Source organism: Anabas testudineus, chromosome 17, assembly GCF_900324465.2.
Source record: "Anabas testudineus chromosome 17, fAnaTes1.2, whole genome shotgun sequence".
Taxonomy (NCBI): Eukaryota; Metazoa; Chordata; class Actinopteri; order Anabantiformes; family Anabantidae; genus Anabas; species Anabas testudineus.
In genome coordinates, this window is record NC_046626.1 from 14281601 (window position 1) to 14397620 (window position 116020).

General features: G+C 39.7%; 7 protein-coding genes across 13 annotated transcripts; 4 read left to right on the top strand and 3 right to left on the bottom strand.

Moving 5' to 3' along the window:
- Nucleotides 1-12639: 12639 nt before the first annotated feature.
- Nucleotides 12640-14758, top strand: LOC113172436 (aquaporin-1). Its single transcript, XM_026375403.2, has 4 exons — nucleotides 12640-13100; nucleotides 13703-13864; nucleotides 14079-14159; nucleotides 14465-14758. The coding sequence occupies exons 1-4, from the start codon at nucleotides 12738-12740 to the stop codon at nucleotides 14642-14644; spliced, it is 786 nt and encodes a 261-aa protein (XP_026231188.1). The 5' UTR covers nucleotides 12640-12737; the 3' UTR covers nucleotides 14645-14758.
- A 3394-nt stretch (nucleotides 14759-18152) lies between these two features.
- LOC113172288 (aquaporin-1) lies at nucleotides 18153-23243 on the top strand. Its single transcript, XM_026375186.1, has 5 exons — nucleotides 18153-18430; nucleotides 20920-21672; nucleotides 21783-21944; nucleotides 22692-22772; nucleotides 22869-23243. Exons 2-5 carry the CDS (start codon nucleotides 21304-21306, stop codon nucleotides 23061-23063), a joined length of 807 nt encoding a protein of 268 aa, XP_026230971.1. The 5' UTR covers nucleotides 18153-18430; nucleotides 20920-21303; the 3' UTR covers nucleotides 23064-23243.
- A 3402-nt stretch (nucleotides 23244-26645) lies between these two features.
- Nucleotides 26646-31752, top strand: thoc1 (THO complex 1). The gene is made up of 21 exons (XM_026375068.1): nucleotides 26646-26741; nucleotides 26954-27027; nucleotides 27117-27177; nucleotides 27289-27358; nucleotides 27689-27807; nucleotides 27901-27949; nucleotides 28040-28135; nucleotides 28255-28337; nucleotides 28430-28503; nucleotides 28707-28815; nucleotides 28934-29068; nucleotides 29392-29492; nucleotides 29592-29658; nucleotides 29907-29957; nucleotides 30046-30116; nucleotides 30225-30320; nucleotides 30467-30532; nucleotides 30628-30711; nucleotides 30814-30961; nucleotides 31059-31143; nucleotides 31326-31752. The coding sequence occupies exons 1-21, from the start codon at nucleotides 26694-26696 to the stop codon at nucleotides 31601-31603; spliced, it is 1965 nt and encodes a 654-aa protein (XP_026230853.1). The 5' UTR covers nucleotides 26646-26693; the 3' UTR covers nucleotides 31604-31752.
- Nucleotides 31753-32012: 260 nt separating this feature from the next.
- Nucleotides 32013-38325, bottom strand: usp14 (ubiquitin specific peptidase 14 (tRNA-guanine transglycosylase)). Its single transcript, XM_026375069.2, has 16 exons — nucleotides 38160-38325; nucleotides 37090-37235; nucleotides 36483-36515; nucleotides 36267-36371; nucleotides 35416-35519; nucleotides 35160-35218; nucleotides 34938-35068; nucleotides 34747-34827; nucleotides 34558-34640; nucleotides 34271-34385; nucleotides 34043-34108; nucleotides 33845-33937; nucleotides 33595-33723; nucleotides 33426-33486; nucleotides 32940-33047; nucleotides 32013-32834 (listed from the first exon to the last, which is right to left on the bottom strand). The coding sequence occupies exons 1-16, from the start codon at nucleotides 38173-38175 to the stop codon at nucleotides 32692-32694; spliced, it is 1473 nt and encodes a 490-aa protein (XP_026230854.1). The 5' UTR covers nucleotides 38176-38325; the 3' UTR covers nucleotides 32013-32691.
- Nucleotides 38326-40109: 1784 nt separating this feature from the next.
- rock1 (Rho-associated, coiled-coil containing protein kinase 1) lies at nucleotides 40110-66148 on the bottom strand. 2 transcript variants are annotated; one of them, XM_026373943.2, is made up of 33 exons: nucleotides 65285-66148; nucleotides 55699-55780; nucleotides 53711-53811; nucleotides 53343-53480; nucleotides 52995-53170; nucleotides 52677-52761; nucleotides 52425-52569; nucleotides 52106-52244; nucleotides 51774-51865; nucleotides 50781-50940; nucleotides 50545-50626; nucleotides 50359-50447; nucleotides 49997-50045; nucleotides 49724-49859; nucleotides 49260-49351; nucleotides 48905-49151; nucleotides 48307-48413; nucleotides 48038-48188; nucleotides 47255-47415; nucleotides 46982-47166; nucleotides 46147-46216; nucleotides 45963-46066; nucleotides 45629-45794; nucleotides 45451-45544; nucleotides 45281-45366; nucleotides 44989-45180; nucleotides 44710-44875; nucleotides 43064-43134; nucleotides 42856-42944; nucleotides 42634-42712; nucleotides 42195-42456; nucleotides 41842-42049; nucleotides 40110-41622 (listed from the first exon to the last, which is right to left on the bottom strand). In XM_026373943.2, exons 1-33 carry the CDS (start codon nucleotides 65375-65377, stop codon nucleotides 41571-41573), a joined length of 4149 nt encoding a protein of 1382 aa, XP_026229728.1. In that variant the 5' UTR covers nucleotides 65378-66148; the 3' UTR covers nucleotides 40110-41570. The 2 variants fall into 2 exon arrangements, with proteins under 2 accessions (XP_026229728.1, XP_026229729.1); XM_026373944.2 differs by having other exon boundaries at nucleotides 41068-41165.
- A 2655-nt stretch (nucleotides 66149-68803) lies between these two features.
- On the top strand, nucleotides 68804-103398 carry greb1l (GREB1 like retinoic acid receptor coactivator). 6 transcript variants are annotated; one of them, XM_026373921.1, is made up of 34 exons: nucleotides 68804-68908; nucleotides 85466-85577; nucleotides 87875-88034; nucleotides 88171-88347; nucleotides 88544-88720; nucleotides 88846-89022; nucleotides 89111-89233; nucleotides 90324-90446; nucleotides 91239-91376; nucleotides 91478-91603; nucleotides 92130-92267; nucleotides 92354-92539; nucleotides 92677-92976; nucleotides 93097-93225; nucleotides 93498-93632; nucleotides 93718-93918; nucleotides 94101-94281; nucleotides 94867-95056; nucleotides 95725-95861; nucleotides 96007-96349; nucleotides 96518-96633; nucleotides 96807-97039; nucleotides 97172-97728; nucleotides 97897-98002; nucleotides 98143-98289; nucleotides 98373-98512; nucleotides 98645-98806; nucleotides 98912-99116; nucleotides 99336-99498; nucleotides 99673-99909; nucleotides 99994-100135; nucleotides 100223-100423; nucleotides 101010-101148; nucleotides 101302-103398. In XM_026373921.1, the coding sequence occupies exons 3-34, from the start codon at nucleotides 87878-87880 to the stop codon at nucleotides 101463-101465; spliced, it is 5850 nt and encodes a 1949-aa protein (XP_026229706.1). In that variant the 5' UTR covers nucleotides 68804-68908; nucleotides 85466-85577; nucleotides 87875-87877; the 3' UTR covers nucleotides 101466-103398. The 6 variants fall into 6 exon arrangements, with proteins under 6 accessions (XP_026229706.1, XP_026229711.1, XP_026229708.1 ...); XM_026373926.1 differs by having other exon boundaries at nucleotides 99342-99498; XM_026373923.1 differs by having other exon boundaries at nucleotides 93721-93918.
- A 1864-nt stretch (nucleotides 103399-105262) lies between these two features.
- On the bottom strand, nucleotides 105263-114583 carry abhd3 (abhydrolase domain containing 3, phospholipase). The gene is made up of 9 exons (XM_026374001.1): nucleotides 114332-114583; nucleotides 113320-113483; nucleotides 111432-111614; nucleotides 110320-110365; nucleotides 108138-108250; nucleotides 107732-107905; nucleotides 107498-107546; nucleotides 107236-107401; nucleotides 105263-107081 (listed from the first exon to the last, which is right to left on the bottom strand). Exons 1-9 carry the CDS (start codon nucleotides 114491-114493, stop codon nucleotides 106900-106902), a joined length of 1239 nt encoding a protein of 412 aa, XP_026229786.1. The 5' UTR covers nucleotides 114494-114583; the 3' UTR covers nucleotides 105263-106899.
- Between the last annotated feature and the right edge of the window lie 1437 nt (nucleotides 114584-116020).

Sequence of the window (116020 nt, forward strand, 5' to 3'; positions counted from 1 at the left end):
ATTGTTTCTTTTTTTATAACGTGTGTATTGCGTGCGACAACACAGAAAAAGAGAAACCAAATGTGGGATAAACCTCTGATGCAACTTCCTTTTGTACTATGTGATCTCTCTCTGACACAAGCATCTCATTTCAAATCATCCGCATCTGTATCCCAATTCCTTGCATTGTTATTTAGTCAGGGTGGTGAACTTCCATATTCAGATCAACAATGGTATGACAGCCTTAAAGCTGTCTTGGCACCATGTGGCAACTTCCTCTTGTGCGCCAGAAAAACATTAAAATTCATATTCACATATTCATAGGCGCCTTTGCTTTGTGTCGGTATTTCTACAGAGATTCCATGTAAGTGAAAGTACAAAAAAATTGAAAGACAAATAAATCATCAATAGGTGGCAGCCACAGTCACGGCAGGAGTGGCACTCCATGGTTTCTTTTCTAACATTTGACTAAAGGGCACATTTGCAGAAAACCGTTTAAAAACATACTGTACAGTAAAAGGGAAAGTCAATCTTTAGAAATAACATTATTGACTTTAAGTCTCAAACCCTGTTAGCTTATAAGACTACAGTGAAATAGTTTAATTTGATTCAAAAATACACACACTGACAAACACAAAGGTGAATTATCCTGCTGGGGCTGTCAGAGACCTGCCTGCGAAAGTGTTTTTGATGCTTTTGATGCTGCTTTGTTTTCCCTTTATATACAAAAATTGCAGACTCACAAGATAAAGTCTTATTTGACATACTGGAGCTAAGATAGAAATTATAACAATAGGAACGGACATCAGGCACTGGACTCAGTGTTTTATAATCAGAACATAGAGGTTGACTAGAATATCATGTGTAGAAGGGTAGGTGAGGTATGCAAGAGATGTAAGCAGGTTTGCATTCACACCCCATTAAAAGACAACAGTAAAAAAAAGGTGTGAAAAAATCCGATCAAAATGGGAAAAGCTATGAATTACGCAATTTTCTAAGGCATGATGATGGTTTTGTTACTTTTTGTCCTCTTCTATCCTTGACTGGCTTTTCTTCGCTTTCATGTTTTAAATGTGTTTCCAAATCAAAACATGAAAGACTTCAGTTTCCTCTGCATCTGCTGGCAAACTCTCAGTGACGTTCGTCCCTTCTTCCCAGAGTTTTGCCTCCCCATGGGGCTTGCATATACTCTGCCTTTGCCGATGCTGTCACTGCTTTTGAGTGGCTGTTTGTTCACTGCTTCCTTTTTCTTTTGTCGCGTCTCAATCTTCTGCGTGATCTCTCCTGATAGCGCTTCCTTCTGTTGTTGTTTCCTTGTACCCAGCACTTGTTGATAGGTGAACTATGATTTACATCCTGCCAGAGGGCATCAAGGTGGTTCTCCTCGTCATAAATCTCCTGATGTATTTGGAATATGAGACCTGTAATCTGACTTGATCTCGGAGTCTTTCGTTAGCTACATGTTAAATTTCTTCCTTTTGTTGTGCCTCATTTTGGAGTTTGTCGTACTTTCATGCTCAGTTTTGCAGCTAGTAAATGATGATAGCCTCCTGTGGGATTCACCAGTTTTGTTATCTGTACATCAGCGAACTCGAGTACAAATGTCCAGAACATGTAGTACTCAATCTGATTCATCGTGTACTGGCACAGCTCGATTACTCAGGGATGTGGAAATCTTTCCGTCCCTTTTCTTCCTTTCGTCAAACTCATGGCATGCAGTAATATCTTTGTCTAGCTAATGGATTCAACCTTTGATTATTTTATGTCCACATCGACCTTCTAGTCTAGTTCAGTCAACAGGTTCTGAAGATCTAGAAGCACAGAAAGTAAAGTTTTGCAGAGAAAAAGGTGCAGATCTTTTAGTGAGCACTAATTTCCATCCTGAAAAATGAAATGTGTTTGTCTTATTAATGGATGAAAAAAGGAACATTAAAGGATGATACAGTTCAATGTAGTAAAGGATGGTCATCTCTCTTTGTTTAATCCACTTTGTATAAATCATCAAATCCAACTATTCCACACCAGATGTCAAAGGGAGTCTTTTGAACTTTGTATACAAGCTCAATATGCAAAGTCCTAATCTAGAAAGTTCAAAATCGGCTTGGCACATGGATAATACTACAGAATACCAGCCAATCCTGGCGCCAGACAGGAACCAAGGGGGAAATAAAGTCGATGAACATCCAGAGAAGAGACCTCTGAGTCACTTTTTCTATTGTTTTTTATATCCTATTGTGCATCTAAGAAAAAAAATACCCTTTGTGTAGATGTGGCATAAGAACCTTACACAAGACTAGTACATTGTCCATACATGTAATAATATTCGTGAATGTTTGTAAGGTTTATCTTTGCATAGGTTCAGTTAAAAGAATCAATATAGCAATGTAGCAAAGACGAAGCAGCAACAGTGTGATGAACACAAGTCCATGATTTACGGGAGATTGCAATAAGGGGCACATAGCTATCACAAATACTGGTGTTTGTGTGTTTACTGATAGTAGTACATCAAATATAAATTCTTAGGGCTCTTTGGGGTGTGGTTTGTTTTCTTTATCTCTTAACTCTTTAGCCTTACTTAATGTAGTATTAAACATTAACAGTTAAGTAATACACCAAGTCTCTGGTCAAACTTTGTAAAGGTTTAACATGCTTTGTGAGGCATTAATTAACATCAGTAAACAATTAAAAACATATTAATTAAAATGTAGGTCATTAATGTATTACATGTTGAATAGCTCACATAATGTATTACTTAACTGTTAGTTAATGTTTATTAATGCATTAAATAATGTTAATAATGCTGTTATGAACATTAAGTAACATATTAAGTGATACCTTAGTTACCTTTAGTAGATGATTAATAGATGTATTAGGTAAAGTTATTTACCTTTTAGTTAATGGTTAGTACTGCATTAATTTAGAGGTAAAAAACTTTAAAAGAATAGACTACTATGTAATACAACAAAACATAAATGTGTAATTGATGATAAAAATTATTATAAAGAATTATCATTTCGATTTATTTATGCATACATAAGTATACTTTTGTTTCCTCTATATCATCAACTTGGAAACCAAAAGGAGAGAAATTTTATGGACCCTTTGTGTTAAGTGGGACTCCAACAGGGTTTGAGACATACAGAGAAAATGTGTATGTAGAGGAATTTGTGGTCCTCCCACATTATGTTAAGACACATAATAAGCATGTACAATGTCTCGCTAGGCATGTGTGATTTAATGAGGCCCACTATATGATGAGGAAGTGCTCCTATTTAGTTGTCACACACTCTTGAAGAAGGGAGTCTCTCTATGCAGATGTTGAACACATATCATTGTAACTGACCAGAAATCGAGACAGAGAAATGGTTTGTGGTTCGTCTGTGTTGCAACATAACTGTCGGCTTTGTTTAGCATATAACTGCTAATTTACTGGCATAGGCAATTGGTGCAATATTCATCATGATGCATTTTAAATTTCAGCTGTCATCAGGAAATGTGATAGATAATTATCTACTGCATGAATATGTGTAAACCTTTCTGTGATTCGAATTGCATCCATGGGCAGGCCCACGTGAAGTGTATGTATAAGTATATAACCATTTAAACTTCACAAACATTATAGAAATACACTAAATCTAACAGCTACAACTGGGTTAGTGTTTCTATTTAAGTGGGTATAAAAAAACATAAAATGCAGACTGATGTTCTAAAGATAAAATATTTGATGCTGAATAGTATGAAATAATTCAACTGAAACACTGGTACCATTTGTGTTTCTTATGTTTCTTATCTCTAGCACTTTAAAGGTACTTAGATGTTGTAATATATTATATATCACTACAAACATTTCATGGAGAATCACATTCTTGTGTTGTTACAGTTTATAGAGTAATAACTTATCAGTAGATTGCCTCCCAATGAACCATGTTTTTGCCAAGGAACCATCCTGTATTGGCTTTGACAATTTTGTTAGAGTGCTACAAATAGCTGTGAGTGCTGCTCTGTTTGGATTAGAAAGTACACCCTGACACCACCTCTCATTACATGCCAACCACTCCAGATGACTTACCGTAGTATTAATCTGCCATAAACGCGCCTTAGCTTCAGATGAAATATGGTTTGTTTAAGCAGGGATACATGTTTTTTACTATTATTAGTTCAAGATAGCAAAATTGTTCATTTTCCAGCTGTAGTAATTAACATGTGTACTGTATTTGAACAATTGATCCAGTAATTGTTTATGTTATCAAAGAGGCTGTTGAGAGATGAACAGTAATCACCTATCTCTGCATCTCTACAAAGCATTTTGACAGTTTTCAGCTGCTTGTTCTGCCCCCAACTTTTTTTTTTACTGTTTTGCTCCACGCTCCCTGATTTCATGTACCTTGTATCCAGCTCCAACACTGTGCTGAAATGATAAATTAAATTAATTCCACCTGACTAATTTCAACTAGCAAGCAAGCTAATTTATCTTTCAAACTAAAGAGCCAGATATTTTGCTCCTGGACACCAAAAAAAATGCTTGTAGAAGAATATTTGACTAACTTTTACTAAGTGGGAAGAAACGTGAGTCTGTCAATGCTGCTGCTGTTGGATGTGTACATAGAGGTCTGTTTGCTAACTGGTTCATCATTGACAACTTTATACGGTAAAAATATGTCAATGTTAACAACTTATTTAGCTGGCACAAGTTGGCCAAAAATAAATTACTTGATAAAAGCCTCATCTCAGTGAGCGTCTAGTGTGTCAACTGTTATCTTCAAGGAATGTAAATAAACACTGCAATTGCTCCCAAGAGGGAGTTTAGGGATAATATGTTACTGTTCCTATTGAATTAGAACCAGAAATGAACAGTCCAAAGTTCATCCTTATCAGTTTCTTATTTTATAAACTACTTTTCATGCCAAAGTAGTTATTGTTAATGTGCCCTAAAGCAGACATGATGCCAGAACATCATAAAGACATGATAAGGAACAATGTTATCTGGAAAAAAAAAATGTTAAAAAGTTTTATTAGGAGACACATACGATACAGGATATTGTTGTTGTACAGCTGGCAAAGTTATTCCAAATAATCCTATATTTCTATGACATATTTTACTTCTCATATTTTTTCCTGTCAGCACTGAATAATGTTTAGCAATGAGCCACCCAGTTTCTCTGTGCAGAAATCTTAATGTGGCTAGTCAGCGATGTCTCCTTGGTGATCTTGCCAGAGAGGCGTAAAACATGATATGGTCTCCAAAGCCAGAAGAAGTCTATAATGTTGGACCTGTTGTCATAGCATCACAGACCCCTGACTAAGCTTTTCAAAATGTTTTTTGTATAGATTTTGTAGATGTGGGGGACACAGGCAAGCAGCTTTACAATGGCAATAAATAGGCAAAGAGGCAGGAGCCACATGTAACAATTGAAGGGAACTGATCCCTCTAATAAAAGCCCCCCTAGGAGTTTGTGAGGCTACGGGTCTGAAGAGAACACACAGCGTGGAAATATAAATCTCTTCAAAGATGGACATGTGTATGGTTTGATGTTACCAATCTTAAAAAAAAACCTTAAACAAAAAGGAGGTGAGATCAAGCTTGACAGTCCATCACAGCTGTCTCACTTAAAGATGTGAAGATGGTGCATTTCATCCAGCACAAAAGCCCTTCAGAAATGTTAATGTTGTATGAAGCAGTTGAAGCAATTGTAAAATAATAACTTGAAGAGGTTTGGATGCTTTTCTTTTACAGAGTTTGATACACGAGCTAGAATAGTCGTAATAGATTCACCTATTCACTCAGCTGTTGTACCTAATCTGATTTTATGAACACACAGCATAATTAGCACAGCTGGCCTAAAGGAAGTCACATGCTGAAGACCAAAGTCACTGATCACTGGAGTCAAGGGGCATAAAAATTTACTACTGCTCCTCTGCCTTGAGAGACAAACGAGAGGATATCCTATGGTGTTTGTTGCAAAAATAAACAGTGTCACCTTATAACTGGCTAATTACACTCCCACTGTGGAAGTCAGATAAGCCAAAAACCATTAAAGCAACATTAGCCCCACTAATGCTTCCTATTCTAAAAGAACCACACCAAGGATTGCACCTTGGATATTTTATGAACAAATAAAAATGACGCAGAGGCAGCAGGAAATTTCTAGGATGTCGTAATTCACCTGTCCTCTCTAACAATGTCTGGATGTAAGGCACTTTCACCACACTGCTGGTGAGTAAAACCGTTCCTAACAACATTGGTGGATGGTAAAAATAGCACATGAATGCGGCATGCCTGAGAACCTGCAGACTTTTGTTTATATTTATATTTCCTTTTTCTGGTGATGTTGTTTAAAAAAACAATAAGGATGATTAGATGATAATCTGCTAATTTGGGCTCCAGGTCTCTTTATTTTGAGATGCTTGATGTTATATAACCGAAGGTCCAGTCTGGAGCAGCTCATAAAGCACTGACCCAAACACGCTAAGCAGCAGTCTCATGATTGTGATTTACTAGTTAATGCTACTGTCTTTTAGGGTTGAAGCCTTTGAAGGAGACCATATACCAGTGATGATTTCAGTGTAAGTGTGTGTGTGCAGGGGTGTGACAGTTGGTGTGTATGTGTTTTATCAGCCACTCGTCATGACCATCAAATGCATGGTAAAGAATCTGAGCACTGGCAAATTATTTAATTGGCAATTATGCTCTTTTGTCTCTGAGCTAAATTCCTCTCCTTGTCAGAGTGAGGTCATTGTGAAAAATGACCTCTGCTTCTTTACATCTGTTGAGGAATCAGCTTTGCCACCAAATGATTTCTCAGTTTTCTTTGTGTTGCAGTCTTAACAACACGTTTTTTAGTTTTTCCAGAGAAGCCTTTAGGTAAATGTTACACATTTGTTACTGTGAAGATTTTTTTGTTTGGACAAATACCTTGTGACCAAACTGTAATTAGATAAGTTTGAGCAATTAGTAAAATTCCAAACTGTCACAGGCTGTTTCATGGGTCATTGGATTTGTGTTGTCCACGCTCCTCAGCCCGTAACCCTCCAGTCTGTTTGTTGAACCACCAACCCACAGTACTGCCAGCGAACACACATTGCTTGAGTTTGCTTTGATTCTATCTTCGCCTTGTTCGCTGTATTGTGCTACTTTGAATTGTGTCTGGAGAAACAGTGTGGCAAAAGAAATACGATTGGCATCTTGAAGTGATAAAGTGGGTCAAACCGTGGTGACTCCTTTCTGCCCAAGTTTTGCAAAGTTTGTTTTATCTGTTATGGTTTGAAAAGTCCAACCATGAAAAATAGCTCTAAAAATGGCTCTGAACAGCTTTTTGTCACAGCTGAAACCTTTTCCCCTCAAATTTGATAATATTTAGTTATATTTAGGACCTACTGTTTGTTCTTTCCCACAAACCCCATAGCTCATCTGTACAGGCAGCTTATTACAACCCTTAGGTTTTATTTTAAGCAACCTCTACTGGCCATAATAATTATGACTAAGGCAAAGGGTGGAGGGCTGCAGAGGCCAGTTCATACTTTCCACTTTTGTGTGTCGCAAGTCCAAGCCAGTAAACTAGCCATTCATTTCATATACTGAAGCGATGGAGGAAACACTGACACTGTTCCTGTAAAGCAGTTCCACGTGCGGTTTTATGTTAGTCACTCTTTCATGTTGGTTATTCGAATACAACAAAGGGGCTTTTCTTCTCACTGTTGCTACTGTCTAGAGTTGCCATAATATTTTGTATCGTATGTATACTGTAGAATGAATAGAAGTGCATGCACATCCACAGTGCAAGTGTAGGGATAAGTTCGGGATCCAGAGGGCAAGCAGAAACTATGAATTGGCCTTATTTTCCAAATTTTCTTTCTGAATAACTACACACGTTCTGTAAAGAACACATGCTTGGCCACAGGTTCAATATTTTTTATAGCTGATTGTACAGCCTCTATGCATTTGTGAATTATTGTGATATGAACCTCTGACTTCTGACTGCTGCATGTCCTTTTTGAACTAAACAAACTTCTGTTGTGATAATCAAGCCCACCATGGCTTTCTCCTTATCTTAACGTGTACTTCCCACTCTTTCTTATGGCCATGCTGACCCACTAGCTGAAAATCTTTAAGACTTACCGAACATTTAACTCAACTCTTCCATACATCAGTCACATTCTCCACATTCTTTCACTAGTAGCACCTCACAATTCAGCCGCTGTGACGTCCCTCCACAATCTCCTGCAGGGGTATGTTTTGGAGAAGATATAAGCAGAAGCAAAGCTGGAGTGGTCCAAATGTCAGATAAGATGCAGAACTATCATATTGTAAACTGTGAAAGATGTATGTGGACTATAACTGATGTCTGTACAGGCCACAGCAGATAGTGGTTGATGTTCTACTTCTATTAAGTAGAGCATTAAGTAAATAAGACAACAAAAAAGTAGTAACTAAAAGAAATAATAAATTCAATTTTAGATATGAGATTTAAGTTATGATTAAATAAAATTAAAATATTATGATGATCTATCTTATGTCAGGCAGTAAATATATTTTTGCAAGATTTACTTGACCCACAATTCTTGTATGTTGTATGTGAATAAATGCATATACAGTGTACTTATTTTTAACACCGGAACAACGAAGTGCCTTCCTGTTTTTTAGAAAGTGTTTTTATACTTTGCAGGCACCTGCATCATATTGGACTTCTAGATGAGTTATTGACATTTCACTTCTGGAATCTGTCTGCTTTGGGAAATTTAATTTTGTAAATCTGCTGAAATTTTATTTCATTGTTTCTACTTTCATAATCAAGCAGAAATCATGCACACAGATGTTTATCAGAATACCCAACAAGATGTGACAAATGGCAATTAATAAATTATGTATTAAACCACTTATGAGTCATTGAATTTGCTCTTTAAAATACTGGCAAGTCATTACTTCTGCTGGTAGGTTTCCACTCTGCCACAAACGGGTTTGCCTCGTCAGGGAGAACACCGCAAGTCACAAATTCCATCATTTTTTTTACTGACCATGCACCGCAACACCGTCTATGAGCGTACCAAACTTTCACTTGCACCCACAACTTGTTCCGTGTTTATAAATGTATTTCTTGACCCTGTCCTCGGGCCACTCCTGTCCTGTAACATTTTGTTCCAGTGCTCGTATGTCAGTAAAGAATATACAGCATGTGGCATTTATTTTCACTACACATGCAAGACTTAAATAAAATGTGCACAAATAAGTGTAGCCTGAGAACTGGTCTGAAAAATACTCATCTATCCAACTACATTCACATTAAGGTGAATGTGCCGGCTTCTAGTTTGCTACTGCAAGTAACAGATTAGATCATGTCCTTACTTAAAGTTTGTCTTGTTAGCTACTAAATTACTGTAATTATTTTCATGCTAACATCTGCAATATGCCAAGATATTCACTTAAGGTTATACTTAAGGAGCAAACAGATACTGTGTTATTTGGCAAATTTTTAAACATTGGAACATTGGATAATTTATCTATTTTCCTACACTTGTTTTTATTCTGGCCATGCTCCAGTAAGATCAAACAATGACATAGAAGCAAAAGAGCGATTGTCTTGGTTAACAATGAAGAAAAATTGAAGCAATCACCCTCAGTGATGTAGCCAGTATGAAAAAAATCAATTTCCCCTAGAATTTTTAACATGATCAGTCATCAAATGTCTCCAAAAGCTAAGTGAAAACTCAATTAAAAAACCTGCTTATTGTTGGTTTATATGTCAAGCAGAAATAGTTGTTTGCGCCTTCCACAGCTTATGACTATTCTGTATCCTTCACAAACCCTGCACAGATCTCTGTTACACAGCTTGATCACTCAGGTAAGACACAGCCTGTTTTTCATCTGGTAAATCTGCCGGGATCTTGTTTTCTGAAAACTGTGAACCAATGGAAAATGGTCTTAACAGCTACATATATAATAAGCTCTTTACACTTGGTCCTCTATAATGTCTGATTTTGGTGAAGATTTTAAAGTCCAATTTTCATTATCCTATTTTGTAGTACAACTAAAATGCTTCCTGTTGTCTGCCAAACATCCTTCCGGACATTAACTAACTTATCAAACAAATCAGGTAAAATTGCATCACTGGGGAACAGGCATGACTGAAAACTGTTCCACATATACTGTTAGTTTGGACCAACCACTTATAGAATATATACATCACCAGCTTCTACGTCAGAGGTAGGCCACACTGCTGGCTTTACGTGCTATTCATCATTCAGTGCTATAACATGACCATGCTGCTGTTGGCATTGCAGTCATGTAGATAAAATATTATATTTTTGTAAACCAGTAGATTTGTTTGACAACTACAGCTCACTGCAGATAAAGATTTTATATACAAAATATACAGTCTGATGGTTAATTTGAAATGAGTCTTGAGTATATTTGCTACATTTTATCTTACATGTGTTCAAATCAAACACTATTTTGTGCAAGACTACAGAGGATATGTCATCATTCCTTACTGACAAATGGCCCTTATCTGCATCCTGTTCCTGGGCAGCAAACAGGAACATACAAAAACTGAACTCTAGGTGTGTCCCAGTCAAAAATTTTATGTGATATAATATGAAAGTCTAAACAGTATTTTAATCATAAATCCTTTGCCCTTTTGTTCTTCAACCAAGGATATCATTTGGTCTAAAGCACAAAATGTTCCACAAAAACATACAAATATTGAATATTGCTGATACTTACTGTTTCAGCATGTGGATTCAATGAGTCATTTATTTCTGTTTGCAAAATTACAAAAGAATAATAATGATGGAAACACAGAAACTAAGATTTAATTAATAAGAAATGTCACTCAAGTTATAAAATCGTGACACACCCCTGATGACCATAGAGATAAACAGATTCCTGTAACAAACTCCTTATAACACTGTCATTTGAAGAATGTGATGAACGAGCATGTTTCATGCTACTGGATATTATGTCCTTAAGCAATGTTTTCTGCATTTGCCGCTGTCACTGTCCCGTCACACCCACTGTCCAGAATGGTCAAAATATCAAATGAACCCATTGAACTTGTAAGAGTACAAGCTGGCCAGCTAATTATATAAAAGGTCAGAATTTTAGACAAAACACTTTACCTGAGGACGGGGGCAGCTCTAGGATTTCACCCTTAGGGGGGTTTAGGCCTCACTACTGTATAACATCACTACTGTTGTTAATCTCCATTAGCGTGTTAATGGTGAATTCCATTATGTATTAGCATCAAGCTAATAGGCTTTTTAACTTATGCTTTAATTGTCATTTGACTGAAGATGGGAAACATGTTATACTGTTGTAGATTTATTTAGGTTTTATTTTGTTTGTTTCCATTGTACAGTGTTTTCATTTGGGAGACAAATAAACAGTCTGAACTAGCAACTCTAATCTAATTAGTAATAAGTCTCTGATTTGGTTAAATTCAACTTATTATAAAAAGTAAAAAATATACTTTCAAAAAATGTTGTTAGTTTGATAGTTGATCAGTTTAGGGGGGCTGAAATGAAAGACCCTAAAAAGGGTCTACAACCGCCCCCGCCTGAACTACAACCGATGCTTCGGTGCAGTTACAAAAACGTGCTGTGATGAAAGAATTAATCACAACTTGTACAGTAAACGCAAGATGCTGAGTCAGCTTTATGCATTTCCAGTTGCACTGCAAAATTGCAGGGAATTATGTGTTTGTGTCACATTTGTTTTATTTAAATTGAATAAAATGCAAGCAATATTGAGCACATCACAAATAAAACAAAACAGTCATGTGAGAAAAGGCCATAGAGAAACACATGCACACACCCACAGTAGAAGCACAGTAAATACTTAGACATGTTTTGCATGGTCTCTCTGCTGTTTGTTGTCACACCCCTTTGAGTTGGGGGCCAGGTGCAACAGGCAGCTCATTTCTCAGAGTTGACATTTTAGCTAGTTTAGTTTTTAATACACCTCTTCAGTAGTTGAGTTACAGTTACTAAGTTGTTATTTCTCCACCATCACAGTCGTTATGTGTTCTAATTTGTAATGTGATCATGTGCTAAATTTTTTAACTTGTTTGTGTGGATTGTTGTTCTCACAAGCTTGTACCACTTTATTCCAATTTAGAAAAAAATGCAGTAAATGTAATAATCTTTTTCATGTGAGCTCTCTGGGAGATTTGGTAAAACTGGTGTAAAGGAAGGAAGGAAAGGTAAGACTTGAAATTACTATTTGGGAGTTGTCTGGCTTCTCTCTGGTATTCCCGTATGTGCTAGGAATTTCTGCTTCTCTCCCTTATGTGTTGTCAGTGATTCATTGTGCAACTGAAGCAAAAGTGTGATCTTTTTTTTTATGGTAATGCACAGATGCAAACAAAATTACATTTAAATGCTCATTATTCCCATGAATGTCAGTAAATATTTTCTGACTGAAAAATCACTGTGTGAATAATCAATGTATGATTACAGCTATTTCTAACTCACAGGAAAGTCCAAAGACCAGAAAGTGGTGCACAGGGAGGTACTGGGAGAGGGGCTGGAGGACAGGGAGGAGGAGGAGGGATGGTGAGGGAGCAGAGGGAGGGAAGTGAGAGACCAGTCTTTTGGATTTCTCATTAATTCAGTGTGGCCCTCTCTTTCAGTTTTTTTAAAGACCGCCCACCAACCATTATCAGCCCAGGCCTTATATATGCAGCCTGTTGCTGGTGTTTGTGAATACACACACTTTACAGAGAACCAGCTCAAACCCACGGCCAGACAACCCTTCTGCCATCATCATGAGAGAATTCAAGAGCAAGAACTTCTGGAAGGCCGTTCTGGCCGAGCTGGTTGGCATGACCCTTTTTATTTTCCTCAGCCTCTCTGCAGCCATTGGAAATAAAAACAGCACCAACCCAGACCAGGAGGTGAAGGTGTCGCTCGCATTTGGCTTGGCCATTGCTACACTGGCTCAGAGTTTAGGCCACATCAGTGGAGCTCACCTGAATCCTGCAGTTACCCTTGGGATGCTTGCCAGCTGCCAGATCAGTGTGTTGAAGGCCGTCATGTACATTGTGGCCCAGATGCTTGGCTCAGCCCTGGCCAGCGGCATTGTTTATGGAACACGTCCAAATGGCAATGCAAATCTGGGGCTTAACGCTGTAAGTAAAACCTTTAATACTGTTGCCTACAGAGCATTTTATAATATGCTAGTTAAATGTGGAATGTTTTGAAAATGTAAAGCACAGCAATGTGGGTAAACAATGAGTATTTAAAAAGCCTTTTCTGTCTCAAGTTGACCAGTGAAAACTTTTTTGTGAAGATATATGTGCTAAACTGGCACCGTTTGGTTGTTCTTTATACATTCTGTCATTGCTTAAAATTAAATAGTGATGAAACATGATTAAACCACAGTAATGCAACAGTTGAAAGAAACTGCAGATAAAACAAGCTGTGCCAGCTCTTTGACATATCTCCTCATCTGTTTTGATAAATTTAGGATTTAAAATACTTTGCTGTGAAGGTTTGTTTTTTTTTTTACTTCTGTGTAATATCATCTTCTCACTGTAGGAATCCACCTGCCACAGCTAATTTACCCTGAATAACAATGATCAGGTTTTGGCACTTCAGAGACTGTGCCAAATTGGTGTCAGACTTTCAGGGCAATGCCAGCGATTGCTAATTGGAAGTGGTCATGATGGGAAAGTATCAATCCCAATTCGTAATAATGACAAATTCTTGTTGTTTTGGATTCCTCCCACAGCTCAGTGGTGTTACCCCAAGCCAAGGCGTGGGCATAGAGCTCCTGGCAACATTCCAGCTGGTGCTGTGTGTCATTGCAGTCACTGATAAAAGGCGGCGTGATGTCACTGGTTCAGCACCCTTGGCCATTGGCCTCTCAGTGTGCCTGGGACACTTGGCAGCTGTAAGTTGCACCTAACTACCATCACAAAAGCAGTAAATCTTTATCTAGGATTCAGCACAGCAACAATCTACACACACAGCAAACATGATAGAGCTTTTACTAATGTTGTTGTGGTTTTAGATAGATATCCTTCACCCCTGCCAGACACTATTACACCAGCAGACTGTGAAGCTAAAGATATCCTCTTGTGTTGTCTCTCTGTTGATAATCACAGATCAGCTACACAGGCTGTGGCATCAATCCCGCCCGCTCCTTTGGTCCAGCTTTGATCCTGAACAACTTTGAAAACCACTGGGTATGTCAGAGAGAGAAGTGGACAGGAACTATATGCATGCCTCACATTTTTTTGCCTGCACATTATATGTCAAGCTTAAATAATGTAGTGACTCCATAGGAGGCACATTAATCCATTACTCGTGAATGAAGAAGAAGTTAATCAGTTATGACATTCCTACAATTATGTCAGCTGATATATTAACAAAAGCAAGACTTTTGAACTTGACTTAAATTCTGTTCTTTCTGTCTGTGATAAGGATGGTTCAATAGATTCTTGTGTTTGCACATGGCACAACAGGGACTGATCCGAGTTATCTGTTGCAGGTGTACTGGGTTGGGCCAATGTGCGGTGGTGTAGCAGCAGCTCTCATTTATGATTTCCTGCTGGCCCCCAAATTTGATGACTTTCCTGAACGCATCAAGGTGCTGGTCAGTGGTCCAGTGGGCGATTATGATGTTAATGGAGGCAACGATACTACAACTGTGGAAATGACGTCGAAGTAGCACTGTGCAGTCCCTGCCACTTACAATCAGTGTATATGTCTATACTCCTGTAAAAAAAAAAAAGCTCTTGAATTTAGTAAAGGATGTTAGTTTTTGTGCTTGTTTTGAAAATACCAACAAGGATTGTGGTAACGGGTCACCTTGTGTCTCATTCTAATTCACTCCTTTGCTTGAACCCATGCACAATGTTTTTTATTCAAACAGCTGCTCAGTCGAGGCTGTGAAAATCTTGACAGAGCATTGTTTTGATTTTTTCCCATATCAGTATTCTGTGTTGAGCCATTATTTTGTATACATATTTCTATGTGCTTTTATCACTTTTTATTTCTAGGAAATATATTATGTACACTCTCAATATGTCTTTCTTTTTTAAGTAAATAAAACATTGTTGTTAACTGTTGTTTATTTCTTCTTTGTTATCATGTAGGTACAGATATGGTATCCATTGTTACAGATTTAGAGGTGTTTCTTTCTTGTACTCTTGCAGTCATCTTAAAATGCCCCCAACATTATGGTCAAAGCACACATTTATATATTGTATAACGTCTGTTTTACCAAAACAAATAGCACAATATTAGAAAACTGAAATATCTGAAAGTGTGTTTAGCAAATTGTTTATTTGGATTAAAAAATATAGATTCACCCACGGTCAGATAAACCCTATAGGAGGCCTCAATGCAGACATCTGCTGTTGGGCCCCATGTGTCTCCACCCTCCTACATCTAGATCTCCAGTTTTCTGTGCACTGTGTATGCACCCTGTGGCCTGTTGCCTGGTGCATGATGCATTAACAGAAAAAACAAATGACCTAAAGGAAAAGCCTGTGCGGGAAAGAGAAACCATGTTATTTATAATTTGTTTAACATTCATAGGAACATTTTTATAGTAGACAGGGAGACTATTAGCACAATCTGTTACTGAATTAAAATAATACTAAATTAAACACTAAATTAATAAAAACATGGGTTCAGAACCTATTATCACATCCAAACTAATTAACATTGCACATTGAAGAATTAGCCAAGAGCCGCATGCACTTTCTGAGGAGGCTCAGCTCCTTCTATGTCTGCAGCACCTTGCTGCGCATGTTTTATGAGTCTGTGGTTCCAGTGTCATCTTCTATGCTGTGGTCTGCTGGGGCAATAACATGAAGGTGGCAGACACTAACAGGCTGAACAAACCATTCAGACGGGCTGGCTCTGTTCTGCGGGGTGGAGCTGGACCCTCTACATGTTGTAGCTGAGAGAAGGACAATAATCCTGGACAATATCTTCCATCCACTACACAGTGTGCTGGCTGGACAGAGGAGCACGTTCAGCCAGAGACTGATCAACATTAAGTGCTCCACAGGAGATCCTTTCTACCTGTGGCCATCAATCTTTATCCAATCCTCTCATATATTCTGTATATGTGCTGAGTTTTCTGTATCGATGTTATTCTGTATTTGTGTTAATGTGGATCCTTTTCTTTCTATCTGAGTTAAAAGCAACTGTATCAAGGCAAGACAATGCCTCTGGAGTTAAAAAAAAGTTTATTGAATCTTGAATCTTGAATTAAGCTTACATAAATTAGAAATGCTATCTGATCATGTCAAGAGTTGATTAGAAGACTGTATGGTCCTATAATATTGCATGAGCCTAAAGTTCCAGTTGAGAAGATAGAGGAGTGTATATACCTTGCTCTTCTTATGTGTTTTATCAATGACTGATGTGGGTCTGATGTATACATACAGTAAAGTAACCTACAAACCTGCTCATCTAACACACACTACATTTAATTAAACCTTAGGACACAGGACAACCACTTGTGGTGATTTACGTGTGAGAAGAAATATATTGTGGTCCTGGGTTGTAACATATCCTTCCTATCTGGTGCTGTCTGCCCTGTGTTCTCTTTGTACTTGTACTTGTTACAGCTTTTTACAGCCGGTTGCCGATTGATGGATAGCTTCTCCTGTTCAACAGGTGAAGCTTTCGGTGGCAGTTTGCCAGGGTCCTGAGAGTTTCCCTCTAGCAGACAAGCAAAAGCACATACAGGAGATTCCTGTGACTCACCCTCTCTCTCCCTCTCTTTCACTCACCGATGGGCATCTTGCCAGTGAAGAACTGCAGAGAAAGACTGGATACCTTTTTGCTTTTGACCCTGCAACTTTTTATCCGTTAAGTTTGTAAGTATCAAGCGTCCCTTCTGTTTTCCACACGGGAGCAACGTGTTCTCTCTAGTGAAATGTGGGAATAGCTGCACAGTGGTTTCTAGACGCTAAAAAAGCAAGTGCAAAAATGAAAAGAGTCACCTCCACCACATGCTGGATTTGGTTAGTGTTGAGGGCTTTGCTTTGCTTTTATTAAGAAGCACTTGAGCTATACAGTCATATTTACGCTGCTGAAGTGCTCCTCTGTTGTAGTATTGTTGGGGTGAAGCTCAGAAATATTCCAGCAAGGCAAAGAAATAACTGAAATATTGTCTTGGTTTCAGATTCTGAGCAGAAAGGCCAGAGGTAGTCAACCAAAAAAATGCTTCCTAGCATGATTGTCACAAGATAAAATAGTTGTCACCATGACCTTCCAGAGTTGTACAGTGTCACAGCCCTCTGTGTACTATTTTAGCATCTGATAAGCCGTCTGGCTCGTGCCTCAGTTACTCAAACTGGACTTCCTGGAGCGTTCAGGAAACCCACTATCTCTTTATCCAGCCCCTCAATTTGTGCAGTTTTGCTCAGATGGACTGTCCAACATTGTTGGCCTGAATCTCTGATGTCCTGATTTATCAGTAAATAGCTTTGGCTCTAAATACCAAAGACTGGTAAATATACACACTCACATGCATGAGAGATTTTAATCCTTTCCTGCTGTTCTGGCAACGTGTAGTTCTACCCTTTATTAGTATATTATCCCTCTCAATTGTTCTTTCTTTCCTCTCACCTGCTCATTCACCTGCTTTGTGGCATTAATCCCAACATGTGTCCTTACAGGCAGAATCTAAGGGCAGGCAGTTTCATTCAATAGGACAAACAGATGTTCCAGATTATTCATGTTTTGTTGGTTGCAATTTCAGATGTGCCCACCAATGTGGAGTGAGGTCACCAATGAATAGACACTTTTTCCTGCCAACTGTTTTGTATGAATATCAGCTCACAATTTTATTGGGGCCTTTAAATGTTTGCATTGGCACAGAGCCTGATTCAAAGGAAGCAGCAGTTTTCCAGGAATTTCACAGTCCTCACTTCATAGAGTCTTGAATGGTTTGGTTCAGCTCCTCCTCTCTCTTGTGTGCCTGTTAGATCACAAAGAACTTTTATGTTAATATAGTTATTTAAAAATGTATAGCCTTTGTGAATCACTTCTAGTCCTATGAAGAGTCTATAATGTTTGTAGCAGCTGTATTAATTGACCTGTTTTTGTTTGTAAGTCACCACTTGTTGTTACTCACAACAGATGATGTAATTGTGGGTGGTGACTAAACTCAATGGTTCTAAGAAAAATGAGATGGGAAATATGTGATGGGAAGATAATATGTGATTAGGAGCCTTACTTAAGGAAAAAACTACCACAGCTCAGTAAGAGTTGTTTCCCCAGCAGAAGAACTGTGCCTCTGACTTTAATCTCTGGACTGGATCCTGCATACATTCCTGGAGAGGAGCAGACTTATCCCAACTGGACTTAATTGAGCATCTTTTAGATTATTGTAAATGCAGACTTTTTCTGTGGCTATATTTACTCGTCATTTCCCATATAATTTCATGTTTTTACTTATTTTAAGACACTGGGGGGGCCATGCTTTGAAATAGTAAGTATAATTTTACTTTGCTTACACAACCATCATACATATTGGTTATATACATATTTATTCTACACTTGACTTTTTCCTTTTCTGCATGATTAAGTAGTCTGGGTTCATCTCATAACCTCTAAATCCAGAGTTTCTTCAGGACACCTGCATCTTAATGTTTTTATCCCTCTTAGAGACTTGAGGAATAAATCTGTTAGTCTTTCCATCTGAAAGTCAAGTGCGTTGGTCAAAGTTATTATTTAAACTGACTGTAACATGTCATTCATTAGTCGCTGCAAGGAAACCTCAAGCTTGTCACAGCAGAATGACAACTTTCCCTCAAGGGCAATATAGAGTCATGGCCTGGAGGTGGTGCTGGGGTAGGGGTGGGTCTCATTGCCTCACACTTATCACTCTTCTCTGCTACTGCATTTATTTTATTATTTGTAGTTCACCCTGCCCATTTGACATGTTTTTTGATATCTTACATCTTCCCAATTATGCTATCACCTCTATCCTGCTAATGCCACAGTGTACATCAGAGTTAAAGGTGCAACATGTTTGCAGTGGGGATTTAAATGTTTGCAAACCGTCAAACACATTTCAGCCAGACTTCAATTTCACAATAAAAATTAAAAACCTTTTCACAAAAAAATGCAAGAGATATTTGTCGTGCTTGATAGATTAAGAAGGGAATATGATCCTGTTTTGGGGTAGATCAGTGTTGCCCAAGTCAAACAACAGGTTTCTAATACTTTCTTCCGAAGAGAAGCAGTGTGACCTGCTAACCTGTCAATTCTTTTACACAGAAAAGTCGAATTGGAAACAGGCTTTTTGTGCCATGAATTCAAAAGGGTCCCATTTCCTTCACAGAGGCATGCGACTGAGTTTAACTTCAATGCAGCTGGCTCTGCATGGCACACGCTCAGAATAGAATAAGTAGATTGAGAGAAAGGAAAAACATTAACACAGGCATTCGCTAAATATAATGGGGAAACAGTGTCCTTCACAGACCATGCATGTCCTTGTCAAGTCTCATGTGAGTTATTCAAAATATTCTTAACCAGCAGGATTAAGATAAGACACTGCTTTGTTCAATTCCTGAGTCAATTTTAAAATACAAAATAATGACAATTGGCTCAAGCGTGGAATGAAATATGTATCAAGCCTTATTAATACTTGCTCTTTTCCTTTATTTTACAAAAAAATATTTAGATTTAATTTTTCTGCAGTTCAGTTAACATTTCTTTGGTGTGGTCTTAAACAACAAAATCAAAAAGCCACAGAACAGTGGCATTCTTGAGCTACCGAGCATGACCTCCATGTCACCTGCCCTGTTTAGTACTTTTCCAGTTTCACCTTCAGTACTTTTCCAGTTTTACAGAAGGTGAAACTGGAAAAGTACTGAACAGGTCAGGTGACATGGAGGTCATTCTCTTGTTTTGAGGTTTGTCCCCAACGCGTATCTCTCAGCTCTTTCTAATTAGATTTGATTCTAGAAAGTCGCATACTTGATGAATGCAGGCGAACGTTGCACACAGCGCTTTGAGCTGGCTGTTTTGAGTATCATTAAAATAAAATTAGAGTGGCAATGCCAGAAAAAAATACTATTTCTCTTTAGACATTACCACATTAGCTCAGTGTATTGGTCACTTTAGCAGCATCCTCCTGAATCCTGCCTCCTGGCCAACTGCCAGATGAGTGTCCTCAGACTCTTTTACTGCATAACAGATTTGGGGAGCAGTGACTGACACAGCCATTGTGTATGGAATTAGGCCAGAAACCACAGATTCACTTGGTGTTAACAAGGTATGGTGGAATCCATGTGCTTCCAATCTTTAAATAAGGAGTAATGAATAAATGACATTTAGCACTCAGATTGAGTGGCATTTAGAGAATTGCCTCCAACCTGATATAGTTTAGGCCAGACGCTTGTCAAAGGTCCTGTGTCCTAATCTTTAACACGTCCACATTTGTTAACTGCTGGTGATGAATTGTTCATTGTTATTGCCAGATTAATATGTTCATGCTTTAAAAGGAAGGCCTACTCTCTTTCGGGAGTGTTAATAGGATGAATGCGTGTGCTGTCCTCTGCAGCAATTACAGTACATACTCAAGACATGGATCAGCCGTCATTTTGTACCAGAATGTTTTGTCCCATTTCAGATTTGGAAGGGTTTAATAATAATTAAAGGTTTATCAGTAGATGGAGAGTGTAAAGAAGTGATTTTTCCCCTATTTACTGGCTGTAAATCAGACTTGCATGTCAAGCTCTGATGTAGACTAAAGAGGCAGGTGGTGTTTTCCCTCTGATATGATTTACAGATCAGCTACACAGGATGCACCATCAACTCAGCTCAATCCTTTGGGCCTGCAATTATACAGAAGTCTTTTGATGATCATCGGCTACGTACAGTGGAACCATAAATAAGATATTTTGCAGGTGTTGGACACATGCGTCATTTCTATTGAAACAGGGGCATGTCTGTCCTGTTATTGTTTTTCAGGTGTACTGGGAAGGACCAGTGAGTGCTGCTATGGTGGCAGCTATTCTCTATGCTGTAATTATCTACTGGCACCAAGAGATGAGTCCTTCAGTGAAAAAAAAAATCACCCCTGTTCTGCTTTGGCTCAACATTAGAAAATTTCATTTCAGAGCCTCTTCTGAAGGTTGTTATAGAAGTAGCAGTACATACTGCATATTTGGATCAAATAAAATGCTTTTTCAGCTTAAGACGCCTTCGACGTCTTCTCTTTGACACTCAAACGTGTGAAGTGCAGTTCATCTTTTTCCTGGTTCGTCTTTTTTCTCCTCCCCTGTCCACACAAACCTCTTCACTATAAATACTGAAGTGTCTACATGTTGGTTTGCAAGCTAATTTAAAGCAGAGATGACAGAAATAAAATCCTGGGAGTTTTGGAGAGCTGTGGCCGCAGAATTTGTTGGTATGTTACTGTTTATATTTATTGGCTTATCAGCTATCATTGGAAAAAATCAGAATGGTGTTTCAGGGGAGAATGTTGCTCAGGAGCTAAAGGTCTCTCTGGCCTTTGCACTGGCGATTGCCACACTGGTTCAGAGTTTGGGGCACATCAGTGGAGCGCACCTGAACCCTGCGGTCTCTCTGGGCCTGTTGACCAGCTGTCAGATCAGCGCCTTCAGATGTGTGTGCTACATCCTGGCTCAGATGCTTGGGTCAGTTGCTGCAAGTGCTATTGTAAATGGATTTAGACGCAAAGGATCCCTTGGGGTTAACGCGGTAAACAGTTGTTCTTACTTTTTCACTTACATCTCACAAGTCACTTACTGTGTTCTCAAAACAATTTGGTTTGTCACTTTGTTTTTTTTGTTGATAATTATCTTTTGCAGCTAAATAATGTGACTGCTGGACAAGGCTTTGTCATCGAGTTCCTTGCCACCCTTCAGCTGGTTCTCTGCGTGTTAGCAGTGACTGACAAGCGACAGCGGGATGTTAAAGGCTTTGCACCGCTGGCTATCGGCCTGTCAGTGGGACTTGGGCATTTTGCAGCTGTAAGTGAATCGCAGCTCTATATTCTGTTGATCCTGTGGGTGAATGTAACAGCAGCTTTGACATTGCTTGAATTTTGGGTGAAAATAGTGGTAATTTTGTGAGGAATCCTTGTTCCAAAGCGTTTATGCATGTTCATCATTTTTATGATGCCCTCTGCAGTTTTGTAAAGTAGATCCTGTTCAGTCACCGTTGGTGAGGAGCTACTGTTTCTCTTGGCCAACACAGTTTTCCTGTCTTTAAAAGGTGGATGTCATGATTCAAGACTTTTCCTCCCTGCTACAGTACATTACATAATTTTACAGTGTGCAGCCTGTAGTCTAGGAAGTAGGTGCAGTAAATCACAACTGCAAATGGCAGCGACACAAGTGTCATATAAAGTTCAACATAAATTAGCAGCATGTGTCAATTTTATTAAAAGTGGGTTTTCCTGGCAACATAAGGCAACTTGCAAAGTACAAAGAGGTCACTGCTTAGTAAACTGCACTGTTTGCACTGTTGGCAAAACTAACATCAATGATGTGACAATGCAAGGAGGTCACCATTAGGCTCTTACCAAGAGCAACTTCCAGAAAAAATATTTAAAAACGAATATATTCAAACAACACCTAAAGGTCTGAACTAGACTTCTTGCAGAGATGGCACATTTCAATATTTTTGTTGTCCTCTCACATTATATGTTTTAAAAATAATCACGTAAAAACGAATTTGTTGAATAACCAGTCCACTTTATGTGTTTTCATTTGCAGATAAGCTTCACTGGATGTGGCATCAATCCTGCTCGCTCCTTTGGTCCAGCGCTGATACGCAGTCAAATGAACGACCACTGGGTAATGTCAACAGACAGGTTGAAGCTTTTCATCTCAAATCCCGGTTGTATCCATTTCCATCAAGCCAAATGGAGCTGATCTCTGCTTTCACCCCAGGTTTACTGGCTGGGGCCGATGTGTGGAGGCATAGCGGCAGCTCTTATCTATGATTTCCTTCTGTATCCACGAAAACCAAACTTCAGAACACGCTGGTACGTTCTGGTACATGGGCCAGAAGATGAAGACCCTGCAACTGAAGTGACTGAAGAAGACGGCGCCCACCCAGGGTCGCCTCTGTGGCCAAAACACTGAATAACATGGGTCAGCATTCTTTGTCTCAGCACATACATAAAAATAACAGATGCTTTACTCTAAGGCTTTAAAACATCCTTTGATTATATTTTTTTATTTTAGATTGAGATGATTATATGATTGTCTTATTAACATGTTTTAACCAGTGAATATCATTCAATAAAGTTCCCTTTTCATTCAGTTTCAGTGCTTTTGTTTGACACAATTGTACTGTAAAAAGCAAAGTTCAAAGTAAGGTCAACATGTCCTTGTTCATTTACGCTGTTACTATGATGTGATAATGTGTCACAGAGTGTGTACTGTATTTTTATACTCAAGGTGTTTGGCACCACTCCTACAATCAGTGTAGTAAAACAACACGAGGATGTGGATCAGGTAATTGCACATCAAACGAACTTTACATTCTTTATCAGAAAATGCATGATTAGGACAAGATGTGGACATCATGGAGATTTCCTGTTTGGCTGTCTCACAGGAATGTCCTTTCTCCATCTACACACATGGCCCCCTGACATCCTGTTTTTTGGTTTTGTATTCAGTGGTCCTCACTCTGTGGTTGGTTGCACATCCCCGTGTTGAGCATTCCCATTATTCTGCTCTGTGTGAGATATCATTAACAAAATGTCCATGTCCCTGAGTATTTCACTATGTCCTGTGAGGGAGTAAAGACGTGCATTTTGTTGTATTCTCAAGACCAGGTTTCACATATTGCCACGAACAGGTGACATTAAAATAACACTTATTTATACATTAAGCATCAGATACAAGTGTGTGAATAGGGAGGAGATACTATAAGGATGTACACACCCTGAAATAAATCACTTATATACAATATATACTACTTATATACAGCTCAAGAACTAAAATATGTATCCACTATCAGTCTAAATATCATTCTCCATGGGTCTCCTCCCTGCAAGAATGAATATTGCTCTGTTCTGGTGTATGTTACTCCAATTCTGTCAGTTTGGTTCCTCACACACATTGCTCAGGTTCACTGTGTTTTTTTTTATGTATCCATGAAAAATAACAGTGCTGATGGGCTTATCTAACTTATATGACATGACACTGATGGAATCTCAGAGGGCGCACATGTGACGGCGGCCAATCCAAAATCTTCTTCCTTTGTGTGTTTAACCTCGAAGGTCAAAGCATTGTGTTTTGCCTCTTGTTTTGAAGTTTGTCCCCAACAACATGGACAATGCTCTTTTTGTTGCCCCTCAGTCATTTGTCTGAGAGTGTCCTTCATCAAATGATTTGGCTCTCACGTTGAGCTTGATTGTTCCATGGTTTGGCCTCGGAGGCGGTTCGGTGGTGCTCTCATTATATTTATCTAGACAAAATAAACAAGTGGGAATTGAAGCTGTATTGAAGAATTTACTATTCCATCACAAAGCTTAACTTGATTTGTAACTGTTCTTAGAATGACAAGATCACATTATAATATTCAAACACACAGTATGACACCCTTTTCCTTTATTTGACTTGACAGAAGAGTAACACATCAGACGAATGGGCAATACTCGATATGTTTTTGTTGTCAACAAAAATGAAAAACTTTAAATCATAAGTTATGCGATCTCACTGACTACTGTGTATAGTCAAAGTCTGGTAAACAGTGGTTCCCTCTATGCCACATACTTCAGTAGTTGTACAAAAACGATTAAAAACCCATTAATGAGTCACTGTTGAACTGAGTGACATTTTCCTTCATTTTGATCCGTAGGGACACTAGAGGTCAGACATACTTACATAATCATAAGCAGCATGTTCTCACTAGACTTAAAGACTTCTGTGGCCAAAAATAGTTCCTAACATATGTTGTTTATTGCTGAATAATGTATGCTGAGATGTATGCTATACAGTTTTAAAAAGTTCTGTCACTTTTGTGACCTTAAGGGTGAATGTAATTAGTAAGAACAAATGGACCTGGGTCTCAACAACAGTGTTGAAAAGTGAGAAAGTACGGGGAGAGAAATGGACTAATGGATTGTTGGTTTTGGTCTTTTCGTGAAATTAGGTGTCAGGAAAAACATATTGGACATTGCCTGCTATAACCTTAACCATCCACTGTTTTTTATTCATTTTTTCTTAGTACATGAAGAGTAACATCTCCAACATGAGCACTACTCGCATGTAACCTTAATCTTATCCACCCACTAGACCCTCTTCATCCCACCTCCACACGCTGGCTGATACTTGGCCCCTATCAGCTGCCCGATAGTTACTTACCACTCTCACTCCCATTCTGCTTCTCATCAGTTTTTGGCAAAGGTTCAATAACCGCTGTGTCATATAGAGGGGTTGTGGTGGGGCACAGTAAGCCATCTGCTGAACTGTGTGCAAAACTAAGAAAAAGGTGCTAATCAACAGCAGACAGAAAAGTCCTCACTTCCCCTTTTTTATGACAACTACAATCACACTGATGTGAGGAAAATGTTCCCTCAGCTCTTTTACTGGCCGACATTTTCACAGCTCTAGCGTATTTTTCCAAACGTCAGTGCAAAACCTGTAGGTTTGGTTAACAGTCTGTGTGTCTGCACAGCTACGAACACATGAGAGGATGCAGAAGAAGACTAGTTCCACTACTGTAAATTATTTCAGGGGCCCTGACCTGTGAAACTGCTGGTAAACAAATATCAGAAGAGGCTGCAGTGTTCACATTCGGTCAAAGTTAAAGGCACGGTCTTGAGTAATATGTAAGCTCCACTAAGGGCCAATTACTGTACATTTATGTGCCTGTGAGAGACTTTTTCCTTTCAATATTTTAACAACAATTACCAAAAAGTCAAACTTATTGAAAGACATTTCATTTGCATTATGTTTTCTATCAAGTGGTCATGTATTAATGCTCACTTGTTAATGTTACATGTAAATGAGGCAAGTTAGTAGCTGTTTATCTTTATAAGGTGAAATTATAAGGATTATTGTCTGGAAATGTACTGGTATCCACTAATGCAGATCACATACACGCTGTCTACACGTTTTTTTATGAGCACACAGAGCAGGCCATGATTTTCCTCCTTAGTTGACATAAATAATGTGCAACACTGCCGCCCCCTGGTCTAAACTGTGTTCAGCCCTTCAACTGACAGTCGCACTGAAGGTCATGCTGCAGTTACATCACTGAGCAAAAAACCAAAAGTCATTATTGGTCATTTTCAGCCTTGTTCCTTTCTTCTTTGATTTTTTTTTAATGTTTTCATTTTTCTTTTTATTTCCTTTTTTTTTTTTTTTTTTTTTTAGGATTGCACAACTTTTCCAGTCTTTTGTTGCCCCTGCTCTAACCTTTTTCAGTCATGTTGTTGTCATCAAACTCAAAATGAGCATATATTTCAAATATTAATGACAACAATAAAATTTGTTCCATTATTTAAAAAAAAAGTTTTAAATGATCTTTTTAATTTTATTCTGCACAACGTCCCAACGTGTGGACATGGGGTTTGTACCTAAATTCTACTTTTACAAGGTTAAAACTTCTTTTTTCTATGTTAAAATTGTCACTTCAGAGGTTTTTTCTAATGTGAGTGTATTTGCACTGAACGCTGGGAGTGCTCCTGAATGCATCTTCCCCAAAGCCGCAGAAACCGGAAGGGGTTTTGCGACACTTCCGGTTGCTAATGCGTAAAGATGTCGCCGTCCTTATTTAATTTTGTCGACGCTAAAGACAAATTTACGGTAAGATATTGCTGAATTGCCTGTCTTTTTTAAAATATCTGTCAGTAAATATGGTGTGCCAGAATTTAAACCTAAGCCGCCTAGCATGTTTGTTGTTGTAGTTTACTGTTTGGTCTGTGTATAAGGCAGTTAGCAAATGCTAAGCTAACATAAACGCAAGTAACCAATGTAGCGTAATGATGAATTATCTGTTTTATCTCACACATCAACAGGCTTCAGCCAAATGTGCCGTAACTGGTAAAACCAGCAAACCTTTGATAAATACTTTCAACCAGATTCCCGGAAAGTAAGAAATATTCATGGACACTTATCTGTTAATTGATTGTTTGTTGTTTAAGTCTTGCACCTTTCACAGCCACTTTGTCTTTGTTACAGTGAAACAGAAAAGAAGACCACACTTGACCAGGCTCTCAGGGGGGTTCTTGGTGATCAGATTGTACGAAAATTGTTATTTGTTTGTTATTTTACCAATTGATTTCAGTAAAGTTGATATTAATCAAACAACTGTTGGCACATGAAGGCCTGAAGCATATGTTTTTGTCTGCAGGTTGAGCAGAAAGCGAGCTGTGATGACTACCTGTCTCTGATCTACCTGAGTATTGACGCTGTTACAGAAGGTATGTTAATTCGGTCATCTGATATATAAGTGCCTGAAGTCTTGGTTTGTGCAATACAGTTGAATTGACTATCCCAAAAAGAAGTATGTGTTACATCCCTGTTGAAACAATTATCAAAACACCTGGTGCAGTTGTACAGGAGTGGAGTTTTTTAGTTCACTTCCAGGTGTGGAAAAACTACATATTGTGTTTTTGTGTATTTATTTTGAGCAACCTGACTATACTGCTAGGCTAGACTAGGATAAGAGCAGCATTATTTCTAGGAACAAGACCTCCCTTACAGTATCCAAAACTTGTGGATGTCCAACGTTTTCTTTTGTCTTTGCACAGGCATTTGCTCTGCTACAACACCCTTCCTTTTGCTGGGAGATGTGCTGGACTGCCTACCTCTTGACCAATGTGACAAAATATTCTCTTTTGTCGAAGAGAATGTCTCCACCTGGAAATCGGTAAATTAACCTCTCAGTTAAGGACAGTGAAAGTATTTGTCAAACACAATCCAGATAATTTTACCATCATACCTGTTTTTCTCTTTTTCATAGAACTCCTTTTACACTGCTGGGAAGAACTACTTGTTAAGAATGTGCAATGGTAAATACAATATTTATTGCTTGTGGATGAACATAACTTTCTACGTTGCAAAGTCATAGCGCTCTGTAACACACCTTTTCATTTGTGCAGATCTTTTGAGACGGCTATCTAAATCTCAGAATACTGTATTCTGTGGACGAATTCAGCTTTTCCTGGCACGTCTTTTCCCCCTGTCGGAGAAATCGGGTAAGAACAGCAATATTTGTGCAATCTTTTAATAAATAAGACAAGATTATACCTTCATGCAGGCAATTTACAATAGTGCTTCTGCTTCTCTGATTAAGTTCTGTTTGTGTTTGTCCCAGGTCTCAATCTACAGAGTCAGTTTAATCTGGACAACGTAACAGTATTCAATAAAAATGAACAAGAAAGCACTCTTGGTCAGAAGGTAAAATGTAAACATCTGATAATTATCATGAGCATTTTAAATTTAATATAAACAAGTCAGCTTCATCATATATTGTGATTCTATGTTTACAGCACACTGAAGAGAAGGAAGATAATATGGAGGTGGAGGAAGGAGAAATGGGGGAGGATGATGCTCCTGCTCCATGGTAAATATATAAGGCACCCTTGACTTTATCCATGTTTTTATATATATATATATATATATATATATATTTTTTTTTTTTTGCATTTTAGCCGTTATTTACAAGAAGGAGAGGATGTGACATACAGGCATTTTTTCTTACCTGTCATGACAGAGGCTTGACTCTGATATTAAGTTTGTTAAAACTAATTTCACATTTTCTTTCAGTTCTATTCCAATTGACTACAACTTGTATAGAAAGTTCTGGACACTGCAGGACTACTTCAGAAATCCTGTGCAGTGCTATGATAAATTCTCTTGGATGACATTCCTTAAGGTAATGCACTTGACCACAAACACAGAAAAGCTTTTGTTTCTTTGCTCTCAATTTTTCACATCACAGCAAACATCAAAGCAGATTGTAGTCAAAATGAAATCTGTTTTTTCCTGTAAAGTACTCAGATGAGACCTTGGCAGTTTTCAAAAGCTACAAGCTAGATGACATGCAGGCCTCTAAGAGGAAGCTGGAGGAGTTGAGAACATCAGATGGAGAACATGTCTACTTTGCCAAGTTCCTCACAAGTGAGAAGGTAAGAGAATTATTTTACCCCACAAATAATAGGAAGGTCACGTTTTTGTTTTGTTTTTTTAGCTTCGAGACTCTTTAAGGGCTGAAAAAGATATTTATTTAATAAATAATAATCAGTCTGATGATACATTATTTAATAAATAGTACTTCATTTGATAATACATTTCCCAAACCAATGTCATTAAACCTCATACAAATGTACATAAAATTTCCTTTTGCAGCCCTGATGATGTGTCTACTGAAACCACCCAGTTGTATTTACAGTTCACATACAGAAGAATCCTATAAACATGGCTTTGATATTCCCTCATGTTTGTTCTCCAGCTGATGGACTTGCAGCTCAGTGACAGCAACTTCAGACGGCACATACTCCTGCAGTACCTCATCCTTTTCCAGTACCTGAAGGGTCAGGTCAAGTTCAAAAGGTGAAAATTAGATAGAGCTTGAAGAAATGTGTTATTCGCTGAAAGTTCATTGAGTGATCTTTTTTTTATTTATTGTTTAATTTTTTTATTTCCCTTCAGTTCCAGCTGTGTTTTGAATGATGACCAGACTACATGGATTGAAGAGACAACTAAGCTAGTTTACCAGGTCTGTCTTAAGATTCACTGCTACAGATCACAAATGCTTTTCATTGTTCCTGATATCTGTTATGTTAGGGTCAGGTCAGTGAAATCAGAAAATAAACATTCCCACTTAATCCCTGGTGGCATTCAGCCATGCATGTAACTTAAGACTGACGTGATGAGGCCTATACAGATTCAGACTTGACTGAAGTCAAACTACAACAAGCAGAGAGAACAACAAACCTGACTCATTGCCTAAATGTTCTCTTCTAGCTGCTGAAAGAGATCCCTCCTGATGGAGACAAGTTTGGCACCATGCTTGAGGTAAGCTGAGTTTAAAGAATACAGTGTAGTGTCAGATAAGAGTTGTCCGTACACTGGTGACACTAAAAATGTTTATTGTGCTTGACAGCATATCCTCAACACAGAGGAGAACTGGAATGCCTGGAAAAATGAGGGTTGCCCAAGCTTTGTGAAAGAAAGGTACAGCAGTCGTATCTTACAAATTAGACAAGGAAGATGAAAACATTTTCACATTTTTATACAAAATAATGTAGACCATCAGACAAAATTATATTTCCTATTTAACAGGACAGTTGATGATAAGCCTAAAAGGCCCACCAGGAAAAGACAAGCACCAGAAGACTTCCTTGGAAAAGGACCAGACCGCAAGATCTTCATGGGAAAGTGAGTGATCTAATACTGGGAAAGGGGCAGCGTACTGGAAAGCAAAGGGAGATTTGTTGAACAGGAATGCCCGGGTTTACACTCGGATTAAGCGAACGTCCACACTATGTTGTTTTCATAATTTAAACTCTTGTGTGTGGTGTTAGTGATGAGTTGACTCGACTGTGGAACCTGAACCAGGACAACATGGAAGCCTGCAAGTCAGACAGCAGGTCAGTGTTTCAGAAAACAAAGCGGCCGTCGCCATCTCCAGTCAGCATCTCCATGAGAAAATTGTCTTTTACATTTCTCCACGACTTCCTTTCAGAGAGTTCATGCCATCGCTTGATGAATTCTTCGCAGAAGCCATTGAACAAGCTGACCCTGCTAACATGGTGGAAGACGAGTACAAGTATGTTTGCACATGTTCTCTACTACTGCATGTTAAAAATTAATTCCCTAAGTACCTTAATTCCTTTTACATATTTGGATTTTGTGTGTTCCATCTATGCAGGGTTGTACGGAACCCCAACTATGGATGGCGTGCTCTAAGGCTGCTTTCCAGGAGAAGTCCACACTTCTTTCAGCCAACTAATCAGAAGTTCAAGAGCCTGGCTGATTACCTAGACAGCATGGTCAGCAAATTGGCTAAAGAACTGCCTGTAAGTTTTTTTCTGTTTTAACAGTTACCATTATTTAAAAAACGTCTGCATGACCCACAGTAACAATTGATTTTTTTATTGTCATTTAATGAAACAGAAGGACATTCCATCTGAAGAAATCAAGACAGGAGAAGAGGATGACGACGATAATGGAGACAATCTTCTTAAAGATAGCAATGACAGTAAGTTAGAATTGACCCCCATGCAACTCGACACCTACTCATCAGGTTAATTGAGTCAAAGCTGATCAGGAGGCAACATGTCCAGTTACTACATGACCATGATCAAACATCCTAGCACGCAGCTCCATTCCTGAATAAGCTAAATGAGGTGTACTCTTAACCTCCTGTTGTCTTTTTTCTAGGTCCAAGTATACAGAGCAAACTGGTGACAAACCAGCAGATGGATGACATTTCAGCCAAACTTGGTGCGCAGTGGAAGACACTGGCTTCTCATATGGAGATGAAGGCGGCAGAGTTGCGAGAGATTGAAACAGACAGTGAAGATGTTGAGATGCAGGCTAAGCTGCTGCTTGTAGCCTGGCAGGATAGAGAGGGAACACAAGCTACTGTGGAAAACCTGATCACAGTTCTGAATGCAGCTGGATTTTCCCAGATTGCAGAGAACCTCAATGAGGCTTGAAATAGATCATTCATTACTTAAATCGGTCAGTACATAGCTGCATCCTTTTGAATACCAAAAACAATTGGAGACAAATTTTTGTATCTAGTTTAAATTGAACTGTTTTTTTTTTCCACTGTAGAAAATCCAATAAATGTTTTCTAATAAAACACTTTTTTTTCCACACTCATTTATCATCACATAAAAGACTAATAGTTTGGTATAAGTTTATTTTCACCACCTATGAAAAGCGATCAGTCAATAACTTATTACAGTGTTGATGGTTACGTCTTACACATTGTGGCAGGGTGATCAGGAAACCCGCACAGAGTAACAAAGTGAAGCAAAGCATTTTACGGGCATAGATGTCAAAGTCTAATCAGTGTCAGCAAGAACATTGTTGAAGGCTTGTTGAGTAAAACATCATGGCTGAATCTCAAGTCTTTTATTTAACTGCAAACAGTTCACAAGGGCAACCTGTTCAGAGCCAGTTTCCCCACACACTTCCCCAGAAACAGCATTAAGGACATTTTGTCTGAAAGAATCTGTCAGTATATCGGAGAACAATTCCTGGAGATGATGCAAGCAAAGCACTTAAGAAAAGACCTGAGATTGAACCCAAATTTCCCAGAGAGTCAACAAGTGAACAAGGGCAAGTCTTTACAGTGTTAAGTGAAAATCTCCATAATACATCTGACAAGATAGAAGCCAGAACATCAGGGACAACAGCTCAGCTAGGCAGTTCTTTACAAGTTGATTAAATGACTCGAAATGTTTTGCTTTAATGATATGAGCACCTTATCAAAGGCTTTAAAAAAATATACAATGTGTATAAAACATTTAATGAAACTGCAGAGCTAGACTTAAAAACCTCTTTCAAGGATCCAGTCCAGGGATTGCCTCTTGTCATTCCTCCATTTTCAAAGCCCACTATGGTTGAATATTTAACACCATTTGACAGAATGTGTTTTACAAGCATTTGTGTTGGTTACAAAAACAAAATTAAGGTCATCAAATCTTTAAAGACACCAGTTTATTGCACATCTATGCAGACAGTGCTTGGAAATGGCAATTTGTATGTGTGTTGTCTTATAAGAAATCTTCCACAGCTACTGTTCTTCAAGTACTTCCAGCCGCCGGGGGCCGTACAGTAGAACATATGCTATATGCCAGTCTCCGCCACCAGACAGCCGCAGGATGTCCTCTGGAGACACCAGACTAACCTTGTCGTCATCAAACTTGACCCATTCATCTATCACAGAAAAACCCAAGAAAACGATTCATTCCTGAATACTTTCATGACCAAGTTAAAAAAAAAAAAATGCTGAATATGTCATGTGAAGACATTGGTGGTTACCTTCTTTCCTTTTGACCCATCCCACATAGTGACCTGATGAGCTGGAGCGGCCCTGGTGTGTCAACACAGCCTGCAAGTCATAGTAGCCACTGTTGTTTGAACCAAAGTCTGCAGGGAAATAATATAGTGTGTTACACATCCTTCAACTTCGACTCATCACTATATTTAAAATCAATCTCAAATGCAATGTTACATATTCAAGTGTACTACTCGTGCCAGACTAGGTAAGATTTTCAGAGCTTTTAATAATGAACAATTATGCACCAACAAGTGCAGGTCATTTAGCAATAGTCCTAGCAGTAAATTGCCATTTGCGTTCACATTTTATTTTTTATTTGTATTCTAAACCACCAGTCAAAAGCCTGGAATCTGATTTATGCCACTGTCCATTTATCCATCTCATCTAATGTGGTGAAAATTTCTATACCTCTAGAAACATGTACTGAATTAAGCATCTTTAGATGGAATTGTCTTGTCTGGACATACCATCAGAGAATGAGAAAGGCTCATATTTCACTTCTTTTGCTGCATCTGGTCTCTTCAGCAACTAATGCAAAAAACAAAAAAGAAAAATGTGATGAACGTTGTTGTAACATGGAAACTTTTCTGCCACTAAATTATAACTCATTAAAACAATATTATAAATCAGCCTTACCTTTTGCTGCTGTTTCTCCAGCTTCTTGTCCTCCATATTCTTAAACTTTGATCTGATTGGCAGCATTTTCTCCTGGAGCTCTGTGGTGCACAGCTCATAGACATCTAGCATGAGTGGAAACTTAACATCCTTCAAAAAAAAATAAAAATAAGACAAAACAGTTTAGTTCAATTTCTAATTTTAGTGATTACTGTAACAGTTCTCTGTTCTTAGTTAAAAAAAAAAACTAGCTTAGTGACTCAAGGCAAACCTTAAGGACTTTTGCATTGACAGATTCCTTCTCTTTGTAGAAAAATCGGACCATTTGAACAGTCAAGTAGGCAGGCAGCCGGCTGAGTTTTGACTAGATGGAGACGAAGAAAAGAAAACTCAAAATCCAGTTGTCAACCAACATGCATTTCAAATGTCTAATTGAATTTTCAGGGGAAAAAAAAAAAAAAAAACTTACAGATTTTATATACAGGGCGTTTCTTTCCAAGGATGGAGACATTTTTGTAATTTCCTCCTGCAGTCTCTGGACAGATAAAACAAGTGGAAATATGATTAGAGGCATGTTACCCTGTAGGCTTATTAACCACATGTCACTGCGTCTTATATATGATTGTAGTTTTATAAATCCAAGGTACCCATGGTGCACGATAGATTCTGAAGTCTACAGTCTTTGTCTAGTACGTACCAGCCTTAATCCTGTTGCAAGGTATTTGACTTCTTGATTTATGAAGCAGCTGAGCTGGAGCTGGCTCTCCTTGCCTTTGATTGGCTCTTCATCCTCAGACTCTGTACATTTCATGCTGAACAAGAAAGTTAAGAAAAAAGTCTGGCAGAGTGACTCAGCGCTGCTGAGAAACCTTTGCCAGATAATTTCAAGACAAATATGGCAATGAACACAGCTCTAATGCCCAAAACCATGCTGAACCAAGACATTATGTGAAATGGTGCGAGAAAAAGACACTGCAAGGATACGTAGTTTCAAATTCTACACCAAAATATTGGTCGATGAAGTTTTTCTTTGTTGAGGCAGATGCAGCTCCGCTGTCAGCGTTAGTCTGCAAAAAATGATCACGTTATTTGTCTTCAACTTATAAGTTGCACAGCCATTCGTTCATTTGTTATCATAATTGTAATAACAAACAAAGAAAAAAAGGTTTTTACCTCCATTGGAGTTTCTGGCTCTTGTGGCTCCAATTTTTGCTGAAGCACTCTCATCATCTGCAGCCAGCACTCATTTGCATCCTGAAAGAATGGAAAAAGCAAAATACTGCTAAGTGAAACTATTACAAGAATATAAGTGGAGTGCCTGAATCAATTTCAAAGATACGTAGTTTTGAAATATGGAGACTCACCTGCTGGAGGTACTGTCCCTGGTCCCCCTTCTCAGCAAACTGCGGAAAGGCCATGTGAAGGAACTGCAGCAAAATAATGGGCGGGAGGCTGGAGGAGGTCTTGTCCATGGTCTCATATAAGTCACGAAGGGCTGAGGATGCAAATATATACAGAAATTAATTTTATACACATTTGTATGTGCCCATTGTTTCACAAGAGCAACAACGCACTGTTCCTCGTACCTGCTGTGATGTACTGTGATGGTGCATTTGCACCTGAAGACCGCAGAGCACCTGAGTACCTGTAGATGGAAACAGACAATTTCAGGGAAAGCAAAACTACAAAAACAAAAAAAACAACATCAAAATTTTTTCTTTTTAATGAAACACAAACTGATGACTTTAAACAATGCATTTCAACAAAGTAGACCACCTAAACACTGTCCCAAATTTTTAAACATTTTCCTAAGACCCTACAAAAAGCAAGAAGGCGAGTTACCTTCTGAGTGCAGATCTGAGCTCTGGCACAGAGCGCAGACACTGCACTGTAGCATTCATGTAACAGGTGTTACCCAAGTTTGTCAGTCCACAAGGCAGCTCCATCTGAAAATGACAAACTCTGATAAATTTCTCTCTACAATACAACCAAGTAAAATACAGACAAATAACAAAAATGTGCAAAGAAATGCAGACAAAAAGGATTCTTTTCTACATTTTTGAATGACCAAGATTCATTGTACTGAGCATGTATTTAGTTTTCTGGCAGAGTCAAGTACTGGCCAGTCAAGCTGTCAAACGTTCCATTATATCCAACATGATATATACCAAACTCTGAGAGGGTTCGATTTTTTTTAAAACCCATCCTTAATTAACTTATTTCCATCAATCCAGGGTCTCTATTAGTGCTTAGTAGTTACAGTGAATCATCCTGCTTTCCGGGTGCTTCTAACACAAAAATGCAGATGTGTGGGTTTTAAGGAAAAGCCCTATATGCTTGCATCATCACACAATCGAATCAGTGACTGTTGCTCCCTTTAAAACAAGACTCTTTGGTATGAGGACATGAGAAAGTCAACTGTGACATAAATTCACAACAATATCGAAACACTTTTCCAACTGCAGCTTAATTAGTAATGACATTCCTCCAAACCACCCGAAAAGTGATGAAACATCTCGTTTTCAGCATCTGACATGATAAAAGTGCATACACACTGTATATTTACTTAATTATATTCTCTAGTTGGCAAACATCATATTATGGAAAACACTTTTAAAGTGGCCACGTCAGCGCAGAAAGCAATAATCACCATATTTGTTTTAGGCGTACTGGTAATTTTGAGGCTTACTCACCGCTGATGCCAGCTGCTCCTCAGTCATGTCCTCTACAAACATAGGCCGGACAGCAGGCTCCTCGGGCAGGGCATCTGCTGAGCCCATCATCAGCAGAGTCATCCCCTATAAAGCAGAAATACACTAAAATTCAGAAACATATGTCTTATAATGCATTTAGTAGTATAGCTTTGTAAACCAAGAACTACGTAACAGTTGGACAGCTCAAATACTCACATTTTTCAGTTTAATGTTTCCCCACTCATCATCCTACAGTGAAAACAAGACATAAATTAGCACCTTAAAATGATAAAGGATATGGCCAGCAGTGCTGTATATTTCTCTCGAAAATGAAAAGGCCTACGATCTGTCAGTACATCGCAATACTTTCTAACATCTTCTCTGTAGCACTCTCTCTCAAACATTTTTAATGACCACAAACATATTGTTTCATTTTAAGAAATTTTCAATTTTCTTATTCTGAAAGTAGCATGTCACTATAAGAATAAATTATAATGCATTTATAGGGAACGTTTCATTAATGCACAATTGAATGCTCTGACTATTATTTATGACAACAGGGGGGTGTTTATGAGGTTGAGGGAAATACACTGACTGTCTTCTGTAAATGAAAATCATGAAAATGGTGTGACTCATTTATCATAACAACATAATCCTATAAGAGGCTTTGGCGACAGATGTGATTCCACAAGCATCAATTACTCATTGGTTTAGGTCTTTCTGTGGGATTTGCTTATAAGAACACATATAAAACTGAATACTATCTTATATTTTAACATAAGAAAACCTACAGGACAGAATTTTTTCATGTGTCTTTCCATACCTTCAGAGTACCTCCCTTCACCATGACCTTCTGTCTGTCTGGCTGAACTCCTGTCAAGGCAAAGAGCTGAGCCTTGAAAACCATGGGTGGTTCCTCTGTGTTCAGCTCTACTGCATCAAACTTCTCTTTGCCCCATTTCACATTTACTAGAAAAAACAGAAACAGCACATAACTATTTATTAGCCTTTCTGGGTGAGCTGAGGGGAAACAAGACAACTTTATGAAACTACTGTCATGCATGACACAGCATCTACTAAGAAATAGCAGTATACCAGTGAATCAGGCAGCTACAGGGCAGCTAAACTTACTGTCGGGCTAAGGGTACAAATATATTGTTGTTTAGCTGCTAATTTAAAGCAGTACAGCGGGCGATTAGACATCTTTTGAATTCCTCCAAAAGTGCTATCACGTTAAAATGTCAAAATCGTGTTCTTGGCCTTGTTAGTCTGCAGTAAACAGCAACTGTAGTAAATAGCTTATAAACTGTAGTCTCATGATTCGCCTAGCTTAGTTAGCAATGCTATCTGCTAATAAAAGGCGTGATTAAGTGTACGTATTTACATAGGGAAGTACAATGAGTCACGTAAAAAGGCTGAAACTGGCAAGAAAACATATAAACTGGCTGTGTTGTGCTAAAAAACAAAGGCTTTAAATAAGCAGTTAAAACTTAGATGTTTAACTGTTACCTGGCTAACGTAGATAGCAGACACTTGGCGAGCTGCTTTGGGTTTGTGTTAAGCTAACCAGATGACAGTTAGCGTAGCCGGCAATATCAAAACCATTAACTATTCTGTTAATACTGCCAACACAAAGCAACACAGTCACAACAGTATAATAGTTTGTGTTGTCTTGATCCAAAGCTGTTTTATTCTTTAATAACTCCCATGAGTGGCCTAACCAGTCTGTCGGACTGCCTAACACCGTTAGCATGCTAACTGCACATCATGCTAAAGCTAGCGAAGCTAACAAGCTAATGTAACTTACGGTGCTACACTAAAACGTGCAAGAAATCGTGTTTTTAATGAGCTCTCTCGTGGCAGTAAGTCTGCTTTATTAATACGACACCGTACCTGTAAACACCGGCATATTTGGCAACGTTTTACTTCCTCTGCTGTTTATTTTTCTTGCTTCAATCCACAGGGGCGCGAATGAAGAGTTGGCTAGTTCTCGGTCTCAACTTCATTCAAACAGAATGACGCTGCAACAACACGCTGTGGGAACTGATCGATGCGCTCTGACATCCGCTGGTCGTCCTGGTGCACGTAACGAACCCACGCACTCAGACACTACATCCAACCATAAGACAGCAAATAGGTAAGAGCCTCCCTTTATTACTGCATGGATTATTTAGCTGGCAACAAAATATTTAACACTAACTGATGCAGTGAGTAGCTTCTCATTTCTTAAACAATCATCCAGAGGCCGTGGAAGAGATGCTAATCTGTTTTAGAAGGGTCAAATTATTGTTATGCATCAAACAAAAAGAAAACATCTAAAGAGGTTGATGAAACTGCTAAAACTGTGTTAAGAACTGTCCAGTGGAAGAAGAAGGTCATGTGGTCTGATGAGTCCAGATTTACCCTGTTTCAGAGTGATGGGAGCATCAGGGTAAGAAGAGAGGAGGGTGAAGTGATGCACCCATCATGCCTAGTGCCTACTATACAAAGCCTGTGGGGGCAGTGTTATGATCTGGGGTTGCTGCAGTTGGTCAGGTTATGTGTCCGAAGTATTAGGTCAGCTGACTACCTGAATATACTAAATAACCTGGTTATTCCATCAATGGATTTTTTTTTCTTCCTTGATGACACGAGCATAATCCAAGACGACAATGCCAGGATTCATCAGGCTCAAATTGTGAAAGAGTGGTTCAGGGAGCATGACACATCATTTTCACACATGGAGACCACCACACAGTCCAGACCTTAACCCCACTGGGAATCTTTGGGATGTGCTAGAGAAGACTTTGCGCAGCAGTCCGACTCTCCCAACATCAATACAAGATCTTAAAAAATTAACGCAACTCTGGACGGGAATAAATTTTGAGACGTCGCAGAAGCTCATCGAAACGATGCCACGGTGAATGCGGAGAAAGGTGGTGTGACTTTCTTTTTTTTTTTGAATGAGCAGTGTATGAACATCAGCTACACATCAATCAAAGTACATGTGATACAGACCCCACAACTATGATCAGAAACTCAATTGAGTCTGTGTATTCTATCAATTATGCAGCACAGATTAACCTGCTGAAAGGTCCCTGGATAAAAATAAACCCCTTATTCTTCGACCTGTGTAGTGCATACAGTTTCTCCACACTGGAATACATGCAACTGTGTAATCAGATTAAATACTTATTTATTTCAAATGTGGAATATGTAAGCACAAAGCTGGAATAATGAAAGATATTAAAACAACTTTACTGCTGGTAATTTAATATTGGGATGGCCACTTATATATGCCAGTAATCAAAATATGAAATCAGTAATCGTACCAGTAGTGAACACTACTATACAATGAATGATAAAGATATGTTTATTGACATATCCATCAGTGCGGACTCCAATGCAATTAACCATGCAAATTATCCAAGACAAGAGTAGATCATAGTTCCAGTGCTTTTTTAACTGAACAAAAAGTTACAAATAAAAGATTGCGGAGGTATTCCATAATCCTTATTTCTCTCTCATTATTTACACTGTGAGGGGTTTGCATTAACGGGACATTACCATGTTAGAGAAACAACTTCTAACTGTTAACAAGGACAATCATTGACACAGGTAGGTTCATTTTAGATACACCATCCTGAAATCTGTGATATGATATGAACCACGTCTGGGGACATTGTTTTTGACATGCTAACTCTATTGCAATGTGTCCATGAAGAGGTAATCTAATATATATATATATTTATATTTCAAATAGTCCAACCAGAGAAAGTATGTTCTGATAAAACCACAAATGTGTGGTGATTTCTTTAAAAATAAATGATGGAAGAGTTAAGATTCGTCTTGTTTTGGAAAACAAAAACAAACAAACAGATATGGCAGTAAAATCATTATCCAAATGTTAAGGCACTAGGTGGGCCAAATGCAACACCTGTTTAGTCTTCTACAAATAATTTACAATTCAAACAGTGCAGTTTTACATTTGTTAACTTAATGTTTTCCTTTTGAACCATTTATCTATGAATCAATGTAAGGCAATACATTACAAAAAATACAAAAAAAAAGAAATCTTACAATGTACCAAATAAACAAACCAAAAAAATGCATTAAGTTTTAGGACTCCTATACGCCATTACAATGGAATATTCCTTATGGCTTGGAGCAATAAAAATAATTATAATAAAAATAATGCATAGATTTAAATGATGATCTTGCATGCTCCTCACTCAATACTCAGAACATCTAATACTCTATGTCCCAATACTCTGTCCCAAACCTGATAAGTGACTTTCAAAGTGATAACAATAAAAAGGCAAAAAGGCCAGAGACATAAGATGAAGGCATCAGTCATTTTGTTGAGCTAGAGACAGAAGTATGCTTACATGTATCTTGAGTATCTGAGGTGGGGAAAGAAATTACAAACTATTCATTTTCCACCCCTGAGACACAACCACTCACTGCAGATCTGCAATCCCTGTATGACAGTACCTTAAACTGAACACATACTTGCAGGAGTCCCAGCAAAACCCCCGTTCTACCTTCATGTTTCCATCAGCACTTTCATATAATATGAAACACAGAATGTCTCCTTGACATCAAGTCATTGGTCCACTGTCCATTTTTAGTTCAAGACGAGTGTGCCATCTTCTGGTAGAAGTGAAGCGCTGCAAGTTTGATGACCACGACGATGGTTCTCTCTTGAATGTGGAAATGTAGCCGAAAACGGGGTCAGGCCTCTTAATGTCCATGTCGCCTTGTTTGTGTGTGTGTGACGGTTATTTATCAATATGTTTTTTTCTTCTTTTTTTTTTTTTTAATGAATTTTCTATGTAATACAAGTTTATCTATTTTTGAGGATGAGGAATGTGGGAGGAGAAAGAGTCCAGAAAAAAATCCACACGTTCAGGTGGTTAGCTGAAACAAAGAACAGAGACAGGTGTCCAGTAAAAGAAAGACAATATCTTTAACTTGGTTAGTAACCCCATCTAAGACAACATTCAACAGAAAAGATTGTTGACAAACACTGCAACACCATTGACACATTTGCATCTTGTTTGACAGGTAATGTAAGAAATCCTTTACGTGGACCATTCTAATGAGAGTTGTATAGTAAGTCTATAAGTTAGTTACTGAACCCAACAACGCATTAGTGTCAATCAGAAAAACGAAAATCCCAAGTGTCAACTGCAAAGAGCCCAGGAGTCAACCAACAAACCAACCAGGAAGTGTCTCGTGTTAGAAACACCCAGTAACACAATTAGCTTAAAGCTACAGAGAAAAGTCTAAAAAGAATATCAACACTTTCTGAAGAAGTTCCTGTCAACAAGTGCTGGATGTTGTGTCTGCTGCTTGGAGGCTGGACTGCGCTCGGCTACAACACAGGAGACAAACAGCAGGTCACGTGACTGACTTGACCACATCTCAGCCCAGCAGATGGGATAAAATAAGACTTCTGCCTGCAGGACACTCTCACTTACTGCCTAAAACAATATTACAATGCCTCATTGTCTGTTACACAGCTTTAGCTGTAGCTATCTAAACATTGGTGATTGAAAAAAAAATGTATGGAAAATAAACATTTTCAAGTTACCTCAGCTTTCCTGTATTGCTTTTAGGGTTCCTGCGGAAGGATTGGTTTGGTCCAGAGCGAGTGGACATAGAACGAGGTGACGCTCTTGAAAATGTAGAAGGTGGGGTCTTGGGGATCTTCTTTCCAAGATGACCAATCCATTTCTTCTGCTCATCTTGGGTTAGGGCTAACAGGAGCATGTCTCGGGCAGAGGTCACATCGTAATTTACTGTAGGGGGGGATGGTATAAGATGATATTGATCAAGAAGCATCAATGACAAACATAACAGTAGAAACTTGCATCTCAAGCTACAAAATATTGTTCAGTATGCAATACTTGTATAGACCAGGGTACAAGACTGCTGGTCGGTTACCTTTGCAAGGAGCAATAACATCCTCCTTTTTGTCGAGGTGGTCCTTGTGGCACTTGACGTGGCAGCGGCGACACTCAAGGGCTGGAGGTGGCTTGAAGACGTGCCACAGAGGTTTGGCACAGGCCTCACAGTTGGAAGGGAAGTGATACAGCGTGGGGATGAATTCGTGGCCTTTGTGTGGGAGACAGTTGGTCTTGTCGCCCTGAGGGACCGTCTCCATGTCAGCCTCCTTCCTGCACTCCCCCTCGTTGGCATACAAAATCTGAATACAGACACAAAGGCGGAGCGCCTAGTCAGAAAATCTTGTCTTAAAATACACACAGTTGAGGCTGAACAGAACTTTGTGTCAGAAAATCTGGCATTTTGACATTAGAAGTGAAGGCTGACATGGCTGAAAGAGGATTTTAAAATCTAGAGATAACAAGAAAGAGCATCCTACCTGGAATATCCTTGGTATCTCTTCTGTCTCAGCACGGTACACATCTCCTTGTGTAACTGGTCTCACGTGAAATAGTTTGCTGCACAACGCATAAAAATTGTCATCACACATCTATAACCCTATCAGCACTACTAACAGCAGATACATAATGTCCATTAAAATATACAGAATGCTCTCTGGAAAATGAAAAGAAGCTAAGGAACATGAACTAAAGATACTTACTCAATATCTAGTACCATTGAAGGATTGGACTGTTCTTTATCCTGCTCATCATTGTAGAAGAGAATCTTCTTACTGCTTACCACCACATACTGCAAATACAGAGATGACAATGAAAGGAAGTCTGATATTGCCCTCAAATGGGTTTGCAGCATTGAGGCAGTTTTACACAGCTTAAACTGGTGAGAAATGCAATATAAACACTACATACCTGCTTCTTCCATCCGTATCGTTTGATATTAGTACGATTAGGAATGGACAGCCAACCCTCCAATCTGGATTCTGAAAGGCAGCGCAGATGTGAAAAAGTTACAAATCAAGCAGTGAAATAAAATCATTGTGGAAAAAGACCATGCAGTGATTAAACCAAATTCAACTGGGGAAAAAAAAACAAGTGGCAAAGATCACAGACTGGGTGAACCCCTAAAGGAGTTCTTCCAGCATCAAGGTTGCTGCATCAGAGTAGGTGACAAGACACGTTTAGATATCCCATGCTGCTACTACTGCACATACAACCACACAGGAGAAAAATATTAGGCAGTAACAATATAAGAATTTATCATCTAGAAACAGTTTTAAGCTCCGTAGTAACAGTTTTGCAGCAGGATTTAGTATTTATTTTCTTCCAATTAGCTTGATCACTCACTCCTCTCATAGAAACAAACACTGCAGGTTACAAACATTTCTGTGGTGTTAAAATTATAACTTCAAACGCATGCAGCTGAAGCAACGTAAGCTAAAAAGCAACAGTGAACTAAGAGGGGATTGTCTGCTGAATGTGACACTGTGAGGGAGGTCGTGGTGTCCAAATCGAGCAGTAGTTCTGGGTGAACATGCCGGCAACAAAAACAGTGTTTTTTTTTTTTGTTTTTTCTGTTTCATGACACATTTTGAAAGGTGCTGAGAGTGATGTCAGTTACCTCTCATGTAAAGAGGTTACCACTGGGGCTGAACATGTGATATTAAAGAAGTTAACTGCTAACATTGTCATTTAACATCCATGTTAATGTTAGTCAGTAAATTTTGTTGTTTAGATTGCTGTGATCTGATTTACTCGCCACTCTAGGAGGCTACTTTCAAAAGTGTTATGTGAATTTCCCCAACAGAGAGGACTGTCTCACCTCTGGAACAGAAAATCAGAGGGCAAACGGACACAAACACTCAACTGCTAGGGCACAGACCAAGCAAAAGGGACTTGTCTACTCAGTTACTCACAGAGGGAAAGGAATAGAAGTTACAAAGATAAGAAGAGCAAGTAGAACCAACTGGCCGTAAGGGAAATAAAGAGAGAATGATTTAACCATGGAAACCAGCATACAGTAGATGAAAGCAGACCTAGAACAAGGTATAGAGGTTAGATCACGTTCACAAAAAAGATCTTACCATTATGAATTATCGGCATACATACATGAACCCAAACGTCAAAACAGATGCAACAGATGTATAGTGTGTTCAATAGACAGGTGCTAGTGGGTTCTAAATATACAATATTTTTCTAAAATAAAATAATTAGTAGGCTTTTGTTAACTAATTAAAAAAATGTGAATGCGCAGTAACACATGCAGGCAGTTTTACCGGCATCAAAGAGTAACTAAAAATTTAAAATGATTTTTTTCTTGTGTTGTTTGTCCTTAGGTATAGATTATATTTGCTAAAATAATCATACTGTGCTTATTATTTTTTATAATTTCTCTTCACATTGCCTTAGATAATATCCCATGGAACATGACCAGTGGATTGACATATAAACACAAGATACTGAATTGGCATATTGATAGAAATAATCATATCTTTCTTTGCTGTTTTCCCAAGTATGCGGAGAGACTGCACAGCTGTTAGCAGCTGTGGTGACCCTACCTGCAATGTTGCTGTCTGTCTCATCTGTCTGCAAACTGGTGACACTGGAATTGTCCATGCGCTGTTGCAGATCGTTGAGCTTCTCGCGGAGCTGCTCAATGTCGCTCTCTTTGCTGTCCAGCTGCATCTGCAGCTCAGTGCGATATGCGCTCTCCTCTGCTAATTGCTGTTGGTAAAACAGGCAAAAGATTTTACTTAAAAACTAAAACAAACAATGTAATAAATGATTATAATTATAGATCATAATTCTAGCTACTAGCGCCCTGAGATGTTACCCACCGCCTGCATCTCGCTCAACTCCTTCTGATATTTGATGGCCATGTGGTTAAACTTCTCCTTCTCCTGGTTAAGCTCTGCCTGCAGCTTGCGGTTCTCCTTCTCCTTCTTCCGCAGGTCAGCAGCGCTGTCCTTCTTCTTCCTATCCAGCTTCATGTCCTTGCGGTTCATGATCTCTGCCAGCTTGTTTACCGCCTGACAGATTGTGGTAAATAACAACAAATCAGCCACCATTCTGTCACTTACGTTACCTGCACCTGCAGATGACTTCTGACTATAGAAGTAACGCATTTACCTGAGTCTTGAGTGTGCGCTCTGTGTTGAGGACCTTCTCGAAGTTCTTGACTGTATTTGCAATCTCCTCCTTTTGAGCTTCATACTCTGTCAGTAAAAAGAACGACAGCTTGAACAACAATATAATTATGAAACAGTTGGCAGACATAAAGGTCAACGAAGGGACAGCACCTTCCTCCTGAGCACGAAGCTTCTCATTTAACTCCGCCTTCTCTTTGCTGAGGTTTTCCACATCTTTGGTCAGAGTTTTATTAGATTCCTCAAGCTGCAAAAAAAAGAAAGAAAATGAAATATTGTATTTCACTAAAAAAAACTGAATGACTGTGTTGTTGCAGAGGATCATACTAACCCGTGCAATAGTAGACTCCTTCTCCCCAAGCTCCTGCTTATGTCTAGTCACTGCCTTCTTGTTCTCCTGGCTGAGCTCGAAGTACTGTTCTTCCTGAAGCGCCCGGGCAAGCTGCTCTGACTCGGCCTTAGTTACTGTCAGATCCAGCTGCGCAGACAGGGAGTCCCTTTGTCCACAAAGAAGCATGTAAATTAGTGTAATGGAATTTGCATCACTTAATTTCATCTGACAAATAGGAAGTAAAAACATTATCTGGTAAATAATTTATATGTGGAAGATAAACTGTATCAGTAGCAACTGCAGTAGCTGCAGTGTGAAGGATTTTATTTCTTACCTTTCACTACACAAGTCCTGCACCTTTTTGTGAGTCTCTTGTACCTGCCGGTTCCTCTCTTCAATCTCCTCCTTTAGTTCTTTAACCTGAGTTTTGTAAAGCGTCTGAAGGGGGACAGAAAAATACCTCAGCTCAGACTGAAGAAAGATGATAGAGACACCGGTGAACTGAAACTTATACTCACAGAAAAATACTGTTCGGCCTCAAGCTGGTCTTGAAGTTCCCTCATCTGTCCCTCGTTTCCTCTGTATTGTCTGATAACACATCATCAAAATATATCAGGTACTTCATTTTTATTGGTTAAATAAAATCAAGTTATTATTAATAAGGAAAGTGTTCACTGTAAGAGACACCAAATACAAATGTAAAAAAAGATTTGAAATAATATAAATTAAAGATGGATTTCTTTCAGCCTTCACCACCTTCTGAGTCCTGCAGGGGAGGAACCAGAAGTGACCAATCATTCCCACGTATGTAGCTAATTTTACTTGTTTGACTACTTTCCAAATGACACTCTTTGGCTAAGCAAACAGAGCCAGCTGGTAAGTCAACTCCTGTAGTAATTGCAACTTGCAGCACAACCAGCAGCTCTGGCTGCAGTGCTGGCCAGAGGATTAGCAATGGAGTGGATGAAGCTGGACGTAATCCTGTGGTGTAAACACTGTCGCTCAACAGCTTTTGCACAGTCACCCCCTAAGCTGGAATAATAGCGCTTATTTGAAAATAGCAGGCAATTTTAGAGCAATTTACCCCTTGACTTCCAAAGAGCATTACTGGCAAGCACAGCAATAGTAGAAAATTTTAACTCCTGGCCAGTGCTGCTGCCATTTTGTTAGACTGAAAAATGCACTGGAACAATGGAGTAATTGACCAAATGTTTAAGTTGATGTTTCTATTCTCTTGATTTTACTCACATTACATCAGTTTTATGTAATATGAGGATGGATTGACATCATATGTAACAAAAAATTAAAAAAATATTTACAAATACAAACTTCTAGTGCAGAAACTGAACTCACTTGGTCAGCTGTACCAGCTGGAACTCCAGCGAGCGTTTACTCTCTAGTGCTGTGTTGATCTCCTGTTTGAGCTGCTTCTCTGAACACCTAAGACGGTCCATATCCTGCATGCGGTTTTTCAGTTCGTTCTGAGCCAAAACACGCTTGCTTGACTCCTGTTCAACTTGTATTCGCAGATTTTTCACCTGGAGAAACAGCAGACATATGATATGATGCCACAGGTGACTTGGCTGAACTTTCAAGTGGCTGAGAGTGGTGAGAGGGATTACTTACTTCATCTTCCAGCCTTTCCTTTTGCTTCATCAGCTGCTCCATCTTCTGCACAGATTGCTTGAGGTCAAACTCTAACATTGAGCACTGCTTCTCAACCTCCACTACCCGACTCTCCGCTCGCATTCTTGCCCCATTCTCTTCCGACATCTTTAGCTGAACGGCTGGAGAGTAAAATGAAAGTGGAAGAGTGCATGATCATTTCAGTGAGCTGGACTCTTCACATTCACAGTCAACAATGTTTCTGTCCAATATGTAACAATTCTCAGTGTTCCTCATAGATGGGAATATAAAGCACTAATTTTAAACACTGCTTAATTAAAATTAGAAAAGTTGAAGAACATATTCCCTTGCAGAAATTTTTATTAAGTTAATTTCACATTAGATGAACTTTACCAAGGAAAGGCTAGAGTCTATGTCAGCACTGACTTAGTGGAATGCAAAAAAAAGAAAACAAAATCTTGACACATCATCCTTGGATTTCAAAAACTGCTTTAGAGTCCAGCTTTAATATGCAAAGAGGCTATGTTCTGACATGCTGACTGGTCTACACTCCTTGAATTCCTCCCACACTATCAGCCCCTGCAGGTGAGGTCGATCAGATAATAAAAAAAACGATGAAGCATAAAGAGGAAGATGGGATGTGAGGAAGTTATATAAAATGAGGATGGAAAAACAAGACAGAAGACAATGTAGGAGGCTAGAAAATAAAAAAATAGGAACCAAACAAAAAAGGCAAAGTAATAAACAGTGAACACGACATGCTCTGACATAGGACTGGCATACCATTCATGGCAGCTGATTTGGCCTCTTCAATGGACTCATATTTGTCAGTGAGCTGTGCCCGCGTCACCCTGTGCTCAGTCTGTTCCTGCTCCAGTCGTTGCTGCAAGGTCTTGAGCTTGTAGTTTAGATCAATCTCCAGACCGTTCTTTTCCTATCGGGCGAATAGCAGACATAATGAACCAAACATAACAAAACAGAAAACTGTACATGGTAGAAGCATATGCATATTGTTTATGTACAAATACTACTACTACTAGTACTCTGTATACCTTCTCCAGGGTATTGCTCCTTTCCTGGGCCTGTTTACGTTCTGCCTCCATTTTGGAAAGGCTAAGCTCCAACTTTTTGTTGTCTTCCTGCAGCGCTGCCATCCTCGCTGAGAATGAAAGAAACCATCAGAATAATCTAGTTTTAAAAAAAAAACTATTCAAATATCTCGTACTTTTTTGGTATACTGTTTAAATTTAAGAAAATTACCCCAGTTTTGCTCCATCACATTCCCTCACCCCCTACAAACTGAAAAGGGGGTGTGTCTACACAGCGTTTCTGATGCATTTGATGCCATTAAATGTCTTTCTTTCTAAAACACTGTCATTTCTATGTAACTCTTTGAAATGACCGTATATGTTACAAAAGGTTTCTTATTAAACGATAACTGGCTAACAGATAAATCAAAGACTGATTTGGTTGCTGTTGGTGTCGGTGAATGCGCATGTCTGGCATCAGTGGGAGAATTATGTGAAATTTGTGCAGCTGCATCTATATGAGATCAAGATTTTTAGCTTTAATGACTGATTTGGTGCTGTGGATCGTTTATTACACAGATCACCAACTAAAGTCTTAAATTTGCATATGTCAGTGGGTCACCTTGCAGCTCCCTGATCTCCTCGGAGCCCTCGCTATAGTTCCTCCTTTCAGAGTCCAGGGTGCTCTGAAGAAGGAGTATGTCCTTCTGCAGCTGCGCCTTCTCTCCATCTGCTGCGCGGCTCCTCTCTTGCAGCTCACGATTCAAACTCTCCAGCTGGCTCATTGACTTAGTCATCTCTGTGTGAGTCTTCCTCAGCCTTGCTGCTGTGTCTGATTCTGCCCGCAGCAGGTCATTGGCCTCTTCCAGCTGTCAATCAAAACAGAGAGGGCCAGAAATTAAATAAAATGTAAAAACTGTAATGCAATTTTGTTCACCAGCCCAACCTGTTGGTGCACATGTGGATCTTTTCTGTACCTGATTTTGAAGATGGACAATCTTGTCATTTGATGCCTGCGAGTTCTGGCGGATCTTCCTCATATCTTCAAGCTGCTCCTTTAAAGTTGACACTAGAAACAACAAGAAAGGAGAATCATACAAGTTAAATTTATTTTACATTAAATCTGTTGCACAGCATACCAAGTCTGCAGCTAACGGCTTTTTAATCCACTTAGTGCTGTCAATGGGAAATTCAAAGGGACATATGCATGGTTTAACAGTTAACTAGATCTGTAGTTAGCAGGAAGCAAGATGACAGGGTCACACCAGGATACTGAGTAATCCAATTGGGTATGTATGTCTTGGCCAGTCAAATGTTAATGAGAGGAAGAGGGCCAGGTAACAAAACGGTTCTCAGACGTTGCACCGCCGCTTCACTCTGCAATTACACTTTAATTGCAAAGTGTGTGAATCATACATCAGCAGCGCCTCATTATCTTTACCCTCATTCTCCAAATTGCGTCTCTTCTCTGCCTCCTGGTCAGCTTTTCTTTGGTACTCTGTGAATCTGTGTTGCAGCATGATCTTGTCCTTCTCCAGCAGAGACATGCTGGCCTCTGCACTCTTCCTCAGGTTTGCCTGTGGCAGGGAACAACAAAGTGTTCAGCTTTTGTTTGCAAAAGATGAATGTCATAGTTCTTTAAGACAGATCAAAATACAATCACATATACACAGATATTGTGATTTTTTTTTTTAATCACTTAATTAAATTTAACCTCTTCATCCAGTTCTTTCACGATCTTCTCGATCTTGGTGTTTGATGTCCTATTTAGAACAGAATTTCAGAAAAATGCAGTGAATGTCTCACACAATAATGAGTTAAAGTTAGTGCATGTAACTATACATTATCGTCCATGATGCATTTACAAATATCATATTTTCACAAAAATAAAAATATATAAATAAATTAAATAAATCATCATCAACAGTGCTTTGTTAAAAATAAATATGTGAATAGGTTCTCATTGAACCTCAACTCTTACTATATATCTGTAGCACAGCTGTTTTTCATGTTATGAGACTAAAGAATTTATAGTTTGACTGAGTAAGCAGCTACCTTTCTGTTTATGTTCAATACCTGCATTTCTGCTCCAGCTCATCCTTCAGCTGCATCTCACTGTGGAGCTGCTCCTCCAGCTGGTAGATCCTTTTCTGCAGGTTCTCCAGCTAAATAGAAACAAATAATTTAAATTCATGAGGCATGACGGTGAATAGGCAACAATTCAGACTAAAAGACAAAAAAAAATTGTGGTCTTCTGCTCACATGACTCTTGTCTTCCTTTGTGGAACTGCTACGTTTGTCACCGGTCTTTGTTGTGGTCGTGGTGTCAGAGCCGCGCAAAAGGCTGGAGGAAAAAATTATAACATTTTTAATCTGTCTCTACTCCATGTACTCCATAGCCATGTAGTCTGTATTATTATGTCCAATATTTTGTGGATAATTCATAGTGATCCAACAACTCATAATAAACAATATTAGGTAATGTTTTGCAGACTTACTGTTGACTGCTGTAGTAAGTGAAGCCTACAAAAGGCAGCTGATTGCCCACAAAGGCCTTTGGAATAGGGAAGGTCTCCTCCTCTCCTCGATCCTCCTCAATATCGTCAAAGTTACTGGTGTCAATGTCACTGGCCAGTTCAGGTACTACTGGAGCGGCCGCTGCACATGGCACAAGTAGATGGATGATTAATAGTGATACAGGAAAAACAGAGCCAGCCGAGTTCATTAGATACAAAGATCAGCCACAACATTAATGTTTGATTTAATGTTTTGGTAGAAAGGGGTCGGCATAAAAAGAAATTAAGGCTGTCCACGATGACCTTCTTGCTGTGAATGTATTGTTGCAGACCAGTCAGACCAGCAAACCACCAGCTGGTAGTGATATTGTGGCTAATCGGTGCATAATAAAGTGTTAACCATTAGGGAACCTCTCTCTTCTACATCGATCATTTTAAATGATTTTTATCTTTTATCTGACTTAACTGCATTCTAAGATATTTTTTTCACAGATCACACATCTCTTCTGAAACCCTGGTTAAAACAAAAAAAAAAACAAGTCAGCTAGTAAAGCTGGCCAGTCAGGGGAATCACAGAGGTGGCCAATACCAAAATGCTGACATCAGCCTAGTAAAGTATTAAATATAAAGCCACTAACAAACTGACTATAGCTACTGGATTTAGCCCAAGATTTCTAATCTCTCTCTGCTCCAGTGTCAAACCCGACACATTAACATTTGAGTTGAAGTGCTTACCCTGTTGTTGGCCTCAAAAATTGTGCTGCCAATTATTACTCTGAGCAGGAATCACGTTTAGTTTTGGAAAGGATACTGAATGAATGGCTCGCCTACAAGAATTTCCTGCAACTGTCTGTAGTAGGTCAAATGGAAAACATTATCACTGACTACATGATTGCAAAAACAGTGAGGAGACTGCCAAAACAAAATGGGATGTGTGAGAGGAATTTGTCATCTTAGAAGTAAAAATGTTCTTACTGTCTCTGATGTTCTCCCAAGTCCACTGGTCATTCTTGAAGAAAGGATGCCTCTTGATCTCATCTACACCATTGCGACCAAGTCGAACTTCCCTGTAGGGGTCAGGAGGAAATCAGGAGTTTGTCCATTTCAGAAATTTTGTGTGTGTGATTTTCATGAAGCCAGCCGTTCCTAAATACCTCTATGCTAGCACATATTTTATGGTGATATATATTTATCATGATTCTTTCCAGAGAAGATTCTCTAAGCCAGAAAACAATCCATGTCTTAACAATGAAAAGGTCTTGAGATAAGGACCCTGCTCATGATCCAGTGCTTGGACACTATCTAACCTGTCAGTCAGGAAAGCACAGATGAGATTCTTTGCATCGTTGGAGATGTCGCTGTCATCAGGAAAGGTCAGGGCATTCTTGTGGTTCATAATTTTGCTGTAGGTCCCCACCAATGAGTCTGCATAGAAAGGAGTGTCGCCTGTACAGAACAGACAAATAAGACTGAATGGTTACTAATGTGAACAGTAAATGTAACGAAGCATAGACAATGAAAAACGCATGATATTTGCGCAACGTAAAAGGGATTTGTTTAAAGCATTTTGGAGGGCTGAATGATAAAATAAAGCTCAAATTGTTGATTTTTGCAGCAAAAACTCACCAACTAGCATTTCATACAGGAACACTCCTACTGACCACCAGTCACACTCCCTGCCATAATTGCCATCTCCTCCTTGGGATTTCAGTACCTCAGGTGAAATGTAGTCTGGAGTTCCCACTGCTGTGTCACATCGTACCATACCATCCTGAGGCGGGAAGAGTAATTTTAGATATATAGATATAGATATACACATTGATAGATCGATAGATTTTTTTTTTTATGGATGTGGTGTGAGTATAGTTACTATAATACCTTGTCCATTTTCATACAGGTCCCAAAGTCTGCCAGTTTTAAGTGACCTGCTTTGTCCAGCAACATGTTGTCAGGCTTCACATCCCTAAGAAGGCAAAGATAAAGTCAAACCAAACACATAATACATCAAACTGAAGCATACAACCAGAAACATGAGGCATTTTTTATGTGTAAAATTAGTATTAGAGCTGCTTCACAGTGCCATCTAGAAAAAACAGCTCTCTGTATAAGAAGTGCGTGAAGCTGCTGCACTCCACTGCAGCGACAGGCCAGATTCTTTCCAATACTTCCATCTCCTATTACCATGTGTGATGTTACCTGTGAATAAAACCCATGGAGTGGATGCCATCCAGGGCCAGCACCACCTCAGCTGTGTAAAAACGGGCCCACTTCTCTGGGACGTCATAATTACTCATCAAGTTAACCAAGTCACCGCCTGGCATGTACTCCATAACCATATAGAGGTAGCGATCATCTTGGAATGCGAAAAAGAGCTGCAGAATAAAGAGGAAGAAATCATTACAGAAAACAATAAAGACATCTGTTATTCAAAAGACAACATGTCTCACATGAAATCTGTGTATGTGTCGCCTGCACATGGTAATGCTACAATATTATAAGTTAAATAGATTTTAGATGTTTTTATTTTATTTTTTATTTTTTTACCTGCACCACCCAAGAGCTGTTGGCGAAAGCCATGATGTCCCTCTCCTCCCAGAAGAACGCAGAGTCCGACCTCTTAATCATCTCAAATTTGCTCAGCAGTTTCATGGCATATACTTTACGTGTGGCTTTGTGTCTCACCTGGAAAGGATAAAACAGAGACAATCAGGTTTATTTGAGTTGTTTGAGCTGCAGAACATACACTGCCCGTCATACACTCTAATATTAGCTTCGTCCACGACCACAGGATGTATCTTCCGACATGGCTGTTTATAAAATGAGAAATTTCAAATTTAATACTGACTTGTGTTCTTCTAAAATCTTTTGATAGTGCTATTAAAACACACACACAAAGAAAATGCTATTCTTACCAATTGCACCTCTCCAAACGCACCCCTTCCAATAACTTTAACCACTTCATAGTCCTCTGCTTTCATTCGAAGATCACGTATTTTACTAATGGTTTCCTTGTCTGGAAAAAACAAGCAAATACATTTGTAAACATTTAATAAAACTTTGAAGCCCTTATGCACCGATGCATCACAAGCAAATTTAAAGTATGGGCAGCAAAATAAGTGACTTAAAATTAATATAGTGTGAGTTACCTGAGAGAGCTTGCAGTCTATAGGTTCTATTTTGCCACAATGGTTAAAATGCAGTTTATTATATATTTTACATTTTGTATCAAAAAATCTCACCAATGCCAGGCTATCACGATGGCAAAAGCTCATTTTCACAGGATTATCTATTGGATGTTGGCAAACCATAGAAAAAAGCTGACACCGCCTCTGCACAACTAAGACCTAAACGAAAGTCTGTTGCGTACTGAGAATTGACCTCTCCCTGATGTAACAATGCTAGTTCCCCTAAAGGCACTAGTATTCACTGTTCAGCCAAATTTGGTCATAGCTGGACTAAGGGGATAAATTTCAATTCACATGGGTCACAATTGGCACAGGAACACATGGAAAACGGGGGTGCAGGGGTATCCAAGTTCAATTGATCTAAAAATAAAGAGCAAGACTTGACCTATTAGAGTAAGAACATTTCAGAGTGAGTCATTTCCACTCTGAGCAAAGGTTCCTGGGTTCGTGATCCCTACTTAAAAAATCCCAGATGACCAACAAGACATATAAGCTATGTTTACAAATAGGATTTTATGTTGTTACGCAGATAATCTTGTATGGTTTGTGAGTGAGTGTAGGCTTGGAGGGGGCTTAAAGGGCAATCGGCTGATTTGATAGGAATACAAAGCACAATGCATGGTGAAGAGAAGTCAGAGTAAAGAGCCCTTTAGGCATTGCATGCTACTGAGGACCAGTATCTCACAAGACCAGTCATTCCATTATCCATCAATGTATTTCCAACACTTGGCTGCTCCACACAAAAGTACAATATCGGGAGTAACTGATGAGATGCCTAATGGCAGTTTTTGCCCCAGGGACTGTAGTGGCGTGGGTGATATGCAAATATGAAACACAGAATTTTTGTTTCCTCAAAGTGATAAAAAGCTTACAAGTCTGGCTGAAATGCAGGAAAAGTCACCACATTAATAAAAAGACTCAGGTCTTTGGCTTCCTTCCAGCTATGTCTTATGAACACAAGCTGTGCATGCATATTTAATGATTAGAAATTAATTCATTTTCGCATATAGTGCAAAAACAGAGAATCATTTCCTCATGTAAGAAAACACTTGCCAGTTTGTCACGCACTGTGTGCAAAGTGTTTCTTTACAAGGGGACTATAAAGAGAAACCACAGAAAATAAAAACTGATTCAGAAGGCTGCAGAATCTGCCACAAATAATATTTTGAGTACTAAGACAGATAAATATAATCTATAATGAAATGAAACTGAAGAAGCAAAAAGAACACGCAAGGGGTTTGTTAAATTACATATTGATCTATACCAAATTTAAGAAATTAATGGCATATATCCCCAAGAGATAAGAGATGGTTCCCTGCCCCCACCTAGAAAATAAAGTTTAGAAACCTGAGCAGTTATTGTAGTGTAGTATCTGTTAAGGACTTTTAGTTTTAACTTCACTCTGAGTCTTGGATGGAAATGTTTTGTTTTGTCTACAACAAAATAGGTATGGGGGTTCGACTGTCTGGACCCACAACGAAACCATCATGATAGGCATCATGTGGGTCACCATCCATTTATGAAAGCCCCTTTGTTGGCGACACTAAGCAGCAGACACCTATTGTGTCCAAGCCCACATAGAGGCAGTGACCCAAAAACAGACTTCTTGTCTGAGTCTGGGGTTATACCCGTATGTCTGCAAATATAAAGGGTTAAAGTAAAAGACATGTTCACTAATGGAGGACAAGGGGTAAAGCTTGTTGGGAGCTACTTACATCTGTTCAAGAAGTTGTCAATGCTCTTGTTTTTCCTCAGGGCAGGGAAGTCAAGGTCATACACCAATGCATCCAAGCCATCCTGGGGGGAGATGAGATGGGTTAACAATTAGGCAAACAAAGTTAGTCTCTACCACTCACACAACATCCTCCTAGGATGGAAGAAGAAAACATAGTCCTGTTGGTCACTGTGGACTAGATCTGAATCATGCAGTCTATGATCTGAACACAAAGCCAGCAGCGAGCTTCCAGCCTGGATAACATTAATAGTCTCAGAGTGTTAGCTTAATACAAACAGGGGGATTTCAGTGCTACTGTAATCAATTCAAGTTTATTAAAGTGATTAATAACAGATCAACACGGACATGAAATTAGGCTTATTTACTAAATAGAGTTTCAAATCATGTCTTGCATTTTGCTTACCATGTCCATTATTAAGGTCAAATTTAATTTATTTATTGTAACAAAGCCAAATGCCAAAAGAACTCAGTTTAGATTTTAGATTTTAAATGCTCACCAGCTATTCTCACTGGTGGGTGACCAGACACTAATTTTCCCACCCTCGATAAAAAGTTTCTAATAAAAGCAACAAAAGACACTAAGCCCCTTTTAATGACTAAGACAACAGGGTGGTGCCTTACAAAAGCTACACCGTGAGATCAACGGTGTAGGTGAGTATGACTTAACAATACAGGGCTGCAACACCCAGCAAACTCACTCGCACTTCAACCTTTCCGACCCTTGCTAGCATCCTTTTTATTTCCATACATTATTCTTACATCACAGCATTGTCCCGGTTAGCAGTAAGATTAGGAAAGATTATCTCAATAAAGAAAATGTGAAAAGGAATCTTGCATAAAAACCCAATTCAAATTATGATACGGCTACTACAATACTGGAATTTTGAGATTTCAAGAGCTGTAAACAGAACATGCCATCCTGCCTCAGGCTAGCAAGCAGTAAGTGCCACTGGCAGGATTTAATCTAATCTTCCATAATCCAGAATGGCTGAAACAACACAGGCACACAAGCACTTGAACACAACACGCTTTTAGGCATTCCATCTTGAGGGTGTGAGGCAGATGTTGAAACTGAGCATCTTCTGACACCATCACAGGTCAGTTAGCCTTTTCATATTATTTACCACCCAATATGACCACTGAGCAGCACAAAAAATATTAAATGAAACAGCTTTGTTTTACTTGTTATTATGAGCACTGAACTCACTATCATAACAAGAATCTTGCCATTCTTGTATTGTGAATAATGACCGATTTATTTCTGCTTCTGAGCAATACAATGTTGACACATGGTGAATCAGCAGATCAGACAAGGCAAGAAATCCTCTTAAGTCACTCTGCTGCTTCTACTCAGCAGTGGAGGTCATGGCCATACCACTCCTTTAAGAGACACCCAGTGGGATGGGTGGATATAGGAAAAAAGGCAAGTGGGAGGGTAAAAGGAAATACAGGAGGTCAACAAGAATTGCTGGTGAGAAGAACAAAAGCAATGTATACGTTTATTGAGAATGTGGAAAATTAATGTGAGGTTAGGCTGAGATCAGCACACATAGCAGAGCTGAGAACCATCATCTGCTCAACTAAAAAAAACTTAACGTCAACTTTCAAGAGGGAGCATTTATACATACACAGACCATAAACTGTGAGAAAAAGGGGGCCTTGTTGGCCATACAGTATCCAGCCAGACTGCACTGGAAAAAAAATGATGCTGAAGAACTGAGTCCTTCAGGACCCTAATCACAAGGCTCTGTGCTCAGCAATGCACGTTTGCATAACTTCCTGCCACAGAGGACCCACAGCAACATTCCTTAACAGGACTGTACACGTCAGAGAGCTATTTTAGGTATGTGGCCAAACAAGTTCTCAACAAAAAGTGAAGGAAGGGAGAGGAAAAAAATATCCATCCCAACTACAGAGTCACATAGTGAGCCTTATTTTCAATCAGCACTGGTGCTTAACACTATGATGGAAAGTAGGAAGGAGCGACGGGCTGGTGCATGTGGGGCTGGCTAGTCCAATAAGAGAACAAATAAAGGAAAAAACAAAGTCAGTCATAAGAGAGCCAGGCCATAGTTTTCTACTTAAACACCAGATGACAAAAAAAAAAAAAAAAAAAAAACCTGGTAAATAAAAAGAAACTAAACATTTGCTACATAGAACAAAGGTAATATTAGGAAAAACTGTTTAACATCAAATTATCACTTCAAAGCAATTAAGTCAGTATCAATGTGTGAGCAGGAGCTTTTCCAGTTTGAACCTCAGCATTTGTATCTGCTGCGGTGTCTGCCATTTCAGATAAATACAGTAGATATGTTAAATGTAGACAACCTAGATCAAATAGCTCGACTATATGTGTATTTTATGTCATAATATACAAAATGAGAACAATTGACATAAAAGGAGATATTTGGGAATAAACTAATCAGACAGGATTGTCCCACCATATTTAGTACCAGACCCTGAGACAAAAACCTTTTAAAGTCCAATATTATCATATAGTCCTGTTCTTTAATTGCAACACTGACTAAAATAACTCTCAGGGATATTTAATCCTTGACAGAATAAACTGTGTTGAAAGATCTCTTCAAACAAATTAATGTACTGTAGATGAAATGTCAATAATTGAACTAATCTAGGAGTAGAACCTGTGGTTCGAGGGCCCCCTTATCAATTAACAGTGAATAGTTGACAATGGTGGCAATACATTTTCCAACACTGGAAAAAAAGGTCCGTCATGTGACACAATCTATCATGACGAACATAATTAATCCTAAAGTAAACATGGCTGTACTTGCACTGACACAGTGCTACTGACTTAAGAAAAACGTAAAGCTGAATGGGAATATGAAGAGGAGCACAGGACATTCTTAGCTGAATGGGAGGAAGTGTATTTTGTGCTGAACAGAATGAAAAATGCATCCGCTTGATGCCAAACTTCACCGTTGCATTTTAAGCCTACAGCATCATTTTACCTCACATCGTGCTAACATGAGCCAGAAGTTTCCCAAAGGCATGAGACCTTCTCAGTGATCTTTTTCTCCATTGTTCCATAAGATGGCTCTCAAGAGTTACCGTTTTAAACTATTGAACCCAGTGAAGCAGTGGAATAAGGACTATCCTGAGCTACATAACACACAATGGATCTTAGATTTGTGTTTGTGTTTCTGGTTGACATGCTGCTGCATCACCTGAACAAACTAAACCTAGATCTTTAGTGGAAGCTAAAAACGCTGCCTGATCTGGTGCAAAGTGTTTTCACATATGTCAACAAACTCAAGCTTTTTCAGACTCATCTTCAAAAGGGACAGTTCACACATTTTCCCTCGCTGTTGAAGGCAAGTGGAGAAGCAGCTGAGGTCCCAAAAGGGAGCACCACAAAGTATGCAACACTGCTTGCATCTGCAATTTGAGGATAGATTCTGCAACTTGAAGCAAAAACTGGCATAGATTACACTCCTCATCAACCCTTTCCCTGCTGATTTGGATTGTTTGAAAGCCCCTCTAACGGCAGATGAAGCGGGATCTCGGTTGGAGATGACTGAACTTCATCAGGACGACAGATTTCAACGAGTTTTGTCAAAATGTGCTAACAGACAGATATCCCAAAGTCAACCAGACAGCACTCAAGCAACTGTCAATGTTTGGATTAACTAATGCGCTAGTCCAAACATTGCGTTGATCAGGTTCATTATGGACATATAAATCATAAATTAGATCGGCAACTTGACTGATGATTGATTTGTTGTGGAGCAGTGACCAAACATTATTAGTCTCTGTTTGGTTTTAGCTATCAAACCACTCAGATGTTAAAAGAACGAAGAAGTTCTAAATGTATGTGGATCTAAACTTCACACTAAAATCAGAGGTTTTAATACAAATCAACCAGACAAGAGAAAACAACATTAATGAGACTTAAAAAGGAAATGAGACTATAAGTTGCCATCATTACAACAACATAAACCACTAAAAAGAAAGATACGTACTCGGTGCAACAAGCACTAGGCGGTAGGGGCCCACAGGCTGCGTTTCATTTTTTGGCAGTCTTGGGGAAGAAAAAAAACTGCTGGGAAAACAAACCAGTTCAATCCTCCATGTTATCCTATTTCTGCTGATGCTGCTACAGGCAGCGAGTGACACATCCCTAGGATTACTAAATAATGATATGAAAATCATCACACTGCCCTATAATGAAATTTGATTCTTATGCTAATAAATGTATAGTTGGACAAAATACAAAAAGCCAGTGGTTAACATTACATACGGCAATTTTTTTTTTTTTTCAGCTTTAAAGGAGAAAAATCCACACACGACACACAAGCTCTTTTCCAGACATTAAAGCCTGAGTTAAAATTTCCATGGGAGACTCAGCCACATCATCCCGTTCTGCATGCCAGCACAAGGCATGTGGACTGGCCTAAGTCGAGCACTGCTTCTCACTTCCTTTTCTGCCACCTCTTCAGGATGATATGCTTTCCACATGTGTGCACAATTGTGCAGACGGCCATTTAGTTTGTCACGCAAATAAAGGCAGTACCAATGTAGGTTGTGCCTGTGTAAACACAAATGTAATCATACAAACAAAGCGATGAAGTCATTCAAAGCATGTAATACCACGTTGCTTCCTCCCAGATACATTTCAGGTATAGACATTCAGGTAGAAATGTATATCCAGAGGAATACCTATCCATGGGCTTTGGAATTTATTACTTTGTTTCACGTTGGAACCCACGATGAGGGCTGCACTCGGTCCAAACTTCTTTTTGCACACTCGTGCTTTACACAGTACCAACTCACAGGAAATCCCACTTATCGAGAAAGACTGCATATCTAACAACTCTACTGGATTAATCACACTGACAGTGTACCCAAGGGTAGCAAAACAGGGGCATTCCATCTCCTTATGAGGTCCCAGAGAGTGAGAATCACTGTCACAAATGCTTTCATGTCAAAATATAATAGTGTTATTCCAACGGTAGAGAGCAATCACGTGTTTTTACTTACTGAGCACTGGATTCTCCAGTAAAACTCTCCTGTCCTACTTGCCCCATCCATGATTTCTGACCTCACTCCAGCAGATAACCATCTTATCAAATGTTGACTCACTTTACTTCCACCATCTTCACTAGACAGGGTCCCTTGAAAGTGGGACATACATGCTCGCACAATCATGCTTATAAATAAGAGGGGGGGGGGGGGGGCTGTGAAGTTCAACGGTTAAATCAAGAGGAAAAACATTCCACTATAAAAAGGCTGAATAATTTTAGTATGCATTCCTGCACATAATCAGTCAGTAAGAGGGAATGCAGAGCTACAAATAGCTCTGCCAATTGTTGTTCCCATAGATGAACAGCTGAGGAGAGCAGTTTACAACTACCATCCATGAACCTTGTGACAATAGGGGTGGATCAAATGCTGACTGCAACTGTTACTACAAATTCAACTCATGGAGATATGATTTTAATTTTAAAAAGGACCCACATTTTTGCAAAGTACATATAGTTAATATAATATAAAGTTTTCTGTTGCTTCAAGGCAGCACATGAAGAAAATCTACCTGCAAAGACATTTGTTTTGGTCATAAGTACTACTAGATAATACTGAATGAAATATGCTGCCCTTGGAGAATATAATGTTTGATGTGAATCTGCAGTTGCATCATCATGTAATAATAAATAATCTAGGAAAAATGACAAAATCTATATGTGCTAAATCTTTATTTAGTAGTAAAAGGTTATCATGTTGAGCACACTTTGTTCTGTATGAATGTGAAGAACAAAGACAAAACAAAGCTCAACCCAGTGATTGGACTGGACAGGCATAACCTGAAAACAATGGCAACCTGCAAGGTCTCAAAGAAAGAAAATCTAATAGTATGCTTTATTAAATTGTCACAACTGTCAAATTATATGCAGTGTGCAATTGGGCAGGCCTAAACATAGACACCCAGTATGATCCTTCCAAGAATGATTATGGGTCATCTAATGCAAAGCTCCGATTGAATAAGTCACAGAAAATTGAGTTGAATGATAATTTAACTAAATCATTGTGGTGTACTTGGAAAAAAAAGGACTACGTAGGTGTGAATAAGTCATGTGGTGTAAATAAAGTGACAAATGTCAAACAATGTGAATCTATTCTACATCTAGAACCAACAGAGACTATAGCTGCATTATCAGTGCAGACAACACCTTACAGGTAAGGTTTGACCATTAAAGGCAAAGGTTACCAAGACAAGGGAAGGCACTCAACGCAAACAACACAAGGAATGACTGTACTCAGGCTGACTATGCACTGCTATTGGGAAGAAAGCTCAGTAAAATGGCCCCTGAAATCATTCACACCTGTTGTAACTGAACAGACTTACATTTACATGCAGTTATTTGGAAGACGCTTTTATTCAAAGCGACTTAGAAATGAGGTACAAAGCAAGCAAAATATCTAAGCCAAGGAGAATAACTATAAAGTAAAGCGCTCTAGGAAGAACTTTTTCAGTTACATTGGGTGTAGGTGCAGCATTTAAGGTTTTAAATGCAGGAAAAGATTTAAGTGCTGAGAAAGATTAGGAAGAGTTCTGCGCTCAGAAAGTTTTTGAAAGTTGAGAGTGAGGCAGCTGAGTGTGCAGAGGTGGGTAGGTCGTTCCACCATTGTGGAACCACAGAGCTGAAACGTTTTGCCTGGGATACTTTGAGGTGAGGTGAGGGGACCACAAGACGTTGTTGGCTTGCAAAGCGCAGTGGGCGAGAGGGATTGTAGAGCTGAATGAGGGAGTTCAGGTAAGCCGGTGCTGTTAAGTTGACCACTTTGTAGGCAAAGATCAGGGCTTTGAACTTGATGCGAGCAGCTACAGGAAGCTTGGCAGGTGATAACCTGCAAATATGACTGTAATCACAATTATGTTGTTTCTTAATCAGTACATTAGCTAAAATGCTACAACACTACCTACTGTAGCATTTTAGCATTAACGCAATGTGTTACACAAACTGCAGTCATTACACTGCAGTTTCATCTTATTCAACTCATATTCTAAATCACTTCAAAATAAGAGCATCCACCCTAACATGTGCAGTATGAGCAACAGATTCACACAGTCAATCACGGTCTACATTTCTGGTTTACTAGCCATACAGTTTCCTGTAATTACCCTTATTACAGATTTAGATTCCAAATAGCAGATGAAAGAGGGATCAAAACATAGAGAAGCTAATGCACACCAAGTGTCAAAGTAAAAACAAAGACTTTGCCAGGAAGCCTTTATACATCTAAAATAGAGGCAAAGCATGCAAAACAAGTTCCAACATATCAACTCAGCCATACTAATTTACTAAATGATGAACAGACTCTACCACTTAATGACCAAGTGCAAATGCAATGTTTGGATGTTCAGTCCAGACATATAATTTGCAGAAATGAATGAAAGTAATGAATGATGAGAAGATGCAAGCTATTGATTGCTGCCAATAGAAAAACCTTTATGGACAGTGCTCAGTTGTTATACAACATCACAATGTTAAGAATTCTGTCTGTTTAGTTGGCTCTTAACAGCCCGCCTGGAGCACACTGGCTGGGAGGGGGCAATTCATCCAGATAAGGAGCTCATCTTTCCAAGCAGGATTTATTTAGGGGTGAAGATAAGGGCACTAGAGTTGGAATACAGTCCTGGAAAAGCAAGAGCTGAGTGGTAAGTGCAGGCTAAATGTCACCATCACACAACACATGGCAGGCTTCTTTGAAGGAAAGGTTTTATCCCCACAGTGCTATGTGTCAGACTCAGGTACAGGACCATGGCCAACAAAAAGCTTGCATTGTGCATGCTGATGGAACCTATTACTCATAGCAGAGCACGCTGGCTGCTTTATGAGTTAAATGTCCTGATTCACGGTCTTCAGAAACATGAGTCCTCAGTCCACATAATTTTGGTTTATGGGTAGAGAGCAGAGCCCACACCCAGCTACCTCAGAGTTGCCTGCCTGCTCTCAACTCTCTCCAGACATGCAGAATGGCTCTGGGACACACAGGGAACTCCAGGCCAGTCAAAGACAAGAGGTTATTTGATTAGCATGGAATTTTATTAAGCTGTGGGTGGAGCTGCACGGCGGCAGAGGGAGCCTCAGCTAAAGGCCTCCATTCATTGATCAGGGGAGATTGCAGAGAGGGGGAAAAAAGAGAAACAACACCCTTGTGTGTGTGTGGCTGCCAACAGGAACAGTCCCCACAGCTTTTTCCATTAAAAAAATGCAGAGCCTGTGCATGTCTAGGTGACTTTAATTGCCTATTTTTGCAACAGTAGGGGAGGTCATAGAGACTAAGCAAGTTTTTTTTTTTTTTTTTTTTTTTTGAAAGGACAGTTATCTACAACAGCCTATACACAAACACTCTAAGTTTGGTGTGTGGGTGGGGTTTTAGGACAAGCCCCTTCACAAAACAGACCGATTCCCTAATGGTACTTCACACAGTAAGTCAGCCAGGCTATTAATACTTCTGAGTGACAGTATAATCATAACACCTGAATGTGTTATCCATTGCACACAAAGACCCACTACTACCAGTCATTCCTTTGCTAGTTTGAACAATATACCCATGGCATAATCATAATCATACCTGCAAGAACAAAACAAAAGTTGCTTAAAAATTCAAACCAAAATGTTTCATGCAATTACCCATATGAATTTTGGTTTAACCACACTAAACATCTGAGCGTTCCTGTGAGTCACAAAGAGCCAAATCCTTGTGAAAACACTTGGTGTCCCCACTGGTGTCACCACTCCTGATAACAACAAACACATCCAGCATCCCTTTGGCATTCACTCCATGGTGAGTCAGTATCTGGGACTGCGTGCACATAATATAAAAAAAACCTGTAAAGGTGTTGCTTTAGGGTTTAGCACGTGGCAGCAGCTGGAGAGTCACTTCATGAGTTGTGCCCATAGACAGGAAGCTGCTAAGTCAACCCCAGCCTACAGGTGTACTGATGCAGCTGGAGGCCTGCAGGTTACAACAGGCTTGCAGGCAGCTTATCACAGTTCAAATAGGTATATCTAGACAAAATGTAAACCTGCTTCCTAATAGTCACACAAAGAAGACACAACCCATCATATGCAAGAAGTGGCAAAGAAATCCAGATTTTATGACAGTGTGTTATGACTGGCCTATATCGAAGGAGATCACACCAAGTGATACTGAAAGACGGATGCCATCTGTCAGTCTGATTTAGTTACCATTGTATTTTAATTAGTAACTCTCCTTTAGTAATGCCAGTGCATCAGGTACTGACAGTAATGAGTGGTTAAACATCAATCCTGCAGTTAGCAACTCTACTTTCTCGTTATGGCTGGAGGATAAAACTGATGATTGTTTACTTTCGCAAAATCCTTCTTTGTAAACGTACACTAAGTACGTTTACAAACAGGTGTTTCTCAACCAAACTAAACTGTCAATGTCAATACCAGCACTGGGTGACAACTAAGACGACTTGTTGGTCTCGGAAAGAATTTCAGCTCCAAGGAGTAGACTGACCCCGAATGGCTGACTAGCTAGCTACTTGGCTAGCTAACAAGCTCCAAACTTACCAGAAGGCAATCCGTGTTTACTTCTGACTTTGGATCCTTCAACATGGCATCGATTTTTTCAAATCGAGCCTCCATATTTCCCCCAGCAGACATTTTTGCTCTCAATTCAGTCCCGATGTTGGGCTATGAACAAAAACAGCTCACTGGCGAAACAGAATACTGGCTAGCTAGCGTTAGCATCCAGCGATAGCTAGCTAGCCAAATGTTCTTTTCTTCCTTTGAACTTTACACGGCACTTCACAGAAAATGCATCGTTCTCCTCGAGCTTTCACAGACGATAAAACGTTTGAGGTTGCGCTGAATATCCAAAATCCACATTTTCAGAAATATGTTTCTCCAGCACGAGTGGCAAACAACTTCAGTGGCAAAACATAACGTTTAATGCGGCGACAGATTAGTCAGCCTCCGCAGGATGCCACTGAGGATAAGGGCTTAACTAAAATGTTGGTGCATCCGAACAAAAGGCAATTAAAACTTGAACCTAATGTCTGCTTCAAAACCACAATTTGTGGGAAGGTTAGCGTAGACTCTTTCCCATATCTGTGCCAAGCCCCTGCACAAAACGACAAACTAATCTGACAGCTCAAAAGTAGAAGTGGTGGGAAAAAAAACTTCTGCTTCTTCCAAATTTCGATCAGTTTAACCACGGTGTCGTTGAAACGTTGGACGACAGTCCTTCCGCTGCATCCCGTGCATTGTCAATGGTTGTCGACTGTTTCCCTCCAAACTGCTTTATCCCTCGGTTCGAAGATGTAGAAATAAGGTTCTGATATGTGTTAGTTATCGGTAAAAAAAAAACAGCAGACGATGCCCGATTTTCTCCCACAGCCTGACCAACATGTCCGCCTTCCTGTTCAAACAACCCCGAAGAAGCAACTTCAAAATGTCAAGCACTGCGCATGCGCCCTGCCAAAGCGCATTCAAAAGAGTTCACAGGCAGATGGAGGCAACATGTTGCTGCTCCCATGATCAACCTGGGGCTGGATTTTACATCTAATGTGGCCACGACGTGAGCTCATCGAACAGTTAAAGGGAGTTTAAATGCATTTTTATGCTTTTCAAAATATTTTCTGTTCAGTGATATGCATGTGGGTCAAGGTGCTCTTAGTTTTAGGTCTTATCTATGTGACCTCTTCCAACTCCTGTAAGTCTAATGCTACAGTGAACTACATATCTACATGTATCTATATATCTATGATGTAAGTGTCAGGATCATGTTGAAAATCTACTGTGTTGCCTTAGTGAAAAGAGGAAATTGACAACAATAAGTTTGCCCTATTTGCAATAACTAATAACACACTATAACACTGCTGTGATTCTCCACCATGTGAGTTACATGGCCAAGTGAGATTAGATTATACATCATTAACATCTAGAAGGTTTTAGCTGACCTGTGTTTTCATTTGGAGCCATCTAAATCACCAAAAATATTTAACATGGTTGTTCAAAATGAACCAAAAAATTTCCCACACCAACTCTAAGCCAGGAAGGACTGGTTCATTATGCACTTGTGTATGCCATGAACTGCAAAACAAACAGTTCTACTACGATATTCATAATACTATAAAATCAAAGTGTCTATTTGTGAGATGATTGTCTTTTGTGACACTTATTCAGTGTGACTGACTCGTCTTGGTGTGACGGTGTACCAACGGTGTGACGTTACGTATGTTCAGTATTGGGTCTATCTTGCAAAAGACATCTTGATCTCAGTGCGACTTCTTGATTTTATAAATTTAAGTGTCTGATAATCAAAATTATTTAACAGCCTATGGCTTACTGGTGCTCTTGGGAAAGACAGCATATGAACTTTTAATTTGAATTCTATTCTATGATGAAGATTTAAATTATTCATAAGGGTCACTAATGCTGTTGTTTCTAGACAATAATGTATTCTGTTCCATTTCACAATGGCCTGCATTGTTACTGTAAATTATGTGAAAGCAGACTATACCCTCTTGTTGAATTGTATGAATATTAATATTTTTACCATGTACGAGAGGCAAAGTCTGATCAAAGACATATTTTTGTCAAAGGTCTATTGCTTAAGACTAATCTATCTATCTATCTATCTATCTATCTATCTATCTATCTATCTATCTATCTATCTATCTATCTATCTATCTATCTATCTATCTATCTTGTAGTGTAATTACATTAATGCAATGTAACAATAACACAAAATTACCAGCAGTAACAAGTACCTTGTAAATGTATTTGCCCCACCAATTAGATCAAGGCCTCTGAGCTCTGTCTGTTTGCTCATTATGTCACCCAACAGAGGGCAGTGTCCCTCAACTTATGGTGAGAAACCACAAGCACTCAAAGATGAACACCTCTCATTTTACCATTTATGGCGCTGATATGAAGGGCTGAACCTGTTGACACGTCATTAGTAGACAGCAGCCACTTTTCTGTATAATAGTTTCTATTGCCTCGTTCATACTTATTGTCATTTCAGAGAAATATTTTGTACTTTTACTCAACTACATATAACTTGGGTTACAAGCTACTTTTTTGGAATCTGCTTACAATACAATAATTGTATTTCTTTGATCCCCATTGTAAAATTCACAAGCTGCCCAGCTTTGTGTAAGTAATTAAAATAATAGGCTAATTATTAGATTCAATACATATGACAATCACACGAGCATTTAAGGTACTGAAAAACATCATTTCCAGCTGCAACATTAAAGTTATGAACATGAATAATTCCCATTCATTAAATCATAATCATAGTGCTACATGCAGAGTAGGCCTGCTAATATAGTTGGTATTTTATGGGCTCATACTTCTTTTAGCTAAGTGAGTTGTTTAATCCCTTTCCTGTTGTCATCTGTCAAGGTGTGTATCTCTGAACGTCCATTGTTTTGCTGTGCATCCATCCTAATGTGTGTAAAATTACAGTGTAAAGGTTTAATGAGCCGATTGCAGCAGGACATAACTTGTTCTGTGTTATGCTTACTTTGCAGTGGTGGAGAAAGTACTCTGATTATTTACAGTAAAAGTAGTAGTGACATATATAAAGATATACATATACATATATATAGCCTAGTGTCCAAATACTTTTTAAGTTAAAGTACTGTATTTAAATGTTACACAATAAAATATACAAAAGAGGTACAAAAATACAAAAGTAAAAGTGCTCTTTATGCTAAATGTCTCATTTCACATCACTGAATTTTAAGGATGGAGCTATAACCACCTAAACCACCTTAAACGTTGTTCTGATGATCACATGTTTGAGTCTCTTGCTGTGTAACTTGTGAGTTCCCCACAGGGGGTCAACAAAGCCTTATTATTAGAGCTGATCATATTGAGTAGCCTATTATAATTCTGAATCTGAAGAGCAACCGGTAGCTATAGTTATCTCATGTATTATGGTACAGACAACAAGCTGAACTGAGCGTTTCCTCCAGTGCACATGAACCAAACAGGACGTACAGTAACCTCCTGACGTCACTCGGCGGATTTCCCCTCACCGTGCGCAGATCAGCTGTGACGGAGCAGAACAACCGGAGCGAGACGCCGGGTGACTGCTGGAGCGAGGGGACGCAAATCTACCCACATATCCGATTCTACCTGGACATGGCCTCGTAACGCGTTTTCCCCCCGTGGCTGAAGGTAAGCATGCGCACAGTCCCGTGAAATGTCCCCTTATAGAAAAGCATGTTAGTCGTCGTGGAGTGGGTTGTTAATGCTCTGTTGAAGGGGGTTGTGCTGCAGTCTAGTAGTGGACGAGGCTGCAAACGATGCTTAAAGTTTGTTTTGACCAGTGGATTTAATCGCAACTTCAACACCACGATGCAATTATTTATTTATTTATTTATTTGGATTAGTGACGCGGGTCAATTAGGTATAATTCCTATATAAAGTATGTGAATAAGTCTGTTTAAAAGCTCGGAAATAGCCTGTTTTTTAGTGTCTTATTTGTTCCTCTTGCACAAATTTACAAGCCTCTGCTAATGTCGTGGCTGTCAGTGATGCTCAGCTGTGACCTTCATCTAATAGCCTCATCAGTATGTTAATTAACTTATTGTTTAGTGTCATCTGAGTGTCAGCCTGAAATTGCTATTTCAAACCTGCAGCACACACAAAGGGCAAAAAAAACTTTTACTTTTGCTTAATGTGTGCTTAAATAATTGCAGATAGGTCGGCGCTGCCTTAATACTCAGTAAATACAGGTTGCGAAACTCTTTAAAATGTCACTCCAACTCATTAATCATTGTTAACAAAGTCATGTCAAGTATTTCTGGAACCAAGGCAGTAAATTACATGTTTGCAGGCTGAATAATGTTACAGTTGCCCGAGGCTCCGTGTTGAAACAGGCTTCAGCTACCTAGATAAAGTCAGATAAGAGTGACCAGGAGATGTATTTTGGTGATTTGTTATTGTAATTACAGGCAAACCAGTCTGTCTTGACTGTGTCTAATCTTGCTATTTCTCATGTTTCATGTCCCAAAGGCAAGATTCCTTCTGTCGCCAAAATGTAATTAGTTCTAATGACAATTGCAGCCAAAGTGGAGTTGAGATGTTCATTTTACCAGATGCAGATATGCACTAATAATATGGCATCTTAGTGTCCTGTCAGGCTGCACTACATCCCAAGTACTGATTGGTTACTTTTCATAATAAAGCGGTGTAAATCTTAGTCTATGCTCATAGAAATTCACATTTAGGTTTAAAATTAGTACTGTCTGAAAGTGGGATTGTAGCCATTAACTGTAAATGTGTCATATCAGACATTTTACTGTTCTATTTCTGCAACCCCTAAAGAGCCAGACAGGCATTAAGTCTATACACTCTGTATGAGCAGTGTGGGTTGCCAATTTGCTTGGTGGCCTGTCCCACCTAGCGCACGCAGAGAACGCAAGGGCTGCAGGGGCCAGGGGGCTCTGAACGCTGACCATCTGGCCCTCGAGGGGGGGCTGGTTTCCTCACTAGCTGCCTTTGTTCCCTGTGAACAATTGGGGCTTAATCTGGGAGGAGATAAGTAAGACAGGTTTCTCTCTTGAGCCTTGAAGGAGACATCTCTTTCACGTGTTGCTTTGAGGAGGTCTTAAGCCAGGTTTTGGTGGTGGGCATTTTCTCTGATCAATTGTGGTACCTTAACATTTTGTCTAGATTTACTGCAAGTGAGTCGGATGTAGTATTAAAGCAGAAATCTGTCTCTCGGATTAGTCAAACCTTTTAAAAACAGAAATAATTTGCTAATTGCCAGTTCCACACATCCCAGATACATAATAAACACATGTTGGTTATGTCCTTGGCCAGAAAAGGTAAGTTTTTAGCAATTCAAATAAACCAAAATGACATTTGGACAATTCAACCTTAAAAATAATGATAATAATCTTTTTATCTTGCTCAAAATACTGGTTTGTTTAATCTTGATAATGGTTCCATCGTTACTTTTGCCCCATCTTCCATTCTCTGTTGTTTTATTCTGCAGGAGACCTGCAGTGAGACAACAAGGTTTTTCCAAAAAAAGTGCAATTTGTCATTTCTCACATACACAACGCTCGACCAAGCTGTAGATAGATGAGTGTTTCACATCCATTTGTTCATAATGCAATTGTCACCGGGGTAACAGATTTATTTTCTCTCATTTTTCCCTCACTATCATTTGGAGCGCATAAAAACTCCTGCTCTACTGTTTATACCTTGTGTTTGCTCAGTTGGCCCTGTTGTTTCTCTTTTTATTTTCTCGGGGGGATATGGCAGCCATACTGATTTGAATCCCTGCATTTCCTAACTATTGCTCCATGTTATGACAAAATAATGTGCAACAATGTTTGTGTCAGATTTATATTTGATGTCACAACAAAATATACTGTAAATAGCATTTGATTGATTACAGATCCAGTCTGTAACACTAGAGTTTCATTGCTGCTGCGGCTTCAGTCAGCTCTTCAAACATATAATTTTAAACATTGATTCGTGAGGCAAAATAATTCACATGAAACACTCCAACAGATAGGTCATAGTCCCGGTTTAGATCACAAAACACCACTAGAACTAGTCATCAATGCAGGCAGATGCTTCCCCTGATCCTTTCAGAGGTACTTCTTAGGCTTTTCTGATCCTGACTGCAGATGGTACAAGGGACAAAATCCCAATTAGAGAGCTCAGTGCTTTTGTTTCATGCTTTTTTATTTACCATAATGTGACAGGAATCAGAAAACAGGTGGTCCTCAAAGCAGACATCAGGCCTCAAACTGCTGAGGCATAAGGCTGACAGGTCTTTTTAAAAATTGTCCTTATGGCCCCTGTTTATGTTCTTGTGGAGAGATGATTGTGTCAGTAAATAAAAATAAAAATACTCCAAAAACAGAAGTCAAAATATACATTTACAAATGTATGTTGCTATATAGTACCTTATTTCATTACTATTATAGAGACTTTGATGTCTGTCTAGCATTTTAATGTTGTAGTTGTGGCAGGCAAGGCTAATTATAGCTTTGTAGCTGTCAGGATACTGTGGTGAAGTAAAAGGTTCACTTTTTTCCTCTACTTGATTACAGGGATGAAGTTTCCCCAAAAAAGAATAAATATACACAAATACATTTTTTCCTTTATGCCATATACAAATAAAACACATACATTTGATCAATTTCACAACATTTTATGATGTATTTTTATTGCTTTAGTAGTATCCAGGTGAGTCAGAAGCAATGAGTTATTCAGACGATTCAAAATCTGAATATAATATAGAATGAGATAATTACCACAGCAAGGTCATTTTACACCAGATAATGTCAATGTGTCTTTCTCAGTCAAACCGCCAGACAGAATTAAAAAAAAACTTCTTGGAGCAGATCTTCAGAGCCAAATGTGTTCCGCATGGATGCTTGTAAACTTTTAACCTGTCCCTTTAATGGAGGGTCAAGAATGCCAGGAACACCGTGTTCCCTGGTAGTGTCTGAGTCCAAATAAAAGTGAGAAAAATATTCACAGACGATAATTTCACTGTCTGGGTTGGATGTTTTTATTACTGTGGAATCGGGAAATCAGATGTACTTGCAGTGAAATAAGCTTCTTTTACTCAAAGGCTATAGTTTATTATTATGCTGTAAGCCATTCTTTCATCCCTGATTTAAATATTAGATGCATTTAATGCCTTCCATCAAACCAAATACATCTAGTTAGAGAATGTGGTCTTCTTCTTCTTCTTCCACATTGGCCATCTCTACAAACCATTCTTCAAAAATGCAGCATGAAAAAGGGGAGGAAAGCGCAGATAAGAGTCTGTAGAGGAGTAGGGGAGGCTGACAAGGGGAAGAGATGGGAGAATAGGTTAAAACAGATGTGGGACTGATGTGAAAACGGAAACAAGGCAGCTGTATGCAGACAGCAAGCAGAATACATTGTGGCTGGACAGTGTGAAGAGATGTCACAGCGGTGAAGCTAAATATGAGCCAAACTGTATGTACTGTATGAAGCAGTCAACAATTGGATCATTAAAGCCAATCACACAAAGGCCTGTGACCCTCCCCCAGCTGAAAGGAGATGTCAAAGGTCTGTGACCTCTTCCATTTATGTGCATTGATCCCTCTGGTGGGGGTAGGGTTTCCTCCTCAAAGCCCTCCACCATCAGCTGTTATATCTTAGTTTCACCTGCAGGAAGTGAAATGGTTATTTTATTTTCATCAATCAATGTTTCATTGTTTCATTTTAGTCCGTTTTATTGTTACTTTTTTCTAGTTTTATTTATTTAATTTCTTTGTTTTAAATTTATGTTGCCCTTACACTGGATCAGAGTCATATATATATATTGAAATATGTCAATATGCAGACTAAATTCACTTGATGTTTGTAGTGCAAATCAGTAAATATTACTTCTTCCCCGTTTCTTTTCATTTTTGAAATCCATTCCCATTAAATTACAAAATGGTGAGAATACAGGCAACAAAACAAGCTGAATTCATCATAATTAGTATATTGTACTGTGAACAGTACAATAAATAATAATAATAATAAATATATTTAATGAACAAATAAAACAGTGAGCTGAAGACTGAGATTAATTCTTTTTGCCTTGGATTGATTTAAAAAATTAACAATATTTACCCTTAAGGTTCATTCATCCTCGTTCTAGTTCCTATTGCTCATGTTATCATAATAACTCTGTTGACTGACATGAACTCTTATCGGAAAATTCTGCTATGGCTAATTACGTATTTAACTTCATTCTGGGGAAAACGACTCTTGGCTAAATGTCTGACAACAAACTTGTGCTGCTAGATGTGAGTCATGACCTGCTCAATAGTAAATGGGAAAGATTATGTGTGTGATATTTTTCTAAGTTAAAACACACAAACAAAAAATATATATCCTTAAAATGCAGTTATTAATAATGGGTGAGAGGAACTTATGGTCAGGAAGTCAGGATGTGCTCTTTGTTGCAAGGGAGGCTTAGGATGCTAATTGTGTTTATGTCTTTTTGTTTTTGTGGTTGGTCCTCATACCTTCAAAGGTTTGGTTTTAAGTTTAAAGTTAAAAAGTTATTTGTTGTGGGTGAGTGTGTGTGAGTGCATTAATGCATGAGTAGGACAGGACCTTTGTTGATTGCACTTCCTGTTGTTCTGTTAGTTATCTCTGATCCTGGCATGCAGGACAGGCCCTTATCTGTCACTGCTGGACCTCCTGCACTCCCACAAACCAAGTACCTATACTCTATAACATTACTATTTACACATCTGCTAACAATAATTTCAACAACGTTAGTTGGAGGATCGTTAACATCCTGTGTCACCTTGCATCGCATCACAGCAGGACAGGATGTGCGGATTTCATGCCTACAGTGTTCTTCCTTAAAAAAAAAAAGAAAACTCTTGGATTTTGTGGCTCCATTTCACTGGTGTGAGCTTGTGAAGACCAAAGTGTGCATGCAGCTCCATGGAGTGCACTTAGCAATAACATATCCCCATTCTTGCCATTGAAACCTGGAAAGCATCCAGCAGTGAATCCCTTCTTGCACAGCGCTGTTATGGAACAGTATGTTCTCACAGGGTGTACTGCCGTATTCCCCTTTACCCCACCCACCCCTCCGTGCACAGATGCCAACTACAATGGAACAGTACCTGCAGCCAGAAATTACTAATTGCAGCTTATGTGTTCTTTTTAAATAGTACAGTGTGTGCTAGCTCATAGTGTAGGCTTGATCATAGTACAACAGTCTGGAGGAAGGAGGAAAAGAAGTTAAGCATACCAAGTTTTAGGATGAATTTCATTGTTTTGGCCTTTCTAAGTATCGCATTTCCAGATTAACATGACAAATAACCTGTACTCATCTTAAACATTTAATATGTATTAATTTATTGGACTCCATTTTTAATCAGTGCACATAAAATTGAATTGAATATAAAAAAATCAGATCCACCTTAATTGAGGTTCTCTGCTGGAGGGAAATTTAACCTTTGACTGATACTAGTTGATATGTGATGGCCTGAGTTAGCCTGATGTGGGTGAAATTAGTATTTTTGTAAAACATAATCAAATATAAATGTAATGTTAGCCCTGCAATGTTAAAGCCTTGTTGCATGTTGGTAGAGTAACAAGGCCAGGTCTAGATTCAAACATCTCTGTAGCTGTTTAAAATGTTACTTTTGATTGTTGAGTCATTATAACCCTGAAATTTCAAGCTGATTAATCAGTAGCCAAAAAATAAGCCTTAATAAAATAATATATTGACTCATTTTAGCTGTTTCCATTGTGAGGACTCACTGTCTCTGTTATCTTAAGGTTTTAGACAGTCAAAACATGTTTTTGATATGTTGGAGGCTAAACATGCAACTGGTAGAATAGAAATGAATTGATAATGGAACTTGAATTCATTGGAAAGACAATAAGCTTTTATTTCAGTTCTGCCTGAGTTACATGCGGTTACATGGTAGTTTTTAGTAAAAAAAAAAAAAAAGAAAAAAAGACATCCTGCAGGGTTATGCATTTAGTATTGTTGATATGAAGAGGCAGGACATTGGCTAACAACAGGTGGAAACACTCACAAACACAGATTTCCCACATCACCACAGCAGCATCATTACCTTTGCTCACATATATTGTCCCAGAATCTCCCTGCCCACACACACACACACACACACACACACACACACACACTGGCAGACACACAAACAAACACTATCCACAATCTATCTCACCCTCCCTCTTCATATTGAAACACAAGGTCACTGTGTGTTGATGTTGCCAGGGTTTATGGGGGAGAGGGCTGTCTGTAGAGAAGGCTTTTCCATAAGCTGTCACAGCTTGTCCAAGGCTACGGTGACCAAGACCCAGCCCTCTGCTGGGAGGACTCAGCGTTCCTGTGAGACAGCGGAGGTCAGTCTCTCTTCCTGTCTGTCTCTCCTCCACTCTCTCTTTTTATTCTCTTCATGTACATTTGCAACACGAGCACAAAAGGAATCAATAGAAAAGTACTGAAACTGAATATATTTGTACCGAGTTTGAAGTAGTTTTAAGTGTATTTGCTGATAAAATCAATAGCATGAAATCACATATTTACATTTTGTGCTTTATCGAAGTAGTTAACAGCAGCAACCAGTGTATGGCCCTTTAAACTGAGCTGAGTGGAAGTTTTGTAAGAAGTTGGACCAAGTTCTCTTTTATTTTCACTCAGTGCTTTTAAACAAATTACAGGAAAAGGTTCACTCCTCCAGAGTGTTTCCAGAGACTCCATGCCAGCAAGTACTCAAGCTCTTCTGGGTGACTAATGATGATCCAACGGCTTTCTAATACATTTTATGTCAGATTTACCTTAAACTTGTCACATGGTTGTTCAGTTTTCCTGATTGCAGCAAACCCACAGAGTTTAAGCTTCAGTGTTGAACAAGAAAAAGGTGAACTGCACTATTACTGTATGCAGTAGTACATTTGCATTTACCTGTCTGTCTGTTACCTGTGACTCTCTGGTTTAAGCCATGATGATTTATTCTAATCCATTTGGGGTTAGTTCTGTTTTTGTTCCTCGCTGTTTGCCTAACAAAACAAAATGCTAAATTAGTTACTGGAGAACTTGATTTATTTCCATAAAATGGCAAAATGTAAATGTTAATTTAACAAAAAAAAAAAAAAGAAAAGAAAAAGAAATGTTACTTAATACGTTATAGCAAAATTGCTTGAAGAGCTGTATATTATTTTCTTAATGTAATGATGAAGCCAATGGGAGTACAAAATCAAGTCAGGGTTTCCAAGAGATTTGCTTAGGCCAGAATGTCAAGTATTCCTATTGAATAATAATTACCCACACTTCATCATGCTTTTATCCATTAACTTCATCAGAAATGCTTAATTAAGAAACATGGCTGAAGGAAAACTGCTGAAGTCAAAACATTTTAGTTAAAAATGTAAATTTCTTATCTTATTGAACATAATTTCTTTCTGTTTTACCAGACTAGTTAAAGCCCCCGTCTTAACTTTCAATTCTGCCAGTTGGTAAAGTATCACGTCTCTCAGAGTGATCTGTCCAGAATGAAGTGGCACCAGGTCTGAATAGGTTTACTGTCACCTTTTCTCATCAGCGAGGTTTATGTGTGGGGTCAAACCCTCAACAAAGGATGGCTCTACTTCCATTGTCCCTTTAGGAGAAAGAGAGTCCTGCTGATGCTGTGGCTCTGGCTGCAGTAGGGACTGATGGGAGCTAAGTGTGGGTCCTGTCACCAAGGACAACCTGGTGCTTATTAATCGGGAGAGTGGGGGTTAATGGAAGAACTGTGGCAAGTCAGTGAGGGGGGTAACGGGGGTGGGGTGCTGCTGATGCAGCAGTGCCGCCTGGGGTCAGGAAGAGCGGCATGATGGATACAGCTGATCGCTCAGTAAGGAAGTTTAGAGGAAAAGGGGAGGAGGCACCTTCGTCGGGACATTAAGAAGCCTCTTTGTCACGGTGTCACTCAAATGGATTCAAGGTGGCTGAGACTTTTCTCCGGAGAGGAAAAGAAAGGCGAGATCCTACTGTGAATGGTGGATCTCTGGACGCCTGATAAACACAACAGACCTCTTTCTTATGTCCTCTGCAGGAGTGCCCCAGTACTCCTGCGTGGTTAAATTGAGTTAGTGACAGTTGTGTGAACTTTCTAAGGAAGAAGGTTGAGTGGATTGTCAGCCTTTTGTGCTTGTACCTATTATATCCTTTTTATTTTATTTAAAGCATCTAAAAAAGATCCTTAGACACACACACTATCTTTGTTGATATCTTTGTCTTTAAAATGTATTCAACATTTACAGTGAGTAGAGTAGAATAGGGCTGCAACTAATTCATTCATTTTCATTATTGGTTCAGTGTCTATTTGTGTCTATTTATCACATGAGATAAGTATCAGCAGCATATACGTAACAGTAAAGAAGCTGGAACTTGATATTTATGATGCTTAATTTTAATGGATTAATAATTAATGAATTATTAAAAATATGGGTTTTAAGAAACATTGATTTCACAACTTTCTGTTTACAGTTTTTGTCTACAGTTGATTTGTTATAATCATGTGATTGGCATTGCATGCTTATGTGATATGATCATAACTGACATCATTTTATTTGTTGATCTTAAAATACACAGTAGTTCATGTTACACTGTGTGTTCTGATGTTGGCATTGATACAGACAAATGTCAAACAATATCAGTCCAGACTTCAGTTTTGAAAGATCAGATGATACATTGATTGTTTCTAAAATCCCTTATTAGTATCACATTCTCACCACTGTAGAGTAGAGGGCAGCTCAGGCCAGCTCCAGGAAACAGAACCTGACCCCGTTGGTTGGTTGTGTCATCTGATAAGAGCCAGTGTTTTGATAGTTTTGGCCCTCTAATGGTGATCCATGACTCTCTTTTTACACCCCACAACAAATAGAACCGTCTAAACAGCCGTTTACAGCTAGGACAAGGTCTGGCTAGCCATCATCAAAGATCTTCTCTGGGATGAGTCATTAGGTCTGGACCAGATGTTAGTAGATGAATGGTCGAAATAGCTGATACTGATGTATAATGAGCATTTAATTACTTTAAATGGAATTGATGAAAAAATATAAATGTTTAGAGGATCATTTTATTCTCCTTTCCTTCTTTACCATTGACCGGTGTTTGACCGCTGCCAGTGACAGCTTTACAGTATGAAATAGAACTCATTGTTGTCTTATTCAATATGGATACCCTGAATAAGTCCATAAATGCATTAGGGTCCTGTGTCTCTTCCCTGTTGTTCCGACTTAGGTGAACTGGCGTTCAACCCTACAGCGTTGTAAAATGCAGATTGGGTTCACTGACAGGCCTTTCCGTTTTATTACACAGTCATGAACAGCATTGTAAACTGTCACTCGTCCTTCACTTTCATTCACCTAATCTAGCAGGGAACAGACCTCTCTACTTGCTGGACACGTTATCAAACAACTGGGATTTTTTTGGCAGGATTAAACGTGATTTGAGCTTATTGCATTTTTATAAATTGAATATATGGCATATATAAGCTGGAGATACCCAAAAATATGTGTTTTATTTCTAGAATAAGAATAATAGCTGAGGAATAAGGTTAATAACATAGTTAATAGAACCATAATTAACATAAATCCTTGTGTGTTTTCTCTATTCTCTATTTAACTATGGTAATAATTATACAATAAAAAATTTTACCCACACTGATTGATAATTAGTTAGTCTATTTGTTAGGTAATTATTCAAATACATCACAACATGTCAGAAATGGCTTGTAACATTTCTTAAAATCCAAGTTGAAAGTCTTGTTTCAGAACAACAGACCTGACGCTGAGTTCATTATCATACATCACAAAGGAAAACCAATAAATTCAGTGAAGAAGCTTAAAATCAAAAACCATAAAATGTCATTTTTAATCATATTTTATAAGCAGTAGGCTACTTTTAAAACAAAATATGTTTTAATGGACTGTAAAGAAGATAGTTAGATTCTGGACTTGGTTACTTTTAACAAAGCTTGTTTTTCATTTGTGCTGCATCAGTTATCTGGCCTTTGTCATGAAATGATGCTGGCCTTTGTCCGTGGCTGAGCCTCAGTTTAAGGTTAAATGCCTTGCCCTTAAACTCATCCGCTGGGCCAGAGTGTGTGGCAAGGTCACCACTCCAATCAACCTAGTGTTAACACAAAGGCTGCTTGTTCCCTAATGAATTAGTTCTCCAGTTCCTCAGCAAGTCCCTACACTGCCCTCCAGCCCCTCGCAGGCCTTCCCAGCCCTGCTGCCCTTTCACACGCAACCCCTAGCCCCTAATTTTGAAATGACTTTTATAACTGGACAGTAAACTTCCAGTGGCTTAATGATGATGACTTCTTCATCTGCCCAAATGCTCCTTTTGTCCGCCCCTCCTCCAGCCCTAGACCCTACCCCCGTTCCCTCTGGTCACACCAGGCCTTAAACCCTGGTTCACCCCACTTTATAGTTCCACAGATAATTCCCTAGAACACACACACACACACACGGACGTGCAGGCACACACACATACACCCTGAGGCTATTATCTCCATTGAGCTTTGCTCTGTCTCTTGTTCCCTCTCTTTTTCTCTGTTGCTGCCGACTTCAGCAATGGCATTCAGCTGGAATGTTTGCCTTTGTTTGCGTGTCCCACTGGAAAGCCATGAATGACCTTAGCTCATCTGCTATCCTCACTAGCACCGATTTGCACTTCAGGGCTCAGCAGGTAGTCATGAGGAGAGGGAGGAGGGGGGGGTTTCGAAGAAGGTTGTGGGGATTTATAAGGAAATTGGAGCTGTGGACTGCCACCCGGATAGTAAACAGCAGTGCGAGTCCTCACACCCTCGGCGTCAGGTAGCCCACACGATGTGATGAGAAAACTGCATTCTGCTGCGGGAATTTTCACATGGTGGCTGCTGTTGTTGCTGATAGTCATCTCTGAATTTATGGGATGAACATCATCCTGCACTGGTATCAGAACCTCAACCTGCTGTTTTCTGTAACATTTGGAAGCCATCTTAATGCAGGTTGATGAGGTCAGGCCATTAATCTCAGAGCGGTAATAGCTGCACGTGGTTCTCCTGAGGATGACTCTCTTGATGTATTCTCCAGGCCGAGCTCTTCCAAACAACCGTCATGTGTTCAGCAGCTGCTGAGTCAGCTAAGGCAAACCTGCACTACTCCAGTGGGAATCCTGCTCACGTGACTCGTCTTTCCTCATGTGGCGCTGACAGGGATACTTCCCCTTTGTCAGAGACTTTAGCGGGAGTTCAATTCACCGGTGAAGGATGGGCCTGGGGGGCGGGCAATCATTCAATCCACACTCTTTTGTTTTTGCTTTTGAGACCTAAGAAAATGGTGGGCTTACTCATTATCTCCATTTTAAAAGGGCTATTTAAGACAGGCCATGTCAAAGTCAGGGGCTTTGGCATAAATCCCACTGACAGCTCTTTTCCCCCAGTTGAACTTGTGGCTGTGCTCGTATCCGATTTTTCACGTTTGACATCTCCAGTTGGTTAGTGACCATATTATACAATATTTCTATCATATAAAATCTGATGTACTGCTTGAGACTCACTCCCAGAAATGTCCCAACTGAAGTCTGAATCAGCAACAGGTGCAAAAATTTCACGGTCAAGCTCAAGCCCAATGTTTAGACAAATGTGGCTGATAGAGTGAAATGAGCGAATGAAAGCCCTGTAAAGACTAATGAGGGACCCGGCTGGCTCATGTGGTGGTTTACAGCAGCCCTCACAGTGACTGTACCCTAATATAACCATTGGAGAGAAGGTGAGAAGAGCTGCACACGACTTGATTAAAACAACTGTTGACTGTGTCTGTGGTAATGAACTGGAACAGCAGTCAAATGGCTCAGTGAAGCAAGAAACCCAGAGGATGTTGATAATGAGTGCATTTGTGACAACAGTAACGTGACTCCTCATTTCAAACGTTGTTATTGCTATTTAACATTTTAAGTAGGTATGTTGCAGTTGGCTATGTTGGTAATCCTGTTTCAATAATGTTATTGTAAAAAAAAAAACAGTATTTAATGGGAAAATTTAGGATTAAAGAGAGACCTACAAACTCATTGTGAGTGAATTGCCCCTGCCGTCAAGTGTCTGTGAATTTACTTAGACCTACTGTTTACCTGACAAATTCTTAACATTAATTAGTTGACAGGAAAACAGACTCAGGAGCCTTGTATTGTAACATCAATTCCTTAAATTCAAAAGTATTTTATCTTCATAATAGTATTAAAACAGTGTTTGCCTTTCGGAATCAGGCGATTAGGTTTATAAAGGAATTTTAGCAGCTTTCGTTCACGCCTGTTATCACTGATATTGGCTTGGTGATGTACAAAGAAACAGATGTGATTACAGGTTCACATTTTGAGGTAAATTTCACATTTAGCAGACGTGACACACACCTAACCTCACTTACTGTGTTACTGTGTGATCACTCTTGAGCCAGTTGGGTATTTTATGAAAATGAGAAAATAAATTCGCTCTCCTCTCGGCAATCATGATAAGGTACTACCACTAATCACAGGGATATAATGACATATAATCCCCAACATCTGCCAGTGCCTGTAGATTTGTGGTACATTTCTGTTTATTTATTTTGACCAGATGAGCCCCGTGGTATTTATAGCCGGGAGTAAAAGCCCAGTGTGGGGTCAATCCCAAGCAAGGCTATGAAGACAAAATGCTCAAGCTGACCTGACATTCTTGTTCCCGTTTTGCTGGGGACAGATTCTTCTGTCTCTGAATTGGCCCCCAATAAAAAAGTCGGGTGTGGCAGCGAGCGCTGGAGTGTGAGAGCAAGAGTTGGATTCAAAGATTTTCTCGAATGCTCCCACACACGACACTGCGCCCACAGCGAATACGCTGACGTGCTGGGGGTCACACGTGGCAGGGCACCGCGGCTGTGTGGCAGCGGTGAGATGCGGGCTCCCTTCTTTGTTTCCCCCCGCAGCTCTGCAGGCCCCTAAGAGCATCTGTCACCACAGGGGGTCAGCAGGGCCAAGATGAATGAGCCCCCGGTGGATTCCCTCCCTCCTTGGCAAATGGCACAGGACAGAGGAGGGCATAGGGATCTAGGGGGAGGGGTCTGTGTTTGTGGTGTGTGTGTGTGTGTGTGTGTGTGTGTGTGTGTGTGTGTGTGTGTGTGTTTGTTTGCATGTGACTGAAAGAGAGGGCGAGAGAGACACAGAGAGAGAGAGAGAGAGAGAGAGAGAGAGAGAGAGAGAGAGGGCTGCTGCTGTACTGAGGGAAAGAGTGGGATTCTCATTTCTCTCTATAGAAGATCATGACAAAGGTGACTTGAGACACATCAGAGAAGACTGAAACTCCATATGCTGCCTGGATATCAACAAAATATTCCCTAGATGAGCTATCATCTAATATGGACTATATTTGAAAAAGAGCTGTCTTCACATTTGGGATTTACTGCATTTGAGCTGGATTTTAAGGGTTCAGCCACTGGGCCATGGAGTCATGCAAGGTACACGAGAAGCTTTTTAAAGTGCTGTGTGTCACATGTGGCTCTGATGTAGCATTAATGAGATGGGCTTTTAGCACCTAATTTAGAGAACATGGAGGGATGTTTGTCTTTTTTTTTTACTTGTTTCTTACCCCCCATCCCCCTTTCTCTCATGTCTGCTGGGCAGTGTCTTCTCACCACAGCTTTTCTAATGTTAAGAGTGAGCTGAGCTCTTTCCCGCATTTCGGCTATTGGTATGGATCTTTAATGTTAAAGCATAACAATGAGGTGAAAACGATTGAGATATTTATATTATTTTTCATTAACATTTTATTTACTGTTCTTTTGACGACTGAGGTGAAAAAAAAATTCTTATATTATATTATTTAAATCCTGAATTCAGTCATTTTAGTCACTTGTAGTTGCTTAATTATTAGGTTTTAAACAATAGCCAAGTGTCAAGTTTAACTGTATGGATGGTATCAACATCTTCTTGCATCTATTTCTCAGATATTTCTACTGAGGGCAAGTCATAGTGCAAATTTGTTTGCACATTTATTCAGAGATGTGGTGGTTTTCACTTAAAGCTTCTGCAAAGTCAGAATGTGATCAAACCAGTTTAAGATGGGAAGTAAGTTTAATCCTGCCCCCTCCCTTCCCTCTGTTGTAAACAATGTATTGTAACTATGCTGTTGAAGGAGAAACAAAAGGGCAAGAGATAAAGAGCACACAGGGTAAAAAGTAAGATCAGTTCAACTGGATAGAGTTAAATATCTTAATAAAGTTAAGATAAATGTCTTTGTGAGGTGTAATTTAAAACTAGTAACGCGGCCGTTTGCAGTTAATAAACACATTTCACATTAATGGTCTTATACTATTATAATCTGGACAACTTTACTTATTGTGCCTTTACCACTAACAATTGAGAGCAAAGTTGCTATTATAGTTTTTTTACATGGTAAAAAACTGAAAATTTCATCTTCAACGCCTGATTTATTCTTTTCAATGCAAACAAACTGCATTGTGGATAGTGAAAGCACTGAAAGCATTTGATTTACAATCTTAAACCTAAGATAAAAACCATAACAGAACCACAGAGAGTATAGCTGGTAGGAAACAAAAAGGTATTTTTAAAAAGGTAATCTAAAATATTTTTAATTAATTTGAAAATATTCAGCTATTAAAGCCATGTTCATATATATTTAGTACTGTGTATATTACAAGTAGTCATAGCATTGTATGATTTATGTAGATAGGTGTTTGTGTTTATGCACGCACGTGTATTTGGACTTGGATTACAGCTTGTAAGTGACGAATGTGCCTCTTTAACCATTGCCTCGAATCCTGTCTGGATTATGTAACTAAACTGGCATGTCAGCCTGAATATTCCCTCAAATGTCTTTACCAGAACAACAGCACTGAGCATCTCCACTGGGCTTGTGTCGGTGTCTAGATTTATGGCTCCGTCATCCCCATCTCAGGAGCCATCTGCGTCTCCCTCTGTGTTGTCTACTCTTCACCACTAGATAAGCATCAAAATATTTTAAGACTCTGCTCTCTGGGTAATTAGCAGAGTTTGAGACATTTCGTGGGGATTTGTGTCCTATGTGGAGAAACCCAGTTAAAGCATGAACTTGTGTTATACTTTAGCCTGGATAGAACAGTTCACATGATCGATAGCTGACCAGGAGGTGATGGAGTACAGGTTTCTGACACACTGATGTTTTTAACTGTAGTTTGATTAGCTGTATCAAGCTGGCTAATGATTCACTAAATAAGCCCCAGTCAGCAAATGCAAGTTGAACCAGCTTATGTACACTTGCTATTTGAAGGACTTGGACCCCAGACCAGCGCCCCCCCCCCCTACCTTACAGAGTAGTAACACACAGTCAGAAGTGATGACGGGACAGATTGTAACAGTCAGTATTTTAAAGGGAACTTTGCTTCTGTTGTATCAGGGCCTGAGTAGCTAAACAATACTTTGTCAAAGGGTCAAAGTAACTGGCAAATCCATTCAGAGTAGAGTGACTGTGTGCAGTGAGTGCACCGCAAACTAAAACAGCCAATTGTGTTTTATAAAAACAGCCCCAGGGTCATGGTATCACATAACACCTTTTTAGCCTTGTAGTAAGTACATATGTCATGGTTCGAGCAGCTCTTAATGTCTGAGTGGCCATAAGTACACCCATTCATTTTGTGAATGGCGGCATATTCTTCGGACTGTGGTGACATCTAGAATCAGGCTATGTGCAGCATGCGTGCCTCAGAAAGTAGATTTGAAAACACTGTATAATAGTTTTGGCTTTTTCTGACTGAATTGAATCTAAAAACAACTTTACCTGCAACAAGACGTGTTGTACATTAGTGTCTCTATCTTAATTTGTTTATATGTGAACATTTGAACTGTTAATGAAAATTATAATAAATAAATAATGAATTGTACTCAATATACATATTTTTTGCAAAAGTAACTTTTTCCCAAATTTAGTGCACAACGTTTACATTTAAATTTGCATTATCTATATACCAGCAGTATAATGTCTACACACATCATGAAATGCAAAATGAAGTGGGAAAAATGTATCACTAACTGGTTTGTTTTAGGTATTTAAAAAAAGACTAAACAAGAAACTAAATGACATGTTGATATTCATTTAGGAGTTGTAAACTGTTTCATTTGAATTTTCCTACCTTCTTGACTTGACAGTGACAGGCCACGAGCTAATCAGAAATCTCTCTATTCTCCCCCAGGTCTGAAAGCACTGAGTGAAATGTCTTTGTTTAAAGTTTTTACCGAGTGGAACTGACCCAGCATGTAGCAGAAGTGAACAAGTCCCTTCACGTCTGGGAACAATCCAACCGCGTAAGTCACCTTTTTTTTTTTAATGCACCATATATGTGTGATCTGTTAGAAATTCAGCTGCTATTTGAGAACGTCTACGTTCTCATATTTTTCTATGTCTTGCTCGTTCAAATCCACCGAGTAAAGATTAGACCAGCTTATTCTGACCTGGGGTCACATTCATGCAATCTGTTGATGCCACCCAGGAGCTGAGGACTCGCCTTGACTGTCCGAGAGGCAGTTTTAAAGTCACCATTCACCCTAACATGAAAACTCCTTCTCAGGCATTAGTCTTTGAACACTAAACTACTTCTCTCTGGTGGAGGCGACTCATTATGTTTGACCATCCATCAAGCAGGCTGCAGTCGCTGACTCACCTGAAATTCCCCCTTTCCACTACAAATGACCTTAGCAACCACCTTAGTCACACCTTAAAAACATCCGTTAAGTGACCTCTGCCACAGTCACACTTTGTTTTTAAGTCGTGCAGGTGACAAAGGGTAATACTCAGTGTTCACCTCCGGCATGCACAAGGTTAATGACAAATGTGTCCACTGAGGCTTGAGGCTCAGTGAGCCAAAGAGGCCTCCGGAGCCTCCTTTGACTTCACAATCGAACAGGCAGCGGCTGCTTAAAAATGCCTCCAGGCACACATTTTCTTTCTTCTGTCTTTGTTTCTCTGTGCATCAGCCTTCCTCCATCAGTTAAACAAGAAATACTGTAGCTTCATTCTGTTAAGCTGCTTATCTCTTTGACACCACAGTCAGGCACTGTTAATCTTTTTTTTTTTTCTGGGCTGGTCAGATTCCTCCCCAGGAAAGGTTGTTAGGTAAACACTGGGTCTGGAACCTGTCCAGGCGTGGGCAAAATGAGGTTTGGGTGGAGAAAGGCAACTCTAATTTGATTCCCACCCTTCCCGTTATTGACACAATAAAAAGCTTTAGGGTTTTTTGTGCATGGCAAGTAGGTAATGTGTGTCTACTAGATATTAATTCACTAACTGACTGAGAATAATTAAAATACACAAGTACATTTTACTGAATGAATACAAACAAGCCCATTTTGATATGATTTATACATTTTACCACTTTCATATTACAAATCATAGTCATAGTTTGACTGCAAAATATGTAAAAATATGTCAAGATGAAATGAGTCAGTCAAACAGTTAGTTGAGCTACAACAAATATTATATATATATTCTTTGGATTAACAACTAATGTGACAAATCTGTTGGTGAAAATAATCATTAATGTGAGACCTGCAGATTTTTCATTAAGGATTTTTTATTGTATGTCATTTATCAAAAGTTCTAGGGCTACATTTTGAATTCAGGCTTTGTGCATATTTGCTTTTCGCTAATTGAATTATTTAAAAGCTGCTTCTGTATCTGCACATCTTCAAACCAGGCTAATGTTTGGATGGAAAATAAGAGGCCCCTTTGAGGTTAGTCTAATCATAATTAAACTCTAAGGTCATCAGGTGTCTTTTATAACAGACTATAGTCAAAGCTACAGATATAACACACAACCTTGTCATGTAAAGTAAGGGCTTCAACAGCTGCACAGGATCTTGAGCTTTTCCAAAACAGACAGTCTTAAACCTGGGCCTCCACTTGGCTGCTGTAGTGTTGACGAACCACAACCATGATCTGCACCACTTCAATGTGTCCAAGGACAAATATGGAAGGCATTTCAGCCTAAATCCCCATCTCAGGAAAGCAGCCAAAGCCTCCCTTTATTTTCTTTTTTTAACTTTTAATTTCACACACTCTTCATCACTGTCTTAAGATTAAAAACAGATCGTGACATGTTTTGACAAACTGAAAAATGGGAGTTGGAGTAAGGGTTCCTTCTTGCAATAATGAACATGTTGCTCACCACATTTGGAGTGCTCACTGCCTCTCCTACCCTCTGACTCTTTCTCTCGCTTCTCTTTAACACCACATGTTCAGTCCTCTGTCCAGCTGCCACCTGCCACCAGAGCACCAGCCAACCTCGGGCCCACACAGCCGACCCCAGCAGATGTCCCAGGGTGGACGCTGTGGTGGAGGGGCCACGGGGGCAGGGCGGGCAGAGTGACATGACAGACAGAAGGAGAAAGAGTCAAAAAAGAAAAAAGCCAGCAGGTTTTGGCTGTTACGATTGTGGTGACATAAAGAAATCATTTGTGTGACAATTCTGAAGTTGATGAATTTAGTCATGAAAAACCTCCCAGAATTCACTTCAATTCTGCACAAAATATAAAACAGGATTACTTCACGTTTAAATGTCTGACAGCCAGTCACTGATCATTTGATTTTCCTCTTGCTCCCACAGATCATGGGGAATTCATACGCCGGGCAGCTGAAGTCTGCTCGATTTGAAGAGGCTCTCCATAACTCCATTGAGGCTTCGCTGCGCTCGAGCAGTGGAGACCCACAGCCCATTTTCACACAGCTCTACTTAGAGCCGGACCCGTATCCTGGTAACATGGAAGGTAGGAGCCTTGCTACAAAGAGCAGAACTGCATTGGGTTTTAGACTGCAAGGGGAAGACTCCCCTTTATTATATTATAATAATACCCATAATCCTACTTGAGCACTAGTGACAATAATCACATTTCAAATGTCCAGCAGAGATAAAGTCGAAAGCTGACCTCCATGGTGGGGACCTGCCGGGCCACAAGCTAATGAACAGCCACTCATCCAACGACCTGGAGGAGCTAGAGGACGATGATGATTCGGATAGCTGCAGCCCTCCGCTTCCCTACCTGCAGGCCCCTGCACCGGATGGCTGCTGCACACTTGATGGTAGCTCATATACTTAGGCCTTGCAAGGAAAAATTAGAATATAATCTCAATTAATTTATATTGCGAGACAAACATTAAGCCAAAATGAAACAATTACAAAATATGTGACAGCATGTGTGTTTTCCTGTAGCACGTAGCATTATGTTTATTCTTCTTCCTCTGCTTCTTCCTTTTACTGAAAATAATTTCTCCTTAGGGTTTTGTCAAGCTGGCAAAGACCTCCGCCTGGTCTCCATGGCAACAGAGCCCATTGAAGTCCCAGCAGGCTTTGAGCTAGTTGGTGCCAAGTCCCCCAGTGTCCCCGAGCACATCCTGGTGTGTGCTGTGGACCGTCGCTTTTTACCTGACGAGAATGGGAAAAATGCACTTTTAGGTCAGTCTGGAGAAAAACAGTGATCAGTATAATTTGAAAGTTCCTGGAACACTCTGATTGTGCACTTGTATAAAATATGTTTGTAAAATATTACAAAAATTTTAACTTTGTTTTATGACTTCTAGGTTTTTCAGGAAACTGTGTGGGCTGTGGTGAAAAGGGTTTTAGATACTTCACTGAGTTTTCAAACCACATCAACCTGAAGTTATCCACCCAGCCCAAGAAGCAGAAGCACTTAAAGTACTACCTGGTGAAGAATTCTCAGGGTGCTCTGTGCAAAGGACCCCTCATCTGCTGGAAAGGTAAAGGCACGTTCAAGAACCTAAGCTTTATGAATTACATACAAGTGACGACAACAGTTTTTGCCATTCATCTTTGTGCCTTTTGCAGACTGTAAAACCCGCCACTTCTCCAGCAGTGCATCAAACTCCAAACCAAGCTCATCCTCCTCTCTCTGCAGTAAAGAAAACGGAGGCACCAACGGACCCAGCTCCTCGCCCTTCTCTCTCTCCGGTGAGAGCAAACGTGCATATTGTACGATTGGTGTGGCTAACACAATGTAGCACAAGTATTGTAAATTAAATATTCTGTCTGCAGTCTCACTACAATGACTCAAAAATTGTCCCCGCACCTTTTGGCAGATGCTCACAGGTTTATGTTGTTACCATAGAGACAGGAGGTGTTTGCTAAGCCCTGATACATATAGGGTGAACATAGTCTGAGGCTTGAACCACTATACTGCCGTCGGCTGTTTATGAGTCAGTTTGTAATAAAGAGGAAGCTGTTTATTGTGTTTATTAGTGGTAATTTATCACCACTACAAAACATGTTCAGGATGTTTTCTTTGTCATTACTGTTATTGGCTGTATTTGCTGCTAATATCAACTAAGGGGCAATTTTATATGACATGTATGATTATATATGATATGATATAATATGATGATGTACGTATGAGTAGAACAGATCTTTACAGAAAACCTCTTTTTGCCGTTTTTATGTGAAAAGAGGTCATGCCATGTAAAAATCGTGTAATGTAATATAGGCATGAATCATTGATGAAAGTAAAACAGTTTCTGAATGTCATATTACCACGAGGAAGATTTTGCTTCTCCTCAAGCAGATGTTCTTTCCTGACCTCTCACAACAAGACGGCCTGTTCCCTCTTTGATTGAAAAGAAGCTCCAGGGCTCATGGCATTGATTTGTTCTCAACCTGGAGGCTGCCTGTCAGCAGAAATCTCACACGATAATGTGCTAGACAGCTGAGCTGAGGCTCATTGTTGGCATAACTCTAGCTTAAAATTTCCTGACTGTGACCTTCAGGTACATCCTGCTTTCAAAGAGCCTGCTGACACTTTATGAAGTCAAGAGGTTAGACTCTGTAACATGCACCTCGCTGTCTCCAAACCAAATGACTAATGAAAAGCAGAGCCATGGTTTGTTTGTATTGCACAACGGACACAGACAAATCTGACATTTGTTAGATACCACTATGAAGGCCAAAGGCAGATTTGTAGTCTGTGTGCAAGAGAGCACCGACCGTCAGCCATAGAGAGAGTATTATTACCTTTTTTATTTAAATGTATATTTTTTTTTATCTGTAGATTCCCCACCCACCAGAACAGCACAAGCGTCCACTGTGTTTTTTGGGAGTCAGGATCTCAGCAGAGACTGCAGTTTCCTCAAACCTCTGGGATCCACACCTGGCAACAAGACTCTACCAATAGGTAATAATAATAATAATTACATTTTGTGTTAGTATAGATTATATTACATAGCCTTCACACCTCCAGGTTACATCATATGATTTAGATGCTTTATTTTTATGTAAGTGACACTTCGGTGGCCTTCGCTAAAAGGGGTTGCTTAGCTGCAAGTTGTTGTTTTATTAGTTTTTTTTTTATGTGGTTCTGCATAATGCACATAGAGGTATGGCTGACCATGGAGCCAAGATTAACCTCTGCTTTGACCTGCTTAGGCACACACACACACACAAACTTAACGTGTGCACACAAACACATGCTGTGTTTACACACCAATCAATACTCAGGGCAGGAATTCTGTAATGACTTTTTAAGGCTTTGCTATCCATTAGCCCCCTTACAAGGTTGTGATATTGACAAGCAAAGGCTACACATACCAATCAATGTTTTAGTGTATTGCATACACAGTGAATATGAGATTGGGAAATGTCCAATTGGGTCACTGGCAATAGGCATTCATGTAGGAAATCAATAGGTCACTGTTAGCACTGACTCATTTTATGTGTTGCTCAAACAGTTACAGAGGATAATATTTTTATATTTTTTATGTATTATATATGGCTCAGATGAAATCTCTCTTGTGGAATTATTAGATGGGTTGTCATAAATTCTTAAAGACATGCATGGTCCATAGATCATGCATCTGGCTATGCATGGCCTTTTAGTTTTGTTTCTGCAATCCTGAAATTTATAGTAGTACACATATTATTTAGTTAAATGTACAGTGTTAATGTGCTGATGTGTATGTGTTTCCAGTACCAACCGCTCTGAGGGTGAATGGGCCGACTAATGGCCTCGGTGTTGATGGGCGTCCTCCCTTACTGAGCCCTTCCCAAGTCTCCATAGGACATCAGGGTCAGGGGTATCGCACAGCTGACTTAGGGGACAGTCCAGGTAAGCCCTTCTGCCCTTCTGCCTCACTTTGACAATGAACTCACATATCTATAGAAGCAGTGTCAGTCACACTATTCTCTGCATTTGTTTTTGGTGTTTAGTGTCATCCGCAATGAACTCTGGTCCTCCAAAGAAACGCCACCGGAGCTGGCACCCCACCTCATTGGTGCCCGTCCCACCAACAGCTGTCCCTGTTCCAGCCATCCGACCAATTGTTTGCTCTCCAGGTCAGTCCCTGAAGCCCATCGAGATGCTTCTTTGAGCTGTGTGGTCTTCTGCACGACACAGTGTGAGCTGGGTTGTAACCTCACCTTCATGTCATGTCATGTGTCTCCTTTATAACTCAATTCACTCTATGTGCACATGTGTTTCTGTGCTCTTAGGAGCATAGACTAGGTTGTTTATTAAACCCCTCCCCTCCCGCTGGTTTGGAAACGAGCATGCCACATCCGTGACGTTCACTGGTTGTTAGGGATGATTCACCAAGCATCTCCATGGTGATAGAGATGGAGAGTTTACAGCAGAAATAATTTTTTAAAAATTGTATGATTGAGGAAGATTTCTGCCACATCATGTAAGTGTGGTTATATATGCTACCATCATTTCACTTTAATTGTGCATAATATTTGTTTTACTTCCATACAGCATTTCGGTAATAACACTACAGCTAACAACTGTAAAAAAAAAAGTGTTAAAATAAAACGTAACTGAAGCAACAACTCAGCTGTGAGTGACTTTTTTACTTTCTTTCAGGTGCTGTATTAGGAGTGCCTTCTCCTCAGCAACCAGTAACTGGAGTCATTCAGCCCCAGCCCATCACCGCCGGAGAGACGGTCATCATCCCCAACAACCTGCTTAACTCCTCAGGAGTTCGCCCTGTCATCCTCATTGGTACAACCTCGTGCATAATACTGCACATTAAGCATAATCCTTTCTAGGTGTCAGTTGAATCTAATAAAGATTGATGTTCTTTTCAGGGCATGGCACTTTACCTTATTTCTATGGGAATGTTGGTGATATAGTGGTGAGCCCCCTGTTGGTCAGCTGCTATAAGAGCAGCCAATTGACAGAGAAAACCCTGGAGACTTTGGGCCTGAACAGCAGCCAACTGCTGAGCGTGGAGACGATGATTCTGCTCACATTACAGTATCTCGCACGTTTAGGTAAACAATACAAACAAAAATACAGATTGTTGTCTTGCGTCAAACAGGACGTATTCCTGGCTAAACAACTTTTTACCTAAACAAATGTTTTGTATCACCTCGGAAATGAAACTCATATTTAATTTTTATTCTGGCAGGCTCACAGCAGATTCCTCTGAGGGAGGAGCTGGAGCAGATAGTTCTGAAGGCCATGTTGTGCTGTCCCGGGGGTCCTTCCATCTCCCCGTCCCAGCTGCCCTGGTTGGCTCGGCTGGAAGCGAGCGTTTCTGGGGGCAGCGTCCAAGTCGTGGTTACCCACAACTCCTTGGGAGAGGGCATATCTGAGTCACTGCGTTCTCTCACTGAGGGTCCTCGTCAGCAACAATGCCTTCCCACCTATGTGGTCCTCATATGTGCTTCTAAAATGAGCGGCAACGAGTTCTGTGTGCTTGTGTTGGGTGAGTTTTGCAGTTTATCTAATGCTTTATTAATTTATTTATCCTGGAAAATTTATTGTTGTGTAACATACGTATATTGAAACCATAATGGTCTAATCTTAAATTCTGTTTTGGATGCAGGAAAGTATCAAGCCCGGGCTTTAGCTGAAGGCATGCTGACGACCAATGAGTTTCTGAAGGAAATCAGCTATGAGCTCATCACAGGGAAAGTCAGCGTCTTGGCATCTCACTTCAAAACCACCTCGCTAGGTGAGTTCTGCATCAGCACAATGTGATCTTTGTTCTGCTTATTGTCTGAGTAAGGACAAAGTAAGGACAAAGGACAAATTTTTAATAATATTTTAGTTTTCTGCTGTAAATCTTTGTGTATGATGTGAAAGAGAACTAATATGAGACGTGGTGAATCAATAATTCATAGTGAAAATAAATAAACAATATTATTTGCTGGGCACAACTGCAATTATGTAAACATATGTAAATATTCCTGGCTCTGTGTGACTGTGGCGACTGGTTGTTTGCAGGGGACAATCTGGACAAGCAGCTGGTACGATACCAACGCAGGAGAAAGGGGCAGGTCATCCAGCCCTTCCAGGGTGATGTCACTGACCACATACACTCACAGGAGGCTGCCAGTATGTCACCACCCTCAGTCAGAGGTTAGAACGCTCTATGTTGTACTCACTGTCAGTGCAATGCTAAGTAAGTGTTTGGTAACTTTTCTTCTCCTGTGTTTTCCTGCAGCAGAACTGTTAAGTAAGGTTTTCCAGATCTATCCAGCCCAGCTGAGTGTGGCTCGTAGCCTTCTCTCTCAAGTCTGCTCCATTGCTGATTCAGGGAGCCAGAACCTCGACTTGGGTCGCTTTTGTAAAGTGGACTTTCTCGTTTTGGTCCCGCCATCTCACGTTCTGGTCCACCAGACAGCACAGCGCATCCGACAATCAGGTTTGCATCCATCAGCAACAGCACTGACATACCTCAATTTACTTACTTACTTTCCCTCCTGCTGAAAACCGTTCCATTCCAGAGTTCAAGTGGTGCAGCTCGATTATGTTATTATATTAAACAGCTGAGTCTCAACTAGATTAATTCGTCATACTTTGTGTTTGTTTGTTTTTTTCCCTCAGGAGTGCTTGTAGACCTCGGAATCGAAGATGCCTCCTCCGCCTACCAGAAATCAGACAAGTATGTGGTGCGTCTGGATGGCGATGTTCACGCCAAGATGGAAGCCTTCATGAGGAAAGTCAAGCAGAACCCATACACCTTGTTCGTCCTCATCCACGACAACTCCCATGTCGACCTCACGAGGTACACTCACTCCTAAAACACAAGGAGTCGCACTTAAACATATTGAGAACTGACATTATTTTGCTATTTATGTAAAAATAACTGTGTGAAAACAAAAAAAATGTTATGACTGCAAATGTAGCCTTGTCCTTTTTATACTCTGATTAAAATGGAGAGGGGTGAACAGCTGCAAGCAAGTGGAAACAGACATTATCTATCCTTGAATGTAATGGCAGATCATTTGAAATTCTTAGATTTTTTTTTATTGTGCTTCAGACATATTTGGCTCTTTGCCTGAATTTTGTATTGATGTAGTTTGATGTTTTAGTCTGTACAGAGACTTTTGCTGCAGCTTGTGCCAAGATCTTGTTTATTCTGAGCAAACTTCTGTTTATTCTCCCAGAAATATAAAATAGATCACTTCCTGTTTTCCAGGGGATTTTTCTTGGCAATGATCTATGGTACACTAGGAAATTACAAGAGCAAAAACAAGGACTTTTGTTATTTTCTTGTGATTCCTGTCCATGTTATATCTATTTAAGAGTTTAGCTTATAGTAGGTTACATTAATCTAAAAAATGAACACTTTGCCCCACTCTCTCTCCAGTGCTCTGTCCGGGTCTGTGTGCCACGGGGAGCTGCAGGGTTTGGCTGACCGGGTTGTGAACTGTCAAGAAGTCCTAGATGCCATGAACCTATTAGTGCTGCAGGTCAGCTGCTTCCCATACACACTACAGACGCGACAATCCCGCATCAGCATTCACAATGAAGTTCACTGGCCCTCCAACGAAAGTCTGGTAAGTATTTCAATGTTTACATTTTGAAGCTAGAATTAGAAACTATATTGACTTTATTGGTAATAATCAAACACGTTTAAAGAGATATAATTAATATTTTGATATCTTAGATGTTGTCATTTCACTCTGCATGTTGTCGAATCACAACTTTAGAACCAAATGTAGGGGACAGAGGAAAATGTAGTGGTTCAGCTGCTCCACCTGCTGGACTTAAACTGCACTTATAATAACACAAACATATTTCTGTATTTATTAAGTCTTCGAAAAGATAAGACAATGTTTTAATCCATTACATAAACTGCCATACTGTTTACATTTAGTGAATAGCATTGCAAGCAAAAATAAAATAATTATTATTACAAATTATTGAGAATATTGGGAACATATAAATATAAACTATGGAAACACGGCTGTGGGGCATTTATTGTTTTTGGCAATAGCCAAACTATTGAAGAAGTAAAGGTTTGGAAAGCGCTGATCTTGGAAGGTGAAGTGCATGTGTGTGAACGTATCCTCTCAGTTATCCCACTAAATGTAATTAAGCCAGGCTCATTATGTTCATGTAGATGAACTCTGCTTTTCAGCAAACCATACAATTGTGGTGTGAATTTAAATGGAGTTTAAATATGGACATTTAGGAGAGTTGGTTATGTATAATTGTCTTCCAGCAGAGGGAGCAGTCTCCCAGTGAGTTGGTTTACTTTGGCCTGAGCGACTACAGCAGCTCCCTGCAGTGGGGAGTGGCCAGTCCCATTCTGCGTTGTGATGATGCGTTTGAGAAGATGGTCCACACTCTGCTGGAAAGGTCAGTATGTGATCAACTCTAAGAAATCACAGAGGGCTGTGGCATTAAATCCTTCACAGAACGTGTTTTCTGTTAAATGGGAAAATAAGAAAAGTTAAGACAACAAGCTCGCACTAAACAAAAACTCTCCTGTTTGCTACTCAAGACATCCACACCTACACAGCATGGTGATCCGCAGCTACCTCCTGATTCAGCAGTACACTGAGGCCATGATGGCCCTGACCTCATCCCCATCCTTAAGAGACCACATAACCCCAGAGACTCTGGCCATGGTGGAAGACCTAATAAATGCCCCAAACAGAGAGGGCTCTCAAGGTCGAGGCCACATGCTGCTGGTGCGCGTCCCCTCCCTACAGCTGGCAATGCTGGCCCGGGAGAGACTGGAGGACGTGAGGGACAAGCTGGGGCTCCAGCTGTGCTTCGCTGTGCTACTGGGAAGTCCTGCCTCTGAACTCAACCTGCCAAAAGAATTCACCAACCGCCTCAGGGTGAGTCTGACACAAATCACAAAAGTCATTTATTTGAAGCCTGCTTTCTTCATTTCAAACATTTTGAATATTTATACAACATAATTTGTTTTAAATGCCACACACACACACACACACACACACAACAGGAAACATTATGCAATAATTTTGCTTGGCGTTTTATTGCAGGCATGGAGACGCTGTGAGAATGATGACTGGGTACCGCGCACCTATGAGGATCTGGAAGGGCTGCCCTGCATTGTCATCCTAACAGGGAAAGACCCTCTTGGAGAAACGTTCCCAAGGTACTTAAATAAGTTTTAATAGGTTTTCTGTATATTTTAGGAAATCCGTGTGTCAACAGTTTATAAGTATAAAACAACAACAGAACAAAATTCAACAACAGGATTGACTGCAATTAAAAATCCAAATATGTAACCTATTAACAATCATCTTCGCAACACTTGTTCTCTTGAAGGTCTCTGAAATACAGTGACCTTCGTCTAATAGACTCCAGCTACCTTACTCGCACAGCCCTGGAGCAGGAAGTAGGCCTTGCCTGCAGCTATGTATCCATGGGTGTGGTCCAGGAGCCCAAGAAGGACACGGGCACTCAGGAATCAGACAGAGACAAGGCTGCCTCCAGTTTAAATGATGGAGATGAGCTGGAAAGACCTCAGAGTAATGGCAGTGCTGCAACCAGGACCTCTGGTAAGTCCCTTACCTCAGTGAGATACTGGAGTTTAAGATTAAAGATGCTAACACACCCACTGGCAAGAAGGTACCCTGTGTTACAGCACAAAACATTTCATATTTCACATTCTTCTTCCTTACTTCACTCAGGTTCTTTGGCAGAGAATGGCGTCAGTTCCTCTGACCTTGCCGACTCTTTCCAGAAGCCCTCCACCTCCACCTGCCCACCTGAAGGTGTGAGTACCATGGACATGAGCACAGAAACGCAAGGATTTAAGCAGGAGTGTGATTCCCTGGGAAGCCAGCTCTGCTCTAAAGCCTCCAAGACCCCTCCCTCCCTTTGCTCCAGTTCAGCCTCTTCCTCCCCGTCCCCATCTTCCTCCTCCACCCAGAGGCCCAGCCAGTCCACACAGTGTGATCGAGACTCTAAGCCCGCTCGAGTGTCACCGCGGACGGTCATCATGTCTCGAGCAGCGTACAACCTCCTGGCGGGTGAGTCCGGGAGTCACCTGAGCTCCATCTCCCTGCTGCCTCATGCCGACGTGGCCTGGAGCAGCCCACTTAGGCCCCCTATTGCTCACAACATGCAGGGGGGAGAGCAGAGCATGTACTACCGCCAGTGGACTGTCACCAGGCAACATCACGCCGATTACGAAGCTCCATCTGTGCCACATCCACGGCGCTTGTTACTCAGTGGACCCCCACAGGTAACAAAATAGAAGTGGTACTTCTCTTATCTCTCACAGAACAAAGTAAAGCAAGCTTTTATGAATAGAAAAGGTTAAAGGCAATTAGTATACCTTCATGAAACCTTCATGTAAGTCACTGACGCATTACAGGCATCATTTTTATTTATTTATTAATTTTTTTGCTAGGTGGGGAAAACTGGTGCCTACCTGCAGTTTCTCCGAATTCTGTTTCGGATGCTCATAAGACTGTCGGAGGTAGATGTGTATGATGAAGAAGAGGACGAAGAGGAAGGTAAAGATAACTGGGACATCCTGATGCATTTAGTTTGATTTTAAATACATCAGATAAAAAAACATAAAACCTATGTATTGTCTGTTTTTCTGGACGTGATTCCGTTCTAGTTCTCATCCTCATGCTCGTCTCATTTTCAGAAACATCAGAGGTTTCAACTCCAGTAAATACCCAGCTGCCTGACATTGAGGAAGTTCGAAAGCTGCCCTTTGACCCCAACCCCCGAGACCCTAAGTTCAAGAAGGCCAGCCCTGTTTACTCTGACAAGATGCGAAAGTGCTTAAAAGGTCGGCAGAAAAATGCAAACACTGAATAGCAGCACTCTTAAACAACACGTGGACATGTTTGATGTTTAAACTTGTGTCTGCAGGTTTTAAGCAAGAAGGAGAGGAACACATACCAGACAAACAAGAGACCAAGTCAATACGCCTGAGTAGGTTTGCCACCCACAATGCCTTTCATCACTGTGAACAGTGTCAACACTACTGTGAAGCAGGCCCCGCCACACAGGTGAGTGCACAGTCTACCGACTTATTATACATAATCCTAACCCAGCAAAATACTTCTTATTCTTTGAGGTCATGTTCGATGGGGGTCTCTCAGTGTTAATAATGCATATGCATATATTTTTGTTTGTTGTAGCTGCCTGAGTGCACATTCCATGCTTTCACCTTCTCCTCGTCCATGCTCGGGGAGGAGGTCCAGCTTCAGTTTGTAATCCCCAAAGCCAAAGAGCAGCACTTTGTCTTCAGTCAGCAGGGCAGCCACCTGGAGAGCATGCGCTTGCCTTTGGTCTCCACTAAAGTAAGTTGACCATTCTCTGTATATACTTATTATTATTTCTAATAGTATTTGATTGTATTTATCTGAACAGAATCACAACTTTTCTTGCTCTGTGTCTATCTCCAGGATCCGGACTTGTTAAAGAGTCCGATATTCACTCCAACCACAGGACGCCACGAACATGGTCTGCTCAACATTTACCACGCCATGGAGGGCGCCACTCACCTGCACATCCTTGTGGTTAAGCAATTCGAGATGCCCCTCTACAGGAAGTACTGGCCCAACCACATCTTGCTCGTCCTCCCGGCTATGTTCAACAATGCTGGAGTTGGTGAGCAGCTTAGTGACTTTACTGAACTCTTTGTTAATGAACTGTTCTGCTACCTAGTGTCAGTTCATGGAATATAAACCTCTGTAGAACTATTTGTGGCCAAAATACAGTACAGTACACCGAATATTCAATTGTGTGTACAGAACCTTAAGGCTTAAGATACCGCATAACCATTTGGAGTAAATATTCATTGGACCCATATGTTCTTGTCTCCTTAAGGTGCAGCTCGCTTCATGATCAAAGAGTTGTCATACCATAACCTGGAGCTGGAGCGAAACCGATTGGAGGAGCAAGGTGTCAAAAGACAAGACGTTTGGCCTTTCATCGTCATGATGGACGACTCCTGCGTGATGTGGAACGCCCAGCAGCCAGGAGACAGCAGGTAGTAATTGTTGCTTGTGAGTAAATCTTAAGAGAGGGCTCACTAGTAGCATTTAAATGACTTAATTAACTATTAATTATTTTTACTTTGGCTAAGGTTTAGCTCAGTATATTTAATATATTATAATATTTTGAATTAATATTCTCATGTTTGTCCTCGCCTATACTCATTTAGCTCTCTCAGCGAAACAGCTGATGGAAGTTCAGCCCTCACTAGCGTGTCTCTGAAGACAGTGCTTCAGCATATGGAAACCACACCGAAGATCTCCCTGTACGCAATGTGCGGCATCCGCAAATGGAGCAGCAGCCTGGCTTTCAAGTCTCCCAGCAACCCCTTCAGCCGGTGTCACCTCCATGACTTTGTCATGCTTAATGTCGACCTGACGCAGAATGTTCAGTATGACCTTAATCGGTAAGTTAGTAGATGATTGTGTCAGTTACATACTCAGTGGAAAATGCGATATATTCTTCATTGCTGTTTTGTTCATTCGTGCAGGTATAGCTGCGAGGAGGTGGACTTTAATCTAAGGGTGAACAGCAGTGGACTGCTGCTGTGTCGCTTCAACTATTTCAGCCTGATGAAGAAACATATTCCAATTGGGGGAAACAAAGACTTCCTGGTCAAACCTAAACTAATGGTGGGTGTCAGCACACCGTTACTTTTAAGGATTTTTTTTTCATCTCCTTCTTACTAAAGCACTTTATTCTCTTTATTCTCTTTCCAGGAAATAGAAAACCCCACTTCAATCAGCCCATCCCAGTATGTTTGTGCCCCGGACAGCGAGCAGACCCTTCTGGACGCTCCGGCCCAGTTCCTGCTGGAAAGGTTCCTGCAAAGCTGCAGTCACAGGCTGTTTCCAAATGCCATTCACAACAGAGACAACCCAGTTCTGTCCATAGACAGCTACCTCAACATTAGCCCGGAAGTAAGAGCTCCCAAAAGTCTTTCAATTTACAGGAAGAACGCAAAGCCAAACTGTTGCAAACCTTTTTCTGGGACAAAAATCAAAAGTGCTTTTGGCTCTTGACGTGTTGAATTTTGTGTATTAAAATTTAAAAATCCCATGCTACTGTTTGACAGGAGCCAAGTGTTAACTACAAAGATAAGACAGTCCTGCTGAGTGGTTTATTTCAAATGTTTTTATAGGCCTGAATCTGTTGTTGCATGTTGCACAGCTTCACCATCTGTTTTACTCAGAACATTCTGACCTGCATCCCTGCACATGTGCAAACAGTGAATGCTAACAATGCATATTTGCACTGTATATTTGTACATATGACGTAACAACAATTCTGCATACCTAGACACTTTTATTGTGTTTGTGTTTTCTCTTGTAGTGGAAATAAATCATGCTGCTGAGTTGCACACCTTGCAAACTATACATTTGCTTAGCGTGCCGCTAATAACTCTGCACAGGGACGATTAAAGTTTCATGGGGATTTTTCCGTTAATTCTACAAGATAAGCATTTTTGGTTTAGTTTGGTTTAGTAAAATTCTTGTCTCATCACAGATTTCTGTGTGCTACATCAACTCACGTCCACACTCCACCAACCTGAACTATCAGGGCCTGGTGTTCAGTGGCTTGCTGCTGTACCTCTGTGACTCCTTCGTCGTCTCTGGACTCCTTAAGAAGTTTCGCTTCCTCAAAGGTGAATCATCACATCAGTTTCTGTTGTTACGGAACAAAGCTGAAGTTATTCTATTACACTAGTGTGGTACATATGCAATTTTGAGGAGTTTAACAATTTCAATCTATACTGTCTGATCTACTATTCAAGTTTCAACTCTGATTACGTCCACAGGTGCCACCCTCTGTGTGATCTGCCAGGACCGGAGCTCCCTCCGTCAGACCATCGTGCGGCTGGAGCTGGAGGACCAGTGGCAGTTTCGGCTGCGGGACGAGTTTCAGACTGCTAACTGCAGTGAGGATCGGCCCCTCTACTTTTTAACTGGTCGCCACGTTTGAGCCTGTAACTGCTGCAGCCCACTGCGAGCAGAAGCACAGTCAGAAAATAAAGGGTAGATTTGATTCTAAACCAGCCAGTGATCCCAATTTTTGCCAAGTCGCTGGGTCAGAGGACCCAGAGGAGAAGACCAGAAGCGGCCACGCTTGACCACCTTTAGGCGGCTTTTCTTCATCTTTGCTGCTACAGTGCACTATGCCTGGCTCTGAAGAGGGTCACTGCATGTTTTTCCACTTATTCTTTGCTGGGTTTGTCTCCACTCGTGTTCTACTGAAAAACACTTCGCTGGGTTAAAAGAAAAACACAGCTGAAACTGATGTTTATTTGTTTTGTTGGACACTTGGTGACCATTAATGTCACTATATGAAGATTGTATGTGTACATGGAGCAGTACGTGTTTATCTCAGGGTTTTAAGGGAGGTTGCTTGAAGGTAAAGCTTTTCTCCCTAATTAACATGTACTTTTGAAATTAACTTATCTTGGCACCAAAGACATTCTCAGCTGCACCTTCTCTTCGCTCACCTCGTCCCTTCTCGCCCACACTGCTTCTCAAACTCCATAAAGGTCACGAACTGTAAGAGTTCAGCTGTATTAAAGGATATGAACATAGAGGTGGGCCTGCATTGGATTTCTAGGATCAAGAAGGTCAAATACTACTGTACGTACACCAGTGGGATTTAAACAATAAGAGACTCTTTGAGCTACAATGTTTAAAATACAAAACCTTTTCTCTTGTGCCTCTGAAATATTTATGTGGCATCGATAATCTTTCTGACAAGAAGCTGTGGTAGACCAAACGTGGCAGCAGTTTCGAAATGAATTTCATGTGAACTATTATTCATAACTAAAGAAAAGTACAAGTTCGTCCTTTCAACAGTGTATTAGTGTAAGTACATTATCACGTGAATATACATCAAAGAAACAAAGAAACTGACTCTGATGACTCACCACAGGGTTTTCTTTTTACAATTCATCTCTTAGTGTGTAATGCCAATATGTAAGTATCTTCTAAATTACATGTTGTGTGTTGCATTAAGACATTTACAGACTTAAATGTGTATTCTAAGCATAAACACATTAAGTCAGTAAATGCAATATAAAGTAACAAGCAAACCTTTTCACTGCCAAACATCTTGCTGCTGAACGTGTCTGGGATTTTCACTTCCTGTTGTATGTTCTGTGACTTATACATTTCCGCATGTGTGCCATCCACACCTTATCGTCAGCATCTGCCATTATTAAACAGTTTCCCATCATCAAATGAAAAAGGTCGAAAGCAGCTGGTAAGCTCAATTCACATACTTGAACGCAGAATGTTTTTATATGTTTCTTCACAGGGTTGTTCATAGAATATTTCTTAGAGGGAGGTTTTATACAGTCTCCACTCAAGCCACTCGTTTTTTGGACCAACAAGAATGAAGAAACAATTTAACTGTGAGGCGAAGAATGTTGTTTGTCTGAGTGAAGTCAAACTAAATAATTGGATTTTGGACTACTGTACTGTTTAAAGCTATGTTTACATTATTAATATATTATATTGTCCCATTAACCGCTGAGGGTTACTGCTGTTTTTTAGTCCAGTATATTTGGGTCCTAATGTTTTTTCTGCATTTTTTGTCACGTTGCAAAGGCAAGAAGAATCTACCTAGATGTGTCCTTAACCATATGTCTGTACCCCCCTCCCGTTCTTGTATTGGATTTTTATTGAAAATGAAAGTCGGGTCCACGAGGGATTCTTATTTATTTGATGATCATTTGGACTGATAATCATATTGAAGTGTATTATTTGACTGCATCCTGAGCTTGCTTCAACCAAAGCAGTGTGTATTCTTCAGAACCATCCATGAAGGCTTTGCACAAGACCCAAAAAAATGATTTTTAGATTTATTGAATGTCAGTGGGAAGTAGGAAATGTGAACTTGCACTATACAAGTTGCCAGCAATATATATGTATATATATATATATATATATATATATATATATATATATATATATATATATATATATATAGTTATATTTCCATATAACTAAAACAAATCATTTAAAATTCCCCGAACTCCCAGGGTGAGTGCAGACTAGTGATCCTCAAACTCCACAGGTCCATAGAGTGTGTCATTAATTTCAATAATTTAACACTTAATATGCAACTTGCTTTCACAATCTTCACTGAAATGTGTTTGGTAACCATGTGCAGCCCAGTGGTAGCCTTGGTGCCTGGGTGATCTACCTCATGTTTACCATTGTCGTTGTGGGCTGTGAACATATGACATTAGAGCCATGATATTGTTATTGAAGATTTATGAATGTAATAAAATGACTTCTAAATTCTTTTGCGTGTCATTTTTTAAGGTTTGATTATTTTTTCTGTGGTTTTTACCCGAAATTCTGTAAAATATACAATATAGAAGTAGCACCAATATTTTATAACATATTGCATTCTGTTATAAACTCAAGCTGTGCATACAGATGATTATAACACATAGAGAGTTGTTTTAACTTCTTGTTGACATTATTATATTTCAGATATTACGGAAAAAGATTGTTTTGAGTTTTCCATTTCTTTGAAAGTGCTTCATCCTATTGAATGCTTGGATCCTCCTTAGCTTCTCTGTAGGGGCACAGGGGCATTGTTGGTCTAGGGACAAGATTATTTCAGCTCATGTGAGGTAATATTAGAGCACATTTTCCATCAACCTACAACCCCCGTGTGATATAACGCACAGCTTTTTTCAGCTAGCTGCAGAAAGGATATGATAAGAAAAGGAGGACGAAGTGGCCTCAATGGCAATTCTTACACCTCATTTTGAGAAAATCATAAAGGAAAGTGTACAAAGCCCAAAAGAGACTTGTGTCTAACAATTTTAGATATCCTAAAGTGACTTATTTATAAACCAGGTGGACTGTTGTTACAGATAAGTATTTATTACTTTTAATTATTAAGTCATTTTATTTGTGATATATGTTTTACTATTTTCATTTTTATTTCATTGCCTGTGCTTTTACCTAGTCCAGCAAATGTTTTGAAGGAAACCAAGACATTGCCACTTGATAATTCCCTTTGACAGATTTCTTTTAGTAATTGAATCCTCGGGTAATGCAGTAAATATTAAACTATTTCAAACACTGACATGAATGAAAACTAATCTGATTACTTTTTTTCATCATAACATAGAAAGCAGTGGTGGGTATTAATATATAGCTATAAATAAAACTATAATAATATAAAGCTATATGTTGTACATATTCTTAAATAGGTATAGATAATATATATAATTAAAATTATTCTGCAATAAAACTTTTTTTTTTTTTTTTATGAATATAACCAAGACTAACTCCCTCATCCCTCTTTGCAATATACTCTAATTACTCTCAGGCTTCCATAAACCACCTAGCTAAAACCAAAGCTCATCTCTTTGGACTTATTGATGGGGAGTGCTGGGGGATTACAGGTGTCCTGTGGTGGATCACATTCACTTTTGCAGCAGTGCATATCCTATCAGCAGCTCAACCCATGAACACAAAGCGAGTCAATTCCAGGCACCAAAACCCAATACTGTGGTGTGAGAAGAGAGGGAGCGTGACCCTGAGATGACTGGTTGTGCAGCAAGCCAGCTCCAGTGTCTCCAACTGTGAAATGCGTTGCTTTCAGGGTATGCTCTGTGACTGTAGAGCATCTGACCTTGAAGTACATGGTCAATTAAGCAATCCAGCTTACTCTGGTGAGAAATTGTAATACAAGCAGAAGCACTGGAGACCTGCTGTTTAATAATTTATTAAATACAGCATATTACACGCATGTTGACAATGTGCATATACTAGTACTTATACTATAGACACTTTGTTACTTTAAAATCTTATTGCTGCACATGATGAAGGATTATTTTTATTCTCTGCCCTGTACAAAATTATATGCAGCATCCTATGAGAAAACAAACATGTCCTTTGTGCTACGGATTACAAAGTATGTTAAAGTTGAGGACATGATGGCGCCGATGAGACACATGCTACTCAATGGACACTTGGCTGAACAAACAGATACCAAAATTCCACAGGAACAGGAAGTCAAAATCCCTCTTGTAGTGCATTACTGAAAGCCTTGCCACCAGTCAGATCTGCTAGTTTCATTGATGCCAACTCATACACGGTAGCCAGCCCCTTGATCATTGTTGGCGAAACAAAACAAAGATCGACATTCAGGCTCCATTAACAACACTATGCACCTTATCAAGCAACATCCACCACTTCAGCCAAAATATACACTGCCTTGGTCTTCCTATGTGCATTATTTCATTCGCTGTATCTAGCGTCCTTGCACTTACTTAGAGCACTAAGAAATTCAAGAAACCTTCATGTAATTCATACGCTGCTTTGTTCAGTCTTGAGGATACACTTTCATATATCAAATGAAATTTAAGTGCCTTGCATCACAGAATTAGAGGCATGGTAGTTTCAACTAAAATAGTGCAATTTCACATTCTTCGTCAATAATGAACTATTCTGCATATTATACATTTGTAGTAACTGTTCGGTGTGCAAAAAAGAAGAATGTGTGAAAATAAAAGTGCATGCGTTAGGTTAAAGAAATGAATAGTCGGACACTTAGGGGGCCACATACCTTTGCAGTATGCATGTGTAGTTAGATGAGAAGATTGATGCCATGAAACAGGTGGTTAATTTACGAAAGATCCAAACCAGCCATTAATCCCACTTTTAGTCGTCATACTGAGCTATATGATTTATCATAGGCATGAAAGGGTTTCAATCTTGTCATCTAATGCTACGCGAGAATGGGGAAATTTCCAATAATGTCAAGCTATTACTTAATATTCATGTGTCAACTAGTAAATAAAAACTACATTTGAAACCCAAACTAAATGGCAAAAAACTAATAACACAGGAAGCATGAGCAAATAAAGAGAATCCCTGAGGGCTACAATTCTAACGATTTAAGTACTAAAATGACTGCACACTGTAATTGCTGATTTTTTATTTTTTTTAGATAGCTAATGCAACTAAACAATATGGATTCAGATTTAGGTTTTTAACAGTGACATTAACATTTAACAGCAGCTTGTCTTTTTTTTCAATAAGCATCCCATTGAGAGCATGATTACATTAAATGATTCGTTAACTGTAAGAAACAAGTAAAGGAATGCTGAATGCAACACAAACACTGCATTTAATATGATGTGCCCTTCAAATGAAAAACAACATTTTGTTTTGTTTAGTTTTTTTTCGCTTGTGGCAAGAAGAGGGAACAAGGTTGGCAAAAATAGAAAAAAGGCAATGGAAGGAAGAAGGTAGAGTAGGACTAGGTAGGGACAGTTGGATACCTCATGGTTGGAATGCACTGAGGAGCGATGAATGGTAAGGATGAAAGAGAAGGGAGGAATATAGGAGGCTGGATGGAATGAACGCTTTGTTAAGTTCTCTTATCAGGAGAGGTCTTTGAGTCGGCTGCCTTGTTCAATGACCGCCTTAGCAAACTGCTTGAAAACTCTGTCCATATAGGTGCTCTGTCGAGGCCAAAGGCCCTCTAGGAAACCAATATGCCCGCCATGACAGGTAATGAGCATGGCCAAGTTGGGATTCTGCTTCACTGCCTCCACTGGAATGGCTGTAAAGGAAACAAAACAATCAGCTTCTGTTTTCTGCTGGTCAAGATTATCAGACTTCAAAATGAATTCTACAAAATGAAACGTTTTTCCCATTAAGTTTTTAAATATTAAGTCAGACTGCCATGAAACTCTGTAGAGGTTGCCAGCACGCACCATGAGACGGGGAGAAGACGTCGTCAGCAGCGTTCAGACACAGCATTGGCACCTGCACAGATTTCAACTTGTGGACAGGACTGGCATCACGGTAGTAGTCATCATTAGTCGGGTAACCGAACATTATGGAGGTGAACCTTTCGTCAAACTCTCGGATGGTTCTTGCCTGTATGGACAGAGTAATATAATGAACTTGTGGCCGTCTCATATAATTTAATTTACACTGCATTTACAGGTAAATGTCACTCTAAACAATCCCTACCTTCATGACATGATCGATGTCGTAACACTTTTCAAGAACTGGTCTATGTCTGGAGGAGAGATTAAAATAAAGCACGAGGCTGTCAGGTGAATTGTAAAAATGCTGATGTGTCTAAAGCCACATATTGAAGAAACAAATTAAACTAACGAAATCCTTACTGACTAATAAAAAACACAGCAACAGGCAAGTATTTTTGAGTAGAACTCAAATCAGCATATATAAATGAAATGTGACCTGTGCACGGAGGCTTGTAGGCAGCTGGTGAGGTAGGAGTTGAAGAGAAAACGGTCCAGAGGTTTTTCTAGAGAGGCGGTGCACTCAAACACATCCCAGCCTGCTGAGAAGACTACAACCCCCCTCAGGCACGTTTCCCGACCCTTGTGTCCCAAGTAGTTAGCCAGCATCATCCTGAACAAGAAGAAAGTAATATACATATATTCAGAGGAGTAAATACAACGAGTACTGGATTTTTTTTCTTTTTAATGTATTTTAGATGGAAATACGGTTAGTCTGTTGCATTAGGTGATTTACAGCATGTGTGGTGCTTTCCCGTACAGCTTTAAGTCACATTTTGAGATCTATTAACAGTGTCTTTTAGTACTGAAGCATCCAGTGAGCTGGCAGTGAGTGGCTTCATTACCCGCCCATGGATACTCCAGCAGCCATCATTGGAGCAGCTTCATAAACCCTCTGTATATGCTCAATAACAGCCTCCAGATCTTCTGTATTGGCTGCACAGTAGGTCCTCGGTGTCTGGATAGGATAAGAAAACAATACAATTGCTCCTCAAAGTTCCTCTTGCCAGAAACAATATAAGCCATATAATGTACATACCAAACTTAGCTAAAACTAGTATCATCAACATTTTTAAATGAAGTGCTACAACACAGGGCAGGTGTGAGGCGCACAGACTGGGCATATAGAGTAGCTAAAGGCAGACATGCACATATGGACACACTAACGTGCTTACAGATCATTATGTAACAGAGATGGTCTCTCTAGGCTATATCAGGACCTACGTTATTTACCGGTAGAGAAAGCAGCGGAGGAAGTGGACCTATAGATCCACTCAGCTCATGGCATTTTCCATCTTTAAGGAAGACAGGTTTTTGTTATTTGCTGGTGCTAAACATCGTAAGGTGCCATCGACAAAATCATGCACAAACTTTTCATGACTACCTGATTTCATTTCACACAAAAGCCACCATGCCTGTCTACAGAAAATGAACCTGATGAACCCCAGGATTAGAGTGAACACTGCCTTGTGTGGTTCCTAACTGGAACAGCAGCTCCAGTGGCCTAATGACTAAGGAACTGACCAGGGATTGTGCATTTAAGTGCCATTTGGGGAGTGTAGTCATGTGGAAATGAGCTGAGCCCAAAACTCATAGGCTGATGTATAGCATATATGCATGCATGTCTATGCATAAAGTAATGTAATCTTGTGCAGCTAGAGTGTTAGTAAGGCATAAAGAAGACATGAAGACATCACCTTACACTTTTTTATTGCTGAAAATGTTAGTTGCAGCTAAAATATCTTTTTTTTTCTCTACTTGGGACTGTTTGTCAGGCAGAGCAGGTTACTTAACACTATAAAACAACCCAGCTCTAACTTGGCGGAGTCTATTTAACAAGTGCAATTTCTCAGGATGCTATTGACTCTTAAGTGCTTCAAGGTCCTTCATTAAGATTCAAGCAGGCAAAGTAAATTCCTCTTATTGTTACTTTTTCCTCTAAAAGGCCTGTACAGGTTTGGACAGTAAAAGAATAAAACCTACAGAGTGAATTCATCGTATAAAGTAAACATATTTAAAACTAAATGATTATACCAAAAGTTAAGCAAATATTTGAGCCGACTTAAACCTCGGCTCTGCAAAAGTCAGTCAAAGAAAAGTATAATGTAATGAGCCTTTCTGTGATTTTAAGAAATAGGGCACTAGCACTGAAGACAGTTTTTGAGGCACTAAATCAGTTTAATTTAAATAGAGGATATATTAAATAGAGGATATTCACACCAACTGGACGCAGACACATAACAATACTCACAGGAGCATTCAAATGTAAAACCGTTTGCATAGAATATAGTACAATTACCACATGAGGGAGACAATTTACGCAACTTAGGCTAAACCAAGAGACACTGGACCCTATGCTTCAGACAAAGACAGCAGCAGGACATAGATCAGCCATTGATTCAGATGTACACCCACTAAAAGGAACATTAGCCTGATTGTGGGCAATCCCTGCCTGTAATGAAATACCGTTTGTGATTTGGATGAGATCTCTGTGATGGTGTGATTAGATCAGGGTGACACAGTCGTCCACAAAGAACGTGCCTCTGTTCTGACGCAGAGGCATGAAGACAGAGGAGGGAGGTATAAAACACACAGGGCCCACGCTAAGTGCTAGGAGAGCTCGTGCCCATTCTGTTGGCTAAATATACTCGGGTCTAAGAGGACAGATTAAGCCAGGTGTCAGTACAGCACGTGCTCTGCAAGGTCATATTTCTGTGGATCGGCATTAAAATACAGCGTCTGTCTGCAACTTAATCCCTGCTGTGTAACAATATTGTCTGTGCAGCGTCTGTCCAGGCTCCCTGTGGGCTCTCTGTGACACGTGTGTGGCTGACATGCTCTGCATTGGCTGAAGCAAAGAAAAGCACAACTCTATTGGGAAACTGCTGTATTTAAATCTCCATGTTCTTAAGAATCCCTCACATCCTGTACATACCTCTCTCTCTTCTATAAAAATATATATATAAAAAGGGATGTGAAATAATGAAATTACAAAGAATGACATGATGACAGGTGTTAGAATCTTACCAGTAGTGTTTCACCAGAAACCCCCCTGTTGTTGAATACCACACATCTGAAATACACAAGGCACACAGTGTTAAAGCCTCCTGAATCACTCCTAAATAGTTTTGTTTATTAGAAAATTAGCAATAATTTGACGAGTAACGGGTGAAGAGGGTTAGTTTGTCATTTCTAATTCTGATTCAAAGCATCTGGACAGGAAATAAACTCCTGCATATGCTTGTTTTTTCTTGTTAGTGCTAATTACTAAATTCCATTTTCAGATGAACACCGTGGCCCAGATGCATTTAAAAAAAATATTTCTTACTTAAGAGGGAATATGATGAGATGTGCAGAGTGGCACAGCTGTGTGAAGAACATTTTGTTTGTACTGTGGAGCACAGGCATCAGTAACCCTCCTTGCCCCACATCTCTCTCCAGTCATCTATTATCTCCTGGAGTCAGACCCGCTGCGTATATCGGTGTAACTCAGCAGCTAGGCGGGGTCAGATAGAATGTTGGGTAAGAGTAGGAGGGAGGTGGTGGTGGTGGTGGTGGTGGTGTGCTTAAACGCACACTGCAGCACAGACAGTGTGGAAGCTGGTGTGGGCTAAGCTGCAAAGCTTGTACCAGGATAAGCTGTAATTCATTAAGCTACACAGATGGGGAGAGGGATGGAAGATGCTGAGTTTGCCGGCTCTCTTCCCGTGCCTTCCCAAATCTGAGTGAAAGAATGAGTGCGGAGAACACGGAAAGGTCCTACTGGAGAGAGAGAGAGAGAAAGAGACAGACAGAGAGAGAGAGAGAGAGAAGGAAGAAAAACTGCTTCGCTTGGCTATTTACAAAAGCAGCTCTTGAAACAGAGCTTAGCTGCCCACTTCATTTGTGCACTTCACCTGAAATAACCTCAGGCCCCCGTCACTCATGACCTCCTTATATAAAAGTTAGCTGGATGCCAGGTTTAAGTTATATTCAGTGTTGTTACGACTGATGATGTGTTCTCACTTTGACTGGGTGAAAAATCAGTGTTTCAGATAAATAACAAATTAGAACAAGGCACCGACAGTGTCGCTTTTGTAACTCTGAATGTTCAGCTCAGCGCTGGACCTCAGCCAGAGTATCCAGCCAAGACCACCCACCTATAGCCCAGATCCCGGCTCTGCTGGACCATGTGCAGGATGTAGGACTCTCGGCTAGTGCCGGTCAGACCAGGAAGGAGGAGGACTGTGGGCCTGGTGGCCTGGTCGGGATAAGAGAGGCTGTCGTCGTTGTCAAACCAATCCAAAGAGATCTGTCCTCCATCTGCTGCCTTAATAAGCTCACTGCAGAGACGAGGGGGGAAACACAACTCAGCACCTTTCTGAACATTATTCTTTATCTGTGTATTCATTTGTGACAATCAGTCACGTGCACAGATACAGGTAGTTCAATTCTGATATAATAATACATGATCATTGAATGGTCAGTTATTTAACTTGACTTGTTAACATACTCTAGTTCCATTATTTACACAATTAACGAACAAGTTCTGTTCTGTTCGAAGAAGAGTGTGTTGTATCCTTAGCACACACACACACACACACACACACAGGGAAAACTGAAAAATGAGTCGAACCTGCACTGACAGGTGCCTTATTTCCCCCGCGGTCATCTTTTTAATTTTGTTTTTTAACACACAGCAAGTTAAAAGACGTAGGACCAGTGAGTTCTTCTGGTCAATCTCTTTCTGGGCTATACAATCCCAGCCTGGCAGATGAGGTCATTCATTCCTAGTGCTAGTGGATTTCAAATCCTGCATTGCACAGCAGCCAGTGGTAAAGGCATCAGCATGAAATTACAGAACCACCATGAAATATGCACCTGAGGATAGACTTTACAGCCAGGAAGGGGCCAATCCAGAGTGACCAGCGCACAAAGTGGGAGGGTGCTGCCGATTCTCCGCTCGGACAACAAGATGAGTGAAATTTCACCCACTACAACCAGGACAATTGTCACTGTGTCTGTCCTTGGGTCAACCCTGAGAAACGTCACTACGAAGGGGACGTCCTCCTGTGTTCCCCAGAGGGAGTGGGATAATAAATGTGGCCATCAGTCTTAACACGTTTGATAACGGTGACTTGGTCTAGGATGGAAATAGCTGCTGTGCATTATGGGAATATGTATCTTCTTGACTAAGGGGACTGCCAACAGTCAAGGGCATAGGCACCATGAATGTTCTTGGGACAGACAAACAATGGGACTAAATGAACTGAAGAAAGGAAATAAATAAACAAATATTAGCAATAATGGACAGCCTTGATAAATTATTGTGTTAAAAAAAGCCAAACACAAAAATGCTATTTTATAGATCCAGAAGATATTTCTTCCACCTGTGACCAATATTAATTATTTTTTAAATGATTTTAAATTAATACATGTTTATTTTTATGTTAAGGTGGTTCTTAAGGTTCAGTTGTTAATGATGAACAATGCAAAATGTAATAAATAATAAATAGTAGTAATTAGAGATAAGCACCTCTTAATTCATTTTAATCTCCTTTATAGGCAGGGGGCTAGGAATGCAGTACCAATTAATCTTCAACAGAATGTACATTATCAAACAGCAGGCCAGTCGGCCCAGGCCCGCATCGTGGCACAAAAGATTCCTTTCTCTTCAGAGCTTTTGAGTCTTTGCTAAGAACAAGACTGGGATTTGTTTCCAGTTGTAAAACTGAAAAGAAAGAAATCAAGAAACAGACAGTGACAGTTTCTCAGTGACCACGCCAGTTTAGACATTTCTCAATAAAGCTGTGCAAAGGGGACGCGGAAACATTCTGACTGAACGACAGAGATCTCACAATAAAAGCGCATTTACTGCTCTGTGCCAAAGGTGAAGTTTCTAGTTTGTATAACTCACACTTCCCTCTTGTGTAGACTCTCTGTTTTCTGAGTTTAAATGCACATTTGAACCAGGTACAACATGTCTGCCTGCAAGTAGAAATCCAGTTTTTAATGTGGGACTTTAAAAGTATTACAATGAGAACTTACTTTCTGTAAACTACCCCAGGTTTGGCTGTTACAAAGGGTCTGAGCAGAGTCTGGATGCGGCTCTCCCAGCACCAAAAGGTTGGGTAGTAGGTCTCTGAGACGACTGGGCATTGCTCCCTAAGAAACTGGTAGAACTTCTTACCTCCGGAGATGAGCTGTGGCTTCTGCGAAATCAGGTGAATGAAGTTTGTCAAAGGCGAAGTGAACTCTTTTTGACCCTTAATAATAATATTGCATTGTCTACATAACCCTAACATAAAACATTTCTGATGCAGATTTTATAACTCTGACAATGAGATAATTAACATGTAATTATGCCATATAAAGCAGGGTTGTTACTGGAACAGCTTACTGAGAACTGCAGCTTAGGCTTTTTATTACATTTGATCACACTGATAAAAAACCTTCTGCATCCATTAGCCTTTCACTGTTAAAACACATCTTCTTCCACCTTTAAATGTATGGAGATGCACTTGTAATTCAGCTGCGTGTTTTGCTTTAACGCCTAGCCTAAATGATCAACAACAATCTAGTTCATGTCATTTAAAAAAAAGCATTTTATTAATATTTAAATGTTACACTCATATATCAGGAGCTCGGCAGGTGATTTATTCTCATATCACATCAACACTGTGAGTCTTTCCCAGCTACCCACATGATGGCAACCAGCTTACATTACATAAAACCTACCGGCATTATTAGCTCCAGTATAGCGCTGCATGCCGACATCTATTATTTAGTTACATAAATGCTGCACATGGATGGTCATTACATGTATTTCCAGTTTATATGCAAACTAAAATGGATGTCTTGCTGCCTGAGATGCACTCCACATGTGCAGGCGTGCAGCCACCGGTGGACAGATGCAACCTAATGCAAATCTCCATCTGCAGATGCACCGGTCGGCTATCATCACTGGTGTGACAGTAGGAATTTTAATGGAATATGCATGCACAGAGGAGTCCCTTCATAAGAGGCGCTCAGGTCACAACCTTAGGATAACGTTACTTACCTTCGCTACTGAAATCAAATAGTAGCAGGTGTACGCTGCGCTAAAGCCCAGAACCAGAGACAGACCCACTCCAGAACCGAACAGTCCAACTTTCACTTGATTTTCCAGATAATGTGACAGGTCCCTAGTCAAAATGTTGAAATTGAAATCCAGCGAGATCATTGCAAGGTCCCTGATTCCTATTTCCTCCCGTACTGCGAGGACAGCGGACAGCTCGGTGGAAATTCAGCTGTGTCAGCCTGCGAGCCCACTGTGAAGGAGACCTTCAAGGGGACCTGATGTGCAGAGAGACATAGATCTACACACGTAGATGCCGTCTAACCCGCTCCTGTACATTGGTGGCGATGCGTCAACTCGGCCGCCATGTTGGATCGGGGAACCCGCGCCTCCTGCTGCATGTCAAGCACATGGAGGCAGGGGGTTTATCCACAATTAAAATCCTCATAACTTCCCTAATTCAAAACAGAGCAGTCGGAAAAGATAGTTATTATAATATATCGAATTAATTATTTCGCAAAAGTATAATTTTAAAATTCTAAGATAACTTCTCGTCTGTGAAATGTCATTCCTCCTAATTATTATTATTTACATCTATTTTATTATAACATATAAAACCAGCACAAAAGTATTTATTTTCTGCTAATTGAAGGGGCAGAGTCCTGCTCCAACATGGCGGTGCGACAGACGCATTCCACCAGCCCCCAAGCGACATCTACGTGCACATATCTATCTAGAGATTTCTCCGTACATGTGTATCACCGAGCGGTGGCGCTGTTTCACCAGCTATCAATGGAGCCAGCCAGAGGCAGACAGTCGCCCCCTGCTGTCCACAGTGACGATCTGCACCATTTGCACAATGGGCCCCTTGGCACAAACATGTAAAACTACCTCAACTTTATAGAAGCAGGATGCATATCTGTCTCTTCAGTCATGCTGCATCTCTGTGTTTTGTGTTTCTTTCTGTTTACACCTCTCTACTTATTTATTTTTGTCTTGTTCTGCGTCTTCTTTGTGCCCTCGTGCCTTTGCACTATACATCATTCTTTTACAGAGGCAAATGATTACTTGCAATGACGACGTGAGCATCTCAAAACACATTTAGCTTCTGATGGATCATGGATTTACTGCAGTGGCAGTAAAACTGGATTGTCAACAAGGGAAAGCAAACAACTCTCCCGGGGACTGAAGGCCCACAGGGGGCAAAGATTGTGTTTTCACAGAGTGTGTTCACAATGTGTCAATTGGTTGGATGGAAATGTAATTAATTGAAAATGTGTCTCTCAATACAGTGTGCACAACTAAAGTTCTTTATGAACTAAAATGACCAATTATACAATTTAAAAACCATTTTAGGATAGAAAGCCCTGTATTAAAATCTGTTTGACACCTTTATGACTTTATGGTTTATTATGCTTGCATGGCACTCTCTAACTAGTGAATACTCTTATACTAATACTCTTTCAACAGAGTGGAAAAAACTGAGGTGGACAATGGACAGGACATTTTTAGCCTTTAGTGGACTTTCCTAATCCATGTTCACCCTATGTTTATGTTTATTATGAAATCTAATTGTACTTTCATTAAGTATTTGTTAGTGAATTTAATTATTTTTAAGAAGATATGCTTCAATTTAACAAGTAAGCTGGATTTTATTTAATTATCAATGTTTGAACTACTTCTGTTATTAAA

Coding starts and splice junctions, on each gene's coding strand:
- LOC113172436 (XM_026375403.2), top strand. CDS start 12,738: ATGAGAGAATTCAAGAGCAAGAACTTCTGGAAGGCCGTTCTGGCCGAG. Junction 13,101..13,702: donor CAAATCTGGGGCTTAACGCT/GTAAGTAAAACC, acceptor TTCCTCCCACAG/CTCAGTGGTGTTACCCCAAG. Junction 13,865..14,078: donor GCCTGGGACACTTGGCAGCT/GTAAGTTGCACC, acceptor TGATAATCACAG/ATCAGCTACACAGGCTGTGG.
- LOC113172288 (XM_026375186.1), top strand. CDS start 21,304: ATGACAGAAATAAAATCCTGGGAGTTTTGGAGAGCTGTGGCCGCAGAA. Junction 21,673..21,782: donor GATCCCTTGGGGTTAACGCG/GTAAACAGTTGT, acceptor TATCTTTTGCAG/CTAAATAATGTGACTGCTGG. Junction 21,945..22,691: donor GACTTGGGCATTTTGCAGCT/GTAAGTGAATCG, acceptor TTTCATTTGCAG/ATAAGCTTCACTGGATGTGG.
- thoc1 (XM_026375068.1), top strand. CDS start 26,694: ATGTCGCCGTCCTTATTTAATTTTGTCGACGCTAAAGACAAATTTACG. Junction 29,493..29,591: donor GGTCAGGTCAAGTTCAAAAG/GTGAAAATTAGA, acceptor ATTTCCCTTCAG/TTCCAGCTGTGTTTTGAATG. Junction 30,321..30,466: donor CGCAAGATCTTCATGGGAAA/GTGAGTGATCTA, acceptor GTGTGGTGTTAG/TGATGAGTTGACTCGACTGT.
- usp14 (XM_026375069.2), bottom strand. Junction 35,069..35,159: donor ATCACAGTACATCACAGCAG/GTACGAGGAACA, acceptor TTGCATCCTCAG/CCCTTCGTGACTTATATGAG. Junction 34,641..34,746: donor AGCCAGAAACTCCAATGGAG/GTAAAAACCTTT, acceptor CATTTTTTGCAG/ACTAACGCTGACAGCGGAGC.
- rock1 (XM_026373943.2), bottom strand. CDS start 65,377: ATGTCTGCTGGGGGAAATATGGAGGCTCGATTTGAAAAAATCGATGCC. Junction 53,481..53,710: donor CGTTTGGAGAGGTGCAATTG/GTAAGAATAGCA, acceptor TATCCTTTCCAG/GTGAGACACAAAGCCACACG. Junction 45,181..45,280: donor AGCGCACACTCAAGACTCAG/GTAAATGCGTTA, acceptor ACAATCTGTCAG/GCGGTAAACAAGCTGGCAGA.
- greb1l (XM_026373921.1), top strand. CDS start 87,878: ATGGGGAATTCATACGCCGGGCAGCTGAAGTCTGCTCGATTTGAAGAG. Junction 95,862..96,006: donor GTCCACACTCTGCTGGAAAG/GTCAGTATGTGA, acceptor TTGCTACTCAAG/ACATCCACACCTACACAGCA. Junction 96,634..96,806: donor CTTGGAGAAACGTTCCCAAG/GTACTTAAATAA, acceptor GTTCTCTTGAAG/GTCTCTGAAATACAGTGACC.
- abhd3 (XM_026374001.1), bottom strand. CDS start 114,493: ATGATCTCGCTGGATTTCAATTTCAACATTTTGACTAGGGACCTGTCA. Junction 110,366..111,431: donor AGCCGGGATCTGGGCTATAG/GTGGGTGGTCTT, acceptor TGTGTATTTCAG/ATGTGTGGTATTCAACAACA. Junction 107,402..107,497: donor ACATCGATCATGTCATGAAG/GTAGGGATTGTT, acceptor CTGTCCATACAG/GCAAGAACCATCCGAGAGTT.